This window comes from Cibotium barometz, chromosome 36 (assembly GCF_041138505.1).
Source record: "Cibotium barometz isolate CiBa-2024 chromosome 36, ASM4113850v1, whole genome shotgun sequence".
NCBI classification, from domain to species: Eukaryota; Viridiplantae; Streptophyta; class Polypodiopsida; order Cyatheales; family Cibotiaceae; genus Cibotium; species Cibotium barometz.
In genome coordinates, this window is record NC_141081.1 from 26,971,154 (window position 1) to 27,115,332 (window position 144,179).

At 42.7% G+C, this 144,179-nt stretch overlaps 1 protein-coding gene across 7 annotated transcripts; it reads right to left on the minus strand.

The window, feature by feature from the left end:
• Positions 1-44,853: 44,853 nt before the first annotated feature.
• On the minus strand, positions 44,854-113,958 carry LOC147617708 (anoctamin-like protein). 7 transcript variants are annotated; one of them, XM_086775951.1, is made up of 17 exons: positions 113,743-113,958; positions 112,910-113,158; positions 63,137-63,206; positions 62,879-62,997; positions 62,573-62,705; positions 62,370-62,470; positions 62,029-62,120; positions 61,778-61,882; positions 58,168-58,428; positions 57,853-57,985; positions 57,540-57,653; positions 52,393-52,463; positions 52,167-52,297; positions 51,862-51,944; positions 51,646-51,753; positions 45,190-45,348; positions 44,854-45,090 (listed from the first exon to the last, which is right to left on the minus strand). In XM_086775951.1, exons 2-17 carry the CDS (start codon positions 113,135-113,137, stop codon positions 44,977-44,979), a joined length of 2,022 nt encoding a protein of 673 aa, XP_086632077.1. In that variant the 5' UTR covers positions 113,138-113,158; positions 113,743-113,958; the 3' UTR covers positions 44,854-44,976. The 7 variants fall into 7 exon arrangements, with proteins under 7 accessions (XP_086632077.1, XP_086632081.1, XP_086632078.1 ...); XM_086775955.1 differs by having other exon boundaries at positions 113,774-113,900; XM_086775952.1 differs by having other exon boundaries at positions 113,689-113,751.
• Between the last annotated feature and the right edge of the window lie 30,221 nt (positions 113,959-144,179).

Sequence of the window (144,179 nt, forward strand, 5' to 3'; positions counted from 1 at the left end):
CATGGATCACACCTCCGGAGCTCCCCCATGAAGATGCACTTCTACAGAGATCACTTCCTCACACTCACTGAGGATGGATTCATCCAGCAGCTGAGCTACTTGAGTGTTCACATGTCCCATGCCATGCGAATTGTGATTGGCCAGGTACAGATTTCATCCCATCATCTCAGAGTGGAGATAGGTAGAGCTGAGCGCATCTTCAGAGCTGAGAAGCTCATACGGAGACCCAGAGAGGAGAGGATCTGCCGACTATGCCACACAGAGGTTGAGACGGAGGAGCATTACATATGCGGCTGCCCAGTATATTATGAGATCCGCAGGAGGTTTCACTGTCTATTTCATGAGGGATTCGGTCCACTCTCTAGGATCATTAACTTCCAGGACCAACGTTGCCTGGGCCTCTTCCTACTTGAGCTCCGCAGACGTAGGGATACCTTCTTGAGAGAGCCTCGGCCCTAGCCACACTGCCCCCTCCCTCGCCAGCCAACCATCACTAGTTTCTTCTGGACCTAGGATGTGGAGGACACTGACATAGTGGATCTTGTGGACCCTCCACGAGCTGCTCTGGGACCTACCTACCCGAGAGGAGTTACCTCGGACCAAGCCTCTGCACTCCAGCATGCCTGACACCTTCACCCCCCCTATTGACCACGATCACCTCATCAACTCCAAATCCTGAACATGCTCCACCACCATCGAGCTACCTTTCCACGTGACATAGCTGAAGGAGACCTCTCGGCCATACTCATTAGCCCCATGCTTGATATTTTGGAGAGTGGTATACCATCTACTCGGAGTTGATGTTGCTCTCATGTTTCTATGTTCTTAGTATTCCATGATGAGTTTCCATGGACAACACCCCAGTGAGATAGCTATGTTTATGTTTTCTTTCTGTTTTATTTTCCATGATGAGATAGCTATGTTTATGTTTTCTTTCTGTTTTATTTTCCATTCCATGATGAGATATGCCATGGACATTATTGTATCACTTTGGTCTCATAGGCCTATTGGATCTTTAGTAGACGCTTAATATATATTCTTTCTTTCTTTCTATATTGTGAGTAGATCTTCAACCTATCTCTCTACTGTGCAACCCTCTCTCTCTCTCTCTCTCTCTCTCTCTCTCTCTCTCTCTCTCTCTCTCTCTCTCTCTCTCTACTGTGCTCAGATTTGCAGCCTTCTCTATCTCTATCATGCGCGCGTGCACACATTCGAATCTCCTCACACCCACATCTACATCCCTCTCTGCAACAACCTCTAATAGGTACTGTGCAACCTTCTTTCTTTCTCTCTTACCCCTAAAACCTTTCTAGTAGAACACACTATGGAGGGTAGGGCATCTTTGTCGAGGCGAAGGCCAAGGGATGAGGTTGGGACTCTTCTCATGCACAATACCAGGGATGAACATGGTGCTTAGGTTGAAAAACAATTTCAAAAGGGAGATTGGCTGTATTTACAACCCAGTGCCACCACTGGACCACATCAAGTTTGGTGTTGAGATGTGGTTGAGCACCATTGGACGGGGCATCTACTAGGATTCAAGGAAACAAGGCATGATGGATTGGTGGCCCTAGTGCAACATGTGTACTCGGCATCAAAAATTTCTTTAAGCCCACATCGTCATAGTCCTTGTTTCCCTTGCAACTATATGCTTTCACTATAGTACATTAGTGTACATGGTATTTGAACTATTCTTTTCAACTTTATTTTGACAGTTTCCTCATTTCCAGATATTTTCCCTTCCAACATCATTGAGGAGCAGTCCATAAGGAGCCTAACATGAACATTCTATGCCGTACACGTGCACATTGGGGATGGTGTATTCTCTGACAGTGCCCCTTCTAACCTTGCTAGTCAAAATATTTTCTTCTACACCCACAAATATGTAATCCTGACACAGGTCAATGGGTTTGGTAAGCTTGAAGAAGTCCCCTCTCCGCTCCCCCCACAACAGTAGCATATAAGGGGCCGGGTGGGGTTGTGTTGGGAGGACGGAAATTGGAGAACCTTTGGTTAGGCCGGGCCCCATATGAGTTGTTAGTGGTCGGAGGTACTAGAGGACCTTCCGCATAGACCACTGGGGGTGGGTTTTGATAGGCTTGGGGTGTTTGTGGGACTAGCATGCATGAGAGGTATGGCCAATAGGTTGAGAGAGTGCATGCTTGATATTATGGGATTTGCATAGGCAGGGGGTTGTATGTTAGTGTTGCTCCGGGATGAGGGGTATTGGTGTATGATGCCGTGGCTACTTGAGCTCCCCTTGCTGAGATGATGTGGCTTGGGGCGGTTGAGGGGTTGGTACATAAGTAGCCATGGGGTGGGGGAGGGAAGTGTATGTGGGGGAGCCAAGTAGGTGGGACCAGTGGTGATAGGGTTAATATAAGCTTGGGATTGGGGGGTAGTTAATATAAGCTTCGGATTGATGGTTCAAGAAGGGTGTTGGGTTTGGTTGGTGGTTAGGGACCTGGGAGGGAAGAAGTCGAAACACTACTGGTTGGAGTCACTATGTAGTCTTCGTCGGTGAAGGGATTAAGCGGGGTGGTCCTTTGCTTAAGTTGTTGTTTCATAAGTCAAAGTTCCTTGAGGTAGTAACACTCCTTGTCCTCATGGTCCGACTTTGAGCAAAATGAGCAATATTTCTTGGTGGGAGAATCACTTGGAAAGATGGCCTTGCGAACTACATATCGGGCACCATGGACTCATCTTGGGATCTTTGGCCTTGAGCTACTCGATGTCCTTCCTCAGCGTTGCCACCACGGCTGCGTCCTCTCCGGTTAGATCTTCTCAGCCTCTACACACACTGCACATGGATCACACCTCCGGAGCTCCCCCATGAAGATGCACTTCTACAGAGATCACTTCCTCACACTCACTGAGGATGGATTCATCCAGCAGCTGAGCTACTTGAGTGTTCACATGTCCCATGCCATGCGAATTGTGATTGGCCAGGTACAGATTTCATCCCATCATCTCAGAGTGGAGATAGGTAGAGCTGAGCGCATCTTCAGAGCTGAGAAGCTCATACGGAGACCCAGAGAGGAGAGGATCTGCCGACTATGCCACACAGAGGTTGAGACGGAGGAGCATTACATATGCGGCTGCCCAGTATATTATGAGATCCGCAGGAGGTTTCACTGTCTATTTCATGAGGGATTCGGTCCACTCTCTAGGATCATTAACTTCCAGGACCAACGTTGCCTGGGCCTCTTCCTACTTGAGCTTCGCAGACGTAGGGATACCTTCTTGAGAGAGCCTCGGCCCTAGCCACACTGCCCCCTCCCTCGCCAGCCAACCATCACTAGTTTCTTCTGGACCTAGGATGTGGAGGACACTGACATAGTGGATCTTGTGGACCCTCCACGAGCTGCTCTGGGACCTACCTCACCCGAGAGGAGTTACCTCGGACCAAGCCTCTGCACTCCAGCATGCCCGACACCTTCACCCCCCCTATTGACCACGATCACCTCATCAACTCCAAATCCTGAACATGCTCCACCACCATCGAGCTACCTTTCCACGTGACATAGCTGAAGGAGACCTCTCGGCCATACTCATTAGCCCCATGCTTGATATTTTGGAGAGTGGTATACCATCTACTCGGAGTTGATGTTGCTCTCATGTTTCTATGTTCTTAGTATTCCATGATGAGTTTCCATGGACAACACCCCAGTGAGATAGCTATGTTTATGTTTTCTTTCTGTTTTATTTTCCATGATGAGATAGCTATGTTTATGTTTTCTTTCTGTTTTATTTTCCATTCCATGATGAGATATGCCATGGACATTATTGTATCACTTTGGTCTCATAGGCCTATTGGATCTTTAGTAGACGCTTAATATATATTCTTTCTTTCTTTCTATACTGTGAGTAGATCTTCAACCTATCTCTCTACTGTGCAACCCTCTCTCTCTCTCTCTCTCTCTCTCTCTCTCTCTCTCTCTCTCTCTACTTTGCTCAGATTTGCAGCCTTCTCTATCTCTATCATGCGCGCGTGCACACATTCGAATCTCCTCACACCCACATCTACATCCCTCTCTGCAACAACCTCTAATAGGTACTGTGCAACCTTCTTTCTTTCTCTCTTACCCCTAAAACCTTTCTAGTAGAACACACTATGGAGGGTAGTGCATCTTTGTCGAGGCGAAGGCCAAGGGATGAGGTTGGGACTCTTCTCATGCACAATACCAGGGATGAACATGGTGCTTAGGTTGAAAAACAATTTCAAAAGGGAGATTGGCTGTATTTACAACCCAGTGCCACCACTGGACCACATCAAGTTTGGTGTTGAGATGTGGTTGAGCACCATTGGACGGGGCATCTACTAGGATTCAAGGAAACAAGGCATGATGGATTGGTGGCCCTAGTGCAACATGTGTACTCGGCATCAAAAATTTCTTTAAGCCCACATCGTCATAGTCCTTGTTTCCCTTGCAACTATATGCTTTCACTATAGTACATTAGTGTACATGGTATTTGAACTATTCTTTTCAACTTTATTTTGACAGTTTCCTCATTTCCAGATATTTTCCCTTCCAACATCATTGAGGAGCAGTCCATAAGGAGCCTAACATGAACATTCTATGCCGTACACGTGCACATTGGGGATGGTGTATTCTCTGACAGTGCCCCTTCTAACCTTGCTAGTCAAAATATTTTCTTCTACACCCACAAATATGTAATCCTGACACAGGTCAATGGGTTTGGTAATCTTGAAGAAGTCCCCTCTCCGCTCCCCCCACAACAGTAGCATATAAGGGGCCGGGTGGGGTTGTGTTGGGAGGACGGAAATTGGGGAACCTTTGGTTAGGCCGGGCCCCATATGAGTTGTTAGTGGTCGGAGGTACTAGAGGACCTTCCGCATAGACCACTAGGGGTGGGTTTTGATAGGCTTGGGGTGTTTGTGGGACTAGCATGCATGAGAGGTATGGCCAATAGGTTGAGAGAGTGCATGCTTGATATTATGGGATTTGCATAGGCAGGGGGTTGTATGTTAGTGTTGCTCCGGGATGAGGGGTATTGGTGTATGATGCCGTGGCTACTTGAGCTCCCCTTGCTGAGATGATGTGGCTTGGGGCGGTTGAGGGGTTGGTACATAAGTAGCCATGGGGTGGGGGAGGGAAGTGTATGTGGGGGAGCCAAGTAGGTGGGACCAGTGGTGATAGGGTTAATATAAGCTTGGGATTGGGGGGTAGTTAATATAAGCTTGGGATTGATGGTTCAAGAAGGGTGTTGGGTTTGGTTGGTGGTTAGGGACCTGGGAGGGAAGAAGTCGAAACACTACTGGTTGGAGTCACTATGTAGTCTTCGTCGGTGAAGGGATTAAGCGGGGTGGTCCTTTGCTTAAGTTGTTGTTTCATAAGTCAAAGTTCCTTGAGGTAGTAACACTCCTTGTCCTCATGGTCCGACTTTGAGCAAAATGAGCAATATTTCTTGGTGGGAGAATCACTTGGAAAGATGGCCTTGCGAACTACATATCAGGCACCATGGACTCATCTTGGGATCTTTGGCCTTGAGCTACTCGATGTCCTTCCTCAGCGTTGCCACCACGGCTGCGTCCTCTCCGGTTAGATCTTCTCAGCCTCTACACACACTGCACATGGATCACACCTCCGGAGCTCCCCCATGAAGATGCACTTCTACAGAGATCACTTCCTCACACTCACTGAGGATGGATTCATCCAGCAGCTGAGCTACTTGAGTGTTCACATGTCCCATGCCATGCGAATTGTGATTGGCCAGGTACAGATTTCATCCCATCATCTCAGAGTGATAGGTAGAGCTGAGCGCATCTTCAGAGCTGAGAAGCTCATACGGAGACCCAGAGAGGAGAGGATCTGCCGACTATGCCACACAGAGGTTGAGACGGAGGAGCATTACATATGCGGCTGCCCAGTATATTATGAGATCCGCAGGAGGTTTCACTGTCTATTTCATGAGGGATTCGGTCCACTCTCTAGGATCATTAACTTCCAGGACCAACGTTGCCTGGGCCTCTTCCTACTTGAGCTCCACAGACATAGGGATACCTTCTTGAGAGAGCCTCGACCCTAGCCACACTGCCCCCTCCCTCGCCAGCCAACCATCACTAGTTTCTTCTGGACCTAGGATGTGGAGGACACTGACATAGTGGATCTTGTGGACCCTCCACGAGCTGCTCTGGGACCTACCTCACCCGAGAGGAGTTACCTCGGACCAAGCCTCTGCACTCCAGCATGCCCGACACCTTCACCCCCCCTATTGACCACGATCACCTCATCAACTCCAAATCCTGAACATGCTCCACCACCATCGAGCTACCTTTCCACGTGACATAGCTGAAGGAGACCTCTCGGCCATACTCATTAGCCCCATGCTTGATATTTTGGAGAGTGGTATACCATCTACTCGGAGTTGATGTTGCTCTCATGTTTCTATGTTCTTAGTATTCCATGATGAGTTTCCATGGACAACACCCCAGTGAGATAGCTATGTTTATGTTTTCTTTCTGTTTTATTTTCCATGATGAGATAGCTATGTTTATGTTTTCTTTCTGTTTTATTTTCCATTCCATGATGAGATATGCCATGGACATTATTGTATCACTTTGGTCTCATAGGCCTATTGGATCTTTAGTAGACGCTTAATATATATTCTTTCTTTCTTTCTATACTGTGAGTAGATCTTCAACCTATCTCTCTACTGTGCAACCCCCCCCCCTCTCTCTCTCTCTCTCTCTCTCTCTCTCTCTCTCTCTCTCTCTCTCTCTCTCTACTGTGCTCAGATTTGCAGCCTTCTCTATCTCTTTCATGCGCGCGTGCACACATTCGAATCTCCTCACACCCACATCTACATCCCTCTCTGCAACAACCTCTAATAGGTACTGTGCAACCTTCTTTCTTTCTCTCTTACCCCTAAAACCTTTCTAGTAGAACACACTATGGAGGGTAGTGCATCTTTGTCGAGGCGAAGGCCAAGGGATGAGGTTGGGACTCTTCTCATGCACAATACCAGGGATGAACATGGTGCTTAGGTTGAAAAACAATTTCAAAAGGGAGATTGGGTGTATTTACAACCCAGTGCCACCACTGGACCACATCAAGTTTGGTGTTGAGATGTGGTTGAGCACCATTGGACGGGGCATCTACTAGGATTCAAGGAAACAAGGCATGATGGATTGGTGGCCCTAGTGCAACATGTGTACTCGGCATCAAAAATTTCTTTAAGCCCACATCGTCATAGTCCTTGTTTCCCTTGCAACTATATGCTTTCACTATAGTACATTAGTGTACATGGTATTTGAACTATTCTTTTCAACTTTATTTTGACAGTTTCCTCATTTCCAGATATTTTCCCTTCCAACGTCATTGAGGAGCAGTCCATAAGGAGCCTAACATGAACATTCTATGCCGTACACGTGCACATTGGGGATGGTGTATTCTCCGACAGTGCCCCTTCTAACCTTGCTAGTCAAAATATTTTCTTCTACACCCACAAATATGTAATCCTGACACAGGTCAATGGGTTTGGTAAGCTTGAAGAAGTCCCCTCTCCTTCCCTCTCTAGTGCTGAATAGCCAATGCTTGATGTTTGGACTATTGTTTCTCTTAAAGCAAATATGGCTAATGATATACATTCTTCTTTGAAGTACATAAAGGCCTCAAGATCGGTTGGTCTTAGCTGGGCATCATGTGCATGTTTGGGCCATTACTTGCACACAAATGCCAACAATATACATGTGCAAGTTGGTAGGCTTTGAAGAGAGATTATCAATTTGCTTAGCCAAGGGTGGGACATTGTGGAGGGGGAGCACAAAGGAGAGAATTTTAGGTGCAATGTAGTGCACTCCAGTGTCTCCTTTTGATTCTTGCGAGCTCGTACCACTTTATGTACTCGTTTCTGTTTACAAGCGGTGGATGAGGAAGAAGGGTGCATGGATACCCTTACAAGCTCAAGAGGAGGTTGTAGAGCCTATATATCTCTCTATAGGCCTACTTAATGTGGGGGTAGAGATTTTCCAAGCAAGTAAGCATTGGAGCCTTTTGAATGTCCGTGATCACCTATGCATTTTGGGATTTGAGGGAATCAATAATGCTTGCTTCAACGTACACAGTAGGAAGGTAAGGATTCTTTGACATTTAAACCTCTGTATTTTCTCACCCCTTTCTGGAGTCACTTATTATGTTTGGTGTTTGGATAGATTGGAAGGAGGATGGAAGTAAACACCAAGGTGTCCTTGGATTTGGGGACGGATGATGTCACCTTGGTTCAAAGAATCTAAGTTACGAGTATCCACTGGAGCAATTTTGTAATATCCCTCCACCAGAGTTTTGTATAAAAAAATATTTTCTTACATACTTCGGTGTTTAAAATATGTTGTCTAATTTCTTGAAGAGGTGGTTTCGTCTTTTAAAAAATCAACATTTTTTTCTTTTTTTTTAGTCCAGTGTGAAATGGCCGCTATCTTGTATAAATAGTACTTTAAAGGCCTTATGTGTCATTTTTCACTCATTCTCAAGAGCACAAGGCACCTCCACACTTGAGCTTCAGAGCACATGGTTGCCTATGAATGCTTCATGGACTTCCTCTATGAGAGCGAGTTTCCAAAAGCCACATACTTGCATGTAATGTTCACTCATGAGATCGATTGGATCTCCACACTCCGCCTCATGAAGAATTATTTGTGGACACATTATCTTACATGGACACCCGCATCAAGCCGCACTCTGTCTCTTTGGCCACCAATGACAAATTGTGGGTGCCCTTAAACCTCCTAGAGTACATCAACCACAACGAAAGGCCCTTCCAAAAGCGGCTCAGAAGATTTAAAGCAATGGCAATGAAATCAGGACACTTCCTAGAGCTTGACAAGAAGCAGCTATGCAAGCTCAACAAAGGTGCCATTGGCCATCGCTTCCTATCATGATTGGCCTGCTTTGTTTTCTTCCTTTCAGAAGGAGAGGAGGTCGAAATGCCGCAACTACACCTTGGAGGATTCATCCATGACAAGGAAGAGCCTCAGAGTTTAGCACTCACACACAGGTGTAAGTGAAAGCCTGATCGTCTCGCAAAACAAATTCCAGGAGGTGCGCTGGGGCTCACAGAAAATCCGCGCCGCTTTGAGGCCAGTGGAAGTGGCACAGCAACTGAAGATGAAGATTTGTAATGTAAAAAAGAGGAGGGCCAGAAGGGTGCGAGAAAGGGTTGTCCAGGGGCCGTATAGGGCATTTTCGCACCCTTCTGGCCATCATGTAAAAATATTTACCATTTAATTTTAGTTGGTTTTCAAGTGAAATAAACGTGTTTTCCCTTGACAACATGGCCACAGAATGTGTGTAGTCTTTGTGAGAGAATCTTTGTAAGTGACGTGTTTTTCATTCATTCTCAAGAGCACATTGCTCACTCTCTTTGCTAGACGATGTAAATTTTCCCAAATCCCACATGTAAATTTTTATATCAATACAATGCTGAAAGTGGATTTATAATCTAGAAAAGAGGAGGGCTAGAAGGATGTGAATAAGGGCTACCCCCCGACGAGGGCCCCGCATAGGGCATTTTTGCACCCTACTGGCCATCATGAAGAAATATGTGCCATTTAATTTTTGTTGGCTTGAGTTATACCATGTCCGATTTTAAGGGATTTGAGTTTAAAAAATTTGAAATTTTCTATGGCCTTCTTCCCTCTTCACTTCTCTTCATTCCAAACCCTAATAGGCTCCATTATCACACAAGAATCTCCAACTTCTACATCATCTTATGTGCATATGACTTAGACTTAGGCTTTTGTTGAGCTAGATCTTGGCGATTTTGAGCCGTGAGGCTGTTGCACGACCGCGCCCTGCAATGTCCTGCCGGCCTAAAAAGAGTTGAGAGAGAGCTTGCATAGCTCATGGTCATGAGTTCTTGAAGGTCCTAGCTCTTGATGAAAAGTTCTTGAAGATTTCTTTCAACATTGGAGAGGAGGGAAGAGAAGAATGGACAACTTTGCAGAAATTTGAAGCTCTTCAAAGATTCATTCAATTGACAACAATTCCTCAAGCATTGGAGCTTTGGTGATCAAATCAGTAAGTGGCTATTACAAGTTCTTGCTTCAATGGTGAATTTTCTTGCAAAGGGGGCAATTAATTAGGGGTTTTCTACTCATAAACCCTAATTTTATAGAAATTAGTCAATCCCTCTCTTCATTAGTGTGCCTTGGGAATTAACTAATGTGCTAATGATGGCTTAATGCAAGCTTGAGCCATCCATAAGCACATTGGGAAAACCCTAGCTACTAATTTGGGGATTTTGGACTAATTGGAACAATTAGTGAGAATAGGAGTGTACATGCCCTAATTGCACTATGCTCATCATGGTTTACCACTCCATTTGATATTTGGATGCCATATGGATCAAATTTTGGCATAGGGTATGCCTCTTGAATGCCATTGGACATTCATGTGATATGTGAATTGAGCCAATTGTGAGGGATGCCATTCTATGCTTTAGAACTATACATGCATCGTCTATTGATTTGATGCAATTGGATTTACTTGATTTGGTTGGCTTATGTGCTTGGATGGATGGAGACACATGAGTATTGATTGAGTGAAGCATGAGTTCATGCTCTTGATGTAATTCATATGAAATGGTTGGCATGAGTCATGCCTCATATGTGTAAGATCTCCAACTCACCTCACCTCACATTGTACCCACTTCATTTCATAGAGTCTAGTATGTGGTGAGGGTACCTCGGGCATTGGTGGAGAGGCCCGAGGGAGAGCATGGCTTGAATCCACCATGCCGTGAGTGCCATGGTAAAGCGGTATGATGGAGGATTAGGTATCTGGTGGTGAGACATGGCCCCAACTTGTGCCTAGATTCGGACTAGGTACGAGGGTGGGAAGAGCTTGGCCAGAAGATTGGCAAGCTTCGACGTGCTACACCAACAGACACCATCGACATTCCATTGCATCCAAGTGGCAAGATCATTGGACATGTGATAGCAAGTGGACAATGTATGCATAAGCAACAAAGGTTGATGGTTTTGATGCATGCCGATAATGGGGCTCATTGATCGACTTTGATCATTTCTTGATGCCATGAGATGGGAATTGATGCTATTGATATTGGACAAGAGATGAGCAAGTAAATTGGATGATTTTGGTTTGATTTGGAAATTGAGATTCGGAAGCAGAAACAGGGGAAATGTTGCCGAAATTTTTCGAGAATACCTTGTTTTGGCTGAGGAGAAAAGCTTGATTCAGTTCTTGGGGTTATAATCATTTGCCAAGCCATTTATACCCTCTTATAGAGCCAATCAAGAGCTTTGTAACAAGCCGTAGCTACCTCGAATCGAACATCTCTAGGGTTAGCAATTTAGGGTTTCTCAAAAATCTAAAAACCCTAATTCACTCATAAATCCTAATCCATCTTGCTAATCTTTTTACACCCTTTAGTAGCACTCATTCCCCTCTTTCCATCAAGCTATCAACTACCCAAATTTGATACCTAAGGTGATGCCAATTTAGGGTTTTGCAAAAATCTATAAACCCTAATTCAGTCCTAGGTATTTTGGATCTCATAACCAGCCTTATATCTTTGCGTAGTGCTCATTGAGGGATTCAATTTGAACCAAAAAGTTTCAAATTCTGATAATCGGAGCCCAAGATAGAGCCAAATTAGTGTTTCAGCCTATACCTCTGCAAATCCCAAAATAGAGAATACTAGGACACCCGAAGCCTTAAGCTTCGCAACAGCTGCTGCCATGCCAAAAGGGAAACTGAATAAGCAATCGCTTATGCCTCAAGATTTGAAGGATTCGGACTACATGGAGCATGTAGAGAATGTGGACGAGGGTGAGGCAATGCAAAAGGCTGGAAACACTATGGCCAATGAGGAACAACTGGCATGTTATGTACAAGGAGATACACATTATGCCACAACTAGCAATGTTCAAGCGCATGTGGTGGATGCCAATGTCAATACCAATGCAATGCCTTCTATGCCTTTTGATATGAGCTAAATGATGATGATGATGAGAGGCATGGTGGAATCATTAATGAAGCTAATGATTGAAGAGATGATTAAGGGTATCGAAGATGACATCAACAAAAGTGAGGTCAAGGGTAGTATTGATCAAGCAAGACAACAAACTCATGGGGAATGGATACATGATGTCGGTGGTCCCTCTCATCATCACCCCAATTTCATGGATGCTTCAAGATTAAGCAAAGGCATTCTGTTTGGGGACATGGATGGTATGATGCGAATGGACAAAGAGAAGACCAACCCAAGCATGCACTCTTCTTTTGGGGTAATGCATAACACTATGTATGCTTCTACACCAAGTGATATTCTTAAATGTACATAAAAATGATAGAATTGCCAGTTCTCAAAGTCTTCAATCTATTCATGTACTATATGTACTACGTGAACAATGAATTGGTCAATTCTCCAAGTTTAATGGCTTATACCTCAAAATCTCTACGTATAAGCCGAAATAGAATATTTCTTGAAATTTGAACCAAGGATCATCCCAAAATAGTTCGAGTTCCCTCCCTGCAAGAAATTTCACCTCAAATTTCGAAGGTTTTTGACTTCCCTCCCTACAAGAAACTTTACCTCAAATTTCGAAGTAACATATCAAAGTTTGCAGGTATTGGTACCTTTAAAATCAAGGTTTTTCTTGCAAATTAGTTGGACTCTTTACTTCTTTTTACTATTTTGGCACCTTTCTCTTTCCATTCAGATTTTTCTACTAATCAAGAGCAAGGAGGAACACAGAGAGAATCAAGAGGATGGCAGAGGGATCAAGAGCAAGGAGGAATATAGAGAAAAGAGACATTTACAACCTACACATCGAGCTTGAACATGAATATGAACCTCTAAGTAAGAGAAATAAACCAATACTTTGCGTACTGCTTCTAAAGAAATGTTGAGGATGCAAGGGAAGAAAAACATAGATTTATGGATTGATGGGAGGTTATATCCAAAAGACCCTTTTACAAACTCCACACCCCCATTTAATAATACGACATCTCTGCTTAACTTTGTTGGAGGTGGCTATAATGGGCTCCTAGGATATACACATCATTTGGAAGCAACAAGCAATGTTCTTAAATTAGAAAGAGATTTGTTTGAGAAGGAGAACATTCATTTGAAGAAAACCATGGAGCATTGTGTGCAAAAGTTATTAAGCAATAAGGAAACCATTTCAGGGCTTGAAAAACAAATGTCTGAATTAAGACATAAGCAGAACTCATTAGGTCTCCGTAAACGACAAAAATATCTAAGGGATATTGAGCAAATGAAGCTAGGAGGTGGTGGCATCAAGAAGAGAATACATGCAATCAAGTAAGCTCCTTTCTATTAATTGGTTTATTGTTTCTATTGTGATATTTTATGAATAGCAATCATTATTGCATATGTTCATGTATATCAATTTCTACATTTCAATATGATATCAGATCATTATTGCACCCTGATAAGACAGACCTTCTGGCGCACATTTAAGTCTTCTTTTAGATCGCCAGTATGTAGAAGAACTGATGAACGAGAAGAGATATAAGGTCTTAGAAAAGCAAATAGACGACTTTTTCAAAGATAATCAACTCAATCCACAGGACATCCAGGTAATACTTTGATGAGGTTGGTATATCACAAAGCAGGTACTTAGCCATTTATAAGACTTTGTAGGAAAAGATGAAGGATTCTAGTATGAAAGGATCATTATTGCCAAATCCTTCTTTGGTAAAAAAAATGCGTAAACAAGTAAATGAAGAGGTACTGCAAGCACTAGCAACCCCATTTCATATTGAAGACACCTATGCTGCACCAATAGGAGATGTGGTCTACAATAGATACAATAATATTTTCTATGACTTGGAGGCCTTACAATCATATGCTGTTCAGTTGTTTGAAGTTACTCCTGAAGAATGTGATGGTGTCCTCAAATTTGTGCTAAAGCTTGATGAGTGTCAAATTGTGAAGAAGGAGAGAAAGTTAGAAAGGGTTACCATCACACTGATGAACATGGCACTTGATACATCTATTCTAAAAGATGATCCTAGATGGTTTAGTGTTCAATTAAACTGTCATGACATTACACGAGAGAGAATATTATTACAAGAGATAGGAATATACTACTACTCCTTAACCTGCTCACTAACATCCTCGGGTGCATGAAGCCTTGCCCTTTTTGAAGATGGCTCTGCAACATCCTGTAAACTGGCAAACTGGAGGAACCCTCGGTTTTGTGAATCTCAAAAGCTCCCTTTTACCATAATCACTTAGCATATTAGGATCCTTAATCCCACACGCCAATCCATAAACAGTATAGGCTACGTAATATTTACTCCTTAGTGCATAGACTCCAAGGCCCTGCCCAAAGATTTGCAATGCTAACTGCTTCTCCAAAAGCATGACTTTGTTTGCTTTCCACCTGACGAGATATGTCCCAAGGTATCTGGATAATGTCTTGATTGCAAACAAAGGAATCTAGATAATGTCTTGATTGCAAACAAAGGAAATTTTGTATTGTCTTTCGAGAATTTCTTGTGGAATATAATGAATTGTGGAAACTTCAATCGGTTTATGTACTCTCCCAGTGTTGAGTCCATTCTGAGTCCTCCCATGCGTTTACCTGCTCCGCAACCAAGAAACTCATCCTCAAACACAACCAGCTGCATGAGCCAACACAACAAATAGAATAAGCTACTCATCACGAGATAAAAAGTAATTAACAAGTAAACACACCTTCTAATTTTTGTCATTAACAAGTAAATCATTTGTCCATATATTGATTGTTGAGTTAGTGTCTTGGACCGTCGATGAGGATGCCCTTCCCTTCCCATGTGTGAAATATTAAGTCTTTGCTGAATAGCCTGAAATTCCCCTTCAGTGGGAAGGTTGGATTCATGGCTTTTTGCATCCTTGTACATCATGGATAATGTGTTGGCGACAGAATAGGACTCACTGTCCTTGACATTTGAATCCAATAAGAGATACTTATCTAAATCTGGATCCACAAAATCTTCATCTTCCTCAAGATTTTGTGCAATGATGGCTAGACAGTAGTCTTCCCTTATGTCAAAGATAGCTTGAATATCTGTAATTAACAAATATTCTTTGTTACCAATAGGAAATATGGGGAGTAGTGGGGTTGGAATGTCCCCTGCTTCTTCTATCATAGAGGGCTGCTCGTCACCTGTAGCCACTAAGGTGTCTTCTCTTCTGAGCGCATCAATATCCAACTGTGCACTTCTGAGCGCATCAATATCCAACTGCACATCAATATCCAACTGCTCACTTAAGTCCATCTCTGCAGCCAAGTTTATCTCCTCTGCAATCTCTTGAACTTCATCTTCTGCTCTTGGAGATTCCTCTGGCTTCTCCTCAATTTTTTCATTTGCAACTTCTTCATCCTCAAGCAGCACATGCAGGTAGCAGATAAATCCATAGTGGTAAGCAACAAGACGACACTTGCGATTGTGAATGGGGCACTTACTGTGTGTCTTCTTCTTATCATCTGGCACCTTTAAAACATCCCTGTTTAACTTTTGTCTCAAGGTTGTTGAAGGCATGATATCAATCATGTGCACGTACTAGACGCCGTCAAACATGACTATACCACTCAAAGTGATCTACTGAAATTGATGCCCTTTCTCCTCAATATGAATGAGTAGAAACGATCATGTCTTCGATGGAGAAATTGAAATTAAACATGCATGAGATTTCAGGATGGCGATGATTCTGTTGAACTTTATACAAGAAGTCGAACAACTTTTCATCTGGAAGGCCAGGATCAGACTCAACCTCAATCCTGAAAGGTTCTGTCTACAAGCCAGGAAATATGTCAGGACGACGAAAGTTCTGTGTAAGATAATAAAGGATTAGCCAAGATCAATATAACGTGATAAGCGTTGGAGAAATCTCACCGACATCTCTAGTCGCGTTGTAGTAATTTGATGAAATATTAGCGAGAAAATAAAATTGCAAGGAAAAATATGCCAAAATCAGTGCTGCAACACGATACGTGCGAGGAAATTCCCAAGGAGCCCTCTCTTCACATTATAGTGATTTGATGCAATATTTCAAAGGCAATGACAATTGTAAGAAAAATCACTACAAGAACGATAGTAGGACAAATCACTATAATGCGATATGGGTGGGAGAGTTCTCACTGACTCCCCTCTTCGCGTTGTACTAATTTGATCAATTATTTGTAAGAAAAAATTTAATTTCTTAAAAATCTAAACGATAAAATCTTTGAAAAAGTAAAAAAAGAACGACAGTAGCACAAATCACTATAACACGATATGCTTTGAGAGAGTTCGCACCAAGACCTCTTCTCGCATTGTAGTGCTTTCAAGAAATTTATGCAAGCAAATTACCATTGTGGGCAAAATCACTACAACGCGAGATCCCTCTTCGCGTTGTAGTGATTTGATGAAATATTTGGGAGAAATAAATTAAATTCTTAAAAATCTAAAAGCAATAATCTTTGATGGAATATTTATAAAACAATTATACAACTTGGGCCAAATTGAAACATGAAAATATTTGAAAAGATACCGCGAAATTCACTAGGAGAGCAAGAAGCAACCAATGAAGTTGACTGTAGGAGAGCAAGAAGCATGGTTAAGGTGATGACTGTGAGAAAAATTGCATGAGATGACTACGAGAAAAATTGCACGAGAGCAAGAAGCAACGAATAATGAATGTTGGTCACCTTTATCCATGAAAACTAACGGTCTGTACACGTGGTAGACATGCATGATGGCACACCACGTCTTGATCGTAATCATCATGAGTACGGCCCCACGTCCTCCTTGGCACGTGTGGACATGCTCTTTCGCACGTGTGTCGTGCTTGTCCTCAGTAAATGTGGTACTGGTTCTCGATAAATGTTAAGTGTCCTTGTCTTTTGCCGTCGTTTTGTTCTGCCTCCTTCAGCTGCGTGTATTCATCCGCCATGCCTCATCTACGCCATCTTTGCGATTTATCAAGCAAGCATCCATCACTTCAACATTTTCCCTACGTAATTCTTTGGTAAGTTATCAAGCAATCACTCTTGGTCTTAAATGTTATATTCAATCATATATATCATGTTTTACCTACGTTCATTAGATATTGGGTCAAACGAAAGGCAATGTCTGACAAGTCACCACGACGCGAAGAACGAATTACAATTTTTTCTGATGTAGCCATGACGCGTTATAGTGTTTTGGGCATACTTTCTTGTCCTATACATTATTCTGTGTCATTTATGTTATCTATTACTTATTTTCATGACCTACTTTGTGAAATGAAATGCTCTATGCAAGAAATCACTACAGCGTGTTGAGGGCATGACGATTAGGTTTGATATGCCTCTATCACGATGTAGTGATTTGGACCTATTTTATCGTCATAGGTGTTGTTAGGTGTATCGTTCTTGTGTTATTTTGTCAAATGAAAGGGTCTCTTTGAGAAATCAATACAACGTGAGGAGTTGATGTAGATTTTGTCTGAAGTACCCATATCGCATTGTAGTGATTTGAAGCTAATTCGTTATCCAAGTTAACTTTTTCAGTAGTTTTTGTATTATTGTCCTATGTATTTATTGAGAAGCTTATCATGTAACATTATGACTATTTTTAGATGGCGCGTACGAAGAAGACTGCAAGGCTCTCATCTACAAATGATCCTCAATTAGGTAGAGAAGCTAGTTTGGGAAAGGAAATGTCTACAGTGCGCTCAATAATGAGGAGACACAGATACCACCAACATAGATCCGTCCTCCTTGAACTAAGGAAGGTGGAGAAACATTTGCATTGCGCAATTCCGAAGTTGCTATTCCAGCGTGTAGTCCGGTCTATATGCGAGAATTTTGGCATTAATATGCGTTGGTAGGCCTCTGCCCTAGGATGTTTGCAAGAGGCTGCGGAAGACTGGCTTGTCGAGTTTTTTCAGGATAGCTATGTCCTTGCCGCGCATGCACACAGAATCACTGTGATGCCGAAAGACATGAACTCGTTTCGTTTGCTCAGGTTCATATATGATCGTATGCTGGAGCCCGGCGCCCTACTTAGTGACAAGAGAATGAAGGGAATTTTGGAAATCCCGCCTTTGACAAAGAAAGTTAAGATCACAGAAGTGATAGAGGCTAGTCATTCACGTGACACAAGGCTCAACACACAAAGGATTGGCGAGACCAAGCCAGGATGCAGGAGCTCCAAGAATTGCCGTTAAAGAAATCGGTTATTTGGGAAATGCATAAGTCGAATGTGAGAGCTTTGAGTTATTTAGTCCCCTCATTTCACGTTAGACTTCTGGTGCGAGGCACCGCATAATTTTTCCCTTTCGATGCAGAGGAGATTGATGTTTTATCCAATGTTTTAAGGGAGGTCGATGATAGAATTATCATAATAGTTCTAAGGTTTGCTACGTCCTTTTCATCATCGTGATTGTAAAGTGGGTTGCTTGTCCAAAGTAACTAATATAATGTAATCTTGGGCAGCTTGATTATATTAAATCTCCCATTCGATGTTCAAAATCGTGTATATATTGTAGATTCCCTTCTTTCCTCAGTTCTCACTGCACAACATACTTCATTGGTTGATGTATGTCTGTGGTTTAGTTCAATAAATTTCAATGTAGCTCAAATAATCCTAATGGCATACAATGAAGAGTAAGTGACATGCAATCTCATTTATAGTCTTAGTATTGTGACCTATATTTACTATATATTTTTGATGTTACTTCTGATACTCCTAATTGCATGTTGTAGTTCACACTAAGTTTGATCCCCTTTACAATATGGAATCCAAGACTTGTTACTTGGTCGATTCAGGTGAAGAATTCCATGGCTCTGTGAGACAATAAGTCCATACATTCAGTATTTATATATCGTAACGAGTTGGAGAGAGAGAGAGAGAGAGAGAGAGAGAGAGAGAGAGAGAGAGAGAGAGAGAGAGAGAGAGAGAGAGAGAGAGAGAGAGAGAGAGAGAGAGAGAAGGAGAAATAGTTAGAGAACTTTCAGTATTGACAACAGTATTGTTTTGTGCAGATCGGTTAGAAAGCTAATAATTGCTCTCGAGGCCATAATCCAAGACAATACACAAGGACTGTGAGATGCAGAGTCCCGCAGCAAACAACGGGATGGCCATAGTTGCGGTTGGAGGGTGTGCTACAACGCAAAGTTGCTGCTACATTTAGTTCTCTCATTACCCGTAGAAAATGTAGGCTTGCTCCTTTTTTTAAAATGATATGTTACTTTCCTTCCTCATTCTTTGACGGCACATGTCTATTTTTTTGGCTTTTTGTAGAATTCACGATTATCAAAATACTTCGATGTGGATTTAGGGCTGTTTAGGGAAGAGGCCATTGAGCATATTATTGTCAACATTCATAGCATGCCGCCTAATATCCCTCTTGCGTTTGTGCCCCTTCCACCACGGCCGCGACCAGGACCACCGCCCCACGGTAGTACCCCTGAACACAAGTCGATAGGTTTGTTGTCGAGCTTCCAAAATCTGATGAATCTGAAGACGTCAATTTGGAAGCTTCAACCTCGCAACAACGACAGCAAGCTTCAGTTCCAGAAGAGTAACCACCCCAAGAGCGTCCGAAAGAGTAACTACCCTAAGAGCGTCCCGAAGAGCAACCAACCCAAGAGCCCGAAGAGCAAGCACCCCCTCAACGACAAGCCTCACCGCCCCAACAACAAGAATCATCCCACACGCAATAGCACGCTTTGTAGGAAAAAATGAGAACATGCTATCAATGTTTTAAACATCCAATAAAAAAATGTAGAATATTTGTCTCAGTTTCTATTGCTCTAAGAAATACAAAATGTTGTCATGATTGATGTAACTATATGCTGTCAAAAATACATTTATCTCCATTTATCTCTATGTGATGGTCGTTTGCACCCCAAAAACTTGCTTCCTTGTAATGTCTACATTGAATGGTCCTTTCTTTTCTCCTTGGTACCTATTTCCAAAAATCAAAGTAATGTATATAAGTAATAATGATTATGGCGTAGTTTTGGAATGAATACTTTTTTGAGGTTAGATTGAATAACATACCTTATGGCCGTTACACTTGAACACATAATCATCAGGCACTTGTAGGTCATCCTCATTTGCCAAGTCTGTTCTCACTTGATGCAATGAGATTTTTGACCTTATATTGAGTACTGTCAAGAGCTCATGTTCAAACCATACCTCTAATAACATCAATGGATTTTCAATGTCATCCTCCGAGTCTTGATCAATTGCTACAAGTTTTCCATTGACATAATGCCATCTCATATAATGAAAGGCTAAAATAAAATTTTGGGAGCCAATCATATATTTACAATTTTGGGAGCCAATCATATATTTACAAACAATAGATTTTCTATGGATTTTGCAGGTAACCCCATTTAATTCTTTCACATCCCAATTTTGACCTAAGAAATCTAAACATTTCTCTGTTTTATAGATAAACATTGACAATGTTTTTTTGACCTCCTCGTCATAAAAGAAGTCGACAAAAACATGCAATGGCATAAAGACAACAATTTTCACCTAACGATTTGCTACATTTGGTCTTATACACCTTTGCACGTCTTGGTATATCTTTAATCTAAAGCACTCACTTGTTTCTACTGTTGGTATGGGCCATTCTAGACTATCGAATGAAGGCAGTGGTGGTAATGCTTTCAAAGATCCATAACCTGTAACACTATGAGGTGCCGTGTAAAATTCATTATAAAAGAAAAATCCTCTCTCTGCCAAAGACCTACTGGATGTTTCTTTGTATAGCTGCTCACCAATAGATGCATGAAAAACATCAAAGATTCCCACAATACTATCTATAGGCTGCCAGTCAACCAAGTTTGAAGGATATATATCTATACAGATGAATACAAGAGAAGCATAAGTATAGAAATGAAACACATTACATAAACATAATGTAAAAACATTTACTTACAGTTTAGTCTATGGAGTGGGATTCCATTAGGCAAACATTGCAGATGTAGTTCTGAGTGCATGTAGGCATGTTGTACAAGGACTTCCTTAATGCTCCTACCTGTGTCAAAGAGTTTGAAGTCTTGAACTCTGCCTTTGTAAGTGTTGATGAACTCATTCTTTGTTTTTTTTCGCTTCTTAGTCTGCAACATAATCCAACTACCAATAGAGATTGTGGTAGGAATCCACCTTTGATTATCCATATCATAACTGTTGTATACTATAATAGCTCTAGTAGAGGAGCAGGGATGCTTAGGACGTCTGGTTTCCATGGAAGAAAATAGAAAATAAAAGCAGATGTAAGAAGATGGAAGAAGATGAGATGGCAGAAGAGATAACCTCCAAAACGTGCAAAATTTGTAGAGGGAAATCCATTCATTAAATGACGTAGGAACTTCAAAGAGAACATTTCAAAATTTTAGAGGAAAAAAGCACTTTTATTAAATGAGCTAAACGAGGGAAATTTTTAGATTGAAAACCATTCATTGAATGAGCTGAGATTTATTAAATGAGTTGACAACACTCTATTTTTCACATATATTAAAGAAATGACATTATAAAGTGTGGTCAAATGCATTTCGTATTTCTTTAATAACAATATATTCATATAAAGAATATATGAAAAACGTCTAATTATCAAAAGTTTGTCGAAAGCCTTTCTCTCTCTAGAGAAAAAAGGCCCAAAGTTGAGTCTAAAATTCACCTAATGCATGGTTCGTAGGGGATCGACACTCATTCATGGATCGAGGTACTCATGTGGATAGACATGCTCATGAAGATCATGATGAGTATAAAGGCATTAAGGATTAGATCGTATTTGCCAAAGTTCAATGGCGAGGCCACTTCTAATGAAGAGTTTGAAGAGTGGGTCAACAAAATGGAACTCTATTTTGAGATGAACCCATGGAGCGAGAGAGCCAAGGTCTATTATGTGACTTTGCATTTGGAAGGATATGCTTATGCATGGTGGAGGCATCTACAATCTCAACACTATGAGATAACGACATGGGATGCTTTCAAGGATGATATGAGAGGTGCATTCACTTCCAAGTTGCATAGGGACAAATTGGTTTGTGAGTGGGATAACTTGGAACAATGAGGATCAAGTGTTAAGTATTACACTCACAAATTCCTCAAGCTCATTCTTCATGTAAATGGCTTCGGAGAAGATTTCAAGGTGGTAAATTATATCAAGGGGTTGCGGAGCAACATTGGGATGCTTTCAAGGATGATATGAGAGGTGCATTCACTTCCAAGTTGCATAGGGACAAATTGGTTTGTGAGTGGGATAACTTGGAACAATGAGGATCAAGTGTAAAGTATTACACTCACAAATTCCTCAAGCTCATTCTTCATGTAAATGGCTTTGGAGAAGATTTCAAGGTGGTAAAGTATATCAAGGGGTTGCGGAGCAACATTGGACCCGATGTCAAATCTCAAAGGCCACGCATAGTCAAAGAAGCTATGATTTTATAGCCGAGATCTATGAGGAGGAGTACACTAATTCTTGGGCAAGTCATAGCTATGGGCAGTCAGATTTTGGCTCAAACTTTTCTACAAAGCAACCTAGGAATGCCAACACTACTTCAAATGTACCCAAGTTTTCTACCGTGTATGGTGGTAGTGGTGGCAAGACAAATTATAGGTTTGGCAATGCTTCAAATAGGCCTTCTTTTGGAGACGGGAAACCTCCTAGTGGTGTGAACAAAAGCAAATTTATGAGGGAAGACCGTTTGAATGAGATGAGAAGCAATAACTTATGCTTCAAATGTGGACAAAAGTGGAGTAAGGAGCATGCCAATTCTTGCAAGGTACGCAATGTCACCATTAACATGATCTTTTCCGAAGAGGTGGATAAAGACGAAGACAAAGAGTTAGAAGCTTTGGAAGAATATATTGAATGTGATGGTGAACATGACACTACACCGGATGGGGAATTTTCGTTTGACCCCGGTGGTAATGGCAATGATAAGCTTTATTATGATGATGGATTTCCCACTCCTATGTGTACTTCGGGTGATACATTGAGTCAACTCTTTGCTCATTGTCTCATGATTCATATGCCGGTTGCAAAGGAGCACGTACCTTAAGGGTGAAGGCATACATCAATGGGAGAGTTGCTCATGTTTTGGTGGATAGTGGAAGTACACATAGCTTTGTCAATGCAAAATCCGCATGCAGTATAAAATTGCAGCCCATGTGTTTGGCAAATTTGCATGAGATTCAAGTGGCCAATGGGAAAAAATTGGATTGCAATATGGTATGCCATGATGTGGAGTTGGTGTTTGCACATGACTATGCTTGCAAGGCTAATTTGCTAATGATTGACTTGGGTCCAATTGACATCATTTTGGGATGTGATTGGCTCTCTACACTTGGTTCCATTACCATGAATTTGCAACGTGGTTACATGGAATTTATGCATGAAGGCAGTAGTGTCACATTGTGAGGTAATCACACGCCAAAGTTGAGCCTCATAAATGGCACTCAACTCAAAAGAGAGTTCAAGAAGTTGGGCATGATCTATGTAATATAGCTTTGCAAAGAAGAGGACAATGATGGTAAAAACCAAGTCTCACATGTTGTTATGACAAGATTGTTGGAAGAGTATAAGGATGTTTTCGAAATGCCCAAGTGCTTGCCACCAAAGAGAGATATTGATCATGGCATAGAGCTTGAACCTAATTCAAGGCTTATCAACAACAAGCCGCCATATAGATTGTCAAAGGTGGAGAAAGACGAGGTGGCCAAGCAAGTCCAATAGCTCATAGACATGGGATGGGTAGAACCAAGTCAATCACCGTTTGTATCACTGGTTTTGTTGGTCAAGAAGAAGGATGGCACTTTTCGAATGTGTATTGATTATAGAGATTTGAACAAGATATCCATCAAGAATAGGTATCCGATCCCACGGATTGATGACCTATTAGATGAACCAAATGCTCCTCTTCACTTTTGCTATACACCAAGATGTCGTCGAAGAACACCAAAACAAACTTGAAGAGAAACGGTTGGAGCACTTTGTTCATTAAGGCTTGAAAAGTGGCTGGTGCATATTGCATAACGCAAACAGCATCACCATGTAATGATACAAGCCTCTCTCCGTTCGAAATGCCGTCTTAAACTCATCACTCACCAATCTTCATCCTTATTATGATTTTGAGTTGAAAGGTGCCAAATTATGATTTTGAGATCACTTATACGAAGGGGAAGGATAATGTGGTGGCAGATTCACTCTCTAGAATGTGGGCATGCACATTATTTACCATCACGAAGGTTCACAAGGATTGGATTGATGATATCCAAGAGAAGTACATATTAGATGAAGAGGCCGCACATATTAGATGAAGAGGCCGCACATATGATGCAGAAATTACAGCATTGTACATGTGATGATTTGCCTCATTTTCAATTGCAAAATGGACTCCTTTACTACAAGGAGAAGGTGTATCTTGTGCCACATTCGGCTTTCAAGCAAAAAGTGATGATTGAGATGCATTCTTCTCCCATGGCGGGACATTTGGGTTTGTTTAAAACCTATGATGCCATTAGAAAGAGCTTTCATATTGGAAAGGCCTTTGGAGGGATGTGAAGGAGTTTGTCTCCAAATGTATGCCATGTTAACTCAACAAAGATCCCACACAAAAGTCCGGTAGTTTACTACAACCCTTACCCATTCCGGAAGGCAAATGGAAACACATTGCTATGGATTTTATTACCGGCCTTCCTATCACTAAGAAGGGGTGGGACAACATTTATGTAGTGGTTGATCGGTTGATAAAAGCTGCTCATTTTGTGCCAACAAAAGTGAAGTTTTTGGCATCTATGGTTGCACATCAATTCATGGAGAGTGTGTTTCACATATATGGTATGCTACAACAAATTGTGAGTGACTGAGATGTCAAGTTCATGGGCACATTTTGGCGTAAATTGTTTGAGAGCATGGGCACCCAATTGACTCCAAGTACGGCCTATCACCCGAAAATCGATGATCAAACCGAAAGGGTGAACAGGTGGCTTGAGACTTACTTGAGGCATTATTGCTATGAGACACAACATGCATGGGATGAATGGTTGCATTTGGCAGAGTTTTCCTACAATAGCACATACCATGTGAGTATTAGAATGTCACCTTTTGAGGCTATGTATGGGTACAATGTGCATGTGCCAATTGTAGCATTCAAGAATGATGATGTGAATCCCAATGCAAAGGATGAGGTGGAAAGAATGCAAGTTCTTTTGCAAACATACAAGGAGAACATCAAGAAGTCTCAAGAGAAGATGAAGCACTTTGAAGATGCACATCGGAGACCATTGGAGTTCAAAGAAGGGGATTATGTCTTCTTGAGGATTCCCAAGACCTAGTATGGTTCTCTCAAGGGCGACACAAACACGAAGCTTGCACATCGCTTTTATGGGCCTTACAAGGTTATAAGGAGAGTTGGAGAAGTGGCCTATCAATTGCTGCTTCCAACCATAACAAAGATTCATGATGTCTTCCATGTGTCACATTTGAAGGCATATATTGGTCCGGAAGTGCAAGTGTTGGATGAACTCCCTCCCATGAGTGAAGATGGATTGGTGGAGTACATTCCCGAGAAGGTGTTGGGCATGAGATTGAAAAATGAAAATTGGCTTTGAAAATTTTCAATGACACAAATGGATGTCTCAATCCTCGCAAATATTGCTTGGCATAGAAGAAGATAACCCTTGGGACATGTTATTCAGAAGAAAGAATTGAGATAGACAAAAGAAGGTGTAAGCTATTTTGGTCCCACCACCCACCAATGTGAGGGAGGTAAGAAGGATATTGGAAAAAATAAAGTATTATCAATACCTTGTCAATATGTTTTTTGAAATTATATATCCTATTAATGTAAAATGGTATATCCTATTACTCTTTTGACAAATATGTTTTTTAAAATGGTATATCTTATTAATATTTTGATAAAAAAGGATGTGTATTTTAAATTGGGTCTAGAGAAAATCCATTCTTTTACATTGCTTAAAGAATGCATGAGTCAAAGTTCAATTGTACAGCCTCTAAGGTGGGAAAATGATTTCTATATAAATCCAAGTGTGTCTACACATTGAGTGGATACAATAATCTTATAGAAGGGAGAGCAAGGAAGAATGTATCCAATTTACTATGTAAGCAGACAACTCAGTGATGTAGAGGAGAAGTGTTATGTCCCGATAATCCTAGGATTAGGGATAGGGCCATGTGAAGATAAGGGTTAGGATTAATCTAAGATCAGGATTAAGGCTTAGCTACTACGATTTTGAGACTTAGATGATTCACACGTGGGCTAAGGGTGCTAGCAAAAAGAGGTATAGATTAGCTAAGAGATTATAGTTAATAACTTAGGGATAATGATGGGTAAAAGCTTATAAATAAATCAGGAAAGCGAATAAAAAAGTAAGGGCCAATAAAAGCTAGGTTATTACTATATAAGTGAACTTGGGGTTGCTTACTAGCTATATAAGTGAACTTGGAGCTGCTTATTAGACAGGAGGTCAAGTAATCTCATGGTGGTATGAGGCTACCAAGGAAGCATGTAGGATCACGTGGCCGTAGAGTTGTAAGGTGAGTGGTTTAGCCTAGTGGTACTAGGAAAGCTCATGACATTTAGACCTCAAGCTCGGGGGTGGTTCCATGCAATGAACCTATGGTTGGGTGGTGAGTCACTAGCCACAATCCATTGTGGTCATGTGATGCCTATGGCGATGTCAGGTCTATGAAACCTTGTTATTAGGGTTTTAGTTCTAGGTTAAATAAAATCCTTGGGCGTGGTTTGAGGAGACCGTACATAAAGCATGGATTTGACAAGTGCTAAAACTCGAGGCGTGGAGGATGTACAAGATAGTACACTCCTCATACGATTTGTTTTGGTAAGAAAGCCATGGTTTTTGCGCATGGATGTGGGGCAAAGGAAGAAAGGGAGAAATCCATGGTGCTGATGTGCAAGGATTTGAGGGAAGGTGAAAAAGCTTCCTTGGTTTAGTTTTGTGCTTGAAAATAGCTCTAAAGCGCACAAAAGATATGCTTTTTTCCTTGTGATGTTTCTGTGGGCCTTCAATATAAGCCAGTAGTAGTTTATAGTCCTAGAATTCACCATGAGTAACATATTTATAAATGGGAACGTCTCTAAGCAGAGGACCAACAAGGCATAGACGGGATCAGGTGAGATGCGGGTAGCCACAAGGGGAAAACATCATAGGGAGAGGTAGGGCTGATACGCACACAAGAAGACGAGTAGTGGGGCAATGCCGGAGGATGGTAGGTTAGTGCCCGGGTTAGGGTGGTCTTGGGCCAACCCATAGACCTTATAAGACAAAAAAGGCATTTGATACCTTGTACAATTAACACAAGCACATGGCACAAAGGGACCTCTCACTTTCAATCTTTTTAGTTTTTGGAAGGTGTGATAACTATCAGCAATCCTTTGTGGTGATTTGAATTTTTCTTCTTTGCAACAAGCTTGGATGATAGTTTCCAGTTTAAAGGAGCTATGCTAATTACCTTCTTGTGGTTCTGATATTTTGGGATGTCTCATTATAAAAAATCTAAAAATACAAGGATTCAATCTTTTTACTTTTTGGAAAGGAGGTGTGATAACCATCACCAATCCTTTATGGTGATTTGAATTTTTCTTGTTTGCAACAAGCTTGGATGATAGTTTCCTTTAAAGGAGCTATGATAATTATGGATGTCTCATCATAAAAAATCTAAAAATACAAGGATTAAATTCCAAAAGTTAAGAATATTATCTCTTACAGAGCAATAGAGGTCTTGAATGGCTTGTATTCTTTACCAAGCCCATTCAAGCAGACTCTCACCAAGCATCACCTTCCACTGAGACATTAAAAGATCCAAAGGATTCAACAATACCCTTGATCTTCAATGCATACTCATTGATGAACATGTTCTTTTTCTCCAATGTATAATATAGCTCTTAATTTAGTTGCAACTTCATTGCCTTTGTGTTTGTCTGGAACATTTTCACTAGGTTTTACCATGCAACTATTGAAGTGTTAGCATCCTGTATATTCCTTATCATAGTGTCTAGCACTGGGCAACAAACATGATGAAAACCTGACGATCCAAAGAAAGTCAGAAGACGATATAAGTTCTAGTACGTCAGTTAGGATGAAAGAAGTCGTGATTCGTCACTTAGTGCACCTCATAGACCATTCAAGAAACTAGAACCCGCCCAGCCACCCCAAACTGAAAATCATGATCACATGACATATGTGGAACACAAAAAGCAAGTTTAGGAGAGTATGCTTAGCATTGTTGAGTGTCATACAGGATCGTCTGTTGTGATTGGACCTCATAATATCAATCCTAAAAAAGCAACCAAAATACAAAAACCAAAGGAGTATCGTTTCCCCTTTTAAGAGAAAGACATACTCTCTAAAGAAGAGTCATTAGAGGCAGATTGCATGAATGATGCAGTTGAAAAAGAACGTGAGGAATTTGATGAATCCCTTATGAAAGTAAAGCAGTATCTCAAATCCTTATTTGGAGGAGTGCTGTTCTCTCGTGGTGGCAAAGCCAGCGTAGCGTTAATACTTGCACCTTTAAGGCTACACATGAGTTATACCAAGACATCAAGAGCTACATAGAATAGGACTGTGAGGATTCACAAGTTTCCAAACAGACCTTAGTAAAAAGAGGACCAAGTTTGCCATTATACACATTGGGTGTACTATTGAAAAAGCTAAAAGCCAAGCAGAGGATGAAAGTGAATGGGAATATGCCAAAATAGAATTTGAATCTGAATCTGAAACTGAAACATCCATGGTTCCTCTTGAAGATTCTATCATGGTATGGTTAGATTTCCCTACGGGCAATGATGTTAAGCGCAAAAGTGAGTTGATTATCCCTCGAGCTATTCATAACATTATGACAATAGACACTTGGGTGTCATTGGGACAACCTCAAATCATCCCTAAAGACAATGGTCTTGCAAGGGGTGCCAATGGACAAAACATTAAAGTTTGACGTTACTTTAGCTATGCTAATCAAACAATCAGTGGAAATATGGAATTTAGATTCCATGTTACCCCAGATTCCCCGCATCAAAAAGTCTCATAAGTCTGCACAAAGAAAGAAACCTCAGCATAAAGAAAGAAACCTCAGCACCAAAAGCATCGGCCACCAATTTATAATGTTCATCAACAATGGGTGTCTGTGCACGTGCTTTAATAACAAGGATACTATGATGGTAATCCCATCATATGGTTGCCAAAATCTGTAAGATTTCTCCCTCCATCTTTTGAGGTGTACAGGTGTACGAACCTTCCCTTTTGATCTTATAATTATTCCCCTCTCTGAAATAAAAGAAAGATCATGTTTTACCCTGTGTTGGCCCGGAGAGAGAAAATATCTAGAGGGAGGTAATTCAAAATTGAGATATTTTTTGATATAAAGATCCTCCTAGTGTCTAAAATGGTTTCCCCTGAAATAGAAATTCAAAAAAAACTTTCCAATGTGCAATTGGAATTGATTGAAAGTAGGTATAAAGGACCTTAGCCTAAGGGTCCAGATTTTTAGAAATTTTTGGATTATGGTCCAATTAAGATTTCTATGGGCCAATAGGATTAATCCAAGTCTTGGGATGAGATAAGTCCAAAGAATAAAAGAAAATACCCAAAAATGAGTAAATGCTCACATAAGATGAAAAGTTGACTGAGTACAAGGTTTATTAGTTAAAAATTAAGAGATATTTAGAGGAAATGATGCATTTTTGACACCTCAGTGTGGGGATCTCCCCTCATGTAGGTACCTTTTTCTCATCATTACACCCAATTTTTAATCAATAAAATGAGATATTTTCATCTCTCCTCTCTCCTGTTTCAAAACTAGATCCAAAAAGTAAGCTGAACTGATCCAAAAATGGTCAAAAATTGACCAAATTGATCTGAAAATTTCTAGAATCAGTTTGCTTGGTTAGAGGCTTACTTTTTCCTATAAATAGAAGCCTTCCCCTTTGTAAAAGCAAAATAGTGTTTATGCACTGCTCCTGTCCTGAGCCATCTACATTGAATTTTTTAATAATTCAATTATTTTTGGCCTAATCCTCTCCAAAGTGAATTGGTGGCCACTCTTGCTTCAAACAAGAGTAGAACCCTCAATCCCTCAAGCCAAAGGAGAGATTACAAGCTCCATGTAAGCTAATATTCTTACTTATTTACGAATTTTAATAAAAAATCTATGGTTTTCTTGATTTTTATGATTTGCAGATGATTGAATTAAATTCAAATGCTATGAGGCCACTCCCTTCTCTTCTTTACATTCCAAACTTTCTTAATCCTAGAAAGATTAACTAAGTGATTAATTAAACTCTTCTTATTGTTTACTCTCTTGAATTTAGAAAATTATGTAGATTAGAGTGCTATAATTCTAAATTGGGTTAATTAAGTTAAATAAAGAAAGATAAAAATGAGAAATGGTCAGCCCATATAAAGGAGGTTATGGTAAAAAAAATTTAAAATTTTGAGAAAAAGAAAGTTTATTTTTGAGTTATTCCAAGAGAGTAATTTTTACCATTTTTGCATCTTAAAGAAATATTCTAATTACTCCATGTACATATTCACCTATGAATATGCATGGATATCACTGATATTAATTATTAAATTTGATTTCTATGCATAGAAAGATGCATAAAGGAATTTTTTTAATACAAAAGTGTTATTCTTATTAAATTTGATTTCTATGCATAGAAAGATGTATAATGGAATTTTTTTATTACAAAAGTGTTATTCTTATTAAATTTGATTTTTATGCATAGAAAGATGCATAAAGGAATTTTTTAATTATAAAAGTATTATTCTTATTAAATTTGGTTTTTTTGCATAGAAAGATGCATAAAGGAATTTTTTTATTATAAAAGTGTTATTCTTATTAAATTTAATTTTTATGCATAGAAAGATGCATAAAGAAAATTTTTTATTATAAAAGTGTTATTCCTATTAAATTTGATTTAATGCATAAATAGATGCATAAAAGGTTTTTTTTAAAAGTGTTATTCCCATTGAAGTTGATTTTTATGCATAAATAGATGCATAAAGAATTTTTATATCAAAATTAGAATTCTTTTAAATTCTATGTTTAAATTCTATGAGTATTTGATAAATGAATAATTAAATACTCTAAGAGAGAAATTTTTATCGTTTATTCACAACACGGATTGTAAAAAGAAGATTCAGGAAATCTATCGAGATCGAATTATTCAGATAAATGATTAATTTATTCCTCATTGAAATTCGTGACTAATTTGGAAATCAGTTAAGTGAATATTCAAAGAAAGAAATTTAGTAAAATAGTAATTGAATTATCAAATCTTTTTGAGAAAGATAGTTCAGGAAAAATCTTATCCGACTCGAACCTTGAATCAGACTATGACCAAGATCAAACTCTTCCGTCACTTTCGAGGAAAGAATGGATGTGGATGTGTATGTGAAGAATGGATGTGGATATGTATGTGAAAGAATGGATGTGGATATGTATGTAAAAGAATGGATGTGGTTGTATGTGAAAGAATGGATGTGGAAGAATGGATGTGGATGTGTATGTGAAGAATGGATGTGGATGTATATGAAAGAATGGATGTGGATGTATGTGAAAGAATGGTGAGTTTCCGGTACGGTGGATGAGGGACCAAGGAAGTGGCCTATGAGTGAAGCACTAGGTGACCTACGAAGGATCCTAGAGGGTGCTGACCATACAGTGCTCGGGCTCTGGGGGTCGCCGAAGATACCCACACGTGCATCGGGGAAGATATTTAGATTAAGGACTAAGAGTTGTTTTCTGAATTCGGGCATGGATCTGGTTGATTGACATTGCTGGTCCTCAACAATGGATGAGTCCATGGCTCTTTTATATGGATCTGTTGGTTGATCTTGCTGATCGTCAATGGAGATTCCATTTTGACTTTTTTTAAGTGAATATATTTCCGGGTACTATGAGCTAGGACCTATCGAAAAGGCCCCTGAGTGGACAGGTGGTGAGCGTTCTGGTGCCAATGATGCCATAGGTACACCGATGAAGGAAAAATTAGAAATTAGGATTCAACCGGATATTAGGATTCTGTATATTAGGTGGTGAGCATTCTGGTTGCCAATGATACCATAGGTACACCGATGAAGGAAAAATTGGAAATTAGGATTCAAAAGGATATTTTGGAGGATTATGATCAGTGATACTATAGTTTCATTAAAAGATTGTTTTAAAGACAGCTGAATTTGTGAAAAAGGCAATTTCATATTGGGTGTGTAAGTGGTGTGACTAGTTTTAAGTTTGCATGAATATCCGGCGCTAGGGGGCCTGGGAACTCTTTTCCCTAGTACCCGGGACAAAACCTAACCAAATTCTTAAATGGATCCCATCACCACAGTGGTTGGGCGGTTGGCTAACCCACGGGACACTAGATGGGGTTAGGCTGGACTGATGGATCTATAAAATGAGATTCAATTCTGTTATGGTACGATAGATGAAGTAAATCCAGGATAAAAATTGTTCTATGGAAAAGAATCAACGGGCGGCTGTGCCTCTCAATGAGGAAAAAAGCGTTGGTCTCTATGATCCAAGTGCAAGTCTTTTCCTTGATCTGACTATGGGACTTACGGGTTTGGTCAGATCAGTTCAATTAGTTAAGGCTCTTGACATTTTAGAGTAAAAATATCTTGGAGGAATCGCCCGTACTTTCTGGGCGAGGAAAGTTTTTTCCAGGTTCAATTTTGGAAGAACCGAGGGATTAGTCTCTTGTCCGGATATACGTGGGCGAGGCCCCGAGTGAGGAACCCTACCTCGCGCAAGAAATGCTACTTCCGCTGCTAGCACCTCAGAATTCGTTGCGCGAGCAGTGGGGACAGGGATCTTTCAAAATCGAACAAAGTGAAGACAGACTTCAACCCCAACAGCTTCACTTAAAGTTCAACAAGAATGGAAACCTAAGCAATACTAAGAAAGCCACTCAATAAATACACAAGAGCTCATGTGTTTATTCAAACCCAAAGACAACCAACCAGAAGCTATACCTACTACCTCGACAACCACTTGAGCCATAAATTCAAAATTCAATTCCCATGTCTGGCCACAGAGACTTATGAGCGCATCAAATACAAACTCACAATGCTCTTTTCACTCTAAGCTATGCGACAGACATAAGAACCTATTCTCTCCAAAAGGAGACTAGATACAAGAACCTATTGCTCGCAAGGTGGTCACAAAAAAAACACACACACACACACACACACAAACACAAGGGAATAACACATATGGCCTACCTAAAAATGGTAAAATATCACAACCAACTCTCAACGACCTTCAATAGCCACCAATACATTCTTGTTAACCTTTGGCTTGCTATTCTTCTCGCTAAGTTAATGTAGCAGTTGCTCCATGAGTACATATCCATACTCATGCACTGGAGGATATTTGCACCAAAGCCTCACTATCGACAACTTTCTAGGTACATCTCTGGATGGGGGGACCATGGTGGGCGAAAGCTTGGTCCATGGTACAACCCATCGCATGGAATTTTCCTTCAAATTTCAAACCTCTCCAAACGAAGCTAGAATCTTCACAACACAATGATATCTAATATTTCGTGAAGGTATCTATCTAAGCCTTGCAAGTCGACGTAATTCTTTCATGCCTCGCCCAATAAGTGGCTACTTCAACAACAACAGCTCAATAAGAGTCCATTTGACTCATTTAATGTACTTCATGTCTATCTACTTTATAGAGCACTTAAATATACATAAAAACATCATCAACACATGGAAAAAAGCATGTAGGAATAGGTCATACTCAACAAGATTTCACAAGAATCTTGCCACACACAAAGGGACACCATCGAAAGCCAAATTCTTCAAGAATGCATGTCACTTCAATGAATTAGATGAGAAACTGAGAATCAAAAATCTTGTTCTGATGATTTTGTCTACGTTCCTCCATATCCTCCCTTCTCTCCTCCACCATTAGGAGAAAAAAACAAAGTGAGCAAAACATTATCGCAAAAAAAAGCTCACAGAAATATAAAAAATGCAATCATATGCAAATACCCCCACCGACCCACCCCATTTAGGAATTTCTGCTAATTTCTAACCTTCTCATTTAGTCACTAGTCTTTCTTATTCCTTCCCAAAGAACAAAGACCATTGAACATCACTCAACATCAAAGGCCATTAACAAAGCTTGTTAATTCTCCCCACAAAAAGGTCTTCAACGTGATCACGATCGGCATCATGATGAAGGGGGGGGATATTGTCAATTCAATGTATCCCTACTCAACAGCCATGGTGGCGAGTTGTATTCAAGAATTGTTGAAATACAAGTTAAAAGAGAAAAAGTTCAACGACAAGTTTGTTTAGGATCTAGCAAGAGATCAATCTGCATGGAAGTGGTGGGTTTTGAATGGAACATCTCATGAATTTCTAAGTCCTCTTACAGTGAAAGTGCTTGCACAATGCACAGAAAACTCAAGCTCTGAAAGAAATTGGAGCACATACAAGCATATGTATAGTATCATTCGCAATCGACTTCTTGCACAAATAGGGAATAAAAGTTAGTATACATGCATTGCAATGAGAATATCTTGAAGCACTTTGAGAGTGAAGATTACAAAGAAGATGTTCCACAAGATGGATATACGAATGTGCAAATTGCGCCATTAAGATTGAGAGTGCAAAGAGTAAGTACATCATTGCAAAATGATTCGTAACTACTTTCATCAAAGTCTTATGTTTCTAAAGATGCTAGGGGTTTCTTATTCATCGAGACAATGTGGGCAGAAGTAAAGGCCACGATCAATTATAAGGATGTGGCTCTTCAACTCATACACGTTGATCTCTGTGGAAAGTTAAGTATAATTGCACTTGGAGGTTCTTCCTATTTTTTCACTTTGATAGATCATTTCATTAGGAAGATTTAGGTGTATTTTCTTAAGGAAAAGTCTGATGATATTGGAAAGTTTAAAGAATGGTTTATATTGGTTAAACCTCAAGAAGGAACAAAATTGAAGCAATTCGAAATAGGTCGAGGAGGAGAATTCATGTCTGATGAAATCTTGGGTATCAAAGGAAGACGCATAAAGTGGCAGCACTCAAAACTCACACTCCACAACAAAATGGTGTTATTGAGTGCAAGAATTGTGCTATTATTGAGATGGTAAGGAGTATGCTAAATGACAGGAGTCTACCCAAATCCTTTTGGGCTAAGGCAGTTAGCATGATTGTGTACATTCTTAATAGGAATGAAACAAAGGCCATTAAAGGGATGACTCCATCATAGGCCTACTGGGTAAGAAACCTTCAACTACACACTTAAAAGTTTTTGGGGTGTGAATGTTATGTACATGTTTTAGATACTTAGAGAACCAAATTAGATGTCAAAATCCAAAAGTGCATCTTCTTGGGTTACAACATGGAGTAGAAGGGATATTTTCTCTATGGTCCTAAGGCAAAGAAGAACATAGTAAGCCATGATGTGGTATTCAAGGAACAACCACATCGGATAAAGGAGGATATTCCTTCTTCTTCATCATGCAACAAGGAAATCATCAAAGGAGTATAACCTCCACATGCAAAACGGGCTTCCTTGCATTCTGATGGTGGAGGGAAGCCCATACTATTTTCCATTGACATGGATTATAAAGATGAAGAATAAGAGCATGATGTGCCACAGAGGTAAACTATTCCCTAAGTGGTACATGCAACTTTTGGATGAAGTAGAACCTCCAGTATTAGTCATAACCTCTATATGGTGATGCCCGTTATTTTATTTCGAGAATATTTTATTTTTAGATGCACCTTCTATTTATATCATTTTTCAATATTAATGTGTTCAATCATTATGTGCACTGGTATAATATAGTTAGGATTAATGTGTTTAATCGGTTATGTGCGCTGACTAATAATGTTTTAGATGTAGGTGATTGAGTGGTGGATTATTTATTAATCGCATGTGGAACATTTGTTGGATCACAATGAGATATTTTGGAAGACACGTGAATACCTATTATGGTTTCATATTCTAGCTTTAATATTTTTATAAGGCTAAGGCCTCAAACCTTTGTACATACCAATTAGTATTTATACTTTTGGTAGGCCCAAGAGTTTATATTCGTAGCTTACTATAAGAGCTTTTATGCTCAAAAACTTAAAAACGCTTGAGCTTTTGTTTTTGGAGTTATCTTTTTGAAAAGCAAGATTTTAATACATATAAATATGGGTGAGTATAGTACAATGGGCCATACTCATCTAGGGGAGATTCAACTCAATTTTGTGTCAACGAACGGACTGTGATCTCTTTCTTATGTTCAAGCTCTCTTATTTATTTTATTTTGTTTATATAAGGTTAATGCTTTTAATTTGTTTCAATTCTTCGTTTTTCTTTAATTTTTGTGTCTGCTGATGGAATTCGTATAGATCCAAAGAAGATAGAGACCATTAGATCACCACTAGTCAAAAACTTTGCTTACAAAGTGCATTTTTTTAAAAGACTAAAGTTTTTCATTGGATTGATATGCATGAAAAATATTTTAATGCACTTAAGTATGCACTTACCCTTGTACCCAACTTGATATTACTCAATTCTCTTAAACCTTTCCTTGTTGTAGTGATGATTGATGCTAGCGACATGGTATTAGTGTGTGCTTATGCAAGATAGACATCCAATTGCTTTTGAAAGTAGAAAATTGAAACCATCTGAGCTTAAGAAGAATACTTATAAAGAATTGATTGTTGTTGTTCATGAATTAAAAATTTGGAAATGTTATCTTATGAGTTCTGAGTTTATTAGTAAGACTGATCATCAAAGTATCAAACATTAGAAGAACCTCTTATATTAGTAGATGAAGAAGAACATCTTGTTTGTGAGTCTATTGACACGCACAAGAAACACTATGTTAAGTATCTTGTGACCTTCAAAAATCATCCTGTTAAGGATGCTATATGAATGCCGAAAAAGTTTTTCCACTTACCAAAATCTTACCACTCATACCATCCATGCAATTGAGGTCAATTGCAACCCCAACAAGAGGGACTGTTAGTCATAATAACCTCTCTGGGGATCCCATTATTTTATTTCGAGGATATTTTATCTTTAGATGTGCCTTATATTTATATCATTTTCCAAGATTAATGTGTTAATCAACTATATGCACTGGTATAATAGTCAAGATTAATGTATTTAATTGACTATATGCACTGACTAATACTACTTGGATGTAAGCATTTGGATGTAGACGATGAGATTAATGTATTTAATTGACTATATGCACTGACTAATACTACTTGGATGTAAGCATTCGGATGTAGACGATGAGATCATTTGTTAATCGCATGTGAAAAATTTGTTAGACGACAATGAGATATTTTGGAAGACATGTGAACATCTATTATGGTTTCATATTTCGACATTAATATTTTTATAAGGCTAAGGCCTCAAACCTTTGTACATACCAATTAGTATTTATACTTTTGGTTCATCCTCCAAGATGCAAGGTAATTGACACTTAGTGGGTCTACAAAGTAAATTATATCAGTGATAGTACTTTGGAAATTTACAAGGCACAACTAGTTACCAAAGATTTTGCACAAGTTGAAGGTTTTGACTGTCAGAAACATTTTTCTCCTACAATCAAGTTAACCACAATCTACATTATTCTTGCATTAGTAGCGCAAGGGGGATGTTGTGTTCTCCAAATGGATGTAAAATCAGCTTTCCTCAATGGGAACCTTGAGGAGGAGTTATATGTGGAACAACCACCTGGGTTCATGGTTCCCGATTTCCGAAAGCAAAGTTTGTAGGGCAAATGGCACTCTATAGAGCCCACGAGCATGGTATTAGGAGATTGATGGTCATTGTTCTCTAAAAGTAGATAACCTACCTTGACAGGGGGATCACTAGAAAATGATATCACAAACATAAAAGATGCTTAGTGGAAAGTATGATGCTTAGTGGGGAGAGTATGAGATAACAAATCTTGGGCTTATATATTATTGTTTGGGGATTAAGTTTGAGTAGAAGCCAGATAACATTTTTATCTCTCAGTGAGTTCACTGTCACCATCAGAGAGAAGATGTGAAGGGCCATGTTGCCTTTGCCTATCTTGAGCAAGCCAGTAAGTCACTGTGTTTGGAGGGCAGCCCATAGACCTCATGTGCTCGAGCAACTGAAAAGCTATTTATGCCCAGTCATGCTGAGCCAACCAAGAGATCAACACACTGTAAGTGACTATGTTGGGCTGGAAATCCATGGAGGCCATTTGTTCAAAGAAGGCCACTATCTATTTAAGGATGCCAATAAAGTGGACATAGAGTTTCCGTGGGATATTTTTGATCCTATAAAAGGGTGGGTGACTACATTGAAGTTCATTGTTTTTCCACTTGAGGAAGGGTCTGATGTCCTAGGAACTTGGGGCCTAGACCCCAAAGGAACCATCTAGAAGCCGAGGCGCACCACCACCAACAAATACTTGAGAGATGCACGCACTGGCATTTAAGACACTACACTGACACCCCAATGGGCATCTCTTAGAGATAGGAGATTCTACCAAAGGCTGTGAGGGCATCTACCAAAGATAGGAGATGCCATCGACTCCACCACGCGTCTTGCAAGAATACTATATGATCTCTCGACTCATCCTGAAGGACATCCTTTATCCTTCATGCTTCAAGGCATCATACTACATTGTAGCCTTAGTCTTGTGTGTTCTAGCCACTTGTCATCGACTTGAACTTGTGTGTGGTCCTTTTCACTTTGACCTTAGCTAAGTGTGCACAGTACAGTGAAGGGAATGTAACAACATTTTGGATTAGTGCAAGTGTTTTCAATCCTTCTTGTTCCTCTTGCAATCTTGTCACTTATGTTGTGTTCCAATCCATTTTGTCTATTTGTACATGTGCTCCACTATGAGCATTGACGACTCCGGACATATTGCCTAGAGACGCCTAGAGATGAGCCACCACTTAGTGTGCCAAGAAACCAACCTTGGTATACGTACACTAAAATTTGGCACGCCCTCTCGAAACTTGGAGTCGTGTTAGCTCACCCTTATCTCTGTGCCCCTCTCCATATGCCCAATGCATGCTCCCGTAGTAGTCCAAGTCCAATCAGCCCATCCAAGAGTCCTCTCTCAATATGCTGCCATAGTTGGAAGAGGTTTAATTATGTACCACCTAGGGATCCCCTTCCTTCATGAGGACTAACACACCTTCATAAAACACCATTATGACCAACTTTTTGTAGAGTTGGCCAGCTATGATTTGGAACGGTCGGCTCTTCACCAAAAGCCAGCGCTTGTCTTTGGGGCTAGTGCTAAAGACAATTGGAAATTTTCCTGTGGGGTAGACAAGTCAAGAACATCTCCATACAAATTTGAGGTGGCATCAACTTTAAAAAAAACACTATCATAACTTCATCCTCAATACCTATTTATAGGCTCCCCAGTGTTGATGCAGGAGAGGTGGTCTCCACCATGACGTGATGTTTACCCGGTCAAAGGAGGATCTCAAAATCGAATTCTTGGAAGAGCAACAACCACCACCAAACATGACCTGCCACCTAGGGTTTGTTAAGAAGATATTTGAGAGCATGGTGGTCTGAGATGACTATGAAGAGATAGTGTTGGCACTTTTGGTAAGCATAGACTATGGCCAAGCCTTCCCGCTCAGTGGTGTTGTAGTTTTGTAGTGGGCAATCGGGTGTGAGAAGGAAACTCTGCTAGCATAGTAGATTGGTCTGTGCATCTTGTATTCTGCACTGACTTGAGTGAGGATTGCGCTCACAGCAATGAGGCTTGCATCTATATGGACATGGAAGATGAGCTTCTAGTCAGGGAGAATGAGAATGGGAGCTTCGATGAGGCGCTTTTTAAGATAGGAGAAGGCGGTAAAGGGAGGATCAAACCCCACTGGGAAGATTGTGGATGGCTTGACTAGGCGAGTCAGTGGAAGGGCCACATCGACATACATATCGATGAAATGACAATACGAGTCAGTGTGTCTTGATAAAGAATAGGGTTCCAAGTTAGGGCTGATGGGAGGTGCGAGGCGAGGATGGAATCGATTTTACCAAGATCAAGAGTCAAACCTTTAGAAGAGATGATGTGACCTAGGAGTGATCCCTAGACCACCAAGAAATGACACTCAAAGGAATTGAGGTGTAGCTAAGAGAAGCGACACTTGGTGAAAACTAGAGCTAACTGAGCAAGATGTTCTGAGAAGGCCTCTGTCCATGTCAAGTTAGAAAAATCATCGATGAAAGTATAAAGAATGCTAAGGAGGTACTCCTTGCAGATATTAGTGGCGATTTGTTGTTGGAAGATGGCCCAAGCGTTGCATAGTCCAAAGCGCATCTTGTGCTAGGTGTAGATACCCCATTGGGTGATGAAAGTTGTCTTGGGGCGGTTGTCTGGGTGGATGGCGACCTAGTTGTACCCACTAAACCCATCCATGAAGCTGTACAGAGTATACTCGGCAACATCCTCTGAAACTCGATCCATTAAGGGGAGTGGAAATCCATCCTTGATGGTTGCTTTGTTGAGGGACCAAAATTCCACATAGACACGGATCTTATTGGTCTTCTTCTTGGGAGAAATGACCATGAGGGAAAACCATTCAGAATGTTCCACCACAGAGATGATTTGGGCTTCCTCCGTCTCTTCTAGCTCCACCTCGACTCTCTCTACATACTTTGGGTTGAGCTTGTAGGCCTATCCACAAATGGGTCGAGTTCCTTCCTCTCTTTTTCTTAATTTTGGACACTCAGTGTGATAGTGCCTCTTAACATTTATTGCATGTGACATTTCTTATACCCCTACGTTTATCCTGGACTTATGGACCCTTAGGTAGCCTTGCGTTAACTAAGTATAACTTCAAATATAAAAAAAATACTATAAGTTATAGAGCTAGTACTCAAGATATTGAAGCTACATCTACTCAAGGTGGTGGAGTGAGCACACTTGGAGAAGATTAGAATATGGACTTAATTTGTGGAGGAGCTTCCTTCTTTAAAGCAATGTGAAGAGCCTCTTTGAAATTACTAGGATCTAAGAACTTTTCCGTGTGACCGAGGATCTAAAGCTATGAAAAACTTGCTCATCTTCAAGTGCTCCATTGCTAAGGAATTCTTAGAATCTCCCACAATACGTGAAGAAGAAGCAGCAACATGTAAGGTAACATGTTGACATTTAATGAGCAAGGCCTCATAGCTCAGTAAAAATGTAAAAACTGATTCTCCTTCTTTGTGAAAAAAATGATCCAGCTATAAAAGGAAAGCATTGGTATCGAGACTCCATTGTCCCAATTCTCTTCTTCATTACTTCGTTCAACTTTAATAATGCTTAAGTCTCTTCTCGTCGCAAAGCCTTATACCAAGTGAAGGCCACACTCTCCAAGGAATCTACAAGTATTTTAGCCAGTCCTTAATAAACCAACCCATCAAGCAACATGCTTGGCTGAACTTTCAAAGAACTCTCCATGGGCCTTCTTCTTCTAATCCATAGAACACCGGAATGTTAATAAACATCTTGCACCAAAAGATGAGTAGAAACAAGACAAATTGCTCTTTCACGAATAATCTTCTTTTTTTAATCATGCGAGATCTGGAGGTTACCATACAATAAATCTAAGCAAAACTTCTCCACAATCTCCGCCAAAATATGTGACAAATTTGGGGACTTCACTTTGGTCACTTCTTAGAATCAAGTACACACTTGCATGAAACCTCACAGTCTCCTCACCTCTCTCTCTCTCCTTAAGATAAGATAAAGATATAAACATCGAATGTGAGGTCATAGTTAATGAAAGGATTGGAAGAAGCAAGGATTTCTACTCCAAACAAGAGTTGTTGAAAGAAAATCTTCCAACTCAAGATTATATGAATAGAAACATATGGAGAGTGTTGATATGGCTCATCCATGTGAATTGGGTAATTAAGACAATACTTTAGAGTGAAACAAGACAGTAGAGACTCACATATAAATGAGATACATAGGGTTTGTGATTTTATAAAGAGATAAAGAGATTTTAATCATCATTAAAGAAAATAATCGTAAAAGATAAAGAAAACACAATGTATGATAACTTATTCTACATATGGATGCACTAAAATTGAACTATGTAAGTGCATAGAGCTTAAAGAGAACTTCACACCTACATAAAAGCTTCTAAAAATGAATAATTGAGTAAAACTTTATAAGTATTTTATTACAGAGATATAAAACTAGCCAAAACTATAAAAAAGCAAAGATAAACAGAGCATAACAGTTCTTCATACCTATGGATGCACTAAAAATGAACTATATTAAGTATAGATCTTCACATCTATTTAAAAACTTTCTAAAATAAATATAAAATTATCCAAAAATACTAGATTATAAACTTAATGACATAAACGAAGAGAGAATTCAAAGAGCTTCTTGACTACATAAATACTTTAAGAAAAGAATATCTGAGCAAAGAGTAATTATAGATTGACAGTAAGAGTTGAACTGTCAAAACTACACCTCTTTTTCTTTGCATGAGACTTTAATTTTAACATTGCATCTTACCCTTCATCTCATTGATAATTCAAACTAGAGGATAAGGATTAACATTGCTCAATAGACAACCGAAGATTTATCTATGGTTCCCAAAGTCTTTTCACATATTACCAACCATTAGTGCCACCAAAGGTGGACGGCAATAAGTTAAGGAATACCTTGAGAAGTCATTGGTCCACCAAGATAACTCCTCCTTATCTCTCTTAGTTTGAATCAACAAGAGATCCAAGATTTAGTAAGGCATGAGGAGCTTATACTAAATGAATCTATTACATGTAAAGAAAGTTTTTGAAAAAAGATTATAAAAGAGCAACAATGATCCAAGAATACTCTTGTTGATAAAGCATAAAAAAGTAATTTATAATCAATAGTAATGAGAATGGAGCCTTCAATAGCATAGATTGAATTCTTACATGAGACATGTGTTTATGTTCTTGTCTAATATTTAGATTTAAAAATTTCATTTAAGTTTATGATTAGATTTGATAACCCAAACCAATGAGTCATGTTAGTAAAGAGCTATAAGTCTAATCACTCAATGATTTTACTCATAAGCCTAGTGATTAATGGATATAATTAAGATATTTACATATATTAATCATGTATTAAGTCAAGCTGGATTAAGTTTATAAATATAGTTTATATAAATCAACGCTCTTGTTGAAGCATATTAATTAATAAGATACACGTGATAGATGTTACTTCTCTTAATTAAAGAAGAGTAATGAATTTGCTTAAAACTATTATTACTTTGGTTCATCAACTTTATTCTCATATGCTGTCTTGCATTGATTAAACAAGTCATGGATTTTTATTGATGCTTTGGTTCATTAGCTTTGTTCTCAAATGATACCTTGCATTGATTCATCTCCTCATAAAAGAGGATAGATCTCGCAAGGTTTATAAGAATGATTAACATGGATTTAGTTCATAAATATTATGAGATGATATGATCTTGCTTTGAATAAATGAAAGATTTCATGATAAAGATGATTAAAGCAAACCAAGATGAAGCTTTAATCTCATATACATACCAAAGTTTTTATAGAGCATACTTATGGTATTTGCAATGTGCAGATCAACACATGAAATAAAACCTCAAAAAATTAAAAAATATTAAAAGACAAAAGCCATTGCCGTAAGCGCCAAAAGCCGTCGCGCCATCGTTCTATTGCAAGTGCCACAATATTCTTGGACAAGCTCACTTTATTGTCATTGCAAAACCATCAAAATATACGCAAGTTAAAAATTAAAGATATCAAATTTACTTATTACGATGATAATTCCAAGGTAAGTTTGACTTTATTATCATTGATGAAAATATTGTTTTTTACACAATGTGCCCCAAGCTTACTCCATGTTTTATCCAAAATTGGCATTTCAAAGGATTTTAAGGATATCTGATATAACACCACCTTAGGAAAACACCTTCCTTAGGCAAGCTAGATTAACTTTCTATCTTGAGTAGCTATGGAATCTTCTAACCACTTGTGTAAGTAGTCCCCTTTAAATGCGATGTACATCAACCGTTGAAATGTGAACACAAATCGCCCATGAGAAGAGAGATCAATTTATTGAGCTTTACAAGATTTGTTGCACTTTATAAGAACTATTTTCTTCAAAATTCAACTTTGTTAAAATAGTTATGATGGTAACAGCCCTTGTAAGGGCCTTCATCTTCAAACTTGTAAAGACAATCAAACTAGTGAGCCTGATATACACTTTTTTTCAATGCAACATTCTTGCTTTTTTCCCTGGATTTTCATGCTACCACCCTTGCCCCTAGAGGCAAAAGTCATCTATATAGATAACACACTACAATCATAATACAGAAAACATTCGTTAGGATAAGCTCAACTATTGTGTTTATCAGATAGTGTGACACAAAAAGTAAAAAATCAAGCACAGATTTTATCATCCCCCTGAATGTCACGTAACATCGAAGATTGGAGTCTTGACATGCAGGTATGATTTAAAAGGTAGGATGTAGAGTGGTGATTGCATGTAGTGCCATGCAGCTCGGTTTGCAAAATAGTTTGTGCACACAGTGAAAGATGCTCCAACCAGCTTGAGTCCAGCCCCCAACTCAAAACACAAGCTTGTGAACATCACACACACGACCAACTTTCCGACGTCTTCCTCCACGAGCTAAATCCCGTCATCTCAGGATTAAAACTGATGCTTGGGGAGGCAAACACAAGAGCTGTTTTCCTTTTCTGATCAGTGGCCAATAAAGTCTATGAACAAAAGAACATAAGTGTGTCCATCAATAGCTACTTGCATATATATATATATATATATATATATATATAGAGAGAGAGAGAGAGAGAGAGTCCAACAAATAAAGCACAAGCATATTACTTTAGCAACAAGGCCATACTCTTCAATAAGCAAAATAGGATCTGCACACATCCCAACTAGAGCAGGACTTGCACACAAAAAATACAAGGTGCCAAGCTCAAAGCTTAATGCTGTAGTTGTCTCTCATTTTTCACATCAAGGTTGTGCAGTAATCCCCGTGAACATTTGTCACGTATGACTTTGCTACTCATTTTCCTTGCCCTGACCCAAGCTGGCTCCTGCAAGATCAGGATTTCAACAGTTGGGCACTGTGTTTCATTTGCGCAGGCGGTTTGGTATTCTCTAAAGAGTAAAACTAAGAGGCAGAGAGAACAAACCTCAGGTACAAAGCATGAAAATCCAAACTTCACAAGTAGCAGGACATGCTCCATTAGGAGTATGGCAGCCAAACCCGGTTCTAATGTCCACTTTCCTTGCTGGTCATATAAACATACTAAGAGGGCACAATTTGTACAGATTGCTATGACACCCAAATACTGGAACATCATGTAAACAAACCAAATTAGTCTGGTGACACAAATCAACAATACAGAGCACCAACTTGCATCCATGCTTTCAATGGAGCCCATAAATGTTGTCCTGCTTTCAATGGAACCCATAAATGTTGTCATCGAGGTGCTCATAATTCCACACGAAAGTAAAGAATTTAACCATGGGTGACAGCTCAAGCCATGTTTATTGTGAATTAGGTTTAGGGTTTGCTCAGTAGGCAGACTATGGAGGGTCGAAGAGTTCCATCATGGCGTATGTGGTGGGGGGGAGAGAGAGAGAGAGAGAGAGAGAGAGAGAGAACTGTGCTTGAAAGAGAGTACTTGCACGATACAATGATCATTTGACTAGTGTAGAAATTCATCAAGTACAATTCTTTTGTAGGCTGTAAAGCCTCATCTTTTGACTCTTTCAAACACACTAGGGCAATGACACTTGGCATGGCCATTGACATCACTGCTTACTTCACACACATAATATCTTATCCTAAGGGTGGGTTCACACACGTAAGCACAATTACACATAAGTGAGTGTTCACACCCCTTTAGGGATTGTTCACACACACACACACACACATACAAGTACACAAACAGTGGTACACCCACACGTACATGAGGCTTCGAATATATAACACCCCCCCCCCCCCAAAAAAAACCTTGAAGCGAAGGAGGAATTTTCACTAGGCATGAATACACATGCTCCATCTTTGGTCCGAACTTGGCATGTTCTAGTTGCAAGCTTTAGAGGCTCTTGTAACTGGGCTTAGAGGCTGGTAAGCTTGGCTCAAAGGCGGGTGAGCTACCCTCATTTTCTTCATACTGTACAAAAACCCTACTTTGCATCTTTTATCGAGGAACCTTGATCTCTGTTTCTAAAAAATCCTAATGTGCACACCTACTCATCAACCCAGATTTGTTGCTGTTGTATGGAAATCCTATGAGAAGGGAAGTCAGAATTAAGGCCAAAAGGCGAAAGAATAGTTCGCTTTGTGCTCAACCCGCACCTTCCATAGAGAATCAACTTGCCAAGCAACGCCTTACACTGCAACTCTGGGTCAATGATATTCAATCCCCCCTCATATGCTTAGGTTTGATAATGGTTTCCCGGGCAACTTGAGCCCGGGTGTATGCAGTGCCATCCAACCCTGACCACAAAAAGTTCCTAATGTGGCGGCGAAGTTGGCCAATGCATCCCCTATGAAAAACCCAACACGAGGTGATGAACCAGGCTTGGCCAGCAGCACTTGGTTAACCACCAACACTCTGGATGCCAGATCAAGCTTCCTGCTTCTCCAATGCTGAAGTTTGCTCTTAATGCTCATGAGTATAGGTGTAAACTGCTATGCTAGGGAAATGTCAACGCCAACCTGACAACCAAGGTACCTGATAGTACATCCTCTCTCAATCCAAGTAAACCCCACATTTAAGCCCCACTCTATCTGTGGGGAGTCACTGACCCAGAATCCGACAGACTTCTGCCAATTAATGTTGGCACCTGCAGCCAAACAATACATATCCAAGGGTGTCCGAAAAGCACAAAGACAAGCATGTGAGGCCTCCAGAAACATCGTGGTGTCATCTGCTAACTCTGAATCCACAAGTTCATTCTCTATGCATAAAGGCAATCTGAGATGGGGTGGCCCGAAGAAATCTGCTCATGGCCTCTGCCACAATGAGAAAAAGTAGGGGAGCAAAGGGACAACCCTGCCGCACCGAGCGAGAAATCTGAAAGGGCTCACCCCGTCCCCCACAGACCAAAACTGTGCTATGGGCCTCCCTATAAAGGCAAGAGACCCCTCTGATCCAATCCTAGGAGAATCCTATGTGTGTCATTGTGCCTTCCAAAAAACCCCAATCCACTTTGTTGTATGCTTTTTCAAAATCCAACAGAAGGATGGCAAGGGGTTGGTGGCTAGCTTTATCCCACTCAACAGCTTCCCAAAATGAAAAAATGTTATAAAAAATACTCACTCCTTGGAGAAAACCATTCTGTGTGTCATCAATGATCCTTTGGAGGACCAGTTGCAACCTCATGCTTAGAGCCTTAGCTAGGATTTTATATGTAGAACCTAATAACGTAATCGTCCTCCATTGCCTGAGGTTGGTCTTATCCCCACCTTTTGAGATAAGGTGGATAAGGCCCTCCGTAAGATGGGGTGGCATCATACCTATTACCTGTACACCACATCTCCTGCAAGGTGATCCCAAAACTGAATAAAGAAAGATGGGGAGAGACCATCATCCCCAGGGCATTTTCCTTTTGAGAGAGCCAGCAAAGCCAGCCTCAACTCATCCTTCGAGAAAGGAGCATCCAGAGAGGAACACACATCATCTGTAATAAGTTTGGGCATGCACTCCCAAACTTTCTACTGTGCAATCTCTCTGTGTGGAGAGGGTGCCTCTGCAAACAACAAAATCCGATGAAAGTCTGAGGCAATACTCCTCACCGTATCCAGTTCAGTCTGAATCACTCCCACCAAGTCCTGCAAAAACCTGATAGATTCCCTGCTACTATGGGTAAGTCTATGTGAGGAGAAGAATTGTGTGTTGCATTTGCCACCCATCTGTACCCAAAATGCCTCAGTAGCGTGAAACGAGAACTCAAAACGCCTCTCCAAGACCACCTGCAGCTCAGCTCTGACTGTAGATAAAAGATATGAAATCCAAGGAGAATGAGGATGCTTCTCATGTTCCCTCTGAAGCGCCGCGATCCTCCGTCTAATAGCTCTCTCCTTTTCCAAGATCTCGTGTTTCTTGGCCAACGCAATAGACTGATAGTGCTGGCTAGTCTTTTCCAGAGCCATGGTAACCCTGTGGGCGAGGGTCAGGATCGTCACATGACCTCCAAATCTCTCTGATCACAAGTGAGGTCTCTACATCCAAATAAAGAGAATCAAGGATGCGAACATGAGGGGAGGCATTTTGAGTCCCAGGCTCCCTGAGACAAAGAACAACTGGGCAGTGATCTGACTTGGTGGTGCCAGGTATAATAGCAATAGTGCCCCCCTATCAGGGGCCCAATCATCCACATAGAATCTATCCAACCGTGCAAAAATGCAATCATTCCCCCTCCTGCGATTATGCCAAGAGAAGAATTAGGCCTCCTCTGGAAGTCATCCTCTGTCCAACAATCCCTGCCATATAAGAAAAGTGTAAATCTCTCCCATGAGGCACGCTCCAAGGGGTGAATTCTGCCCTCACGGCCACCCTTTTTGTCGGAAGGCAGCTCAACCATATTGAAATCTCCTCCAACTATCCAATGATCAACCTGGGGGAGGAGCCCTGTGATGGTGTCCCAAAAGGCCACCCTCTCACCTCTCAAGTTAGGTGCATAGATATTCAGGATGCCTAACTTCTGACCCTCATGCATGATCATAATCCACTGAGCCCTCGCAGGTATAATAACACACGAGATCCAACAACATGAGGCAAGAGGGAAGCTGCAATTGAAATGCAAACACCTCCTTTGGTTCCAATTGCCCCAAACCAAAAAGTAAAGAAACTTGCCAGTTTTGCAGCATTGGAGCCTATCCAATTTGTGCTCCTGCATCAAAAGTACATCCATATTTCCACACGTGTCACCGCTTGATGGAGTTGGTCCTTCACAAGGCGCTTCCTAATACGGGTGGAAAGCCCCCCTAGGCCCTGCACATTCCATGAGACAATCCTCATGGACAAGATGGAGTTTTGACCTGTGTGACCGAAGCAAACGTTGGGCCGGGGTTGGAGCCCTCCTCTCATAATGCTGAAGGAGGGAGTAATCTTTGGGACAAAGTCCACTGTCATTCATATGTCCGGGACTCTGCACAATGTCTGCATAAGTGCGAGATACATGATTGCCATGCAAGGCACCGTGACCTGATACATCTTGTTGTGCATTCTGTTGTTTATCTGCATAAACTTTCAAGCCCTATACATCCTGCAAACTGTCCTACCCAAGCAAGGAGGACCCAACAAAGTCATCCTCGCCTGAGGCACCATCCTTCTCCACGGATGATCCAACGGTCTCATCACTATGATCCAAAGCATCACCATCATGTGTATGACCTGAGGGAGGGGTGCCAGCGTTCCCACGCAGAGGATGGGCACGTGACACGACCCGCCACACCTGATGAACCACTGGACGGGCTGGGGCCATAGGTTGTGTCAAGGGGGAGGCATGTTTGCGCTGCCTCTTACGGCCCCTAGCTCTAGGGCAATCCTGGGCAAAGTGCCCCTGCTGGTGACAAACCCGGCATTGGTCAGGTTTACCAGCAACCTCCATACGTTGCTTCAAAAGACCATTCGGTCCCAGAAGCAACACAAAATCATCAAGAGGCTTATCACAACCAGTGAGCACCATAATCCTAGGGACAGCATCCGCCGAGTCAGTGACCACCTGGGCTGATGAAGTCGGTAAGGTAGGGTAGGGCGGCACCTAAAGGACCTACCCAAACGATGACCCGATGGCCTCCAGCATAGGCCAATATACACGAGGAAGACCTAGGAATCTGAGAGTTATGGGGACATTGTTCCGGTCTTCTGCCACCACAGGATCAAAGTAGCTGGAATGAGGTTGGAAGAACATCTTCCTCGGGCGCAGAGAGAACAGGCTGCCCTCCAGTACCAAAGTCTGAATCCTCATCATCAAAGTTGACTAGTACCAAAGTCTGAATCCTCGTCATCAAAGTTGACTTGGAAGAAGCCTCTCCCAAGTAATCTAACATCCTTGAAGTGCAGAGTAAGGTCGGAGGGCAATGCCGCGAGGACCCATGATTGGGCCTAGAGATAGGAGGGATGAGACCCAAACACTTGGCTATGAGGGTCGTGTTTGTCTTTTTCAATTTTGGCAAAACGGGTTGCAAGCTCATCTTCTGAGAAAATAATGGTTCGCCCGCCCGGGGGGGATTAGCCATGAGGCTGATCAGAAAAAAGGCCGACTTGAACCGCCGTGCTTGAGGTCTTGCATTCCTTGCCTAGAAAGAGGGGTTTCTTCCCCTCATCCAATCCCCTTTCAAAGAACCCAAGCTTGAGGTCACAAAGGAGTATCCCGGGCCGCTTAAAGAGACATACGACCTCCCCCCCCCCCCAAAAGATGATCATAGATGCTTCTTGCCTTTGGCTATTTGGTGGATGCCCTATCAAACATTTTCCTTAGGATCCTGGTGAGTGGGAATGGATGGATGCCACCAATCCAATGAAAAGTTTGACTTTCTATAGCTACACTATGACGAATGTCAGGCAGCTTGTCTTGGGACAGATTCAGAGAGTCCCTACCCTTAGACCTCATTGGGAGTCCTATGGTATTACCTCTGACATTCAAAGGAGTTTCTGGCGGAGGTTGTGGCACTCTTACAAGAAGGCACAAATCTCCTCATTCTTTTGGATTTCACTACATGGTGGACTGGCCACCAATCAGCGGAGATCGGTTGTTGGTGTTATCCCAACTTGCCCAAGATGTGCAGGAGCTTCAGAGACATTTTATCACTGCCTATGGGAATACAAGGAAGCACAGAGGATTTGGACCATGATAGCACACCTATTTGGCACGATTAGTAAGGATGCCTACATATCTTTTGGTGCTATCATTTGGTTGACTTAGTTGGCCCCCAGCTTAGGTATGAGGGGGACGACAAGAGTCACGTCATTTTGATCAGGCAAGGAGTTGCTCAGCGGGGTTGCCTTCAGGATTTGCCAAATTCAGGATACACCCCGCCGGCACAAAGATTGGACAGTGCATGGGAGATTATTGCTAGTATTACAGCCTGGCACATCTGGAAGGCTAGATCCACTGAGGCCATAGAGGGCACTATTGTCTTGGACACAAAGTGCCTTTGCAGGATTTGAAATGATATTATCCATACCCTTATGGAAACCTGGGCCAAAATCCACGGATCTTCGAGGGTCGCAGAGAGAAAGCGCGGCCAATTTATGAGAGAGTGGGATCATGGTCTATTCTTCATTCCCACTCATATGGGACCTTGTTTGCAACACAAGGCACCCAATTGGTTGAGATCTCCACCTAGTTTGGTTTGAAATATCTCTTTTGTATATTTTTTTCATACTTAATAGAACTCTCTTCTCCGGAAAAAAAAAAAAAAGAATTCAGGCCAAATTATGCAAACAATATCTACTCACATCTTGGAAGTGGAGGAGAGAGGGAAGGAGGGAGAGAGAGAGAGAGAGAGAGAGAGAGAGAGAGAGGTGGGGGGGAGAGAAAGGAGGGCGGGGTAATAGGCTTAAATATGTGCAGATGAACTTTTCATACAGGTACAGTTATTGACAGGATCTTATATGGATTGGCACCTGAAAAATGTTAAGCCACGCTCCAATTGAGTAAGCAGCATGAGGTACAGGCCGTCGTAGCATGACAAGTAGCTTCAATGCATCTGATCGTATCTCCATCAAATTGTTCTTTAAATGCCAAGCAAAAAACATCAATTGGTGAAACCCCTTACTCTCAAAACTTGGTATCTGGACCAAAATACAAGAACGACAATGAGATCAGAATAAGCTTCTTACTACTAGAGCAAAGACAAAGACCAATGGAAACGCGCTAGCAAACATTGTCACCATGCCAAACTGTAGGGCCAACTCCAAGAAGTCTGTACAAAACCTTGTCATTGTAAGACTTCAATTAATTACATGCCAACATTATAAGGGTGTAATAAAATTGGTCCAGCTACCTTCAAAGTGTATTATAAAACCCTTATCTTGAACATACAAAATGATCCCTTTCCCTTACAAACTTTCATTTTTTTTCCCTAAATTATCCCCTAAACAAACAAGTTTATGTGAACTCATCTGAAATTAAAAAAATCACATACCATCAAAAAGTCCATCCTCCAGATCATTTTCGATGCTTGCAGCATAAGAAGGCTTCAAATACTCTTTTTCAATCCGCGGCATATGATGCCTTGATTTTTCTTCAGGATCCTTCTTTTCATCCTTTTCTATCCTGATTTTTTAGGGTTTAAAAAGGATGAAATGCTTTGCACACTTTTCATGAGGTGTTTGCTGCACTTTGAAGACATGCAAAAAAATGCCACTTACTGAATAGCAGTGTGCTTCTTACGGCGATATGAAATGTAAGGCATCAAATTCTCCACAACATTGTTGATAATCTGCAAGTCAACTTCAGAAAATATCAGTATAAAAAAAGCAAAATTTCCTTTTTAAAATATTAAAAATAGTGTCTTTGTTTATACACACACACAAGGGTACTAGAAACTAATCGTTGCTTCTATACACAAGTGAGCTTTGAAGTGCATAAAATCTAAATTTGTATTATCAATGTCAAGAATAGATGCAAATCCAACACACGGGAAAAAAATCACATTACTTACATCCAATATCACTTCTCACCTACCTTCTTGCTTCTCCCACCCCTTTCTTCCCTCTTCATTTTCTCTGGAATCTCTTTCTTCCTTCTTTCTCCTCTCTTCTCCTTTCGTTTCCCCAGCTTTGTGCCTCCCTTGCTTACATGGTATTTCCCCATTTCAACCCTCTCAAAAATGCAGTTTTTATTTCGGTTTCCTAGGTTCCAATAACATAGAAGCAAGACGATACACAATGAATCAATGCACTGTGCATTTGGGACCACAGCATAACTAAATTGGTATTCATTCAACATAAGGTGGGAGAACAAAAATAACTCGATAGCATGAGAGAGAGAGAGAGAGAAATGAAATGATATATTAACGTCTTGAGAGAGAGAGAGAGAGAATTGAAATGAAATGAAATGTTATATTAACGTCTTCAAAAGGCCATAATGACCTATGAGACCAAAAAGTTACATCATGGTGGATCTGATACAATGTCTAGATAAAAAACCAAAAAATGAAAAATAAAGATGATGCTACTGGCACCTAGAAAATGAAACTGGAACTGGAAGGTAAACAGAAACCCTTATAGGGTGTGAATATAGTGAGGAAGGGGGGGGGGGGGGGGGGTACGCTATGGAGGTGAGTGGAGTGCAGTGAGGGGATACAATATCATGTGGGACGGGGGGGTACACTATGGAGGTGCATCCATCTCATAATATGTGCCGCATCGGACGCTAGCGGATCTCCTCAATATCCTTTGAGGTCAGCACCCTGACGGGGTGTCCCGCATGTCTCGCAAGAATAATCCGAATCCGCCGCTGCAACCTCCGTCTATGCTGGGATGCCCTCCTTCGTAGTCATGGGCGTATGGACCACCCAAGCTCAATCGCACGATCAATCATTGTACCGTTGGTGTGGGCGGTATCCATGTCCTGCTACTGCTGTGGTCCATCTGGCGCAGTGATGGCTGGACTAAAGAAGTCTATAATGTGCCTCTGAGTCTGGCTCTCTGTGCACCTAAGCAGGCTATCTCTATATCTCCGCAGCTCAAGCAAGAACAATCCCAAACACCTCTGGTCCTGGTACCCCATGACTCTGGAAAGTGGCCCAAAACCCTCTCTGAATAAACAGTGGAAACAACCACGTATCTCATAGTATGCAATACAATGGCATATATAATGCAGCTCTGTCTTGGCTCCCCATGGCATACTCGACATATCTTGGCCACAGCTGGTATACCTCTATATCGGCCAATCTCAATCTCAAGCTGGTGTGAGGATGTGCGAATCTGACCAATAGCACATCGTACTGCATGAGACAAGTGTACATCCATGTAACTGGGTCTGATCACAAAACCATCTGCTGTGAGCTGAAGAAAATGCTCTCTGTAGAAAGCCATCTTCGTGCCCAGCTCCTCAGTCGGCTGTATCCATGTCCTCCTAATGTCCAGCTAAACTAAATCCTGACGGATGAGTCTGGTAATCTCTGTCCGTGTGAGAGTGAGAGAGGGTGCCTCCAGAGAATACTGGAAGGGAGGCAATCTGTCCATGCTAAAACCATGTGCTTGGAACCAAGATGTCATCTGTCCATACCAACAAGCCGTGTCTCCCTGTAAAGCTAAGTGTCGGGAGGACTCAAGGGCGAGGCGTGCATATCTGTCTCGGGGGAGATCCCACAAGCCATGTATGTAGGAGACTGATCTCATAAGAGCCTCAATCACTAGAGGGGCAGCCGCCAGCTCTGCTCGAATAATCTCATGAGGTACCAAGGCGGATTACAGACCTCTTGACCACAGTTAGAGCAGAGCTCTAGTTAGCCATGGATAGGAGGGCTGAGTTCGCCTTTCATGCGAACGAGGCCTTTTGGACTCAGATGGGTGGTAGATGCAACAAAGAGTTTTTTTCAGCACACAAGCCTTCCCATAGCACGGATTCTGTGAGGTACTTGCAGGACTCACAGGGTGAGGTTCAGATTGAGCCTGATAAGGTGGGGTATTGCTTCAGAATTTTATCGGTCTTTGTTGACTGCAGAGGTGCCCTCTCCTCAGAGAGATGTGGCACGGCAAAAAGTTTTGGGAGTGCATGCGGCTCATTACAGATGCTATGTGTTCTTCCCGGGATGCCCCTTTCTTGAAGGATGAATTCCTTCACGCACTACATGCTCTTTCCAGTGGTTCATGCCGTGGGGATGATGGTCTTTATCCCGCCTTCTTTATTCTTTTTTGGGATCATATTGGAGATGCTATCACTGTTGCCCTTCAGGAAATGTGGTTGTCGGGTATGATGCCTCCATACCTCACGAAGGGGCTGATTCACCTTATCCCCAAGAGTGGGGACAAGACTGACATCAAGCAATGGAGGCCCATCACCCTCCTTGGATCTGCATATAAAATCTTAGCTAAAGCCTTGAGTATAAGGTTGCAGCCGATTCTCCAAAGGACTATCCATCATACCCAGAATGGTTTCCTCCAAGGAAGGAGTATATTTGATAACATTTTTTCTTTCTGGGAAGTTGTCGAGTGGGCAAAGTCTAGTCAGCAGCCTCTTGCCATTCTTTTGCTTGATTTTGAAAAAGCTTATATGACAGAGTGGATTGGGATTTTTCGAAAGGCACTATGGCACACATGGGGTTTTCCCAAAACTGGATCAGAGGGGTGTCTTGCCTATACAGGGAGGCTCATAGCACTGTTTTAGCCTGGGGGGCGCGATGAGCGTTTTCAAATTTCCCGTTCAGTGAGGCAGGGCTGTCCCCTTGCGCCTTTACTATACCTCATTGTAGCTGAGGCTATGAGCAAGTTTCTTCGGGCTGCTCCTGGTGTCGTGGGTCTCAAGCTGCCTTTATGCACGGAGGAAGAGTTTTTGGACTCTGAGTTAGCAGATGATACGGCGTTGTTCCTTGAGGCTTCACATGCTTGTTTATGTTCTTTCCGGATAGCCTTGGAGGCCTTTTGTTTGGCAACAGGAGCTGCTATCAATTGGCATAAGTCAGTCGGTTTTTGGATCAGCTTGCAGATTGGGGTACAGATGTTGGTTTTACTTGGATTGAGAGAGGATGCTCTGCCAGATACCTTGGTTGTCAGGTGGGCGTTGACTTCTCCCTTGCACAACAGTTTGCTCCAGTGCTCTTAAGCATTAAAAGCAAACTTCATCACTGGAGTAGGAGGAAGCTCGACTTAGCCTCTAGAGCTTTGGTGGTTAACCAAGTTTTGCTAGCCACGACTTGGTTTATCGCTTCATGCTGGATTTTTCATAAGGGCTGCATTGGCTAGCTTCGTCGCCTTATTCGGAACTTTCATTGGTCAAGGCTTGATGGAAATGCACACCAGGGCTAGAGTTGCTTGGGAAACCATTATCAGGCCTAAGCAGGAAGGGGGATTGAATATCATTGACCCTGAGGTGCAATGTAAGGCTTTGCTTTGGAAGCTGGTTGTTAGGGGCTTTCTTCCAGGCACTGAGCCGTGGAAGGACTTTCTCATGCAGCAGATCACGAAGTGTGTCCCTGTTCGCGGAGGTGACTGGACTCTCAGCTCACGCTTTATTTTTTCGGATGCAGTTCACCACTCCCCTTCATCCCCCCTGGTTAGGTCCCTCCTACGGGCCTAGGACTGCCTGAGGAGTTTTTTGGTTCACATCCCCCCGCGTTTAGCGGAGGAAGTAAACCGGCAGCCCATTCTGTGGAATGATTTGATCTTAGATGTGCACGGTAGGCCTCTTGGGGAAGCTATGCATATTCTTTGGGCTGGCTGGGAGACCCTATGCCCCACAGTGATGGCTTGGAAGAGGTTTCACAGCCTCACCGAGGTACAGAGATTGGATTTCACACAGCATTTGAGAGGCTCTAGCCGGAGGATTGCACAGCTTGATGCGGCCATTCCCAACCACTGGATTACTCGATCTTTCTTGAAAGGCCGTCATCATTCTTGGTTTGGGGTTTTTTCTGGGACAAGTGTTCCTCTTCAGGTTATGGGTCTCCCCTTGCCTAGGGAGGATGATGTACCGATCTTTTTTACTGTACAGGATGGATGGCAACCGGAGAGATGTGACGTGCAGGACCTCATTGAGGCCCCCCAGATTCGTCCAGTCAGAGTTGTTGGCAGGTTAGGGAAGCACGTCTTTGTTGACCCCCCCTCTCCCCCCCTCCCCCAGGGATGATCACAAAGAGTGTTAGCCTTTGGTTGTATGGTGGCTGCCCTATCAAACATTTGCATTGGGACCCCGGTGACTGGGAGTGGAAGGATGCTTGTAACCCTTTGAAAAGCATGCCTTTTTTCAGTTATACGCTGCGAAATGCCAGACATCTTATCTTGGGACACATTCACAGTGTCCCTACTCTTAGACCCCATTGGAAATCTTACGGCATTTCGACTGACATTCAGAGGGTTTTTTGGCGGAGATTGTGGCATTCTTATAGGAAGCCACAGATTTCCTCCTTATCTGGGTGCCGGCACAGAGGTTAGACAGCTCTTGGGAGATTATTGCTAGCATCTCAGCCTAGAATATCTAGAAGGCTAGATGCACCGAGGCCATTGAGGGTACTCCTGTTCTTGTTTCTCAGTGTCTTTGCAAGATTTGGAGTGATATTATTCACACCATCATGGCTACCTGGGCCAAAATCCAGGGATCTTCGAGGGCTGCGGAGAGGAAGCGCGGCCAATTTATGAGAGAGTGGGACATTGGTATCTTTTTCACGTCCTCTCATTCGGGACCCTATTGGCAGCACAGGGCTCCTGATTGGTTGAGATCTCCACCTTACTTGGTGTGAAATCTCCATTTTGTAAAAAATCTTCATACTTAATAGAAGTCTCCTTTTTTTAAAAAAAAAATCACAGAGATAGCATATAACTTAACACAAATCCGAAAGTAGTGTATCACAAACCTGAGAAATTACTAAACGCTGAATGAGAAACTGCCGAAGCATAACAAAGTCCCGTTGAAACAATGCATGATAAAAGAGGCCTATGTACGACTGCATGAAATATACTCCAAAAACCTGCCAGGTAGAAATCAAAGTGCCTTAAGGGAGGGAAATTTTTAACAAACTGACTCAATAACTATGATAACTTTACTGGCCTTATTTAGCAAGATGGCCAATCTGGCCGAAACTTGTAAGGCAAAGACTACATAGCTCTCCTTTCTAGTGTGCTGCTAGGCTAGAAGCTCTAATTCTCTATGTATGATCTGAATTACACCTTGTATATGAGACTATCCGCTTCCGCTTCTTTGCTTGCATAACGCTGCAATTTAGTAAGCCTTACGGCAAATTTTCCACCAAGTTTTGTGAAATACTGTATCAACAGCAGATATATTCCTGTAACGAAAAAGCTAAGCACACCATGGAACATCAGAGCATTACAAAACAAGCCACTGTGATACTGAAGAGTCAAACTTGTGAAAACCAACCTCCAAATTGCTCTCAAGTGACTCTGAATACACCCAAAAAATAGACAAAAATACAAAACTCATACTCATGATTCATTTAAAGTAGGGTAAAAACAAACAGTTACTTCAGGATGTTGGACTTGATTATATAGCTCAAATGAGCGTAAGCGATTTCGAAGGGAAGTTGCAAACAGAGTATCCCTGCAATTACAGCAGCGTTGTTCCGAAAACTTCTGAAATGTTCAGCCCATTCCTCTTTCTGGTAAACTTGTTTCTCGGTTTTTGATACGCCTATTCCTTGGCTGTTCTTTTTAGCGACAGCGTCATTTAGAGACAACGAAAGATTTGTTCCAAACACATTATGGATTGTAGAGCTTTGATTCCACCTGCCCAGCAACCACACAATGACACCAATTACAGAAGGAACTTGACAAAATCAATATGCTAGATTTTAGACAGAAAAAATGTCAACCACCGGTTTGGTCCTTCGTGACATTGAAGAAAAGGATAACCACATGCATGCATGCATACATATATGTGAGTCCATGTGTGTGTGCGCGTGCATGCGGCAGTTGGGGAGGGAAGGAAAAGAGGAGGGGCGGAGGGGGGTGGGGGGCATGCATGCAAGTCACCTCATGAAAGATCACCTGAGACAAGCTAAACACACAAGGTTAGAACAACATAGAAGGGTGTAGGCAAACTCGCATCACCACCATAGATTCCATCTGTAATCTCCCCCGAGCCAGGGGCTAAGGTTCCACTCCCCAAGCCACTCAGCCCTAGCATCCCATACCACCAAAGCCTGTCCTAAGGGACCCTCGGCAAGTCGCCATGTCCATGGCGAAAGTACCAAGGGGATGGGCGGAGAAGCGGGTCAGCATGGGTTGTTACTGCACAACCCCAATTGTGCGTCGTGCGGAAATACCTCTGTCTGATCCACCAGAAGCTACTCTGGTCCATGCACAAATCAACTTTCAAGTATAACAGTATATGACCACATTGCACAATGACCCATATGTCACTTACATAGTGACTACTGCTGCCATAAATAACCATGCAATCAAAAATCCTTTCCTAAGCATGGTGCCCTCGAGAAAATCCCAATCCTAGTGTACGTAGCATGTCCCTGAGCTCCCCCCTCCTGTTGCCTGCCTGCGCACCTTCGCCCATGCACCCCCTGCTCCCGCACACCCCCCCCCCCCCCCCCCCCCCCCCCCCGCGGCCTACCGCTCTGCCCTCTCTGCCAGCCCTACCCTCCCCCTCTTTGCCTGCACGCACCCCCCCCTCTCTCCGCTTGCATGCACCCCCCTCTCTCCGCCAGCGTGCTCCCCTCCTCCCCTCCCCGCCTTTCCTCTCTCTCTCTCTCTCTCTCTCTCAGCCTTCGCCTCACCCATGCCTCCCTTTCCTTTCCGCCTATGTGCCGCCTCTCCCCCTCCCTCTCGCCCTCTCCTCAGCCTGCCCCCCCCCCCCCCTTTCCCCTTGTTTGTTTTTCTTCTTTCTCTCTTTCCTCCTCCCCCACTCCCGTTGCCTCACCTCCATTGTCTAAGCCTGAAGCCTCTCCTCCATTTCCTTCGCCCCCTCCGTCATCTTCAGGCAGATATTTCAATTCTTGGGATTCGTTCTTCTCTCGGCAAGTCTCGCTTTTTTGGTCTTCATCACCACCAAGAGGACTACATGGTAACCGCTCCGTCATCCCCGACCGAGGCTGCCATTACTTGCTTATCTTGTTCGGAAGCGGACCTTCAGCTTCTCGCTACAGCTGTTGCATCATTAGAGGCCTCTACTCTAGTATGCAAGATTGTCGGTAGCCACCCAGTGCAAGGGCAACTCAGAGATCTTTTGCAGGCGAGTCTCATTGGTGGGCTTGCAAAGATCATAGACATTCATCCTTTGGGACGCGGTTACTATCAGGTTGAGTTCGACTCGCCAACGGTGTCAGATCGAGTCATGCAGTTGACACTATATGCGGGCCAGGCCTTCTTTGCACGATGGCAGCATGGCTTCGACCCTGCGTTGGCTGGCGTGTCTTACTTCTTGGTGACAGTCTGCTTCCCACGCCTTAGGAAGGAATACCTTCCTTTTCTCCCGGTGATTGGTGGTGCCATCAGGAGAGTGATGGAATCCCCCCCCACTACTGCCTCAGCCCCCGCACGGGCAGTTGAGATTCCATCCCTTCGCATCTGTGTTGCCTTGCCGGATTCAATGCCTCATGTTATATCTATTCCATGCCTTTGGGGCGACCCCATCATTCAACGAGTGGAGAATTCAGGCCTTCCAAGCCAATGCTTCATTTGCAGGCAAATGGGACACCTAGCCAGAGCTTGCCCTCGGCGCCAATCCAGAAGAACCCACCCCCCCTCCCCCCTGAAAAAAAAATAGATCCTCAATAGGGGGTAGAGAGGCAGGTTCTTAGGCAGCAGAGCACATGGTCCCGACCGCGGACAACCTAGCTGCCGGAGAGTGGCAGACGGCTGGCCCGAGCCCGAGCCATCAGCCGACCACTAGAGCTGAGTGCCACCGCACGCGCCAGGCTGGCAGAGTACAGGAGGATTCGGTTCTATCAGAGAACCGTTTCAAGCATTTATCACAACACCCACCCGTTGGCGACGGGCCCTCTCCAGTCACGGAGCGGGTCCCTTTAGCCCCTCCGGTTTGGCAGCCGATTCCCCATTGTGATTCCTCCCCCGGCTCTCAGTGTCTAGTGAGGCCAGTAGACCCCATTGTGAGGCCAGTAGACCCCATTGTGATTCCTCCCCCGGCTCTCAGTGTCCAGTGAGGCCATCCATCCTCACCCCCAACTCTTCCCGCAGCAGATCCTTCTGCCCCGTCTTCCTCATCAGAGCCCATCCTCCCCCCTCCCTCCGCCTCTCCAGAGCACTCTTGGCGACCCCTAGCAGCCCCCGACCCGCAGCGGAGACAGCCGGCGAGTTCCGTTTGCCGCTTGATTCACAGTTTTTCTAAGCCGGTAGAGATGACCATTGCCGCTTCCCTAGTGAGGGCTCTCTTGCTAGCTAGAGTCCCGAGGTGGGCCCCCCAAGATCTTGGGGCTACCTCTGGATTATAGTTTCTCCCGATGTCTTCCGACGGAAGGGACATATATGTTTGAGGAGACAGTAGCCCCTATTCGGATGTGTGGTTTTTCACCACTCCAAACCCTCTACGCCAGAGAATGGCATGATGCTCTTCTCTTTCCCTTTGAGTGTAGCCCAGGGGACGGAGTTGGACTCGGAGTCGGTGGCTGCCACCATCCAGGGACAGGCAGTTGAGCTCTCCCACCATCTTCATGGCCTTCGCATCACCGACGTACTCACCTATCTATGGCCATTGGCTAGGATGGAGCTTAGAGGCTCAAGTCACAGAGACCAAGACAGAGAGATGGTGGCCTCCAACCTGGAGGTTCTGCTTTTTCTGTTCATGCATATTTCAATTGCAGTGCCTCTCCCCCCTTCTTACAAGTACGTCCATTGTGATCGATGGAGTTCGGAGTATGCATACTCTTGCGCTTGGACAGAGTGGCATCACATGGAGGACAGGATCCGCGCCCACTTGGGGCGCCTTCATCCCATGTATGGTGTGTATAAGCATATGCACACGCACAAAATTTAAAGAATTACTAAAGTTTTTTTCCAACAACCTAAGACAAAGCAAAGAAAACACAACAAAAAATATTGGACAACTAGCTGAGTAACTACTCAAACAAATAAATGGGTAAGTTACGGACAACCATTTTTTAACCTTGCTAGGAGTGCTGCATTTTTTCTCTTCCAAAACTGCAGAAATAGAACTGCCCAAGTGACAGCTAGCATGGAAAACAACGGTGGCACTACTGCTTCCCAAGACCTACAGTTTCATGACAAAGAACAGAAAGCTAATCACTCAGTATTTCAAAGTCTAAGTAATATTACTAAGAAATAAAATAAAATAAATGTGACAGCATAATTAAAGTAAACACACAAAAAATGCAATAGCTAAGACGAGAACATTACCCCAAATCTTTAAAATAGAAGAAAATCCCTAGGATAGCAGGGTAAAGAAGCCACTTTGTATACATTCCCAGAAAAGCAAAATAAATTGCGACCTGAAACCAAAAATACCCTTTTTCTTGCTTTATTTTTTTAAATCTGTTGTGTGTTTACTGGAAAGTAAGAACTGCATAAAACCTCAGAGCCACTGTTCGACCTCGTCCCTTCCGTGAGGACTCACACTGGTCTGCTAAACCGTGATTGCCCTATCCTACCCTGTACATGTCTTCAAGATGCCCTGGCGCATGCATCATCTGACAAGATGCATATAACAAACAGAAAGGCAAAGTGTAATAAAAACAAACCTTAGGACCAAAATACGAGTAGATGGAATCTATGGGCTGAGATGTGAAGTCTCCCCATTTTAAAGCCCATTTGTGTAAAAGCGCTTTCCGTTTACTTTCTTCTGCAAGAAAGAAACACTCACTTTGGGTTAACACAGTAGCCTCTAAAAACTCTAGTTCTGGCAAGACTTGGGAAAAACTTCTCATTTTGGAAGGAAAAGTACCATGAAGAATCAGCACATCTTTTACAACTTTTTCCGACATCAATCTTGATAAAAGGGACTCCCCAGGTTTCCAAATCAATTCCTCTTTTTCACCCGAGATCCTCAACGGCACCTCTTCTTGGGCAGAATTAACCTGAAAAGGGTCTTTATCAGAGTGAGAAACTGACCCCCCCCCCCATGCATGCATGCATACACACCACCCCCACACATGTGCACCCACAACCCACATATACCGATGTAAAGAAAATGACACCAATCCATATAACAAGGGATGCCACATTTGAGCCCATATGAAGAAAATGATACCACTCCATATAACAAGTGATGCAAGCACTCGTATCGTTCTGTCCAGCTAAACAAAGCGTTATCTTCAGATTGACATACAAATGCATCTTTTTCATCCCACTCAAATGGCACATCTAACCCTGTAAAGATAGCCCAAAACCAAAGCACAATATAGTTAAATAACAACTCCAAGGTTGCTCTGTACTACAAAAATGGCGTCCCTTGTTTTTTAACTTTGATGAAATTCTTCTCAAAACACAACGAATGTACTTCACTCACCAATGTGCGTTGGTTTTCGTATCTGCAGTGTTTCTGCCATGCGACCCAACACCTCAACTGGAGCAGCAATCTGCATGATAGTATTGAAGCGGCTTGATATGAGCTACAATGAAATCACAGCATGGTTCTTTCTTTATCAAGGTTGTAAATCAAGTGCATACTACAGCCATATGCCAGGTTTCTTTGTACGAGGAACATATGCCACTCATTTTCTTCTTAGTAAAAAGCTACACTTTGATGCAAGGGTATTTTTCATAGTAACAGGAAATTGTTGTTTCCTAGCCAAAAACGTGAAAATGCAATTTCTGTTTCCGTTACTATTTCCCATATTCCTGATTGTCACATGCGGAAGAAATGTCTTAATAACTGTGCAAAAACGCAATGCTGAACAAAGAGAAGAGAGAGATGTGTTGCTGTATGTCCAGGAGCTAATCCCTGAAGGGCATCAGCCCAAACTCTGGTCTTAGTCTTTATTCTGCTGCCCTTCAGGGATAGGCTCCTTGAATGAGCATGCACACGTCTTGCACATGACACTGTAACAGTGTTTTCTGTATATATGTATCAATATGTACATAGATCCTAGCAAACATGGCCTCCAAAAGGGTGCGACAGTCCTGGGATCAGATGAATACAAAAGACAATAAATTTGCCTATTTATGGGCTCCCAAATACCCCTACCTACAGTCGGCGAGCTGTCGGCCGGTACAGGACAAGCATAAATACACATAAAATGCCAAACTGCCTGGAACTGCCCTTCTGACTGCCTCTATTGTAAAATCCCTAGTATAAGTTCTAGCTGGACAATGCTTGAAAAGGTTCCTAGTCATAGCCAAAACTGAGGATTAAGCATGCCCACATGTTGTGAGTGTGACACTAATCTCCTCTCCAGATTTCCCCACAAATTTTTCCTTCTAAGTTTTCATTTTTCCAAAACTTCCTCGCCATCTCCTTCAAATTATGATCCACCCCACATTTCTCCTCTATTTCTCTCTAATATTTTCCCTCATTCCTACTTAACTTTACAAATTCACATTTCATCTATACCTTAAAATGCTTTAAGACTTGTTGTTTCCATCCTATGCATAGACATTAGCCTTCTCCATTTCCATTTCAAGCAACTATGGTATTTCCTCCATGACCTAGGACTGATTTGTGATAGGTGGCCTTATATTTTGGAGGGGATGGGGCGGTGGTAGTTTTTGTTTTAAGGGAAGAGAGGAGGGGACACAATGTTATGGAGAAGAACCGCAGGCTAGCAGAAACCTCAGCCAAAGCTCCAAACATAAGACAACGTTCCCAAAAGACAGCTTGCTAGTCACTATGCCAATTTTCACCGCTTTCATACATAATGTTATAAGGAAACAGTAAGTGCAGTGTCGGGTCCATTTAGAAGCTCAATAAAATTACAGGGTTTTCCTTGTTCTTTTATAAAAACCTGCAATCGCAGCACCTTCAATATTCCATCGTCTACCAATTCTTTGTTTCTTTCTTTCATTTCCTGAAGTGATTACTGAAGGCCTTGATCTTTTAATCCTTTACTAACATTCCTGAACGTGTAAAAAGATGCGCAAATATAATGTCTCAAACAAATATGACCTTTCTATCTCACTTCCATGTCTTGGGGTTTAATCTGGGCATCTATACCCCATACTATGTCTGTCTATACCCTTGGTAATGACTTCGCCCCAAGTATTCTTGTTGAGTATCAAGTTTCTTTCTATCTGCAATAGCTTGTGGCTTAATTCTAACTTTGCAGAAGTTATTCATAATGCATACTAAAAGTTATCAAACAGACTAAACAGTCACCAAACAAACTAATATAATGTTGCAAATGTTCACCTTTTATCAACCGTTTCAAAGTGCATAACATTAGATTCTAGCAAAGTTAGGGACCTTTCCCAATACTTTCCCTCTTATACTGACAATCTGACAAGCCTTACATCCTTCTCCGATGAAGTAACAATTTGTCACCTTTGTTATGCCACTTGCCACTACTAAAGTCCACTGAAGACGTGTGTGCTTTTACACATGAAGGTTTTGCTAGGCAGGAATCTTTCATAATCCCCTTGTTGCCCAAGTACATCATGCTGATTACTACACTTGCACCTCTTATCCACTTTAGGAATAAAGTAATCTTTCACCGCTTGCACAACTTAACCGTAGTAGCCTTTCCACAATCGTGTTGCTTCTAAGTTCTAGGTCCTTGCACAATCAAGTTTAGAGGTACACTTGGTACCCTGACTTTTAAATGTGGTTTTCTAGGTCTCCTTGACCCCCCATGGTCCCAATACTTAATGATCTTGATTGAGCCTCTCTATGCATGTGCATAAGGGATCTACCTTATGCATAGAGCTCAAAGAGAGCTCTATGGATAAGGTAAGAGCCTATGCACATGCATAGAGGGCTCTACCAAACACGCATGCATAGAGCTCTATTACCTTATGCATAGAACTCAAAGAGAGCTCAATGCATAAGGTAAGAGCTCTTTTGCAAATTCATAGAGAGCTTATGCATTTGGTAGAGCCCTCAATGCATTTAGCCATCACACGAGCTATGACCTTCTTTTTTTTTTTTTCAAAAAGAGACTTCTATTAAGTATGAGAAAAACATACAACAATCAAAGCTATAAGTCGGAAAAGAATAGAATCACCCCAATATGTAAGGTGATTTCAACCACTGAGGAGCATCATGATGCCATGTAAGACCTGTGGTACTAGGAGAAAAGAAGATGCCATGGTCCCATTCCCGCATAAATATCACACGCTTCGCCTGCGCAGAACGAGAGGGCCCCTGAATGCGAGCCCAAGTAGCCATAAGAGTGTGGATGATATCACCCCGTATAGTACTAATGCACTGAGACCCAAAAATCTAGACACCCTCAATAGCCTCCGTGCATCTAGCTCTCTAGATCTGCCATGTTGTAATACTGGCAATAATCTCCCAACTGGTGTCAATCCTCTGTCTAGGGGGTGTATAATCAGAGTGAGAAACATCCTGCAATAAACCATGCTGGGCAATACCTCTACGAATGAAAAAAGCAAAATCTGTACCACTGCGGACTGGACTGGGAGAGCCAAGCAACTGCCCCCCAAGTCACATGCATGGCTCGGCCACTCAATTTGCCCATAAGTTGGGCTACAGGACCCCAAATCTGCTGTGCAGTGCTGCATCCCCATAGACAATGTTGTACAGACTCAGAATCTACCGCACATCTAGGACAAGAAGGTGCTACACCGAAAATTGATCTCCACTGATTGGTGGGGAGACCACCATGTAAGAATAACCAAAAGAAATGAGAGATTATGCTCCTTTTGTATGAGTGCCAAAGTCTATGCCAAAATCTGCGCTATATCACTAGAGAAATATCATAGCTCTCCCAATGAGGCCTGAGAGTAGGGATCCTATGCATCTGTCAAGTGAGGAGAAGCCTGGCATTCCGAACAGTGAAACTGAAAAAAGGAAGACTTTTCAAAGGATCGAAGGCATCAATCCACTCCCACTCTCCTGGATCCCACTGAAGATATCTGATAGGACTGCCACCATATAGCCACAAACACCAAGAGCCATGAGTCACTATCTGAGGAGAAGGGTCAACGAACCAATGCTTCCCCGAGCAACCAACAATCCTCACTAGACTAAGCCTAGTATTTGGGATAATCTCCTCCATACTACATCTCCTCAATCTCCCACCAGGCATGATAGAATAAATGAGGCAATCTGTATCCTCCTGGCCCGGGAGAGCAATGACCTGCAAAGGTATGCCTATCCTCGAAAAAACTCCCAGCCAACTCAGATGATAGGCTCCGTGAAAGGTCCCAGAAAGCCACTCATGCGGAATAGTTGCATCAATCTGATCAATACGAATGCGAGAGCCCCTAAGATGCTAAGTGGATGCAACTCTTCGATCCTCCAGAAGACTCTTAAAGGTCTTCCAAGCAAGAACTGTGTATGCGCATCTCTCCCATCCTAACCATTGCATATAACGAGATGCACCAAGTGGCCGACCAGCCTCATCTCTAATGAACTCGTTCCACATAATAGGTTGTCGGTCAGCCTCGTCCAAAGACCTAGGAAGCCTTTGTCGCAAAAAATATCTCATGCTCTGACAATGGCTGCAATAAGAGGGGAAGATGGTGCCCTAATATCAGCCTCTATGAACAAAAAATGTGTGCTAGGCATCAAGTCTCTCTCGACCCTAGGTGTACATCTGGAAATCTGAGACAAGAAAAAATCCTTCCAAGACTCAATGCCTGGTAGGAAACCTCTGACCACAAGTTTGCCCTACAATAAACATCCGGATCAATAATATTCAAGCCCCCCTCTCGTTTGGGCTGAATAACTGTGAGCCAAGCTACCCTGGCACAAGTGTCTGAGGTGCCATCCAAGCCCGACCAGAGAAAATTGCGGATCAATCTCCGTAATTGGCCAATGCACACACGAGAGAAGCACCAACAAGAGGCAATAAACCAAGCTGAGGCAAGCAAAACCTGATTAGCCACCAAAGCTCTGGAGGCTAAATCTAATCTCCTGGAGCTCCAATGGAGGAGCTTCTTCCGAATACTCATATGTACCGGAGTAAACTGCTCTGCAGGAGAAATATCAATCCCAACTTGGCATCCCAAATATCTAGCAGTGCATCCTCTACTGATCCAAGTAAAACCAAGCTCTGCACCCCAATCAACTCTCGGTGAATCACTAACCCAAAAACCAACAACTTTGTGCCAATCAATGAGTGCCCCTGCTGCCAAACAAAACTCCTCTAGTGCTACCCGGAAAGAACATAAGCATATATGTGAAGCCTCCAAAAACAGGGATGTGTCATCAGCTAACTCAGAGTCAACCAACTCCTCATGACTACGAAGAGGCAACCTCAATCCTGAAATACTAGCAGTGGGCGGAGAAAGATGCTCATGGCCCCTGCAACTATGATATATAATAAAGGGGCTAATGGGCAACCATGTCGTACTGAGAGCGAGAAATCTGAAACCGCTCTCCTCTATCACCGCAAGCAAGAACTCTGTTGTGGGCATCATGATACATGCATCAAACTCCCTTGATCCATCTCTGAGAGAAGCCCATATAACTAAGAGTACCCTCAAGAAAGTCCCAATCCACTCTTTCATAGGCCTTCTCAAAATCCAAGAGCAGAATGGCTAAGGGCTGATTGCTCGCTTTAGCCCATTCGACGGCCTCCCAAAACGAGAAAATGTTATCAAAGATACTCCTGCCGTGTAAGAATCCATTCTAGGTATCATGAATAACATCCTACAAAATTAGTTGCAACCTGATGCTCACTGCCTTAGCAAGAATCTTATAGGCCGTCCCAAGTAAGGTGATAGGTCTCCACTGGCCAATCAATGTCTTATCCCCGCTCTTAGGAATAAGATAAATAAGCCCCTTAGTGAGAGAAGAAGGCATAGAACCTGTGTCCCACATCTCCTGCAAAGCCGATGTGATCTCAGCCCCAATCTCATCCCAAAAAGTAATGAAAAAAACAGGGGAGAGGCCATCCTCCCCTGAACACTTACTGTCACCAGCCTGGACATTTCCCAGTCTGAAAGGGGTCTGGTGGAATCCAGGATGTTTAAATATTTGGAAAGTACAAGCTTTGGGAATGGGGGATTATCCTAGAATACAAAGGACCACACTCCTAAAATTTAGGAGAGTTGCTATTTTTGGCCGAACTCCGATGGAAATTCTGTTCGCGTCATTACATCTGGAATTGAGCAGATACCAAGAGTTGGCAAAGTGCCTATGACAGAATGTCTACCAGTTGGGATATTTTTAGAGAGAAAGTTTATGGAAGAACCCATCTATTAGATTGGGACATGTGGCAAGGAGGTGGACCAAAGTGAGACAAGTGGCCTGACACTTGTTAGAAAGTGGATCAAAGTGAGACAAGTGGCCTCACACTTGTCACTTCAGCTATTGTGTGGCTCTCCACTTGTCATCGTAGCCTTCTCTTGCCATTTTAGCTCGTGGGAGGCCCAAATCTATAAATTGGAGCCCCCTCTCTTCATTAATGGAGGCTCTCTTGCTCCACACTAGCCTCTACCACCGTTACAGGCTGCCCTAATGATGGCTACTCTCTTTCTCTCACACTTGAAGGCTGCCCATGAAGAATACCGGCTGTATGGGACTGTTTTGGAGGCTTCCATCGCGAAGAAAGACTGAAGGCAAGGGTATTCAATCATTTATTATGATTTCTAGCCATTGTATGTGTTGTACCAACATTTGTACTTGCTGTACCTGCTGTACCAGCCACCGTACCAGCTGTACCAGCCATTGTACTTGCTGTACCAGCCACCGTACCAGCTGTACCAGCCATTGTACTTGCTGTACCAGCCACTGTACTTGCTGCACCAGCCTCTGTACTTGCTGTACCTGCTGTACCAGCCACTGTACCTGCTGTACCAGCCCTTGTACTGGCTGTACCAGCTTCTGTACTTTCTGTGCCACCCATTGTACCGGCTGTACCAGCCTCTGTACTTGCTATACCTGTTGTACCAACCACCGTACCGGCTGTACCAACCATTGTACCTACTGTACCGACTGAATGGAGAGTTGTACTTGTTGTACCCTCTCTATTGCATGAAGACCCGTGGTTTTTGGGGAAGAATCAGTACCCACACGGAGGTATATGGATTATATTGTTGGCTCGGCATTTCTACAGCCTATGTTCCGGCTTGCTTGCCTCGTGTTGGGCTGTGTTATGGCATTTGTATATGGATAATCCGGCATCTCCCGTGGGGAGAGTAAGGCCCTCAAAGCTTGTACATGATATTATTCTCCTTGGGTAATAAAATACTCCAAGGGGGGGGGGGGGGTCGGCCCATTCCGGCCTCTATGCGGTGTCACACGTTCAAGCTCCATTTGCAGCATTTGTGGATGTTTTGTCTAGCTTTATGTTTTATGCAAAGTGATGATGGATATGTGTTAAGGTTGTGGCCATGTTTAAATGTTTTAATATGCATTGATGGTATCAACAAGTGTGTCAAAGGCGCTAGTCCCGCGGGCACCCGCCGCCGCGAGTTTCATTGGTATCATTAATGTCACAAACCCCTATATTCTAGGGACATGCGGATGCGTGTCAGGCCTAGAAACATGCGGATGCATGTATGTATTATACCTGGGCATGTGTATGGATCATATGAGTGGATGCATATGAGTCCAAGGACATGGCAGGACATTTGTGGACTTTCGGGCGGTGCCCGTGTGGATTCCGGCCATGCACACATGGTGTGTTATGATGGCAGGCGGAATATTTTAAAGTTTATGAATTATTCTTTTTGGCTCCCTTTATTTGGGATGCATTGGACTTATGGAACTCATGGGTCACTTACCTTGTGTAGTGTTCTCTTGTCCTATGTGCTCTCTTGAAGATTGTTTCTACCATGTGTGGGTGGAACAATAGAGAGCAGATGGAAGGGAACATGGGCACTTCAAAGGGTAGTGACAAGCACAACATACCCTGTGTAGTGTTCTCTTGTCCTACGTGCTCTCTTGAAGATTGTTTCTACCATGTGTGGGTGGAACAATAGAGAGCAGATGGAAGGGAACATGGGCACTTGAGAGGGTAGTGTGAGTTGGTGGCCGAAATGCCTACAAACTATTGGTGGCCGAAATGCCTATAAACTATGTGTAGCAGAAATGCTTATGGAACACCAGGTTTTCTATGCCTCCGAGTGATTGTTTTATCTTGTTACTTGAGCCCACCTCTCATCCAAGGTGTGTGGTCAGAGTACCAACACGGAGTGCAAGTGGTAAGTGGACATGATACCTGGTTGGCACGGGACTTATGTCTATGCCAAGGGTCATGTGGACCGATGCCTTATTGGCAGGAGACTTATTTTGTCTCGCCCATTTACTTGGGACATGGATTATGATATCTGGACTTATGGGACTGTTTTGTCTCGCCCATTTACTTGGGACATGGATTATGATATCTTGACTTATGGGACTGTTTTGTCTCGCCCATTTACTTGGGACATGGATTATGATATCTGGACTTATGGGATTGATTTGTCTCGCCCATTTACTTGGGACATGGATTATGATATCCGGACTTATGGGACTGTTTTGTCTCGCCCATTTACTTGGGACATGGATTATGATATCCGGACTTATGGGACTGATTTGTCTCGCCCATTTATCTTGGGACATGATTATGATATCTGGACTTATGGGACTCTTTTTGTCTCGCCCATTTATTTTGGGACATGATTTTGATATTGGAATTATAGAGCCTTATTTAGTCTCGCCCATTTCTTTGGGACATGAATTCTTCAGTTATATTGGATTTTTGAGACCGTCTCGTCTCGCCCAATCGATGGGACATGATTATATCTTGAATATACGGCTTGAAGCTTAAAGTTGCGGACAACTTTTAAGAAGTTGGGGAGGATGTCACCAGCCTGGACAATACCAGTCTGAAAGGGGTCTGGTGGACTCCAAGATGTTTAAATATTTGGAAAGTACAAGCTTTGGGAATTGGGGATTATCCTAGAATACAAAGGACCACACTCCTAAAATTTAGGAGAGTTGCTATTTTTGGCCGAACTCCGATGGAAATTCTGTTCGCGTCATTACATCTGGAATTGAGCAGATACCAAGAGTTGGCAAAGTGCCTATGACAGAATGTCTACCAGTTGGGATATTTTTAGAGAAAAAGTTTATGGAAGAACCCATCTATTAGATTGGGACATGTGGCAAGGAGGTGGACCAAAGTGAGACAAGTGGCCTGACACTTGTTAGAAAGTGGATCAAAGTGAGACAAGTGGCCTCACACTTGTCACTTCAGCTATTGTGTGGCTCTCCACTTGTCATCGTAGCCTTCTCTTGCCATTTTAGCTCATGGGAGGCCCAAATCTATAAATTGGAGCCCTCTCTCTTCATTAATGGAGGCTCTCTTGCTCCACCCTAGCCTCTACCACCGTTACAGGCTGCCCTAATGATGGCTACTCTCTTTCTCTCTCACTTGAAGGCTGCCCATGAAGAATACCGGCTTAATGGGACTGTTTTGGAGGCTTCCATCGCGAAGAAAGACTGAACGCAAGGGTATTCAATCATTTATTATGATTTCTAGCCATTGTATGTGTTGTACCAGCATTTGTACTTGCTGTACCTGCTGTACCAGCCACCGTACCAGCTGTACCAGCCACTGTACTTGCTGTACCAGCTTCTGTACTTGCTGTACCTGCTGTACCAGCCACCGTACCGGCTGTACCAGCCCTTGTACTGGCTGTACCAGCTTCTGTACTTACTGTACCACCCATTGTACCGACTGTACCAACCTCTGTACTTGTTGTACCTGCTGTACCAGCCACCGTACCAGCTGTACCAGCCATTGTACCTGCTGTACCGGCTGAATGGAGAGTTGTACTTGCTGTACCCTCTCTATTGCATGAAGACCCGTGGTTTTTGGGGAAGAATCAGTACCCACACGGAGGTATATGGATTATATTGTTGGCTCGGCATTTCTACAGCCTATGTTTCGGCTTGGTTGCCTCGTGTTGGGCTGTGTTATGGCATTTGTATATGGATAATCCGGCATCTCCCGTGGGGAATGTTTGTTACATCTGCCACCCATCTGTGTCAAAAAGGATTTCTAGGCATGAAAACGGTACTCCGCACACTGCTCAAGAGAGTGATGAAGTTCTGCTCTAACAGTACATAAAGAATCTGCAACCCATTGAGCATGAGGATGTTTCTTGTGCTCTTTCTGCAAGGCAACCAATCTACGTCTAATAGCCCTTTCTAAGTTCAAGGCCTCTTGCCTCTTAGACAGGGCACATGTGTGATAAAAGTCACTAATATCATAGAGAGCAAAGGCCAGGCTTTGAGAGGCCTGTAAGAAGTCGTGAGATCTCCAAATATCAAGCATACAACGCGATAGCTCTACATCTGAAAACAAACGATCAGGGATGCGTACATGGGGTGCTGATCCATGGCAATTTGGATCTCTAATACATAAAACCACTGGGCAATGATCCGATTTGGAGGTGCCTGTAGCAATAAAAGTATGTCCACCTCTGTCAAGCACCCAATCATCCACACAAAATCTGTCTAACCGTGCATAGATACATCCTACATCTCTTCTCCTCGTAGACCATGAATAAAGAAGAGTGGATGGACTCCTCAAAATGTCATCCTCATGCCAACAATCTCTACCATGAATGGAGACTATAAACCTCTCCCAAGACGCTCTTTCAAGAGGATGCACTAAGCCCTCATGTCCACCTCTTTTATCCGTTGGCATCTCAACCATGTTAAAATCCCCACTAATAATCCAAAGGTCGGCAAGAGGCATCAATGTAGTGAGAGATTTCCAAAAGGCAATCCTCTCACCTCTATGGTTAGGAGCATAGAGGTTGAGAATACCAATGCGTGTAGTACCCTGCATAAGAAGGATCCACTGTGCTCTTGCAGGCAAAATGACACCATGTCCAATGATGCAAGGCAAGATCAAAGCTGAAATAGAGATACAAACACCACCCTTGGTACCAACAGCCGGTGACCAAAAGGTGTGTCCCGAGAAAAGCTTGCATGATCTCCCACACTGACTAGCATCCAGTTTATGCTCTTGCAAGAGCAATATATCCATAGGTCCACCTGTGACTGCACAATGAAGCTGGGTTTTTACAATTTGTTTTCGTCGACGCAGAAAAAAACCCCCAAGACCCTGAATGTTCCAAGAGACAATCCTCATAAAGACTCAGAGTAGGAACGACCAGATCTCGTGGTCGACAAAGGACCCCCTTTAGAGGCGGAAGTACGTCTCGCATAGGTAGGGGAGGGAAAATCTGACGATGTAAACCTTACCTCTCTCTCCCACTCCGAGGAAAAGCCAGGGCTAGTTCTCAGAACTGGAGAGGTACCATGACAATGCGAATGTGCAACATCATCCTCAAGGGTACAATCATCCTGTAACTGTAATGCAGCATCCTCTTGTGAGGGATCCAAATCATGTGCCTGCCAGGCCTCATCCTCCAAAAAAGGATCAACAACTTGTGAGGCAAGAGCTGCATAGGAGTGTGGGTGCTCCACAGGGGGTGTGGGTGAAGGGGCAGGTACAGGGGTCCGAGGGTGCCTGCCATCCCTAACCACAACCCAATACTGTGTGGTCTGCTGTGGCAAAGGAGCAGCTGGAGTCTCGACATCTGCAGGAGGCCTCTGATGGGTAGGACCACACCGCCTCCTAGCATGGCCCCTCGATCTGGGACAATCTCTAGCAATGTGACCCTGTCAACGACAAATCCGACACTGGTCAGGTCTGCCTGCAATCTCCATCCTTTGGCAGAAATGAGATCCGTCAGGTCTCTGAAGCATAACATGATCATCAGTAATCAATGGGTCAGGAACAAGCACAAGGACCCGGGGTACACCATCAAGAGTGCGGTAACGGCCGCGGAAGCTGAGGTAGGAGAGCTCGGGAGGATTGGTACCTCTAGAACCTGGCCAAAGGATGCCCCTATGGAAGCTAAAAGCTTCCATAGGACCGAGGAAGAGCAGGGAACCGTAGTGAGACCAGGGTAAGGCGCTGATCATCCACCAATGGATCAAAGCCCACCTGGTACTAAAAGAAGAAAATCTTCCTAGGACCAAGAGGAAAGGGGATGCTAGCCAAAGCCTGAGAAGTAGCTTCTGAAGAATGAAAGTCCACCTGGAAGAAGCCTCGACCAAGTAAACGAATATCCTGAAAGTGCACAATCAGCTCCGAAGGGAGAGCTGCTAGAAGCCATTCACGGGCCTGCGAACGAGAGGGATGGGAACCATAAACTCTCGCAACAAGGGTAGTCTGGACCTCAAGGTCAATGTCGTGCTGAAGAGAGGTGAGCTCGTCTTGTGAAAAATTGATGATTCTCCCGGCCAGTGGGGGTGATGAGAGATTGACTGCAGCAGAAAAAGCCATAAGACCAATCAAGAAAAGTGGGCGGCCGACTTGAATCCAGATAAAATAGCTGCTGGGAAAACGGGAGCAAAGGAAGGGGGGTAAAGGCGGGAGCAGCTGGAGAAGCAAGGGCAAAGGGGCAGGCGGGGGCAGCAGAGGGGCAGGCGGGGACTCAAGAAGGCAGGGGGCGGGCAGCAAAGGGGGAGGCGGGGCAGCAAAGGGGGCTGGCAGGGGCAGCAAAAAAGAGGCAGGCGAAGGTAGGCGGGGGGCAGCAGAGGGGCTGGCGGGGGTAGCTGAAAGGCAGGCGGGGATTGAAGAAAGGCTAGCAAAGGGCAGGCAGGGATCGAGGAAAGGCTAGCGAAGGCTGCAGAGGGACAAGCGGGGGGTTGCAAAAGGGCAGGCGAAGGTAGCAGAGGAGCAAGCGGAGGCAACAGAGGGCAGGCGGGGGCAGCAGCACAGGTTCACGACTTCAGCACGTCGCAGTTTTTGCTTTTGAATCTCCATAGGACCTGAATCCCATGGACACACGTGCTTGACCTTGTTTGAAGCTAACAGGTGAGTTTGTCGAGCTATGACCTTTTTGGGAGATCATCACCACCAACTCCTTGGGCGGTGTTACATGCACTGAGCTTGACCATGATAACACACAACACGGCCTTCTTTATACCTTTATGTGGTGAGAATCTTTAGCATCCAATTTAGAGGGTAGAGAGAGAGAGAGAGAAGAGAACGAGAATGTAGAAGACGACACAGTATTGGGTCCCAAATACCGTCTGAAAGCCCCCCGCTTCCCCCCTTGCAAGCAAGAGTATTTGCTCATATTATTCTTTGGAGAATGTTGTACAATGCTTTAGAAACAAGCGATGTGAATGCCCAACGCAAGGACAAGGACGACCGTACGTCAGCTGAGTATCCACCTAGTCTAAGGCTCTGCTGAAGACTCTTTTGGCCACTAATGCAAGTCCAAATAGCTGTAGGACTGCACATATGCTGGCTGAATCTGAAGAGGAGCTTCCTAAATAGCCTGGAGTTGAGTTGGAATACTGAACTGATCTTGTATGCTGCTGAATGTGAAGAGGAGCTTCCTGAATAGCCTGGAGTTGAGTTGGAATACTGAATTGATCTTGTATGCTGCTGAATACCTGAATGAATGGTGTGGGAATGAGGCGCCTGAATCTGAAGAGGAGCTTCCTAAATAGCCTGGAGTTGAGTTGGAATACTGAATTGATCTTGTATACTGAATTGATCTTGTATGCTGCTGAATACCTGAATGAATGGTGTGGGAATGAGGCGCCTGAATTTATATGGCCTCGGGTTGCCATCAGCTGCCTTAGAGAGCTGGCCTATAGAATATCTCCCACGACTGCCTTAAATGCACAATCCGCATGTTGAATCACTGTCGGCTGCAGTTATTCCCCAGTTGGCTGCTGTAGTTGCCCACGACTGGCATACAAGGTCATTCCTTAGCCTTAGAGAGTCAGTCAATCAGTCAAGTCCCTTAACCCACTTGGAGAGAATCATTCATGCATATAGAAGTCAGTAGAAGCCTTAGGGTTTGCATCATAATGTTGGATATGCTCCATCACATGAACACATAAACATCGCCTTGATAGAGTTCAAACTCAAAGGTCATTAAGGTATTAGTATTGGCCCTTTTACTCTTGTAACAAGGTCATAAAGCAACCATAATCAACACGCCTACATCCACCTTCTTTGGAGAGATTCTTGGAGGCAACAGATGGAGATAATCAAGGAGTTAATGGAGGAGGGGATTATGGAGAAAGATCAATACCTAATCATCAGTTAATCTCATGTATCTAGAGCCTATTTAAGAGACATTGAACTAATGGAATTGTGCGTCTCTATTTTCTTCATTCACTATTATCAACCTCATTAATTAACATATGGTATCAAGAGCCAAGGTTCATCCTTACAATGCTACAACCAGTCAAAGTGCGCTGCTGAGGTGATCCTGCTGTAACTGCATCATGCTGTAGCAACTCGAAGTTTGCTACTGGAATCCTGCTGACAACTCACACATCAATTGTTGTGGCGATCCTGCTGATGACTCATGCATCAATCGCTTGGCGCAGTTGATGTTTGAGATTTTGTTGTAAAGCTCGACTCTAGTATCACCCGCTTGGTGTAACCAGAATGCAGTTTGAATATCCATTGCTTGCTATCAAAGTTACTGTTGGTGAAAAAGCTTGTGAGCTGCCGAACCCAGCTCAGCCCGCTTAGCTCTGCTTATCATAGCCGCTGCGCACCACTCATCTCTGCCGTGCCACGCTCAGCTCAACTCAGCTCCATTCAGCCCAGCCCAGGAACAAAAACAAAGTTCAACATCGTGTGAAGCTGAATCTCATTCATGGAGGACAAGTCTGGTAAAATACTAGCTCAGTACTCTCTGAATTAAAAGTTGGTATGACGAGCTCTTGTCAGATTTTAGAAAATTCTAAAGAAATCATACATATCTCATCTGACTTAGAAGCTTTGGTAAATCAACCAACTAAGTCACAAAAATCAAAATTTGTAAACAAAAGCTTAAGCCTAGAAAAAGAGTGGTTTTCCAAGAAAGACAACTTTGGATTCAAAGATCAAAATCAAGGATAGAAGAAAAACCATGGTATTTTGACTTTGCCAAATGTATTGGTTTAGGTGATTTCCCTGTAGCAAATATGCATTTGTATGGAATTGGAGTGGATAACTAGCCTTTTTTTTTAACTCAGTTTCCTTGTACAAGGCATTAGACACTGCTTGAAGAGAATCTCTCAAGTAAGACCTTGCCATCATGTCTAAAACTTCACAATTAGATAGATTTACTCGGAAAAATTTTCATACTTGGCAGACTAGGCACAAGTTTATCCTTCAAAAGAAAGATTTGTGAAAAGTAATTACTACATCCGAAAATGATAGACCTGCCACAAGGAAAGGAAAAGCACAATGGGAAATCTATGACACTAAGGCACTTCCTATTTTAGCACTTGGGCTTGGTGGTCAATATTTACATCATATTTCAAACATTGAGTCAGCTAAAGCAGCATGGGAAACTCTCGATAGACTCTTTGGTGCTAGTGGAAAGAATTCAAAGACAAATCTTTTTTTTTTTCAGAAAGGAGACTTCTATTAAGTATGAAAAATTTTACAAAATGGATATTTCACACCAAGCAAGGTGGAGATCTCAACCAATCAGGAACCTTGTGCTGCCAATAGGGTCCCGAATGAGAGGATGTGAAAAAGATACCAATGTCCCACTCTCATAAACTGGTAAAGGAGGAAATCTGTGGCTTCCTATAAGAGTGCCACAATCTCCGCCAAAATGCCCTCTGAATGTCAATCGAAATGCCGTAAGACTCCCAATGGGGTCTAAGAGTAGGGACACTCTGAATGTGTCCCAAGATAAAATGTCTGGCATTCCGCACCGTATAACTGGAAAAAGGCATGCTTTTCAAAGGATTACAAGCATCCTTCCACTCCCACTCACCGGGGTCCCAAGGCAAATGTCTGATAGGGCAGCCACCATACAACCAAAGGCTAACACTCTCTGTGATCATCGGGGGGGGGGGGGGGGGGGGGGGTGTGGATCAACAAAGACGTGCTTCCCTAACCTGCCAACAACTCTGACTGGACGAATCTGGGGGCCCTCAATAAGGTCCTGCACATCACATCTCTCAAGCTGCCATCCATCCTGTACATAAAAAAAGACCGGTACATCATCCTCCCTAGGCGAGGAGATACCCATAACTTGAAGAGGAACACCTGTCCCAGAGAAAACCCCAAACCAAGAATGATGACGACCTTCCAAAAAAGATCCAGTAATCCAGTGGTTGGGAATGGCTGCATCAATCTGTGCAATCCTCCGGCTAGAACCTCTCAAATGCTGCATGATATCCAATCTCTGCACCTCGGTAAGGCTCTAAAACCTCTTCCAAGCCAGCACTGTGGAGCAAAGGGTCTCCCAGCCAGCCAAGAGAATATGCATAGCTGCCCCAAGAGGCCTACCATGCCCATCTAAGATCAAATCATTCATAGAATGGGCTGCCGGTTAGCTTCCTCCACTAAACGCGGGGAAACTCATCAGGCGCAGTCCCAGGCCCGTAGGGAGGGACCTAACCAGGGGGGACGAAGGGGAGCGGTGAACTGCATCTGAAAAAATAAAGCGTGAGCTGAGAGTCCAGTCACCTCCGCGAACAGAGACACACTTCGTAATCTGCTCCATGAGAAAGTCCTTCCATGGCTCAGTGCCTCAAAGAAAGCCCCTAACAACAAGCTTACAAAGCAAAGCCTTACATTGCACCTCGGGGTCAATGATAATTCAAAGATAAATCTAAAGTTACAAATCTTTAGGCTCACTATGAAAAAGCCGATGGACCAAGCATATCTCACTCAAAAGAAAAATGTCAAACCTCCTCAATACACTCATTGTGGTAGGATTGGCCATCTCACGAAGAATTGTTATCACAAGGATAAACCAAAGCTCCAATGCACAACATGTCGAAACCTATAACATCTTGCATAAAAATGCTACAACAAGGGTGAAACAAACATTGCTAGCACCTCAACACTTAAAGCAAACATTGCACTATGCAACCATGTAAATGCCTCTTATGATAATGAAGAGACATCATGGGCTTTTTAAAGCCATGTAATGCTCTCCATTGCCCATATGTAAATCACCTCTAACCACCTATGATGTAGGTTATGTGATATATGTCTATGCCCACATTATCTCTCACTTGGCCATGTAGCCCTGGGAGTGTTGGGTCTCCATGCAAAACTCATGATAGTGCACATGAGGCACTATGTTTCATGGAGTTACGATGGGGCTTTGGACGGATACACTATGCTTAGAAAGTACCTAGGACTCATGCATTTTTATTTCATTTAGAGCTATGCTCATAGGAGCTATGCTATTGCATTATATTTTCATTTTCATGTTCCATATATGGATCAAGGAGGGTGTGTTGAATATGCTCCATCACATTTACACAAACATCCCCTTGGTAGAGTTCAAACTCAAAGGTCATTAAGGTATTAGTATTGGCCCTTTTTATTCTTGTAACAAAGCAACCATAATCAGCACGCCTACATCCACCTTCTTTAGAGATATTCTTGGAGGCAACATGTGGAGATAATCAAGGAGTTAATGGAGGAGGGGAATATGGAGAAAGATCAATACCTAATCACCAATTAATCTCATGTATCTAGAGCCTATTTAAGAGGCATTGAACTAATGGAATTGTGCGTCTCTATTTTTTATCACTTGCACCGTTATTATGATTAATGCTAATCACCTCCTTAATTAACACAGAACATGTTTGCATTTTGCATATCATTCATCCCATAGGCATATAGACCATCTAGACCATTGCAAAAGCCTCAAAATATCATTCAGTATTTTATAATATTTATTTGGCATTTTTTCCATAATTTTCTAGCATTTTATCACCATTATTCTATTTATCCAGTCGTGTAGCTTTAGGGAGCCACTCGACCAGCTTTATAGCCAACCGACCAGCCCATAAAGTGCATATAAATAGCATTGTTTCCCATCATTCCATCATCAGTCCTTAAGCGTTTCAGTCTTCAGCCTCTTGGAGCTTCATCGCTTGAGCATATAGAGCAATACATCATCAAAATGCAGCATCAACAGCAATGAAGCACTTCAGTACCTTGCGTTTCAGCATCCCTTTTGGTGAAGGTAAAACGCATTCATACATTCATTTTCAACATATACACACAGCCTAGAACAGTCCCAATCAGCCCCTTCTCTCAGCCTTCCTACATTCCATTGGAAGAGTGCATAGGCTTGAGATCGATCATCATTGGTGCTTCTACAACCATGTACAGTTCAGCCCGACTCTTGGTCTTTCAAAGGTCTTGCGTTTGGCTTATCTACAGTCCAAAGTCAGTCCTCGTTCATTCTCTTCAAAGATAATAAAGCAAAGACTCCTAGAAATAGGAGGGGGCCCTTCAGTGGGTAATTTGGGACCCAATAAGGTGTACAAATCTCTCTCTCATCTCTTAAAGTTTGAAGTGATAAAAGTGGATTGCTAAAGACTCGTGAAACTCAGGATAAAGAAGGCGGTGTGAGACGTTGTGTGACAGGATCCTTCATTACGCATAATTCCACTGCATGTTACGATTCAGCTTGTCCACACACACCGCATCCTAGCCTGAGAGCATCCTTGGATGGTCATACTTCACTCCCGCACGACCACCGACTTCAGTAACATGTCTATAGAGGAGAGTACACATCAACAGGAAGACGTCTCCCCCGAAGGAGACCTTGCTCTTCCTCCTACTACAGATACCATAGCTCTACTCCGAGCACAGAACTAGCTTCTTATGGAGCGTCTCCAACTCTTGGAGGCAACAGCAACAAAACCCACTCCAAAGACAAGAGGATGAAGCCAGACAGCGAGGAGAAAAAGCAAACAAATGGGACTATGAGGAAGCCCAACGCAAGCTTGAAGAAGACCGGTGTCAGGCTAAACTCGCCGCTTGGGAGCACCAACGAGAGCTCGATCGAGAGCGCATGTTACTCGAACACCAACGGGAAAAGGATGCCTTGCATCTAAAGTATCAGCACCTCTCTTCAGTTTCTCCACCCATAGGTGCCACTAGCCAAAATCCCACGACATCAACAACCATCATCCGAACTCAACCGAATTTTAGTAATTATGATGGTAAGTGTGATCATTTAGCTGTCAATCAATTTATTCATCAATTTAATGCTTATTTTCCTTTGGCAAAGCTAACAGATCCTCAAGACAAAGTCCACGTAGCGGCTCCCCACCTCACGAGGCAGTCACTTGGTGGCAGCATTGATCTAGTATCCATACAGACCACATCACAGGTATCACAGCTTTTTGCTGGGATACCTTTGTCCATGACCTTAAGACCAAATTTCTCACCCCCCAGTACTTGACCAACCTGGCAAATGAGTTCTATGAACTCAGACAGAACGAGTCACCCGTGCTTCAGTTTTCCGAAAAGGTTATAACTTTAGCACAACAGTTCGGGTTATCTGAGCATGCCAACATGGATCAATTCATTCGTGGATTCCTAACATCCGGTTCACAGTTCGTAACTTTGAACACAAATGAGGATGAACGGAGGCAAGCCTACACAACCGCAATCTAGTACCAAACCCCAACCAAGAAAGGGTAATTCGTCTTCTAAAGACACTAAGACAGACAACAGTCCTAGCTCTAGTTCAAGGGGTAAGGAACCCAAGCCTAAGAAAACCATGAGGAAAAGACTAAAGCAGGCATCACTGAAGGTAGATATCCTCCATAGGAGCAAAGGAAGTACCAGTCAGACAGCAGATGTTTTTTTATGTCATACCATTGGGCATGGTAAAAAGGATTGTCAAAAATGGCAAGCGGAGCAAGTCTCCATAGAGCCTTCTGCCACAGTTGCCGTAGTATCTCCCGCTCCTCCACAACTGCCTGCTACCACCAATGAGGTTCAGATCTTTACCTTCTATGCATCCCATGCCATCCGTGGTGCTTGATGCTACGCAGGAGGGTGAGGCTACAACCACACAGAAAAGCCTGATCCGAGCTTATGGCTCTACCAAGGGTTGCCAGTTCATAGTCCTTTTTTACTTGGGCAGTTCTGAGAACGCGATCTCTCCCCAGTTGGCTTGTACCTTAGTGTCCTATCATTTGGAGGTGGACGGGTTTACACCTGGTCTCCGCACCCACATATCTCAATGAGCACAGCAGTTTTCTTTTCAGGTTTAAAAGGCCTCATTCCAGCGAGATTTCATTCTCTCTCCTCTTTTGGGATGTGACATGATCTTAGGAATCCAATGGTTTTGTCAGTACGAACCTATTCCCAATTAGAGGCAAGACACCTTTACTATCTCTAAAGGTTTTCTTGAGCCTATCATGATTCATGGGGATAGGAGCATTCTTGGCATTCCTATGATTTCTCATCTCCAGGCCCGACGAGCTATCCCGAAGGGAGCGGAAGGAGTATTGATTTATGCTCAGGTAGCTTCTATCTCATCAATAATAGCTATTTCATCTTCTTCTTCACTCCCTCAGTTGGCAAATCTCCTTTCTCATTCAGACATTTTGCTTAAGAATGATCTCCCACACTCTCGTCCTGAGGACCATCATATCGATTTGGTCCCTAGGGAAAAACCTCCTAGCAAGTTTTCCTATCATCTTTCCAAGACTTTCAAGGGCAAGCTAGAACAGCAATCAGTACTCAAACATTTGAAACATGTTCCTTATGGACGTATTTTCACAGACAACACAGACCACCAAGCACTTAAGTGGCTCCCGACGATGCCAAGTGCCCAGTGGACTGATCGGCACACCAGATGGAGTTAGCTCTTCCACCAGTTTGGAGGACTGAACAAATACATCCCTAGTAAGCATTACCAAGTGGCCGATGCTCTTCTGGCTCTTCCTATAGTAGTTAAAAAGTTAAGTGATGTCTCCATGAAATTGACGTTGCCTAACAGTTGGACGATGCATGATGTTTTCCATGTTTCTTGGCTAAAACCATATGTTGGACCAAAAGTGTTTGATGTTTCAGATGAACAGCAGCCAGACGTGGTAGACGAATCAGAAGTCATTGAGCCTCAACAAATCCTTCTTCATCGTTGGAAGCATGATTCCGGTCAAAGACTCCATCAATTCTATACGAAGTTCTGAGATCAAGGTATCCACGAAGGAGTTTGGGTAGACGAAGAGTTCTTTCAAGAGTACCCCCAGTTGTTAGTGGACTACTTGGAAGCCATGAACCTGCTGCCAAGCTAAGCAGGAGGGAATGTCGCACTCTGCGCTGTAGTGCATGGTGACAAGATGGCTCACCATCAGTGCAACATTGTACAATAGTAGAACCATTTAGGATTTGATATTTGTCGTACACCATGACCCCATTGTAATCCTCAGTCCAGGATATGTCAAGCACGAGCTACATAGGTCATTCCTCAGCCTTAGAGAGCCCGTCGGTCAATCAAGTCCCTTAACCCACTTGGAGAGAACCATTCATGCATATAGAAGTCACTAGAAGCCTTAGGGTTTGCATCAAAACATGTTTGCATTTTGCATATCATTCATCCCATAGGCATATAGACCATTGCAGAAGCCTCAAAATATCATTCAGTATTTTATCCTATTTATTTGGCATTTTTCCCATAATTTTCTAGCATTTTATCACCATTATTCTATTTATCCCGTCGTGTAGCTTTAGGGAGCCAGTCGGCCAGCTTTACAACCAACCGACCAGCCCATAAAGTGCATATAAATAGCATTGTTTCCCATCATTCCATCATCAGCCCTTAAGTGTTTCAATCTTCAGCCTCTTGGAGCTTCATCGCTTGAGCATATAGAGCAATACATCATCAAAACGCAGCATCAACAGCATTCAGCCAGTAGAAGCACTTCAGTACCTTGGGTTTTCAGCATAGATACAGAATTCAGCATCCATACATATCATCATTTTGCTACAACCCTTTTGGTGAAGGTAAAACGCATTCATACATTCATTTTCAACATATACACACAGTCTAGAACAGTCCCAATCAGCCCCTTCTCTCAGCCTCAGATTTGCAGCCTTCCTACATTCCATTGGAAGAGTGCATAGGCTTGAGATTGGTCATCATTGGTGCTTCTACAGCCGTGTATAGTTCAGCCCGACTCTTGGTCTTTCAAAGGGCTTGCGTTTGGCTTATCTACAGTCCAAAGTCAGTCCTCATTCATTCTCTTCAAAGATCATAAAGCATATACTAAGTACTCAAGCATGATTTATCATTGCTCTACATACTACTATATCAAAGGGGTTAAGGCCCATGCTACCACAAAGGCTGATGCTAGGGAAATAGCCAAATTCCTTTATGAGAATATAATTACTAGATTTGGGTGTCCACTCAAACTAGTAAGTCATAGATTTGGGTGTCAAACTAGTAAGTGATAGAGGGACACCCTAGCAATAAGAGGGGGCTAATTTGGGACCCAATAAGGTGTACAGATCTATCTCTCTCCCTCTCATCTCTTAAAGTTTAAAGTGATAAAAGTGGATTGCTAAAGACTCGCGAAACTCAGGATAAAGAAGGCGGTATGAGACTTTGTGTGACAGGATCCTTCATTACGCATAATTTTGCTGCATGTTACAAGAGCTCTTTGTCATTCACCGAATAATTCTTTTTGGTGTTATTCAATTTGCGGCTATAATAAGCCACTGGCCTACCGGCTGTCAAGAATCGCTCGCTGAAGCTCCCGCGCTCCCCCCCTGCTCGCGCTTCTGTCTGCACACCCCCCACCCTGCCCGCCCTCGCGCTTTCCCCCCTCCGCCTGCCCTCAGGTTTGCGCCGCCCCCCACCTCAGCCTGGTTTGCCTGCGCTGAAGCGCCCCCCTCCCCTGCACTTCGCCTTCGCGCCCCCCCCTCCCGTAGCTCTTCGCTCTCGCGCCCACCCCCCTCCTCTTCAGCGCCTCGCCCCCCCCTTTCGCCAGCTCTCGCTTCCCCCTCTCTCGTTTTTCTTTCGTGCTACTTCCGCGCCCCCCCCCCCCCCCCCCCCCCCCCCCCCCCCCCCAGGGTTCCGTCTTGGCCACCTCTCCCCCCTCCTCTTCTTTCTGTTTTTCTCCGCCCCCAGGGTTTTGTTTTACCTTTCGCCTTCCCCCTTCTTCGTGTGCAGCTCGGTTCTTGCAGGTTCTCCATCTCCACTCCGCCTTCGACACAGCTTCAGACTCTAATGGAGGTTCCTCCCGCCCCACCTCAGAGGGACTCATCCGCAGCCCCCTCGCCCGCCCCTGAGGACACCCCCATCAGGCTTTCTCTTTCACCGGAAGAGGAAGCGAGCCTCGCCGCGCAGAGGTGGAACGCCTTCAGGCACATTCCACCATCTGCCGTATAGTCGGCACTCGCCCCGGCAGAGGGGAGATCCGGGATCTTCTTTAGGCCCGCCTTCTTGCAGATGTGGGCAAGATCCTGGACGTTCAGCTACTGGGCCGTGGACATTACCAGATCGAGTTCGAGACAGCCTAGAGCGTGGCCAAGGTCCTAGCCATGAGCCCCCTTGACATCAGGGGTGCTCGGGCTTTCTTCAGACCTTGGCAGCATGGCTTTGACCCAGCAGCGGCCGAGCAGGGAGAGCGCCTTTTCCATGTTACAGTTTGCTTCCCTGGACTCCGCCAGGAGTACCTTCCGCTCCTTCCTAGGCTAGGAGCATTGGTGGGTTCGATGCTAGAGACTGGCCCCACAGCAGCTTCAGTGGTGGCCAGAGCAGCTGGGCTACCTTCAGTCAGAGCTTTGGTGTCTGACATCTCCTCCCTTCCGAAGGTCATTCAGCTACCTAGGATAGGGGGGGGATGGATTGATCAGAGAGTGGAGTTCTCGGGGCTCCCGAACCAGTGCTTTATTTGCAGGCAGGTCAGTCATCTGGCCAAGGCCTGCCCTCGCAGGAGACCCCGACCTTCACCCCCGCAGCAGCAGGCCCCTGATGGCCCGCCCACAGATGCGGCTCGACAGGCAGCCTCCGGGACACCTGCTCAGGCCACAGAGACCTCGGAGTGGTAGCCTGGACAGGGGCGCCGTCGAGGGAGACAGCCGCAGCAGCACGCCCAGAGACCGTTGCAGCATCAGCCACAGTCTCAGCATCACTGGGTTCCCGTGAGGAACAGCTTTGCTCCCCTCCAAGAGGAGACCCCTGCGACGACTGAGGACCAGGAGATGCCAGCACCCCCTCCTTCACCCCCCCCACCCCCATCCCCCCATACCGCCTCCCGTCCCCGCTCCGGTTTCGGCAGCGGCTCCTTCTCCACCTCCCTTGCCCCCTCCTCCTCCCCCCCCCCCCCCCCGCCTCAGCTCCCCGGGAGGCCCTGGCAGTCCCTGGCGTTCACCTGCAGTGAGGAGGGCTCTGAGTACCGATCTTGATCGAGCACCGCAGAGGAGACTTACCATGCCGATTCGGGCTTCACGGATATCATCTATCCGCAGTCGGCTGAGTCGCCTCGGCACTAGACAGCGCTCGGAGGCTTTTGATTACTCCTTCACACGGCTTTTTGGAGCAGAGGACCCCCATGAGACAACACCCATCCGAGTTCATGTAGTGATACCTCCGGCCCGCGGGGAGGAGGCACTTGATTCGGCGGTGGCCTTCTCGTTCCCTCTCTGTGGCCCATGTGACCGTGAGTGGACTCTGGAGCTCGCTCTTAGCACCTTGAAGACTCAGGCAATTGAGTTTTCTCACCATGTGAGCGATCTAGAGGTGACAGATGTGATAGGCCGACTATGGGAGTTGGCTCACTTTTTCTTGGATCCCGGGAGTGTGGACGCCTCAGGGATTCGTCATTTGGTCGTTCGCATAGTGGCAGACTTAGCACGCGACCCTGGATATGTATGTATACACGAGGTTGCTTTGTCAGAGCGAGAGGCAGTCGCCATGGGCCACAGCCACTGGCGCTTGATCCGTGATTCTTGCACTACACCGGGTGGGCAGATTCGCAGCCGCTCGGATGGGGACTACTCTCCATCCAAGCCGCTTGCGAAGGCCCGCCGTACGGCTGAGACAGCATCCACCTCAGCAGGTCATCCATGAGGATCATCTCATGGAATGTACAGGGCCTTGGCGGAGCACATTTTATACGCTATCGTGGTTGCTTGAGGCAGGAGCTTCAGAGATGCCTGGTTGGTGGCAGCATTGATATTTTGATGATGCAGGAGCACCACTTGGGTGAGAGCAGGATCCGGAGATATGGTTCGGTGATGCCTGGTAGATGGGACACCTTTTGGTCTGCAAGGTTTGGTCCTTTGGGTGGACAGGGAGGAGTATGCATGGTCATTGTAGATGTATGGCGGCAAGCCATTGTGGATCGAGGGATCATTGTGCCTGGTAGAGCACAGTATATCATTCTGAGGATGCATGATGAGCTATTGGGCGTGCTCAACGTCTATGCGCCCAACCATGCTAGTGCCAGAGCAGAGTTCTGGACCCAGGTTACGGATGCATTGCCAGAGGCCGCACATTGGTGTGTTGGGGGAGACTTCAACATGCTTGAGGACCCGGCCGAGATGGGAGGCAGTCATGTTACAGTGCACGGCACGGAGCTTGCAGCTTGGGACCGGTTTTGCATGTCATTGAGGATCACTGATGCATGGCAGCATGGGGCCTTCTCCCGCTCTCAGGACAGTCTTAGTTTCTCTCGGTCGGATCGCCGGCAGGGAGGGACTAATCTATCACGGATTGATCGCTTCTATGTGGGCGACTGGTTAGGGGAGCGAGGGGGCTCCGTCGGCATTCTCGCTGGCTTCAGATCATGCGCCAGTTATCTTGACATTGGAGGAGAGGACACGGGAGCCCAGCTTGCAGTTGAGGATCCCAGAGAGGGTACTTACAGATCCTAGTCTCGCTGAGGACATTGAGAGGATCTGGCATGATAGTCAGTGCTCTGACCAGGATGCAGCAGGCCAGTGTGCCCAGGGACTCATCGAGCTTAGCTCTTTTCTGCACGCTGCAGCTTTGACACGGCTGGGAGATTCGCGCGCGGGAGCATCGGCTGAGGCGCAGCCTTGCTTCGCTTTAGCGCCTTCAGGAGCAACAGCCTGCATGTGAGTGGGTGGCGTCCCAGCTTAGCCAGGCATGCCAGGAGGTTAGAGAGGCAGAGGAGCAGAGACATGAGTCTTACTATCGTCGTCAGGCCTCTCAGTGGACGCAGCATGGTGATAGAGTGACTGGGGAGTTCTTTGAGATTACTGGACCCCGCCATGCTCGAGCAGGAGTCCGTCAGCTTGGGAGGCCGGATGGATCGGTAGCTACTGAGCCTGGAGAGATCAGAGCCATAGCCACTGGATTCTATAGAGACCTGCTTTCAGCGGAGCCAGCCCACTGAGGATCGGGATGCTTGCAGACAGACTGTGTGGGTCCATGTGCAGAGGAGGGTCACAGATCGTATGCGTACAGTTCTTGGTGCGCCTCTTTCAGAGATTGAGCTTGCTGAGGCCTTGAGGGTCCTGCCGCGACATAGTTGCCCAGGGGAGGACGGACTGACACCTGCCTTTTTTATGCGCTATTGGGACCTTTTGGGGCCAGGCCTCCACAGGGGCTTTCAGCATGTTTTGGACACTGGGGTGATGCCACAGAGCTTTTCAGAGGGCTTGATCTTTCTTATCCCCAAGGGGGAGGGAGTATCAGATGATATTCGGCATTGGAGACCTATTACGATCCTCAATACTGTCTACAAGGTCTTAGCAAAGGCCTTGAGTTTGAGGATCCAGTCCTTCCTGGGGGAGTTGATTCATGCTACCCAGACAGGATTTGTCAAGGAGCGCAGTATCCTTGACAACATCTTCACCTTCTGGGAGGCGATGGCCCGAGCTAGATTTCTTGGTGAGGACTTGGTCGTGATGCTTCTCAATTTTGAGAAGGCATACGATAGAGTCGATTGGGGTTTCTTAGAGGGCACTATGCTTTGCCTGGGCTTTGAGCCAGGCTGGATTAGAGGGGTGGCGGCTCTGTATTCCACAGCTCGTAGCCAGGTGTTGATTGCAGGAGGACGGGGGCCAAGTTTTGAGCTGACCAGATCAGTCCGTCAGGGGTGTCCCCTCGCCCCTTTTCTTTTTCTCTTCTTTGCGGAGGATATGAGCATGTATTTGACGGCAGAGGAGGTTGGTTTGAGAGGACTCCAGCTCCCCCGGACCTGCTCGATGCTGAGTTTGCTGACGACACGGGTTTATTTTTGCATGGCCAAGAGGCCAATCTTCTTCGGGCAGAGCAGTCGCTCCAGGTTTTTAGTGCAGCTTCGGGAGCATTGATCAATTGGCGCAAGACAGTGGCCTTTTGGATCAGCAGCGTTCCCACTCCGGCATGGAGCCCGGACCCCGGTTTTAGATGGATTCCTCCTGGCACAGCAGTGCGGTATTTGGAATGCCAGATTGGACTAGATTTGTCACCTGAGCAGCAGATTGCCCCGCTTCTTCTGAGCATTCGGAAGAAGCTTTTGTATTGGAGTACAGCTCGACTATCCTTGACTGGGAGGGTGGTGGTGGCAAATCAGGTGCTGTTAGCGACCATGTGGTACATTACGTCTTGCTGGATCTTCTCGAGCTCTTGTATCACAGGTACAGAGGCTGATCAGGAACTTTCTGTGGTCTGGGCGGGACGGTCAGCCAGCCCGGGCAAAGGTTGCATGGGCAGTTATTACACTTCCGCTGGCTCAGGGAGGCTTGGGCATTATAGATCCAGTCGATCAGAGTAGAGCCTTATTGGGGAAGCTTATTGTTCGGGGGCTTCTTCCAGGCGCTGTGCCTTGGAAGGAGCTTCTCTTGCAGCGGCTGCAGGCTCGGGCTCCCCCAGCAGGGGGCACTTGGGCACCAGAGATTCGATGGATCTTCATAGAGATGAGGAGGACAGGCCTCAGTAGAGGATGGGAGGACAGATTTGCTTTGAGCATCCTGAGAGCTTGGGAGCTGCTGAGACCGGGGCTCTCTCAGCGACCTCCTTCTTGTGTTGAGGAGCGGGCCAGACAGCCGCTCATCTGGAGCCCAGCGGTTCGCACAGAGCAGGGTCATATGCTGGGTTCTCGGCCTCGTCTAGCCTGGGGACCTTTGGCGGCAGGCCCAGCACGCAGTTTTGGAGACTGGCATGCCTTCTGCAGTCTCCCAGAGGAGATCCAAGTGGAGAGGCTGAGTCACTTCAGAGGGGGGTTGATTATGAGGGATGATATTCAGGAGGCACTCACAGAGGAGTGGTTCACGCCTATCGAGCCAGTGGCCCCACGGTGGATGGGAGCCTTTACACAGTTGGAGATCCTGATTGCTGTCAGAGCTTGCACTGAGGATGGCAGATGCCTCTACTATGAGATTCAAGACGAGGGCAGACTTCAGAGAGTGGAGGTGGAGTCGCCGTTGGTTGCAGAGTGCACCTTTCAGAGGATACGGGTAGTGGCCGCCGCTTCTCGGAAGTGGCATATTGACCCAGACCCTGCAGATGTGCTCCCGAATTGGCGCATATGGGCATATGCAGCGCGCCCCTTGGCCCGGCTACAGTGGGACCCTGGGGAGTACGAGTGGCATGATCCTTATGCATCCCTTGAGGCCACAGAGATCACCTTTTTCCAGTATACTTTTCGGCTGGGGCGACATATTTTGACGGCGAGGAGGATGGTCTCTCCAGCGACAGCGGGGCACTGGCGTCTACACGGACTCTCACAGGAGTTCCTGGAGGATTTTTGGGCCCGGCTCTGGGCTAGTCGACAGGCCCGCAGGATCTCGACTTTCCAGTGGCTGGTCACCCACAGGGGCTCAGCAGTTGGCACCTGGCTTGTTTTCAGCGGTCTTCCGGCGACCTGCGTCCGATGCAGCCACCCTATGGAGACACAGAGACATTGCCTATGGGATTGCCCTCAGGCGCAGCAGATCTGGTTGCGGATGCTGCGTATTCTGGCCCCCCTCTCTCCAGAGGGTATGTTTACGTGGTGTGCCACTGCTTGGTCGACTTCGTCAGGGCCTGCTATGGGCTATGAGATGGAGCAGGACAGTCAGGCCATCAGATTCATTAGGAGCCAGCCTCGCCTTGTTCCGTCACCGGATTTCTCGTCCGCCAGCTGGACACAGGAGAGGGATTTACGATGGGAGCTCCTCATCAGCCTCACCATCTGGTTCACCTGGAGGGCCCGATGTTTCAGGGCCTTTGAGGGGAGACTCGAGCCTCCAGCAGAGACTGTACGGGGGATTTGGCAGGAGTTGATCCACACCCTGCGAGGACAGTATGATCGCACTTGTGGTCGCTACCCCTTCCAGTCTTGCATGTGGCAGATTGAGTAGCTCATCTAGTCCTTCCACTATTTCTTGAAAGAGCGGGGCGACTCGGATGAGGCGATCTTGCGGCGCCAGGCCTTTCACACCACCTGGCGCAGCGGCCCCTTCTATACCCTACACGCGGGATCCCCCATTGGCATTACAGGCCACCTGTTTGGCTTTTCCCCCCTCCTATTGTATGATTTAGCCCCTCAGTTCTTTGTACTGATGCTTGTATTTTGCAGCACCTAGGGAGAGTCTCCCAGGCTGCCTTGCTTTTTTCACTGCTCTGTTTTTCTTATGAGCAGGAGAGGATCTTTTGTAGCCCTATGGGCGTTTTTATATAACTAATGAAAGGATCTTTTCTCAGAAAAAAAAAAAAGCCACTGGCCTACCATCTTGCTGTAAAACAGCTCCAATGACAAGATTATTAGCATTGGTAATCACCTCGAAAGGATCATCCCATGATGCCAACTTCAAAACTGGTGACTCAGAGGCAACTTTCTTGATGGCCTAGAATGCCTCTAGAGCCTTGCCCGTAAAATGGACACTTTTGACGACGAGTCTTCACGCCCTTGAGCAAGTCAATAAGAGGTGATGCAAGGTTTGGAAACTTGTCCATGTGGGTTCTGTAGGCCTGACAAAGACCCGCAAATGAGCAGATTTCCTAGGCTGTAGTGGGAACATCCCAACTGAGAATGGCTTGTACCTTTTCAAGGTCGAGGCTAATACCTGATGAACTGATCCAGTTAATGGATTTCATGTACTCCAAACTCACTCTTCTTGGCATTGATAAACAACTCATTGTCCTGCAAGAGTTGCAAAACCTGTGCCACATCTCGCTCATGCTGCTCGGCAATCACTGAGAAGATAAGAATGTCATCTAAGAAGATGAAGACGCATTTGCCAATGAGATCCCGAAAATTCCAAGACATCATTTTGTTGAATGTCTGTCATATCCCCACCGGATCTCCTCGTTGAACGCTCCTGGTACGAGACTCGAAACCTGCAAACAAACAAACAACAAGGGGTGCAGGCCTGACTCACCTCCCAACCATGACAGCCGTGGACAAGCCCACAATCTTGGCTGTCCCCACCGAGCCACGAGCTAAGCTAACTAGGTTGACGTACCGACCAATCTCCTCCTCGCGACGTCCCATACCGCCACAAAGCTACCCTCGCGGGCCTCGAGATTGCTGCCGGCCTCGGCTGCGTAAAGCAGGTGCACGTCTGCCCTAGATCCAGGCTCCAAGACCATAGAGCTCTCACAAATCTCGTGAGACTCTATGTGACTAATGACTAACCTTGGCCACCCTTTTATAGGCTCTTGGCCGGTCATCGGGCGTCCACACTTGGGCGCCCGCTTGTCCATACTTAGGTGCCCGCCCGTTAGTCTATCCCTAACTCAGCTCGCCAATCAACCTGCCTAGCTCCAAGCTTCCCCAACCTCGAAGCTAGTCTTGTGTGCGTGTAGCACACGGTAGACACACACTGTGCACATGACATACTCCCCTTCCTCTAAGAGCTCACTCCTGAGCTCACTAAAAAGCCAGGGTAATCTCTCTGAAGAGTAGTCAATGTCTCCCATGTAGCATCCTCCTCAATACGATCCTTCCACTTGATCTTGTATTCCGTGATAAGCGTAGTATGCAATCTTCTTTCACGAAATCCAAGAATCTTTTCAGGTTCGTGCGGAATAAATATCATGTCTTCGACATCTATAATTTCTTGAGGAGTAACTAACTGGTCTGTTCCACCCAGTACTTCCTTAAGTCTACTGACATGAAATACAGGATGAACTTTCACATGAGAAGGCAAATCCAATTCATATGCAACTGAACCAATCCTTCGTGTAATACGAAATGGTCCACAGTATCTAGGGGATAATTTCGGAGATCGACCTGTCCATAAAGTCTCGGAATCTTTCGGAACTCGCAAATACACCATCGTTCCTTCAGAGAACTCTCTGGGTGAACGATGTCTATTAGAATAAAATCTGTCTCGGTCTTGAGCACTTCTAATAGATTCCTTGCAACTTGTAACATTTCCTGCATATCTTGCAAAAAATTACGTACTGCATCATGCTGAAGTCCTGAGAATCCTACTGTAAAACAAGTGATCTAGGTTGAAAACCATACATAAGCATGAAAGGACTAAAACCTGTACTCGTATGCTTAGTACTGTTATATGCAAATTCTAACATAGGAAGATAATCCTCCCATGAACTCTGTCTTTTGGATACATATGCTCGAAGCATATCCTCCAAAATCTGATTCACTCTTTCAGTCTGGCCATCAGATTGAGGATGATCTGAGGAACTCAAATTCAAAGTTGTTTCCAACTTCTCAAAAACATGTTTCCAAAAATCACTCGTAAACTTGGAGTCCCTATCACTGACTATGTCCTGCGGTAACCCGTACAGTCTAAACAATTGCTCGATAAACTACCGTGCTAATTACGTAGCTGTAATAGTCTTCCGGGTCGGTAAAAATCTAGCCATTTTTGTCAAGCGATCTACCACAACCCAAATAGAATTTGCAAAGGATATAACAATCCAGCCTGTCTAAAGCATTCAGCTTTATTTGCCTTACAAATTTGACACTTGAGAACATAATCTTCTACATACCCTTTCATCTTTGGCCAATAAAAAGTGTGTTTCACTAACGATAGTGTCCTGTGTACCCCAAGGTGTCCAGCAAAAGGGGGTCGTGACACTCGTTAAGAATCTTGGACCTAATGTCCGAGATCTGTGGTCCACAAATTTTGTCATTACAAAATAGTAAACCAATCCGAATCATCCCCACTGGCCTCCTGCAGCCTGAATGGTAGACTGCTCAGTCATTGAGTCTTGGTCAATCAATGAGCTCCCGTCCTGGATCTTCTACCAAAATGGACCAAAATAACTATCAGTGCTGTAAAGCCCTCTCAATAACTGAAACAAGTCGGTAGAAATCTCGGTGAACGACAAAGCATTCACCTCTCTAATTCGACTAAGCGCATCTGCAACACTATTCATGGACCCTTTCCGATAACGGATCTCAAAATCAAAATCTTGCATTAACTCAGTCCAACGAGCTTTCCTTTCTCTCAAATCATCGGCATCTCACACATACTTGATTGACTGATGATCAGTCAATACCACAAACTTGGAGCCATATAAATAATGTCTCCAAACCTTGAGAGCATGAATCACAGCATAAAGCTCCTTCTCAAGGGTTGGCCAACGAGATTGAGTGTCGTCTAGCTTTTTACTTTCAAAAGCAACCGGTCTACCATCTTGAAATAGAGCAGCCCCGATGGCATAGTCACTGGCATCAGTTTCAAGAACATAAGGCCAACTAGGATCGGGTAATGCTAAGATAGGTGCTTCCTTGACTTTATCTTTCAAAAGTCTGAAGGCCATACCTAAATCGTTATTCCAAGTGATAGGCTCATTTGACTTACGTCCACGACCTTTCAATAAGTCGGTCATCGGTAGTGTGAGCTGAGAGTACTCCCGCACAGATTTCCGAAGAAAAACAACAAAACCGAGAAAAGAACAAAGTTGTTTCACTGTTCGCGGTATAGGCCAATCCAAAACCTTCTAAACTCGGTCATATTCAATGCTCAATCCATCTCTAGTGATCTTGTGTCCCAAGTAAATGATGTCTGTCATAAAAAACTCACATTTACTTAACTTAGCATATAGTTGATTCTGTCTTGAAATAGATAAGACAATCGTGAGGTGTCTAACATGATCCTCAAGAGTACGACTATATATCAAAATATCATCCAGGAACACCACCACAAATTTTCCCAAATGTTCACGAAAAAGATCGTTCATCATTTGCTGGAAAGTGGCTGGAGCATTGGTTAACCCAAAAGGTAATACGAGAAACTCGTAATGGCCATACCTAGTCTGAAAGGCGGTTCTTTCGACATGCCTTTCATGAATACGTATCTGGTGATAGCCAGTACGTAAATCTATCTTCGTGAAATATTTCGCTCCTGCTAACTAGTCAATCAGGTCATCTGATCTAGGGAGAGGATAACGGTTCTTAATTGTCAACTTGTTCAATCTCTTGTAATCCATACACATTCTCCAAGTGTTGTCCTTTCTCCTAAGCAACACAGGTGCACCCCAAGGTGATTTACTTGGACGGATCTGGCCCATCCTCAAATAATCTTCGAGTTGTTTAGCCAACTCATCTTCATCAGCTTGGCTCATCCTGTAAGATGGAATACTAACAGGATGGGCACCAGGGATCAAGTCAATACGATGATCTACTGCTCTTTCAGGTGGTAAACCCGATGGCAGTTTCTTAGGAAATACATCTTGAAACGAATCAAGTATCTTCTGTAATTCTTTGCTTTCAAACACACTTAATTCATTTACATCCATGGAAGGGATGAGAAAGGAAGAAAGTGGAATCAATACAAAATGGAAAGCGGTATACAAAGAAGAATCCATTATATTTTCAAAATCAACTGTATTTACAAGAGGTCCCTGAGAGGGATGAATACAATCACCTAAAATACTATACTGGATGTCCCTATGCTGAAAAGAAAAAATATAACTAGACCAATCTATCTAGACTTGAAGAGTCTTAAACCACTCAATCCCTAATAACAAGTCTACATTTTCTAGGTGCATAACATAGCATTCCAGAGTATCTTTGTAGTCCTAAATCTGGATTGGAAGCATCTCCACCTTTCGATCCCATACTTGCCTTCTCGCATGTAGGCGTACCTCATAGGTATGATCGCTGGGTGTCGTATCAAGACTCAATTTCTGCACAAGTTTGTAGTTAACAAAGTTGTGTGAGCTGCCAGGGTCTAGAAGAATGTGAATTTTATGGCCATTCACTTCTACATAAACTCGGAGAAGATCATGCAAGCCAAATACTTTAGAGTTGAACAGACAATCAGAACATGCACTAGGGCGAGAAAGTACAGTAACTGACGTACCTGTCAAAGAGAACTGGTTAGCTGCCTTTGGCTTGGGTCCTGTGTTGGTCTTTGCACCCTTTTGCTTTGGGCACTCGTTACGCATGTGTCCTTTTTCTTCGCAGATAAAACAACGTCCTTCCTTCTTGTGCTTTAAAGCCCTACGGAGTCGTTTCTTCTTCGTTGGTGTCGAACTTGAATTCTTTGAAGGTTGGTTCGAAGACTTTCCTTCAGTCGTGTTAGCCATAGGTGCAGAGAACTTTCGTTTATGCTTGTTCCCCTGCTTGGTAACGGGTTTCCACTTGGAAGAGACCACCCGAAAGAGTAGAGAGGGTAGTGGTCAAGAGAGAGATGGAGTTCTGCAAGGCTTGCATCTGGGCGGCAATTTGTGCCTGACGTTCCGAAGAAGAAGCTTCGAGAGCAACTTTGAACTCTTGGAAATCTGATTTTGACACATAATCGTCAAAAAGATCGGCATTGGTATTTTCCGTAGCCGGCAAGCCTTCACGTTCGACAAGGGGCTCCAACTCCGATTCTTGATCGACATCGTGAAGAGAGCAAGTGGAGAGAAAATTTGATCTTTGCACAATAAAAGTGCAAGGGAACTTGAGAGCTTGAGAGCTTGAAAACTTGAGAGATGTGTGGCAAGAAGCCCACTTAAGAGATTTATATAATTGTCCCCAAAAGCTACTTGAGCTTTTGCTTTTGTGTTTTATATATATATATATATATATATATATATATATATATATATATATATATATATATATATTCTGCTTTCTTAAAAAACAAACATCTTTAAACCTTGGAGGGGCTTTTAAACCTTTTTTCTTTAAGTTTAATCTTAAAAAAAACAAAAGCGCCGAATGCTTTCTGGTTTTTTTTTTCTCCTTCCCTCCTGGATTAGCGTCGCCGGCTGCCAGCGTGAGCCTGAAGTCGCCCACCTTGCTGCCGGCGCCGCCTTCATGCAAGTTTGCGTGGTTGTCTGCGCCAGCTTGCCTGCGTAGGCATGGCCCTTGCGTAGGCCTGGCCACAAGGCGTGGCTCCTACGTAGGCCTGGCCTGGGCGCCTGCCTGCGTAGGCCTGGGCGCCTGCGTAGGCCTGGCCTGGGCGCCTGCCTACGTAGGCCTGGCCTACTTCATGCGTGCGCCTCTAACAACCACACGACCAGCATGCGACCGTCCTCCAACAGCACACGACCAGCACGCGCATGCGACCCCGCATAGCCAATCCATCACTTCTCTCGCTCTCTTTCTCTTTCGAGTTCAACCAAAACAAACGAACATGCTTTTTTTCTGTTTTCTCTCACCTGAAATTGTTTATACAGTTCAAAAACATCTTTCCTCTTCTTTGCAAAGCAAACAACCCTTTCTAGACCACAATCGCTATCATCACGGGTTCTTATGATGAAAAAACAACATACTGAATCTGAAAAACAGCAGTATGCACAGAAAAAACAGCAAGCTCTTTGAACACATACCTTTCTTCGACCTCATCTTCTCTACCTACCGACTTGCTCGTTCACGAGGCACGCTCTGATACCACTGTCATATCCCCACCGGATCTCCTCGTTGAACGCTCCTGGTACGAGACTCAAAACCTGCAAACAAACAAACAACAAGGGGAGTGCAGGCCTGACTCACCTCCCAACCATGACAGCCGTGGGCAAGCCCACAATCTTGGCTGTCCCCACCGAGCCACGAGCTGAGCTAACTAGGTTGACGTACCGACCAATCTCCTCCTCGCGACGTCCCATACCGCCACGAAGCTACCCTCGCGGGCCTCGAGATTGCTGCCGGCCTCGGCTGCATAAAGTAGGTGCACGTCTGCACTAGATCCAGGCTCCAAGACCATAGAGCTCTCACAAATCTCGTGAGACTCTGTCACTAATGACTAACCTTGGCCACCCTTTTATAGGCTCTTGGCCGGTCATCGGGCGTCCACACTTGGGCGCCTGCCCGTCCATACTTGGGTGCCCGCCCGTTAGTCTATCCCTAACTCAGCTCGCCAATCAGCCTGCCTAGCTCCAGGCTTCCCCAAACTTCGAAGCTAGTCTTGTGTGCGTGTAGCACGCGGTAGATACACACTGTGCACATGACAATGTCGCTGGTGCGTTGGTGAGACCAAAGGGCATCACCACAAATTCGTAGTAGCCACACTCGGTCAAGGCCATTTTTGGAATGTCAGCCTCGAAGATCCGAACCTGATGGTAGCCACTCTTAAGATCTATCTTTGAAAAAATCTTTGCACCATTGAGTTATTCTAGGATGTACTCTATTCTCGGCATGGGGAATCTATTCTTCAGTGTTAGCTTATTGAGCGCCCTGTAATCCACACATAAGCATGTAGACTTATCCTTCTTTTGGACAAACAAAATGGGAGCGGCAAAAGGTGAGAAAGATGGTCGGATAAATCCAAACCCGAGTACCTGGGCCAACTGCTGCTCCAGCTCGCTCTCCAATGCCTTAGAAAGGCGGTAAGGGAATTGCTTGGAGGTTCTGAACTAGGAACCAACTCTATGCGATGGTCCTCAGGTCTAATGGGTGGAAGGTCATCTCACAGCATGATATTGCTATATTGAGACAAAAGACCAGCCATCCGTTGCTCCCTTGTGGGTGCTATTTGAACTTGCTTGGAGATTCTGAACCAGGAACCAACTCTATGCGATGGTCCTCAGGCCTAACGGGTGGGAGGTCATCTCACAGCATGATATTGCTGTATTAAGACAAAAGACCACCCATCCGCTACTCCCTTGCAGGTGCTATTTGAACCGCATTAGACTGAGAGCAAACATATAGCAACGCACACTCTTGTTCCTTTTCGGATGGCTCGTTGGACCTGAATGTGGGAAATGAGTGGAATGCTCCGATAACCGTGAATCATGAGAGGCTCAAAAAAAACTTCAACGATTGTGAAAGTGTCCTACCTCTAATCAAGAATGGGTGCATACTGTCTAAACCACTGGATCCCGAGGATCATGTAATACCCTGGGAGACAATGAGATCCCGCTGGAATGTGGCCCGCTGAACCTGAAACTCAAATTGCTGAGCTTTATGAGTGATGTGTGTATGTAGACCAGGGATAAACCCGCCCATATCTAGATGATAAGGAACCAATGTACAACTCATCTTAGTGGCCAACTGCGGAGAGATGGCATCCTTAGAACTGCCCATGTCAAAGAGGACAATGAACTGTTGTCCCTTTGCAATGCCATAGGCACGAATGAGAGCCTTTGTCTTTCCCTCGGCCACACCCTCCTGCTTATCATCAAATACCACTGGTGACACTAAATTCAAAGAGGGTAAAAGCTGATCGGCATTCAAGGCTGATGGCGGAGGTGTGAATGAGGATGCTACTCTGGAAGTGGATGCCTTAGCAGACTTTTCAGCCTGGAACTTAGTGTAATCTTTCTTTCCATGTCCCACAGTGTGATAGAAGAAACAACGGTTCTATGTCCTGTACCATGTCTATTCATCGGGTTGGAGATAACCTCCAATGATGCCCTCCTTAGCTTTTTCTTTAGGAGTATTCTTGGGCGTAGAATCTTTTCTATTGCCCGATTGACCCGGCTAATTTTTCTTTTGGTCCTTTTGGTCTTTGCTATTGTGAGCCCCCTTACCCTGGGTAGATGACTGTTGTTGGGGCTTTGGGAAAGACTCTATCTGCTTGGGCTTATCTCCGTTCAGCATCAACTCCTGATTCTGAGCGAGGGTCAGTGCATTGTGCCCGTGCATAAGTCTGAGGCTCAAAATTCCTCACTGGATACCTAATGGTAGTGTCTAAACCTTGAATCAACTGCTTGAGCTTATTTTCTTTCGATATGCCCAACTGTTGGGCCATTGTAATGACCTTGTTGGAATAGCTCAAAACAAGGGAACCACCCTCAGTGAGTTTGTAAAACTCATCCTCAAGTTTGGTCATGTACTGTGGTGAAAGAAAATGGGCTTTGAGGTCAGCCACGAAGGTGTTCCAATGAAAACAGAATTGGCCTGTGATAAGGTCTGTGTGAAGTTGTGACCAATGCTGCCACCAAGTAACAGCTTCCCCAATGAGTTGGGTACTACTACATGGACTTTGTCTTGTGGATCTATAATTTTAGCTAAAGGAAAATGTGCTTCAAATTGATGAATAAATTGACTAACTGCGGCATGATCACATTTACCATCATATTTACTAAATTTGGAGAGGTTCGTATGACAGTGGTAGTAGGGTGATGGAGGACGAGGAATTCGGAGCCTGTTGAGGGAGAGCCGCCAGAATATGTGCCATCATTTGCTGATGCCGGATTTGCACAACCTCCCAGTCGAGTCTTTACTCGAACTCTCAATCGGCCTTCTCTCTGCGGCGTTGGTCTTCCTCATATTTGCGTGTAGCTTCCTTATCCCTTTGTTCCTCCGCACGTCTCAATTCTTTCTCTTCTTCTACTTTTCTTTTTTCTTCTTCATCTTTTCTTCTTTGTTCCTCCATATGGAGAAGGACCTATGCCAGATCTGAGATGCCTTCTTTGGGCTTCTCTTTTTCGGCGCAAGCTGCATCTTCAGAGAATTTATTTGCTCCATTATTATTCTCAGGAGCTCTACTGTGCTTGGCGGAAGCGTTTTTCTATTTGGAAGCTTTGTGCCTCCATCTCTTCTTGTTGGCTTTCTTCTTGATGTGATGTCTCTCCCAACATGGTGGAGGCCTGGGTGTTTTTTCCAGACTACAGTTTTACCATCCACCTGATGCTCTCACTTCTTTAGGTAGCCGAGTTGGGTTACCAGCCTAATGCTCTGATACCAATGTTTAACCCCCCCCCCCCCCCCCCCTCTCTCTGCAAGCACGAGCATTTGCTTATAACATTCTTTGGAGAATGTTGTACAATGCTTGAGAAACAAGCAATGTGAATGCCCAACGCAAGGACGAGGAAGATCGTACGTCGGCTGAGTATTCACCTAGTCCGAGGCTCTGCTGAAGACTCTTTTGGCCACTGATGCAAGTCCAGATAGCTATAGGACTACACATATGTTGGCTGAATGTGAAGAGGAGCTTCCAGAATAGCCTAGAGTTGATTTGAAATACTGAACTGATCTTGTATGCTGCTGCATACCTGAATGAATGGTGTGGGAATGAGGCGCCTGAATATATATGGCCTCAGGTTGCAGTCGGCTGCCTTAGAGAGCTGTCGGCCTCCAGAATATCTCCCACGACTGCCTTAAATGCACAGTCCGCCTGCTGAATCACTGTCGGCTGCTATTATTCCCCAGCCGGCTGCTGTAATTGCCCACCACTGGTATACATGCCCAGTCGGCTGCTTGTAGGGCTGGTCGCGTGCGGGCCGACTGGAGGCCCGGCCGACTCAGTCACCTAAGCCACCAAGGGCTAGCCGACTGTATGGCCTTGTATGGCTAGGGGTTTGCTACCCCTTGCAAGGCTAGCCCATGTTGGGCTGCCTTGGGGGCTGGCCTTAGGGCTGGCCCCTTCTATGCAATGGTCCTAAACATGCCTACTCATGTAGCTATGTCAGAATATGCAGCGGAAATGATAACCAAACTTGGGTAGACAAGAGCAAGTAGAATGCAGAAAATATACAGCACAAGAAACACAGAGAGAGAGGTGTGTAAACTCTTCTCTATACACAAGATCCCGCAAAAAAATGAATGAGGAAGTGGTGGGGGCATGGGGCCTATTTATATGCCCCATGTGAGCAGTCGGCCAGCACTCGTGGCCCTCCACGACGGCATGAGCAGTCGGCCAGCAAAAAAGAAGTCCACGACTGCATACATCCAGTCGGCCAGCAATACAGAAGTCCACAACTGATGTCTGGGCAGTCGGCCAGCCACAAGACTGCAGATGGGACAGTCGGCCAGCCACTAGGTGCTCCTGCCAACCTCTGGCATCCCTCCACACCACTGGAAAAAATGGGAAAAATAGGGAAAAAATACGGGGAGTGAGGAAAAATGATAAAACACCTTATACAGGGCGGGCACACCCACAACAGAGGCCCTGGTGTATAAATATAGACAGAAGATGACTTCTAACACCCCCTCTCAGCTCCTGGCTGTGAAACCAACCCAAGGGAGCTGGAGTGCCGCCTAAGCGTAGCCTGAGGTAGAGACTTTGTGAAGAGGTCCGCCGCATTGTCCTCCGTCGAACAATAAAGTAGCAAGATGTCACCAGCCAAGATCTTCTCACATACAAAGTGATACTGTATCTCTATATGCTTGGTCCGGGGATGGAAGACCGGGTTCCGAGCAATAGCTATACAACTCTGGTTATCGCATTGGATGACTGTGGGCTCCCTTTGTGGAAACCCAATCTCGCCTAGCAGCCTCCGCAGCCATACAACCTCTCAAGCAGCACCACAAGCAGCCCGGTACTCTGCCTCTGTCGAAGAAAGGGCAATAGTTGGCTGCCTCTTGCTGCTCCAAGAAACTGCTCCTGAGCCGAGGGTGAAACTATATCCTGAAGTAGATCTCCTCGTGTCTGGATCTCCTCCCCAATCTAAGTCACTCCAACCTTGGAGCCTGACTCCATCCCCTCCTGTGTAAAAGAGTCCCAGATCCTTCGTACTCTGCAGATACCGCAAGATCCGCAATCCTGCGTCCCAATGAGTCTTCAATGGCGTCTGCATAAAAGAGCTCAACAGCCCCACGGAGAAGCTCAAGTCCAATCTGGTGTTCAACAACCAGATCAATGAACCAACCAACTTCCGGTACTGCGAGGCATCAACTGGCTCACAAGGATCAGTAACGGTTAACTTTGTGTTCGGGTCCATCGGCGAAGTAATAGGCTTGCAGTTCTCCATCCCAAAGGCCTCAAGCAACTCATGAACATACCGCTGCTGAGACACGAAAAAACCCCTCTGGGTCTGCCAGATCTCCAATCCCAAAAAGAAGTGGAGTAAGCCTAAGTCGGTCATCTCAAACTCCTTTGACAGGGCAGCCTTCGTCACTCTAATGTGCTCCACATGACCGCCGGTGAGAATGAGATCATCCACATAAAGGATGATAAGCGTGACCATGCCGCGTTCCCGAAAGAGATACAAGTTCGGATCTGCAACCGATCTCTGAAATCCAGTCCGAATAAAGAAGGAATCAATCTTCTGATTCCAAGCCCTGGGAGCCTGCTTAAGACCATACAAGGCCTTACGTAACCTGTAAACCATCCCTTCAGATCCTGGAACAATAAAGCCTGGAGGCTGCTCAACATACACCTCCTCCTGCAGGTCGCCATTAAGGAACGCAGATTTTACATCCATTTGATACACGGGCCACCTCTGAGAAGAAGCAAGGGCAAGAACGGTCCGAATCGTGGACATCCGTGCTGTCGGTGCAAAGGTATCCTCGTAGTCGATGCCTGGCCACCGCTGAGCATAACCTTTAGCCACAAGTCTGGCTTTGTGTTTGTCCACCGACCCATCAGACGCATATTTGGTCTTAAAGACCCATTTGACACCAATGACTGACCACTTCGACGGCCTCAGTACCAACTCCCAAGTGTTGTTCTTCTCGATGGCATGAAGTTCCACCTGCATGGCTTTCCTCCAAGTATCCTGTGAAAGGGCTTCCTTTACGGAAGTGGGCTCTTTGTCCCGCATGATACAAGACATCAAAGCATAGTTCACCTGAAGAAGCTCCGCTGTGTTGCTTTTATCTCGGACTCTATGTGATCTTCGAGAGCCGTCCTCTGCGGTCCACTCGAAGGGTAGCTCCGTGACACCTGACTCCCGAAGGGTGTCTAACAACCACCTAGGTACTCGAACACATCCTGGAGCCTCCTGTGATCACGGGGGCTCAATTCCAGCTGCGGGCTCAACCTCCTGTACTGACTGAGGTTGATCAACTAGAATGATGGTCTGGGAATCATCATCAGACTCCTCTGGATCTCCAAGAAGTGGCGGCTCCTCGACAGTGGATACTGGAACATGCTCGTCAAAGACCACATCCCGGCTGACAACAATCTCGTTCCTGTCTGGATCATACAACCTGTATCCCTTGGAAAGAGAATTATACCACACAAATACAAGCTTGCGGGACTTGGAGTCAAGCTTCCCCCTGTGCTTCTTCGGAATATGTACATACGCATCACTCCCAAAGACACGGAAGTGCGAGACATCAGGTTTTCTGCCAAAGTATGCCTCAAATGGAGTCATATGGGGTGCTGAAGTCGTCGGAGATCGGTTGAGGGTATGGACAGCCGTTGCCACAACCTCTCCCCAAAGTGGACGAGGAAGATCACGATGCTCCAGCATGGTCCTCGCCATCTCCACCACAGTCCTGTTCTTGCGTTCGACAACTCCATTCTCCGAAGGCGATCCAGTATTGGCTAGTTCCCTTTTGATGCCATGATCTGCACAAAATCTGAGAAATACAATCGAGGAGAACCTGAAATCCAGACTCTTTCTCCACCATCACGTGCCAATCCTTGAACCGAGCAAAAGCTTGGTCCTTCTGGGAAAGAAAGTAGACCCACGTGAATCTGGTACAATCATCAACAAGCAGCATAAAGTAGAGAGATCCAAAGATGGTGTCTGCTGAGGTCCACACAAGTCAGTGTGAATCAACTCCAATGGTTTCAAAGCCCGCCTGGAAGCCTGCTTCGGAAAGGATTCCCTGTGCTGCTTACCACGTATGCAAGAGCTGCAACGCCCTTGCCTACTACCAACCTCTGGCAAGCCAACCACCATCTGGTCCCGGAAAGCTCGCCTCAATGCATCCACATTTAAGTGGCCAAAACAAAAGTGCCACAAATCTCCGACTTGAGAACCTGTCAATGAGGAGAGTGCAGAGAGCTTGTAGATACCATTCTCCACACCGCCTTCCCAAACAACCTGGCCAGTCTCACGGTCCCTTAGAGCAACTGAATGCTCCTCAAATTCCACCCGAAAGCCAGTCTTGCATACTTCATGCACTGAGAGAAGATGAAAGCCCAGAGCAGGGACATAAAGAACACGAGAAGCATGCTTGCCCCCCTTGCCGTCGGGAATAATCTCCATCCGGCTCTCACTATGTATCGGAATAGTGGAGTTGTCGCCAATAAAGATGCGACCTGACTGCCGTTTCAGATCCAGAAAGAAGTCACGAGATGGAGTCATGTGCCTGGAAGCACCACTGTCAAGAATCCATTCCCGGGTATCCTTCGCGGTGAAGCCAACTGCCTCCTTGCTCGAAGATGATGAAGCGTAGGAGTCCACCATCTCTAAGTCACAATGCCGGAATCTTTGCAGCTGAGGCTGAGGAATCAGCACTCTTCCCTGTCCGCTTAGGGCACTTTCTCCAATAGTGGCCTTTCTCACCACAATCATTATAGGATCTTTCGGCCTTCAGCTTCTCTCGTTCTGAATCAGACTTCTTCTCAAAAGACTTCTCCGATGAAGCCTTTCCTTTGCCCTTGTTGTTATTCCGGCCTTTCGACCGTTGGCCAGTTAAGGCCTCCGAACCTCCGCTGTGATGTGGGTTCATGAAACGTTCCTCCTGGCCAAGACCATTGGCACAAGCTCCTCCCAGGTAATGGTGCTGAGCCTGCCACTCGTAATCAACGAAGAATAGAAAGCAGAATACTGTGCAGGCAAGTGGGACAGCAAAGTGATGGCCATGTCTTCAGATGATATCTCTTTCCCAGCTTGTAGGACTTCCTGCTGAAGGGCCTGCAGCTTGTTAATGTGTTCCCGCATTGTCGAGGACTTTGCAGGGTTCATAACCCGCATCTGCACTTCCAAGGAGATCCGTTTCATGGGTGATACCCTGTTATACAAAGAAGCCAAGTGCTCCCATATGCCTCTCGCCAGCGTCATGTGCTTTACATGATTGATCACTTGTGGTGTACAGTTGAGGAAAATAAATGACCGGACCCTGGCGTTGACACGATCCCACATGTGTGCCTGTGCCTCTCGATCCTTCCTAGTCGACAGTAACTCCCCTTCCCCTGCTTCCGGCCATGGAACCCCGATGATGATAAAATCAGCAAGGTCATATGACTCCAGCACAGACTCCATCATGACCTTCCAGATGCCGTAATTGGACCCGTCCAACTGACGATCCACTGGGAACGTGGGGAGAGTCAGAATCTTCACGTGCTTCTCAGCCATCTCTAGTAAATCTGCCATCGCAGGGAGTAACCTGAAAGGGTGGGTGGGTGGGAAAAAAAATCTGTAAAACCTGCAAGTGGCTGTCCAACACCTTAGCCCACCTTCCTCTTGCACCTTCTCTTCCCGTACAGTCCAAAACAGTCCACCAATCAGCAACCTAACGATCCCCCTCTTGCTCAGAAAAACTCCCAAGATCTATCACGAGCCTAGGGCTCTGATACCATGTCAGAACATGCAGCGGAAACGATAACTAAACTTGGGTAGACAAGAGCAAGTAGAATGCAGAAAATAGACAGCACAAGAAACACAGAGAGATAGGTGTGTAAACTCTTCTCTATACACAAGATCCCGCAAAAGACTGAATGAGGAAGTGGTGGGGACATGGGGCCTATTTATATGCCCCATGTGAGCAGTCGGCCAGCACTGGTGGCCCTCCACGACTGCTCATGGCTAGCAAAAAAGAAGTCCACGACTGCATACATCCAGTCGGCCAGCAATACAGAAGTCCACGACTAATGTCTGGGCAGTCGGCCAGCCACAAGACTGCAGATGGGACAGTCGGCCAGCCACTAGGTGCTCCTGCCAACCTCTGGCATCCCTCCACACCACTGGAAAAAATGAAAAAAATAGGAAAAAAATACGGGGAGTGAGGAAAAATGATAAAACACCTTATACAGGGCAGGCACACCCACAACAGAGGCCCTAGTGTATAAATATAGACAGGAGATGACTTCTAACAGCTATGGCTATGGCAGACACCTACATGCTCTTGTATGATGATTTCTCCAAGTGGGTTAAGAGGACTGACAATTGACTAACCTCTAAGGCACAAAGACTGACCTACGTAGCTCGTGCCTGGCTCTCCCTAGACTGAGGACTCACAATGGGGTCACAGCATACAACAAATATTCCTAAAAAAAGTCACTTCTGTACAAATGTTGCACTGATAATCATGCCAGTGTGTCACTGTGTACCCCAGTGCAAGGTGCACATGACAGGCAGCTTGCTCCTAAGAGAGACGTCATCATGCCAATGATGACCTAGCTAACCAAATGCTGGATCACTAACTCCTTGGTCAGCTTGCCCATGATACAGATCATCATGCTTGTCCCATATCTTGACGTCCACTCCCCCTCTCTCTCTTTGCATCCTGCACAATCTCCCATTCTATATCATGGTCCAATAAAACCTTTCTAGTCTATACCTGATCGCAAGTGATGACCTGTCTAGCTCATGCCAGATCTCTAACTCCTTGGACAGCTTGCCCATGAGGCTTATTAAAGTGATGATCAATGACCTTAATCTTACAATCCTTGCTGACATTGTTAAATATCATGCAGAATAAGAAAACGTAGCATGGTTAACCACCAACCATTATATATGTATCATTGACCCCGGGCATCCCCTTACCCGCCACAACCCCACACTCATGCTCCATGTGTCACCAGCCTGGACATTTCCCAGTCTGAAAGGGGTCTGGTGGAATCCAGGATGTTTAAATATTTGGAAAGTACAAGCTTTGGGAATGGGGGATTATCCTAGAATACAAAGGACCACACTCCTAAAATTTAGGAGAGTTGCTATTTTTGGCCTGACTCCGATGGAAATTCTGTTCGCGTCATTACATCTGGAATTGAGCAGATACCAAGAGTTGGCAAAGTGCCTATGACAGAATGTCTACTAGTTGGGATATTTTTAGAGCTAAAGATTATGGGAGAACCCATCTCTTAGATTGGGACATGTGGCAAGAAAGTGGATCAAAGTGAGACAAGTGGCCTGACACTTGTTAGAAAATGGATCAAAGTGAGACAAGTGGCCTCAAACTTGTCACTTCAGCTATTGTGTGGCTCTCCACTTGTCATCGTAACCTTCTCTTGCCATTTTAGCTCATGGGAGGCCCAAATCTATAAATTGGAGCCCTCTCTCTTCATTAAGGGAGGCTCTCTTGCTGCACACTAGCCTCTACCACCGTTGAAGGCTTCTCTAATGATGGCTACTCTCTTTCTTTCTCTCTTGAAGGCTGCCCATGAAGAATACCGGCTGTTGGGGACTGTTTTGGAGGCTTCCATCGCGAAGAAATACTGAAGGCAAGGGTATTCAATCATTTATTATGATTTCTAGCCATTGTATGTGTTGTACCAGCATTTGTACTTGCTATACCTGCTGTATCAGCCACCGTACCGGCTGTACCAGCCACCGTACTTGCTGTACCAGCTTCTGTACTTACTGTACCTGCTGTACCAGCCACCGTACCGGCTGTACCAGCCACTGTACCTGCTGTACCAGCCACTGGACTTGCTGTACCAGCTTCTGTACTTGCTGTACCTGCTGTACCAACCACTGTACTTGCTGTACCAGCCACTGTACCTACTGTACCGGCTGAATGGAGAGTTGTACTTGCTGTACCCTCTCTATTGCATGAAGACCCGTGGTTTTTGGGGAAGAATCAGTACCCACACGGAGGTATATGGATTATATTGTTGGCTCAGCATTTCTACAGCCTATGTTCCGGCTTGGTTGCCTCGTGTTGGGCTGTGTTATGGCATTTGTATATGGATAATCCGGCATCTCCCGCGGGGAGAGTAAGGCCCTCAAAGCTTGTACATGATATTATTCTCCTTGGGTAATAAAATACTCCAAGGGGGGGGGTCGGCCCATTCCGGCCTCTATGCGGTGTCACACGTGCAAGCTCCATTATCAGCATTTGTGGATGTTTTGTCCAGCTTTATGTTTTATGCAAAGTGATGATGGATATGTGTTAAGGCTGTGGCCATGTTTAAATGTTTTAATATGCATTGATGGTATCAACAAGTGTGTCAAAGGCCCTAGTCCCCCGGCACCGCTGCTACGAGTTACACCATGTGTCCCCGCTGGTACCCCCATGCTTCACATCATTGGGTCTTTTGGCCTACAACCGAAGTTAACCCTTCACACTCAATCTCATAAGCACATTCGTATGGATGCTGCTGTTGGAAATTATTTCATCCCCAGATGGGACTTTCCCATGCACATTCATGCCTTTATCTGGCTCCATATGAAGCCCTGCGTATGCATCTAGGCACTACATATTTTTTGCCTATTTTTAGGCCTCATTTTAGCATTTTTATGCATTGTCGGCCAGTCCTCTGATTTTCTACTGGCCGACCAGTCTCCCACATATATAAAGGTGGCTAGGCTTAGCCTCATTCTTATCTCTCTTTTCAGCTTCTGCAATGATAGGAAGCACCTGCGGGGCCTCTCTCGTGCTGCTCCACGTCATGTACTACCTTTTCTGGTGATATTCAGAAGTGATCCTCTTTTCTCCGTTATGCTTGTTAGGGTCGTAACATTCTCTCTCCCTTTTTGGAACCACCTTCCTCGATGACAAACGCTCAAGGACCAATGTTGTAACATGCAATTGGTATGATCGTGTATCGCACAAGAAGACCACCTTGATACCTTTATGCTAGTGAGCATGAAGCAGTCCACTTGGAAGAGAGAGAGTGTAGAGATGACACTAGATTGGGTCCCCAACTGCCCACTTAAGGGCTCCCTCCCGCAGAAAACTTACTGAATATGATTGACGGAGGATTGCCAAACGCAAGGACGATGTAGACCAAACGTCTCTTGAACCATCAAACAGGTCGATGACAACTGTGAAGCCTTATGCATACCCAGACCTGCCGAGGGAGATGCAAATACTAAAGGCTGAATGCTGAAGATAGCTTCGAGCTGCCTTGGGACTGTAGCATGAGTGCTTGGCTAGGTTTGTGATGACTTTAGTTACTAGACATGGTTTCTAGGACGACTAAGTGCTAACGAAACATCCATAGCTTTAAGTGTGGGTTGATGTATAAATATATGCTCATTTTTCTTAAGCCCCAACACACATAAGAAGATATAATATAAATGTTTGCAAGCTAGGTATGATTTTCTAGTAGATTCTCTTTTCTGGAAACTTGGGTGCAACATGGTTCATTCTATATATGCACGTCATATACCACTCTCTCCTCGAAACCATCTATTGCCACCTGAAAAAAATGACATGTAAGAGGTCCACCATGGTTTCCCCCAATATTACAGCTTGCATATCTTTAACTCTCTTTATTCTCTTCTCAGCCTGAGACTTTGGAAATTGAAGGTCTCCACCATGAGCATCAGGTTGTTTCGGGATCAAGAAGAAGATGACTTATGCTTGGGACTGCGGGGCTTCTTATATATGTCTACATGCTGCTGGTTGGTCATATGGATTGCTGTTGGCCTGTAGAAAATGCTCATGACTGCAGCAAATGATTATTTTATGACATCGCTTCCACACGTGTGGTGCGCATGTTGTCCCGGCTGCTAGCCGACTTCATCTGAACATGGCCGACTGGCTGTCCAAGCCTTGTAGGGCTGCCGACTTTATATAAGCCTCTTGTAAGCCCCTAATTGGTGCGGCCCATGGTGGCTCGCAAGACAAAGCTCATAGGCTGGCCCAAGGGACGGCCTCGAGGGCATTTAATCCCTTTGCTAAACATGCTCCTAAATGCTTCTAAATGTTTGCTATGCTAAGGTGACCTATATGCACTGACTATTCTCCAGGTGGGTGAAGTGATGAGACTCTGACACCTAAGGCTTGGAAGGACCTATGTAGCTTGTCCTCACATGTCCCTAAACCAAGGCACACAATGGGGTCACGGCGCGTACGATAAATATGTTACTACTTCTGTACAAGTATGGCGCTGATGCTGAGCCAGTGTCACATCGCACCTGGGTGCATGTGACAAATGTCACACAAACAACAAGAAATCCCGAAGAATACATGCACTAAGGAGTGGAGGCATCACTTGTAGAAACTGAGTTTGAGGTATACACAGATCATGATACACTAAAGTACTTTTCCAACCATCCAGATTTAAGAGACCATCAGGCAAGATGGGCAGAGTTAAAGAAAATTTCACATGGAAATCTTGTATCAACGCATAGAAAGGAAAATGTTGTAGCCAATGCATCATCTCAAAGATAATGTATACCACATGATTTTCAATATAGTCAAGAATGAGATCATTCATAGAATACGTGAAGCTCAAAGGATAGCTCTATATGTTCAATCGTTATTGAATAAGGCTAGCCAAGTTGATGAGGAATCAGCCTCGTTTGATTTATCATCGCGTAAACGTAGATTTACTATTGAGAATGGAAATTTCAAGAGGAACGGCAAGCTATACGTTCCAGACTCAGATGATTTGAGGGCATTAAAGTGCATATGCATATGTGAAGTCTCTAATCAGCAGCCACAAAACCTATGCACTTTCCAAGGCTTTCAAGTTTCTCTTTGTTACTACTACAAATATGAGGGACGCCGTCACGAAATTGCAGGATAAAAAAGCACGGGATCATAGGAGACAACCTACAGTTGGGAAGCCCTTAAACCAGGGTTGCCTGCATTTTTAATATATTAAAAGTAGGCTACACTTTTAAGAAAGCAATATGTCAAAGTTGGTCTTCAAATACCAGGCTTGCAAAGTAATCAACAGAACCGATGTGATGATTTTTCCATACCTCCAGGGTAAAAACAGGCAGGCATTCTTCACCTAAATGAATGGAGGTGGTCATGTTCCGTCCCACATGAGGATTGCAATTGGTCAATCAGAGTACCACCACACAGCTTGCCATGTGAGATTAAGGCCAAGGAACTTCACCCATTCAAATGCTCTATCCATTAAGAGATCATAGGCAGGTTCTGTTGCCGTTTTTAGAAGAGTTTTGGGACTCAGTTTCCATTTAGAACATTGATCGTTGGTCTCTCGCCCTATTACTTTCCATGATGAGAGCGCACGAAATAGCGTACTCAGGTCCATAGAGACTCTTGAGCAATCACTGGCCTTCTTACCTCTTTCTACCGTGCTATGAAGGATTGTGGGAGAAGAGGGCTAAGGGAAGCCTCTAACAAGTTCTGAGATATCTTATGACACTACTGAGGGTGTGCCCCTTAAAGCACCACCTTCAACACAGCTCCACAAGGAGGATGTTACTATTAGACTGATAAAGCCAGCTCAGCACAAGATGACCTTAGGCATATAATAAGACAGGCAGCCAAATATCATGCAAGGTGTGACATGCATCATCCCCAAACACCAATGTTCAAAAGAAAGCATTAAAAGGCTTACTTTACCTTCAAGAAATGCTCTGAAGAAAGTCCCTCCACATCTTCCAACAAGAGGCCCTTGTTCTTTAACTCATTCGTGAAGTGTCCCAGCGCACATTCCGGCTTTTCGTTGAAAAAATGAGCAAGCTTACTCTCTCTCTCTTCATTATTTGGCTTGATGTACACAACAGCCACTTCAAAGACGGGGGAATCTGGTGCCTTGTCATTCAAGGCTTTGTCAAGATTTTCGCCCATGTTTGGCTTTCTCTGTTATTTCTGCAAAACAACATTGATTTTGTGGAGTAAAATTAAAACTACACTACAATTTTTCTACCTTAGTTCAACAGCGCAAAATCATAGATCTGTAGTATTTGCCAATCAACCAACAAAAAAAAAAAAAAAAAGGGATTCAAAAGACAGAAAAAAAAACAGTAAAAATCAAACCGCTCCTACCTTAAAAAAATATTTATTAACGATTCAGAAAGACAAATAGAAGATTTCCCGCCCCCCCCCCCGCCCCCAAAATAACAGAACTTTAAAAATCTTGAATTTTAATCCTTCCAGAATCTTGCGATTATCTTTTGGATTACTCTTGTTCAATGCAAGGTGAACCCAATTTGAGTTTTGCCTGCTTTTAGTACTTATATCAAATGCATTCTGCAGACTAAAATGGGCGCCCACAAGCACTACCGACAGGCAGAGACAAGAAAAAGATATAAACCATTAATCAAATCCTTTTTTGGTAAAGAGCCCATTAATCAATTATATCAACATACAAGCATCGCACACAGAAATTGTGTAATTACTGTAGTAGAGGAATATGATTTCAAGCTGCAAGAGTGGGCGCAAGAAATACTGACCTTGCTTTTGAGGGTTGTTGAGAGCAGAGACTTGATCGGAAGTGGGCATTGGTTTTGCTTGCGGTTTGCTAAGGGGCGAGCTCTATGTATGGCCTGGGCCACGTGTGAGAAAGACTGAAGGACAGGGAGGACAAGTCTCTAGAAATATGAACAAGTGGAGAGCTTGCAACAATGGCCCCCCCTTCGTTAGGCCCACCTTTTGATGGGTCCTATTCACTTCCTCCAACCTCCTCCTACTCATGATGGTATCAAGTGGCTTTCATACCTGCCCAGCTGCTCTCTCTCTCTCTTCGGTTGTCGCCTCTCCGGAAAAAGTCCACGACGTCCCTTTCCTTCCTTTTCCTTTTTTTCTTTTTCCGACTCGCCTCTGGCCCAAGATCCTCCCGTAGTTACCGTTTTTCATCTCGCGAAGTACCTTTCCTTCTTGTTACCCCTACCTATGATAATTGGCAAGCTATAGCATCAATTTAACGGAGGAGCCAACCTACTGGTAGAGTGAAAACACAACCCCCTTCCCCCCTTCCTTCTCACTCCCTAAGGGGTGCCCGATTAAAGAAATGAACCTCTCACTCATTAGTAGTGCATCTTGTTGGGATCCCCTTCACTTATTGCTAACTGGCAAGAAAGTGTCCCACCTTGTCACACACCACATCATCCTACATCAAACAATCAATGTTTTACGCTGCAAGCTTGCGATCCTTTTTGGAAAAGACAACGCAAGTTAGTAAAACAACAAGCATAAAATATCGCACAAAGTATGCGTGCTTTTATGTGCCACAATGTGCAATGATGTGTAGTTGAACCGGTACATTTCATAATTTTTGTATCCATGAAAAAGGAACTCACAAAACAAACTAATGTAATATACCATAAAACACCATGAAAAGGAAACTCAAAAAACAAACTAATATTTGTATCCATGAAAAGGAAACTTAAAAAACAAACTAATGTCCATGAAAAGGAAACTCAAAAAATAAACTAATATTTGTATCCATGCAAAGGAAACTCAAAAAACAAACTAATGTTATATACCATTACCATAAAACACCATGGAGAACAAAATTTACATCAAAGTTACTCCACTCTATCTATTTCAAGATAACTTGAATAAAATTTTCCTCTCACCATCCATCCACTATCTCGAGTAATTACTCCACCCTATTTATTTTATGATAACTTGAATAAAATTTTCTTCTCGCCATCCATCCACTATCTCAAGTAATTACGTAAAAATAAAAAAGTTTGAGTATGTGCACACATAACTCAACTTGGCTTGGTGTAAAAAAGTTTGAGTATGTGCACACATAACTCAACTTGGCTTGGTGATTTGCATTATTATCTATTATCATGTTGAGAACACCCAAATATATGCTTTCATGGCACAAAAGTAGATTCTAAAATACTAATAACAAAATCTACAAATGCATGTTTTAGCTCTAAGAAAACTTGAACCTTACAAGTCCACGTGACATTAAGTGATAACTTATAACAATGACTCCTCATCCTCATCAACCTTACACAAGGAAAGGTTTGACACTCCACCTACTCTATTCTCTCTTTTGCAACGCAAGAATTTATGCTTCTTCACTTCAATTTGTGATGAGATCTTAAAGTAGTTGTGCAGCAACACCAGTAACATCTCAACTTCTAGTCAAAGAAGATGCTGTCTTAGGATGCTCCGCACCATGTAATGCAAACCTAATTCTTATTTTTGGAGGCGTCTAAACTTGCCACTTTTTGAGAATAGTTAGAGCTCCTTATTGGAATATATTCTGGTCCACCCTCACTCTATTTTGTGATGGGTTAAATTTGCTCATGTTTTGTAAGGCCCCCATTATGAGGAGAAGCTATGGTTGAGCAACTAACACTTTTACAAGCTTCTTATATGGGTTAGCATGATGTAATACAATCAACAAATAAGGTCTCATGCTACATCTCATCAATTTTTTACTCTATCACGTGAAAAAACATTAGTTTTTCTCAATCAAAATTTAGCATGGAATTCACTAATTGGCATGTCCAATTAGAAGGTTATGATGCCTATTTTGTTTTATGATTACTTTAAAGAAATGATTTGGCAAGAAAAAGGAGTTAAGTTTTTCACGACATGAAAAACCTGACTAGCCTTTCACAAAACAATACGTTAGTCTATTCTTGATTTTTTAAGAGCATTTGTAGTTCTAAAGTGGTTTATGTGACTCAGTTCATAATTAAGAGAAGAAACATAAGGAGTGATGCATGTTAGTTTTGTTGAGAGATTAGGGTTTTTTGTTGTTTTTAGGGGTTTTCCATGTTATGATGTTTGGATCTCATGATATGCAACTACTCAGTCAAGAAGGAGCACATGAAGGAAAGAGACGGAAAATCAAAAAACAAGAGAAGGTAATGACCAAGCTCCAACCTCACATAAGTGTATGGTGCGCTATTGTGGCGATGGATGTTGGGTGTTGTAGATCCACACCTCAATGGTGATGATGATGAATCAACTATTCGAGAACTCATCTTTGGAAGCTCGAGTGCTTGTAGAAGCACTCGAGCTTCCAAGATGAGTAAGCTCCTACCTGGCGTAAGTGTTTGGTGCGCTCTTGGCGATGGATGTTGGGTGTTGTAGATCCACACCTTGATGGTGATAATGATGATGAATCAACTATTCGAGAACTCATCTTGGAAGGTCGGGTGCTTACAGAAGCATGTTAATGATTAATTGATTATGATTAGCACCTAATCAGAGACTTAAACCCATGCACAAACTGATTCTTCTTCATGTTCAATACGCAATAGAGAGAGATAACCTAATCTACTATGTATTACTATCATGAAATATTTACAATACTGAATAGAGATACTCACTGGTAGCATTTTTCCTAAGCTCTCAATGACATTGAGACTAATCAATGAATGAATATGACTAAAGCCTAGAGCTCTATTTATAGTGTATAATGTCTGTGAGTTGGGTACTAACTCTACCAACCCTAATAATAGTGTCCGACTAAGTGTTTCACATAATAACCCAATAACTCTGTTCACACAGGGTTGCTCATGGGCACCTAGAAAATATTACAAGGATATGGCATAATAGCCCTTACAAACACATGAATTCAACCACAACGTACTCAACCTTTGAGATGTCCAACGTACTCAACCTTTGAGATGTCCAAGGGATAGAAGCATCTCCATGTCGCACTCAAGAAAGTGTACGCTCAAGAGAGTGTACACATGACATAGGTCTTTAATTTAACTTTGAAAGCTAAAATTGCATCCTCTCATAGCTCCTAGTCAATAGCATGTCATCCATAGTGATGAAAGCCACAGATGAAAGCAAGGCAAAGAGAATGCACAGAAGCGATGGCAAAAGGATGAAACACAAAATAAGAAGTAGGGCAAAGAGAATGCAAAAGCGATAGCGAAAGGATGAAACACAATAGAAGAAGCAAAGGAATGAAAGAGATGAAGAATAAAATCACAAAATTTAGTAATGATAATTAAATAGGGCGGCCTACTTTCATGATGGTTGATGCTTTTTCGAAATCATTGACACGTGCATTGTGCTGTTAAATTTGATGATTATGAGATGCATTTAGCCCAAAAATATGCTAAAATCATGAATGCATGGAGACATGAAAATGCAAGAATGTTTTTTGTGGAGTGAAAAAATGAGTTTTTCATGGTGCAAAAAATTAAGGAATTTTTAATGTTTTGATTTTGGGGGGTTAAGTTGTTAGAAAATGTTAGTGATGTGCATTGAGTAACTTTTTCCTTTTTGGCTTTGAAGGCATGAAACACTCCTTATTTTTCATGGTTGTGAAAACCCAAAGTTTTTCATGGTTGATCATCTATCATTTTTTGCTCCTAGGTGGCTTAGCATGGATGGAGAGGTTAAATAGGCCTTATTTTTCATGGTTGATCATCTATCATTTTTTGCTCCTAGGTGGCTTAGCATGGATGGAGAGGTTAAATAGGCCTTTAGAATATGTTATGTTTGTTCCTCCTTGTGTTGTAAAAAACTTGAGGTTTTTAAGGCCATGAAAAACTCACCGGTATTTCATGGTTCCCTTTTTACCTTCTTCTTTTTGGTTCTCTAGCACCCCGATGACTATGTTGGGTATTTGGACCCAATCTTACTTGGACTTCCCTTTGAAGGTTGAATGCAAGTGCAACCAGAGATTTTTCAGCTTTTGTTTTTGAACATTGTAGCTCTTCCTCCATCCATTCTATTAAGATGTTCATCGACATTTTAATAATGTAGCTCTTCCTCCATCTAGTGTATTAAGATATCCATTAACATTATAGTAGGTTCTTATGCTTGTCTTTTTGCTACTTTTTCCTTTCCTTTGGAGTAAGAAATTGCCTATTTTACTCTAGACTTCGATTCAGAGTTAGCAGTGTTTTTGCAAGTGTGTTTGATGGCAAGTATAATTGGAGGTTCTCCAACTCTTATTTTTGAACACTATAGCCCTTCCTCCATCTATAGAGTCTATTAAGATCTCCATTGACATCTTAATACTGTAGGTCTTATTTAGAACACAGTAGCTCTTCCTCCATTCAATGTATTAAGATGTCCATTAACATTATAGAAGGTTCTTATGGTTCCATTCCTTTGTTTAGAATGGATGCTTGTTTTTCGGCTACTTTTTCCTTTCCTTTGGGGAGCAAGCATTTACCTAATTTACTCCAACCTTTGATTTAGAGTTAGTGATGTTTTTACAAAAGAAGGTTTTTATGGCCTTTTTTTTCCATATCTTTTGAGGTTCTTATAGCTTCTTGCCATCACTCTTCTTCTCTCATGGGTTGGTTTTAGGTCTCCCTTCGTTGGTTATACCTTTGCTACAGGGTACCAGGGTACCATAATAGTACTCCTCTTCTGATCTTCTTTTTGCTTAGGTATCCAAATTTGTGCCATAGCTTCATATTAGACTTGTATCATCATTGATACCTATCATTTTTAAAGCTTCCTTAAGAACATCTTTAGGTGTGTGTACTTGGTGGTTTTAGCCTATGTCAGGGGTATGGTTGTTGAGTTAAGGTTAAGGTCTACCATGTGTGACACTCCTTGTTCTCTCCACTTATTATTTTGGCACCTTCTTTGCTCCTTTATAGCAACCTTGACATTGAAGAAGATACTTCTTTATCCATTTCTCTTGAGATGGTTGAGGTCTTTTATAGGGCATTAATTCCCTTGCAAACTTCTCCTCTATGGGGCAACTTAAAGGTAGTGGTTCTCCTTGCATTTTTTAATTCTCTTAGGGACTAGGGAGAAGTAGTTGTTTCTTGAAGCTTAGAATGACGAGTACCATGGCTTTGATGGGGCTCCAAAGTGGCACTATGATTGTGTCACTGACCCTCTTAAGTTGAGCTGTCTTATCTACCCATTGGATGGAGTAATTGTTTGCACTAATCCATGTTCAATCGAGCTATATATGTTCTTCCATAGTCCATGCATGAATCACATACACCTTTGCAACCAAGGGATTATTTTTTATAGATATATTAACCTTTAAAAACCCTTCAATTTGCACCATGAATGAGTGTACACTTTGCACTTTAGCACTTGTGGCTCCATTTCTAGTTTACCCAAGATCTCCCATGTTTACCCATGTTTAGCACTTTGCCCTTTAGCACTTGTAGGCTCATATTTACCCAAGATCTCCCATGTTTACACTTTACACTTTAGCACTTGTGGGCTCAAGTTCTAGTTTACAAGATCTCCCATGTTTCATAGAAAGAAAGCTATGAATTACCCTTGTATTAATTAATGCTATGCTAAAGACTTGGTTATCAGAGGTAGAGATTTGAACTTTTAGCCTAGTTGGTTCAATGTCCAAGTCTTCATCTTAAGTCTTCTAGTGATGTGATTGTATCCATGTTCACATGTAAAGTTTTGTTTTGAAAACTTTGCCCCATGACTGTAAGCTTTGTCTGGTCTGTTTTTCAATTCTTTCCTTTTCCTAATGTTCTAGCATTTTTGTGTACTTGGGCTTTTTAGTTTACTCCTGTTAATGTATCCTTTCATTTTGACACCATCAAGTTCAATACCCTATGGAGTGAACTTTGTGACTTTGAATGGTCCCAAACCCCAATATTTCAACTTCTTCTTCATGTTGGAACCAATCCCAAACATAAGGGATATATCCCCTTCCTTAAGTTCCTTCTTTTTGACTTCGTGGTCAAACCATTTTTTCATGTAGAACTTCCCAACCATTAACCCGTGTGATGCTACCATTTGGTTTCATGCAATTTCTCTATGTTAATTGGTTGATTACATTTTCAGTTAGTCGTTCACTAATTGTAACTGTCAAACTTGGCACAAGGTATTCCATCAACATTAATATGCTAATCGGAACGGCGTGTATCCAGTTGTAACTTTGTAAGATGTTTGGTAGTCCCAAAGCACAATTGTAAACTTATATTCCCAATCATTTTGGTTGGCCTCAATAAATTTTACAAAAATAGTACAAAATATCTTATTAGTGCTTTTAGCCTAGCCATTGGCTTGAGAGCAATAAGGCAAATATTTTCGGTGAACCAAAAAACCCTTTAAGAGGCACTCAATTATCCCATTGATGAAATGTGATCCTTGATCACTTTTGTTCTCGGATAACCAAATCTAGAAATGACTTGCTTATACAAGAATATGGTACGAGTGAGCGTTAGCTTTCCTCAAGGCCCTAGCCTCCATTTGGTAAAATAGTCATCAGTAGCCATAATGATATAACATGCATGCGGTAGGGCTAATAGGTCTTATAATAAAGTCAATGCCCCATTTCTCAAAGGATCATGTGACTATGACTACCGTGAATGACATTTTATATCTTTGCTGCGGTATAATAAATCATTGACGTTCCTCACATCCCTTTACAAATTCTATGGCATCACCAATCAATGTTGGCCCATAATCCTACTTGGAGAAAGCTGCCAACAAACATGTCCTCTTGCTATTCCAGAATGTGCTTCTTCTAAGACATTTATAAACAATTCATCCTCTTGAACACATATCCTTTAGCACATTGTCTTTTTTGAGCTTATATAGTTATCACATAATCAATTGATAAGGTGCACTTAGCTTGACAAGTAGTCGTTATATCTTATCTTTGTTCAATGGGTAAGCTTGTGGAAAACCATAGCAAGAAATTATGATATATATATCATTTCTCCATGTTAGCATGTGAACATCCCCATAGTTTAATCGATGGATGCTTAGTGGCCTCACTGGTGAACTAATGCATCATGAGCTAGCAATTTTGCATTGTAAATAACCTTTTATAATGGTCGGATGAGCGAAGAGGGACAAAAAGCTTGTTCATAAGAGGAAAGAGAGAGCTTATCTCTAGAATTCAAGGTATAGAAGAGAGAATGACTTGCTCTTTTTGAGAATATTTAAAGAGAACTTAATGTGCTGAGTAGTGGGCATGTTTCCAGTTTGCCGATGAGAGGGGGATTTTTTTCTGCAAGCTATATATTGCGAGCTTGTTTTGCCACTTTGGCATTTTGCGATTTTGGACACTTGTGTATTTGGCTTATACTATTTATCTTGTTGGTCTTGTCCAAATGTGGCCATTATAGTTTTGCTCCATGTCATTCATTCCATTGACCTTTCCAAATGTTGGAGGGAATTCCATGATGAGATTATCATGATATTCCCTATGTACTTCTGCCACATTGATTTATTTCTTGATTCCATAAATATGGGCCCTTGAAACATTATGTGTAGGGCTCTCCAAGAGCCACTGAATGCAATTGATAACCTTATCTCCTTTTGATTATTACCAATCTCCTCAAGGTCAACATAGTCTATGCCATCCTTGATAACACCTTACTCATTGCATATTTTTTGTTCGTACTTGGAGGTTGAGATTTGGGCACAAAAGGTTCGAGTTCATCTGGATGACCCACTAAATACTCCACTCACTACCAAGGGTACTAACTAGCCAAGGATTAGGCTGTTACGCTAGAGAAAGGGTGAACTACTAGTAAATAACAATCATTAGTGCTCTTTTTAGTCTAAATTTTACGTTGAATCCTATACTACACCTAGCCTTCTCTCTTAAATTGCCTTTCAAAAGTCTCTATCTACCCTCTAAAAATTTGATATGCCTTTGAAAATCAACCTTCACAGTAATCCAATAGCTTTTCTAGTTATTTCAGCTCAAAAATACACATTTTTGCTTGATGTTTTGCATCAAATTACAAAGGAAGTATATAAAAAGTATCTCCATTAAATATATTATTTTCTAGGCCAATTTGTCTCCATAAAAAATCAACTTTTTCTTTTTATACTACCCTCAAATTTCCTACTGAACTATACTTATTAATTTTTTAATTTTCACTCATTAGGATCCGTTTACAAAGGAACTATATCATGGATAAATTATATAATTATAAAATTTTAAACACATATTTATCAAAAATAAAAAATAATTTCTTTTTTTAAAAACCTACCCCAAATTCTTTCTCTATCAGCAAATATTAATTTTCTAATATTTTATCACTATAGCCATTTAAAAAAATTATTATTTCCTTTAATCATTTACCCTTATTAAATTTTTGGAGATGAATCTAACTTCATAATTATAAATCTTAATTATTAATTAATTTTCTCATTTATTTTCTATTTATTTTCATTATTTATTAGTCCATAATTATTATTTTTCATTAAAAAGATGAGTTCTTAAAATTTTTAAACTAGTAAAATTATTCAAAACATTATAACAAATTTGTTAAGGAACTTTTACCATCAATTAAAGGTAATAAAAAAATACAAATTTCCATTTTTCACATAACACCTAATTATAATGACCAAAATACATCATTTTTAGCACTAAAAAGCAGGTTTTTGATTTTTATAAATTAGCAAACAACCTTGGAAATTCATGGGGTGATAACATAAGTAAAAATATCACATTAAATTTTTACCAAATCCACTAATTATTATTGTAAATTTGGCCATTTCTCTAATAAATAATTATTAAATTATTGAATATTAAAAAAATGAGCCAACTTGCAAAATGGTGACGTTTTTGGCTAAGCTTTTATCCTCTCCTCCTTCTCTCCCCTCTCCAATCCTCAGTTGCTCCCAATTAAGCCTTCTTCCTCCATGATTAGGCATGATTATACACTAATTAGCCTAGGAAACCCTCTCTTGCTTCTCCACGTTTTTGTTCAAATCAGCCCTAATTCCCCTTAGAAATGGCAACTACTCCCCATTCACAGCATTGCTAAGAGGGCTATGTGGTTTGTATGCAAAGAGATTAAGAGAATTTCACCCTTCAAAAAAAAATATTTCTTTCCTATGCTTTCTTCCTAGGATTTGTAGTTAAGAGCTTTTTAAAAAAAAAATTCAATATGTTTTAATGGTTTAACCCCCTCATATCACCTTCTAAGGTTTTTCAACCTTAATGCTTGATATTTCCCACAAATACCACTCCTTCCACACAAAATAGACTCTCTCAAAGCCAATTACCCTGGCAAAATTAATATTTTTTCTTGAGAATAACACTAAAAAAAATGCTTTGACTTTGATTTTGCCAAAAAAATATCTCCTTTTTTCCACAAAAAATATTGGGTTATTATTCCCCCCACACTTTATTGCAAAGCATGCTTGCGAGCACTGCATCAGGTCTTCATTCTAGTTCTTCTTCTTCTGGCACTCTTTATAATATCTACATATAAAGAATACCGCTAATAACCAGATCTTTTAAAAAAACTTACTCACACTCATGCTACACACTAATACATCGATTATATGACCACTCTCTTGAAATCCTACTCACTCATTACTCGGGTCATGATTGGTCTTGATCTCCATATAGAATTGCTACTAAGACAAATATTAAAGCCTTACCTCTCTTATAAACTAGTACTAAACCACTCTACACTTAGACACTACTTAACCTATGTCTATGGCGCTATGACCTTACTCCCACTACACAATATCTCATCTCATGAAATTATCCAAGACTACATATTCTAGCTCTACAAATAGACTGTAAGTAATTGAGCTACTCTTAAGCTTTAACACTCCAAAACTTATTATTTATTTAGTGAAACTCCCCTCTGTCATTGCTTTTTTGTTTCATACAAGGTCCCATCCCATGGAGACCAAGGCTCTACAAAAAGACTGTAAATAATTGGGCTACTCTTAAGCTTTAACACTCCAAAACTTATTATTTATTTAGCAAAACTCCCTTATGTCATCGCTTTTTTGTTTCACACAAGGTCCCACCCCATGGAGACCAAGGCATTGGTTCTAGGCGTCAATGTTACCGCCAAGGGTGTTCCTAGAAACTTACCAAGAACTCACATGGTGATAGTTATCTTCTTGCTTTTTTTATTTGTTTTTTTTTCAGTCTTCAACTCTTTAATTTTCCCTTCTTTCCTTTTCTACATTGCTAGCTCACCCGTTCACTCACAATGTATCTATAAAGCTAAGATATGTAGCATTATATGGTAGTGATGTGTGTGAACACCCTTAGGACCGCCAGGGCATTTTTTCCCTCACTAGGAGGTTTTTTCCCCCGTGTATGTACACCCTCTTATCGACTCATTTTGGGGTGTGTACTTATCTTTTGTATTTGGCACACATTTGTTCATTCTATTCTAGTGAGTTTGTGTGCTCTCAAGCTTCTCTATCTTGTGTGTGTGCATTGTTGAAACCCTAACTCTAATTCCAACAATTGGTATCAGAGCCAGGTTCCTTGACACTTGATCTAGTAGTCTACCTCCCTCCTCACGACCCTATTTTTCTATCTCCGATTGAGATACCCTCTTAGGAGAAGAAGGTGTATACTGTAGTGTGATGTATACAAAGTATACATAATTTTGGAGGTCTGTGGTGCGATTTGCATGCGTTTTGGGCACCATAAGGTTTTTTACAGACGTTCTAGAGGGGCATCATTTTGGATTGGTTCTGCTCGATTTTGGGTGTTTGGACTATGTAGCGGCAAAGATTTGGTGTGCAGCAGCATCTACAGTGTCTTCAACAACATCGACCATCATGCTTTTGCCAGTAACACTCTATTCTCTACTCTATGTTATTTTTCATACACTTTGTAGGTGATTCAGACAGTTGGCAGCCATCCAGGGTTGCATCCATTGAACACTGAGTACTTGCAGTGTGTTGAAAGATTTTGCATTTGGTAGAAAGTCATGGCTGGCAGTAGTTTGGTATTTAACATGTCTGCCTGAGGACAAACTTGATGGGACTAACTGCCCATTGTGGTCCTATAGTGGTAGAATCAAATGCTTGGTACTTTGACAGTGGTGCTAGTAAGCACATACTTCACAAAAAGGTTTGTTTCTCATCTCTAGAATCTGTCCCAAGTGCAGGAATCGTCCCATGTGCAAATGGTTCGTCATATCCTGTCAAAGGAGTTGGTAGACTTGTGCTCACTACTGCAAATGGGGGCGCATTTACTCTTTCGAAAGTTCATATGTGCCAAGTATTAAGAAAAACTTGTTGTCAGTTTTAGCCTTAGCCTTGTTAGGCTTGACGGTGAAATTTGTGGATGACAGATGTATAGTTCAAGATAGAAATGATGGTTATTCTATCATTGCCTCAGGTACCTTGTTTCATGGCCTATATAAGATGAATGTATTTAAGAAGTTGTAGCATGATGCTTGCTCAGTCTCTACGACTAGTGCTATGAGTGATGCACAATTATGGAATGCACGATTTGGCCATCTGAATTATGGTAGTTTGTTACGCCTTCAAAGGCATGATATGGTGTCTGAGTTGCTAACTCTTGAGACCCGTATTAGACATGTATGTGAGGGGTGTATTCTTGGTAAAATGCTTCGGGCATCATTTCCAAAGGATGGATCTCTGAGAGCTGTTAAGAAATTACAGCTTATACATAGAGATGTATGAGGACACCATCTATTGGGGGATATCTCTACTTTGTCACTTTTATTGATGATTACTCCAGATATAGCTGGGAGTATCCATTAAAGCAGAAGTCAGAGGTTTTTATGTGCTTTAAGCACTTCTATCCATGGCTGAAAATGCATGTGAATGTAAAGTTGGCACCCTTCGTTTAGATCGAGGGGGGGAGTATATGTCCAAGGAATTTCATGTATATATGGCTAAAAAAGGCATAAGGCGCATCAATGTACAGTGTCATACACACCTCAGCAAAATGGTGTGGCTGAGCAGAAGAACAGGTCTCTCATGGAGATGGCATGATCTATGGGGAAAGCCCAAGATTTACCTCATGGTTTTTGGTTAGAGGCAACTGTGCGCAAACTATGTGTTGAACAAATGCCCTACCAAGGCCTTCCAATCTAAAACTCCTTATGAAGCTTAGCATGGCAGGAAGCCTTCTGTGGCTCGTTTGCGTGTTTTTGGTTATCTTGCTTATGCTCTTGTGCCTGAGCAACAACACAGTAAGCTTGATGATAAGGCAGTTAAATGCATATTTGTGGGGTACAGTTCAGAAAGCAAGGGATATAGACTCTACCATCCGGCCTCAAAGTGGATTTTAGTAAGAAGATGTTTTTGTCAAAAACTCAGTTCAGCCCATGCTTTCATGCAAAAAACAACAGAATGTATGCTCGCAAGACATGTTTAATTCGCTCCTACCTTTGTTTAATGGAGGGCAGCCAAATGTAGAGCATTTGAATGCTCAAACAAGTGCTGAAATTCAACTTGCAAATCAGCCTTTTGATGAGGCAATTATTGAGGATGTAGTGGATGAGGAGAGAGAAACCATAGAAGAATCTAGGCGTATGCCAAAATGGCTTGTGCAGACATTGAGGGATAGGAAGTTGGCAGCTCCTTTACCTAGCAGAACTCATGCAGGTTCTCATCATGCAGATTATTCTCATGTTCTTATTTCTACTTTATGTAATGAGGAGGAACCTGTTTCCTTTGAGGAAGCACAAGATGATGATCATTGGATGCATGCTATGTAGGATGAGTATAACTCTATACTCAAGAATGACACGTGGTATTTGATAGATCTACCTCATGGGCAAGAAGGCCATTGGTGCTAAGTGGGTTTACAAGTTAAAACGCAAAGCAGATGGTAGCATTGATCACTACAAGGCCAGACTTGTTGCAAAGGGGTAAGCCCAGCAAAAGGGTATTGATTATGATGAGACCTTTGGACCCACATCTCGTATAACTACCATTAGGTGTCTCATTGCTTTGGCAGCACATCATGGATGGAATAAATGTACATCAGTTGGACATTAAGACTGCATTCTTGAATGGTGATATACATGAGGAGGTGTATGTATCGCAGCCTCCTGGTTTTGATGTGAAAGGGGAAGAGTCTAAAGTATTGAAAAAGGCTCTTTACGGCCTTAAGCAGGCTCCTAGAGCATGGTATGAGAAGATTCATGCATACTTGGTTGCAAATGATTTTTGCAACAGTCCAATAGAGAGTACCCTCTATGTGAAGAGAAGTAAGGACACATTTTTGGTCATCGTTCTATATGTTGATGACATGCTGCTCATGGGACCCAATATAGATCAAATTTCAGCCTTTAAGGTTGATTTGCAGTCATCATTTGAGATGTAAAATTTGGGGCCCTTGCATTATTATTTGGGGATTCAATTTATGTAGCGTAATGATGACATTGTTATGCTGCAGTCTAAATATAAATAGAAGCTATTGAAGAGGTTTACTCTTAAAGACTGTAAACCTGTGGCTACACCTATGGCGACAGGTACCCGACTTAGTCTTCAAGATGCAGGAGACTCTTTTGATGCTAGTTTGTATCAGAAGGCTGTTGGATCCCTTCTTTATGTATATAACACGAGGCTAGATATACAGTATGCAGTCTGACAGTTGAGCAGATTTATGCATATCCCAAGTACGAAGCATTGGCAGGCTATCAAGTGGGTTTTTTGCTATTTATAGGGCACTCAGTATTTTGGATTGTTTTATCCAAAGGGGAGGTGAGTCACAGCTGCATGCTTTTAGTGATTCAGATTGGGCTGGATGTTATGACACACGAGTGTCATAACATCCAGATTGGGCTGGATGTTATGACACACGAGTGTCCACTAGTGGGTTTTGCTTTCACCTTGGTGATTCATGTATATCATGGCTCAGCAAGAAGCAGCCTACAGTGGCCACTTCAGCTGTGAAGCTGAGTACATGGCAGATTTTACAGCTACAATTGAGTGTGTGTGGTTCAGACGTCTTATGGCTGATTTGGGTGTCTACCATTTTCACTGACAGCCAGAGCGCATTAGCAGTTATGAGGAGCCTAGTGTTTTATGCTCGCACTAAGCACATTGAGGTGCATTACCACTATGTTAGGGAAAGACTCTCTACAGGTAGAGATCAGCTTGATCTATGTGCCTACACATGACAACATGGCAGATTTATTCACGAAGGCTCTTCTTCGTGAAAAGTTTGAAGCTTTTCATAAAGCTTTGGGCTTACTGCCTTTTCAGGATTGATCGGCCATACCCTGTACATGTTCACATCATCACTCCAGGGGGGATTTGTAGCATTATATGGTAGTGATGTGTGTGAACACACTTAGGACCGCTGGGGTATTTTTTGCCTCACTAGGAGGTTTTTTCCCCCGTGCATATGTACACCCTCTTATCAACTCATTTTGGAGTGTGTACTTATCTTTTGTATTTGGCACACATTTGTTCATTCTATTCTAGTGAGTTTGTGTGCTCTCAAGCTTCTCTATCTTGTGTGTGTGCATTGTTGAAACCCTAACCCTAATTCCAACAAGACATGGTCTCAAATAGTCCACTAAAAATATGGAGCTCGAATATCTTGACATACTCCATTGACACAATGCAAGGAATATCTAGATATAAAGGAACTAATACCAGCCTTTAAACATGGTTAAAGCTTTAAGACTCATCTAGACATCAAAACTATATGGGTCATAGACCAATCATCCTCCCACAGTGTCTCTTCTCACTTTTATACTCTTTACACTTTTATACTCTTTACACTTCATTTAATCTCACTCATTCATTTCAAAATAATTCTAACAAATTAATTCTAATAGATTTCATTTAATAACAAATTTCACTCATTCATTTCATACTAATTCTAATAGATTTCATTTAATAACAAATTAACATAACTATAGAGGGTTCAAATACACCTGATCAACAGGTTGAAAATCTACCTCCTCATGTCTGTATTGCTTTTCATACGTCCACTTGCTTTGAATCTCTCTTCACCAGTCTCTTCTCACTCTTAGAAGGTACATGTCTCCCATAACCACAACACTAGCCTCACGTAGTGTTGTCCTAGTCTAAGTTTTTTTAAAAGTTTTTTGTTGTTTTAAAAAAAATAAAAAAGTATGAGAATGCTAAGCATGAAAAGCTACCAGCTAAAAGTAGAAAAAAGAAAAGAAAAGAAAAACTATCACCTAAGTAAGTCCTCTTTCGTCACATCAAAAATACAGAGCAGAGCTCATTAAACTCTTCCCCTAGGTCAACAGACTCTACATCGGTAGGAAACATGAATGGAATCACTAAGGTATCCACCTAGTACGGGAGTCGAATAGAGGCTGCATAAACCAGATCTTACCATAAATATGGTAAAAAAGCAGCCAAATCGTGAAATGGGATAGGGGTCAAAGGAAGATGTGCCAAAGCTGGCACCATGGAATATCTTCTAACTCTTTCACACTCTTCTAAATAATCACCTCCCAAATCTTAAAATGAGTAAACAAAAGGTAAAGTGATCTCATGAAATGATGGAGTAAGGTCGTAGGCTCTCCTTGCTCGTTGCCAAATCTCAGCATACTCCTCACTTCGTTATTGAAAATGCCGTCCTTGAGGATAAAAGATGCTAATCCTATCTTGGCGCTGAGGCACTACACCCACTAAGTTTTAACAAACCCTGTACCATATTGCCTAAAATAGGTCCTACACTACCAACATATACATGAGGTTGCACTGAGCATCCTCCTCTCACACAAGCATGGTAGAGGGATAAATGGGGTGAAACTGAAGAAAAAATAATTTTACGAATGATGACCCATAACAACGTTCACCCTTGTTAGCAAGATAATAATGAGAAAAAGTATGAAGATTGGGTATACAATAATCTCCTTGGTGAAGGGGATCCATATTGTCCTTGTTAATCAATTGTATGCTCATATCCTTGTTAATCAATTGTATGCTCGTATCTGTCCAAGTAAGATCCATCTCAAAGTATCCGTTTACCCCCAACACAAAAAAATAAATAAATATAGTGAAGGTGTAAATGAACATTTCCTATACCTGAAATACCCTATACCTTTAAAATTCTAACTAATTTCAACCCACACTCAAGCCACATAATGCTTCAATCTCAATCCATTAACTCTAAATAGTTCATTCTCTTGTTGTAAATCTTGTACACTCAAAGAACCATTATCAAACACTTTTAATACTCTGAAGGGTCCTAACCATTGAATTTTCAATTTGCTTGGAAAGTTATAATACATACTATCATAAATTAATACCAAATCACCTTCTTTAAACTCACGTATTTTAATATTTTTATCATGCCATGCCTTTCTACGCTTTTACATAGCTTTGAGACTTTGCAAGGATAACATCCATTTCTCATTTAATTTGACTAGTCATGTGAAATGATGCTCTAAATATTCTTTATCTCCTAGTTGGACTACCAAGGCTACTCTCAATGTAGGGATCTCTTGTTCAATAGGAAATATTGCTTTTGTCCTATATACCAAATCAAAAGGCATATTTCAAGTAGTAACTCTTCATATAATCGCTCATCCAAATCTCATTTGTTCTCAACCATTGTTTTGGTTAGTATGCTACATAGATTTCTATTCGTTACTTCCACTTAGACCATTGGCTCTTGGACAATATGGAGTTGATTTACAAATCAGTTAATTCATTGATTATTGAATTTGAAAAATGAGAACCACTATCACTTACTAGCTCTAATGGGCATCCGAAACGTGTGATTATATTTTCATAAATAAACTTAGCCACGTCTACTACTTGGTGTATCTTAAGAGGTTTTGCCTCTACCCACTTTGTCACATAATCTGTACACACCAATATATATCGATTAGATTGATATCTCGATGGAGGATCTATCGGTCCTACAAAATCTATTCCCTACTTCTCAAAAGGACTCATTTTGGCATTAATGGAGTGGCAAATTATTTTGTTGGTCTACCAACTCGGACACTTATCACATTTTGGACAATAATGATAATTATCCTTATACAAGGTTGGCCACCAATACCATGCAAGGAGAACCTTACGAGCTGTTGTTTTCGCCATCATCCACGTGGTTCATCATGTAAAGCTTTCAAAATATTTGGCCACCAATACCATGCAAGGAGAACCTTACGAGTTGTTGTCTTACTTGCGAAATGCCCTCCATATGGTTCATCATGTAAAGCTTTCAAAATATTTGGCCACCAATACCATGCAAGGAGAACCTTACCAGCTGTTGTCTTACTTGCGAAATGCCCTCCATATGGTTCATCATGTAAAGCTTTCAAAATAGTTGGGACTTCATTCTCAAGTGCAGATCGATGATAAATTCCTTCCCAAAGGAAATATTTGTAAAGATACCCACCCAAACTATAAGATCTGGATTTTAATAAAATCTTTTTCTTTTCCCGCTTATCCATGGCAATTGGATATTGAGTCGTACTCAAAGAGTTAGCGATGTCAATACCACAAAACTTGTGTTTCTACTAGAAATAATTGAGCATCAGGAAGATCATCTTCTATCCCTACCTCCTGATCATCCATCAATCATCTAGATAAATGATTTACTAACACGTGCATCTTCCTGATTTCATTACTACTTAAAAATGAAACTCTTGAAATATCAGCATCCAACGAATCACTCATCTAGATAACTTGGGCTTATTCAAGAGGTATTTCAAATCCTTATGATCGACATAAAAGATAAATTTATTTCGTAGTAGACAATGACGAAACTTTTCAACTGAGAACACCATTAATAAGCATTCCTTTTCTGTCATTGTATAGTTTCGTTCCGCATTAGCTAGATTCCTACTCTCATATTATATAGGGTGGTCCACCTCATTATCATCAGATGAGCATCAGATTGGCATAGAACAACACCCATTGATGTCATGTAAGTATCCGCATGTGGATATGAAATTCCTTAATCCAATCTAGAGGTACTAGGATCAAAGCTTTCACTAGCTTTTGTTTGAGGAGCTCAAAGGCCTCTTTGACACGCATTTGTCCACACACATGGATTGTTCTTTTGTAATAACATAGTCAAAGGCAATGCTATGATCACACAATTTGTGATAAAACATTGATAATAGTTCACATGGCCTAAAAGCCCGCATGATTGTTTAAGAGTTTGAGGAGATGGTAATTCATTAATTTTCTGTATTTTACTATTATCCATGGAAATACCATCTTTGGATACCACATGACCTAAAAGAGTACTTTTACTCACTCTAAACACGCACTTCTCTGGGTTTAGAGATATACCCACTTTTGTACTCTTATTAAACACCTAATCCAACTTTTTCGACATAGCCTTAAGGGTGCCATAAACACAAAAGTCATCTAAGAAGATCTCCATTCATTTCCTCCAAAATTTCTAATAGGCTGCTATGATTACTCATTGAAGTGTAGCAGGAGCATTACACTGTCCAAAAAGGCATAACCCGATAGGCAAATGTCCCCCACTCAGTAGAGTGAACGGTCTTAGGTTGGTCTTCAGGATGTATTAGCACTTGATTATATCCTCTAAAACCATCCATGAAGGATGAAAGTTCGTGGCTTGCTACTTTATCTAGAGCCTAATCAGTGAACAACAAAGAAAAGTGGTCCTTCTTTGTTTTATTATTTAATTGCCAATAATACATGCAAATACGAATCTTCTTATTCTTTATGGTGGAGACTATCACAATAGGTGAGATCAACTAACTATAAGACATTGGATAGAGGAACCCCACATCTACTAACTTAGTGATTTCTAGCCTTCTATTTCTGGTTCTCCCTCTTTTGTTGTTGATGATCCTTCATCCTCCAATACACCTTGCATGTATTTCCTATGCTTATACGTCTTTGCCTTGTATAAAGCTCTGTCTTTTGCTTCCTTAAAATCAGTAAGTTCAATCTCTTCTACTTTGACCTTCAATAAAGGATACAAACCTGTTGTAAACCTGTCCTTTTTCAAAAACTCTGCCACCTCTCTAGGATTAGTTAAAGCCCTAATCCACCTACCCCATAACCTCAAAAAATTAGATTTATATTCAACGTACTCCTCCAACTTTTTTTGTTTTAAGTTAAGAATCTTTTGCAATAAGGTTGCTACATCTCTTCCTTTACAAAATTGAGCTTTTAAAGCTGTTTCTAGCTGATCAGGATCTGGTTGTAGCTATCTATCCAAACTATTATACCATTCTTTAGCCTCTTTTCTCAGTCCCAAAACCAAGGTAGTCCTCCTATCTGTTGTTGTGTGTTTATTGCTCAAAATGCATGAAGTAGCCACATTTTCTAAAAAATGTATGTGCATCTTTCGCTTCCTCTCCAAAGAAGAAATGAATCCCCAATAGGTAGGCACATATGTGTGCTCCATCGTACCTGCTTCTTCACACAAGCTAAACTTGATCTAAAGCCTTCCTAAAGTAGGGGCACCAATCTATGAGAGCTTTTTTCAACTCTCACAGTAGCTATTGCTAGCTAGCATTGCAACAAGGCTAGATGAGATCAGGTATACAAGGCACCACCCCAAACACCAAACAAAACAAACACACAAACTGAAGGTCTTGGTTTGCCTCTCTTTAGATCAATGGAATTTGCTTAAATGCAGCTCTGGACACCTCCTGATCCTAATAGCTCTTGATTCAAACACCGTTCTGATTTAGTTAGCTCCTAAACTTTTTCAGACTCTTTTCACATCTTAACACCCTTTGCTTCAAAAATTTTGATTCAGTCTCAGTAGATACAAATTCCAACCTAAAGGTCTTGCTAGTTTCTCTCTTCATCTCAATAGTACTCTCTTTCTCAGCCCTCAGAGACTGACTGCTTTTTTCCTACTCCAGATAATCTTGTTCCACACAGTCTTGATTCAATTAACTCCTGATCCATCAGCTCTTGATCTGACTAGCTTCTAATTTGATAGCTCCTTGTCTGATTATTCTTCATCTCAAAGCTTCTTGGCTGACTGCTCAAATTCAGATAGCTCTTAATCTAATACTTCCATCTTTAGTCAGCTCTCCAGACTAATCAGTTCTCATTATGATGCCCCTTACTTTTGTCAACGTTGATTCAGTCAAGTCTCCTTTTGACTCATCCTACTTCAGCTAGCACCGATTTAGTCAGTTCTCGACCTATCTTTTCCTCCTTCAGTCAGCTATGTTTCTATTAGCACTAATCTAGTCGGTCATAACAAGGACGCATGCTAGAGAGTAACACATAGATGGCCTCCTCTTCATCAATGGTAACACCTGCACCGCTTAGTTGATCAATCATACATCTAATATCATTGGCATGAGAAGCAACACATAGATGGCCTCCTCTTCATCAATGGTAACACCTGCACCGCTTAGTTGAACAATCATACATCTAATATCATTGGCATGAGAAGCAACACTAGTTTTGTCATCCTTTTCCATCATGTAAAGTTTCTTCCTTAAGAAGAACCTAGTAATTGCATTGGTTTGCTCAAAAATAGATTTTAGCCTAAGCCACGCTTCATTAGAAGTCTTTGCTCAGCTCACCTAATGAATTTGGCTATCACCTAGCCCGAAAATGTTGAGAGATAAAGATTTGGAGTCTAGATTGGTCCATTTGGTAATAAGATCTGTATCTCTATTTGGCTTCTTTTCAATGCCATTGACCACTCCCCTCATGACTTTCTCTGTAAGACACATTTGCATTTTGATGCATCAAGTATGGTACTTGGATCCATCAAATTTGTCTATCACCATATTTGCCATGGTATTTCCCACCATATTTTCAATGGTACTCAACCTCACACACACAGTGCTCCCACATTACACAAATATAACTCTAGGACTTTACAATGGAGCTAGTTGTCACAACAAAGAACTTCACTCAAGAATCCCTTCACCAAAAAAAAATAAAGATGTGTGCACATGAACACTGTCCACTCCAGGTAACTTGGCTTTGATTTAGCCTTAGATATTTTCTTGGAGTGAATACTTTGTTTTAATTTTTGAACTTGGGCTTTTGGTTTTGATGATGAATCTAGGCATGATCACAAATCATATGTGTGCACACTCAAGATGGGAGAGTCCTTTATAAAAAAGGACTTTACAAGGATATGGCTTTTAATCTTGATCACAAAGTAACCTTATTTTTTGACCCATAGAAATCACACATGCAAACTAGATAAGTGGCACATGGCACACTTATCCTATTCACTTGTAAGAGAGTGAATAGGATAAGTGGCACATGGCACACATATCATATTCACTCATAAGAGCATGTGCACACACTATTAATCAGAAAAGATGATTGACTATCCTAGAGGCTATAGAATGTCCACGTGGCAACCTAGGACAATGTTAGTAAATATGTGATCTAGCATCCATCCTTAGTGCAAACCTTTGTGGGAAATCCTTAGTGTTACCTAGAATAAATGGTCTGAGGTTAGAAGACCCTTGTTTTACTTGATTACTATGTGTAGGTTAAGTGGGTGGCTCCCTGATTATAGTCATCACCTTTTAGGTGAGTCAGGTGGTGTGAGAGATCTTAGGGCATGTGGAGTGATTGTAGGTCTCTAGGTGCCCCCTCCTCATCACGAGCCTATATAAATAGGTTGTAAGATTCCTCCCTCAGGCTTTTGAGGTGTGTAGGTGTAAGAACCTCCCCTTCTGATCTTATAATTATTCCCCTCTCTAAAATAAAAGAAAGATCCTGTTTTACCCTGTTTTGGCCTAGAGAGAGAAAATGTCTAGAGGGAGGTAATTCAAAATTCAGATATTTTTGGATATAAAAATCCTCCTAGTGTCTAAAATGGTTTCCCTTGAAACAGATATTCAAAAAGAAATTTCCAATGTGTAATTGGAATAAATTGAAATCAAGTAAAAAGGACCTTAGCCTAAGGGTCCAGATTTTTTGAAATTTTTGAATTAAGGTTCCTATGGACCAATTAGATTAATCCAAATGTAGGGAGGAGATAAATGGAAAAATAAAAGAAAATCCCCCAAAAATGAGTAAATGCTCACATAAGATGAAGAGTTGACTAAGGACAAGATTATTAGTTAAAAAAGAAGAGATATTTACCTTGAGGACCGTGACTACTCGTATATACCGAGGGTATAACTGCAGCTCTTTACTGGCAGTATATACGAGTAAATCTAAGACTTGAAATTATAAGCATTAATGCTATCCAGACGATGAATTCGAATATGGTTGATATGATTTTAAATTCTGGTTGAGAACGAATGCAGTCCAAAATTTCGATGTGAATTTGGGATCTTTGTCACTTACTATCCTCCTGGGTAAACCATGCAATTTGAAGATCTCCTTAAGGAAAACTCTGGCAACATCCACTATAGTGTATGTTTCGTTCAATCACTGGAATCAGATGGGCAACTTTGGTTAGCCTGTCAACTACCACAAAAATGGAGTTGTAACCTGATTGTACTGAAGGTAACTTAACCAATCCAGAAGTTCATCAATCCTAGGAATAGGATGCTTATTTTTAATTGTTAATTGATTCAATCCTTTGTAGTCAATATAGAGTCTTAGCGTTCCATCTTTCTTCTTTTGAAAGAGAATGGGTGCACCCCAAGGTGAGACACTGGGTCTGACGAATCCCTATTCTAATAGTTGTCTTAACTGCTCCTTAAGTTCTATAGCTTCAAGTATTGGCATTTTGTATGCACGCTGAGCCACTGGCTGAGCTTCGGCGGGGGTTAATTCGATCTCATGATCTACTTCACGAGACGGAGGCATCTCAGTCAGCTCTTCAGAAACACATCTGCATACTCACTTAACCACTCTGGTTCTTTAGCCTTGCATTTTATGTCTACTGGATTCATTTTAACGACATACACAGCTTGCCTCTTTCTGAGCCCTTTTAATAATTTGGAAGCCTTGACTAATTGTAGCATTGGGGATCCAAAAATTCCAATTCCTTGAACTTTATTCCCGTGAAGGTCAAGAAAAGAGATGGTTCCTTTGTGACAATGAATGTCAGCCTGATTCTTTTGGAGCCAATCCATTCCAAGGATTCCATCATAGATTCCAAAGGGTAGGACTTTGAACTAGCACTCTCTTATGTTCCCGTCTAGGCTAAACTGAATAAGGTCGATTTTGGTGTGAAAAGAATCTTTTCACTGGCCAATTCCACTTGCATAGGTTTCCCTAATTTTTGATTTAGGACTAATTTATGCAGACATCCTGGGGAAATAAAAGAACGAGTACTGCCTGAATCAATCAAAAACTTGAATTGCTTACCCTGGTACTTTGCTGGAGTCTGGAGGACTGAGAATTGATGGTTATTCCCCTAATGCTCTATTGTTGTGCATAGATTTGTCCTTTCTCTTCCTCCACTTCTTTAGCAATAGTGACAGCTTTGGCTGCTATAGTAGTCTGAGTGGAACTCTCTCTCTTTGGTTATTCCAATTCTGGGAGGGAGTTTAAACTAGAAATTTCACTTTTCTCATTCAAATGATTGAATTCCAAATATGGTGGAATTCCTCTTTCATCATTTAAATTTATCTGTGCAAAAAGATAAATTTAACTAAAATTTCTCTTAAAAATTAAATAAAAATCTCCATTAATTTCTTTACACTAGAAATTCTATTTTTCTCATTTAAATGGTTGAATTCCAATTATGGTGGGAATTCCTCTTTCATCATTTAAATTTATCTATCCAAAAAGATAAATTTAACTAAATTTTCTCTTAAAAATTAAATAAAAATCTCCATTAATTCCTTTATACTAGAAATTCCATTTTTCTCATTTAAACGGTTGAATTCCAATTATGGTGGAAATTCCTCTTTCATCATTTAAATTTATCTATGCAAAAAGATAAATTTAACTAAATTTTCTCTTAAAAATCAAATAAAAATCTCCATTAATTTCTTTACACTAAAAATTCCATTTTTCTTATTTAAATGGTTGAATTCCAAGTATGGTAGGAATTTCTCTTTCATCATTTAAATTTATCTATGCAAAAAGATAAATTTAACTAAATTTTCTATTAAAACTTAAATAAAAATATCCATTAAATCCTTTACATTAGAAATTCCATTTTTCTCATTTAAATGGTTGAATTCCAATTATGGTGGAAATTTCTCTTTCATCATTTAAATTTATCTATGCAAAAAGATAAATTTAACTAAAATCTATCTTTAATTTTTAAATAAAATATACATTATCTTAGTATTCCATTTTTTCTCACTTCATTGGAATACATGGATTTCCATTGTCATGGGGATTTCTCTGTTATCATAAAATGAATAACTAGAAATTTCTCTTTTTTCTAATTAACTAATTATGTATAAACATAAAAATCAAATTTTCCATGGTTATGATGAGAATTATTCAATTAATCTAGGATGATTAATCCTAGAATATGGTAGGAAGTCCTCTTTTCATATTATGTATGAAATTGATTTATGCGTTAAATTTTTTAAAAAATTTACCATAGCTGCTATGATTGATAATTTTCAATAATTTTAAAAGCATAAAGTTTTAATAATACAATATGATAGAATAACTATCATTAGGATCAATATCCAATTATGGACTTGATTCCTAAGTTTTTCATAAATTAAGTAGCATAAAAGCATTAAAAAGCCACTTCTTTGGCCTCTAATTTGACAAGCATAGAAATTACTTTTAGATTTGACAATTTCTTCATGAGAAGCATCATTTGAATATAGAATAGGTCATAGGAATGGCTATTCTTTGGGGGAGAGAGAGTTATGCTTAAAAAACATTCTAATTTAAGCATAAATGTAAAATTTATAAGATTTATCACTAAATTTCATTAGAGACTTCCAATTGCATTAAAGAGCCATTCAGTTGAATGCTTCTCAAGCTTGAGAGAGGTTGAGAAGTGAGAAACATTTTGAGATAATAAAAACAAAGACCATAAACCACACTTTACCGCTTAATTTGCTTGATTCTTTAGTCAATGGAGAGGCCCCCAACCAATCAATTGGTTTGGTATGTTGATGAAGACTCCAAGGAAGATTGAAGAGAGACAGAAGCTCCAATCTCTTCAGTTTGTAGAGGACTTTGAGGATAATAGCAAATAAGCTTATCTTAGAGTAATATCGACATGCTTTAGTTCACAGATGAGAATACAAAAGAATGAGGGTCTATTTATAGGTGAGGGAGGCCACTAACTGAGTCCAACTAAGTTCTAGGATTTTCCAGCTTTAGTTTGGCTGAATTTGGACAAGATTTGGACCAGTTTGGCTCCCTTTTTTATTTGGTTTGATCTAGGAGAGAGGAGAGATAAAAATATCCTATTATTTTTTAGTTTAAAACTCCTCCATACATTTGAAATAGGCACCTCCTTGAAGGCCCCCCTTTTCCTTACCAAGGTGTCAAAATTGAATGATTACTCTAAAATATTTCATTTCTTTAGTAATATTTCATAATTTTTAACTAATAAATCTTGTACTCAGTCAACTCTTCATCTTTTGTGGGCATTTACTCATTTTGGGTATTTTCTTTTATTCATTGGATTTATCTCATCCCAACACTTGGATTAATCTTATTGGTCCATAAGAACCTTAATTGGACCATAATCCAAAATTTTCAGAAAATCTTGACCCTTAGGCTAAGGTCTTCTAAATCATTTTTAATTAATTCCAATTGCACCTTGGAAAATTTATTTTGATTTTTTATTTTAGGGAAACATATTTTTGATATTTATAGAATTTATATGTCTAAAAATATCCCAATATTGAATTACCACTCTCTAGAAATTTTTATCTCACTTGGCAAAACAAGGAAAAGTAATATTTTCTTGTATTCAAAAATAGGGAATGATTATAGGGTAATGAAGTAAAGGCTTATTCATTATTCATGTTGAGGAGGAATATTACATCCTCTCCCACTTGAAAAATGCGAGATGTCCTCATCTCGCAAAGTGGGGGTAATCCTTTGCCAACTCTTCTTCTTTCTCCCAGGTGGCGTCTTCTAGAGGGAAGAACTTCCACTTTACTAAGAATTCTCTGAGGACTCTGCTCTCCTGCGAATCTTCTCTCAAACATCAAGGATTTCCTCAGGTTGGAGTACCATCTGGCCTTGAGTCAGAGAGATCAATTGTTCATCATCAAGCACGTGACTCGGGCTGGGTACATATTTCTTAAGCGAACTGACATGGAATACATCATGTACTTTAAGATGGGGAGGCAGAAGAAGTTTGTAGGCTAGATCGCCCACTTTCTTTATAACAACATATGGCCCACAATATCTGGGAGAGAGCTTCTTGTACTTCCCTAAGGATAAGGAACTTCTTTTTGGTCCTACTCGAATGAAGACCATATCTGATTCTTCAAACTCTCTCTCTCTGACCTCTTTTTATCTGCATATTGTTTTTTCTTGTCTTGGGCTGTCTTTATATCTTTACAGATTGATTGCATGTGCTAGTCCATGTCATCAAGCATTTGTCTAGACATTTCGACTCTGATCAATGGGTCAGACCAGGTTAACGGTGCAAGGCAATCTTGTCCATACAAGGCTTTGAAAGGACTCATCCCAATGCTTCGCGATGATAAGAAGCATTGTAAGAAAATTTGACCAGATGCAAATGGCTTAACCACTTCTTGGGTTCCCTGCCACACAGCATGACCGAAGGATATCTTCAATTACCTGGTTCACTCTTTCAATCTGGCCATCTGTTTCGGGGTGATAGGCTGTGCTGAGATCCAAGAAAGTTCCTACTGCTTCGAAGAATAATGCAGTCCAGAATTTCGATGTGAATTTGGGATCTCTGTCACTTACTATCCTCCTGTGGGTAAACCATGCAATCTGAAGATCTCCTTAAGGAAAACTCCGGCAATATCCACTGCAGTGTATGTTTCTTTCACTGGAATCAGATGGGCAACTTTGGTTAGCCTGTCAACTACCACAAAAATGAAGTTGTAACCTGATTGTACTGAAGGTAATCCAGTGACAAAGTCCATACTGATACATTCCCACTTCATCTGTGGAATGTCTAGAGGCTGCAGTTTCCCTAGCATCTTGACTCTCTGACACATTAAGCATTTTCGCACATGATCAAGTACTGAGAATAACTCCAAGTCATGGACGGCATAATTTCTCTCATGTGTTCTGAGTTTTGTGGATTCATACGCCACTGCATGGCCTTCCTGCATAAGAGCACGACCTAAGGCAAACCCACTGGCATCAGTAACTACCTCAAAGGGTTTAGTAAAATCTGGCAATTTAAGGACAGGGTTGGTCACTAAGGCTGTCTCTTCAGTTTGTCAAAGACACTCTGAGACATTGCAGTCCACTCAAAAAGTGTACTCTTCTTGAGAAGGTTAGTCAAAGGGAATGCTATCTGAGCATACCTAGGTATAAAGATCCTATACCATCCGATTAACCCTAGGAATCCTCTAACTTCCTTTACTGTCTTGGGATACGACTACTTGGGTCTTTGCAGGGTCAAGAGAAATCCCATCCTTTGACACTATCAATCCCAAGTATTCTACCTGGTCAACATACAAAGAACACTTGCTCTTCTTTGTAAAGAGTTGGTGTTTCCTTAGGATTTCTAGGACCTTGCGCACATGATCTTCATGATCTGTAGCATTCTTTGAGTATACCAAGATATCGTCAAAGAAGACAAGAACAAAATCATCCAATTATTCTCTGAGAATATCCTGCATAAGACGATTAAATGTCACCGCCGGGGCATTAGTCAATCCAAACGGCATGACTGTGAATGTAAGATTCCTCCTCAGCCTGAATAACAATTAAGCCTCTACTTCAATCCCTTGTAATCATTCTATGTTTCTGAATACAAGAAAATATTATTTTTCCTTGTTTGGCCTAGTGAGATAAAAATTTCTAGAGAGAGGTAAATCAATATTGGGATATTTTTGGATAAATAAATTCTACAAGTATTAAAAAAAATGTTTCCCTGAAACCAAAAATCAAAATAGATTTTCCAAGGTGCAATTGGAATTAATTAAAATGATTTAGAAGACCTTAGCCTAAGGGTCAAGATTTTTTAAAATTTTTGGATTAAGGTTCCTATGGACCAATAAGATTAATCCTATGGACCAATAAGATTAATCCAAGTGTTGGGAGATAAGATAAATCCAAAGAATAAAAGAAAATACCCAAAAATGAGTAAATGCCCACATAAGATGAAGAGTTGACTAAGTACTAGATTTATTAGTTACAAACTATGAAGCATTAGTTGACTAAGTACTAGATTTATTATTTACAAACTATGAAGTATTAGTTGACTAAGTATTAGATTTATTAGTTACAAACTATGAAGTATTAATTAAAAAATGAGATATTTTAGAGTAATCATTCATTTTTGACACATTGGTAAGGAGAAGGGGGGCCTTCAAGGAGGTGCCTATTTCACATGTGTGGATGAGTTTTAAACTAAAAAATAATAGGATATTTTTATCTCTCCTCTCTCCTAGATCAAACCAAATCAAAAAGGGAGCCAAACTGGTCCAAAACTTGTCCAAATTCAGCCAAACTGAAGCTGGAAAATTCTAGACTCAGATTTAACTAGTTAAGACTTTGCCTCGTTAGAGTAATTCCCCGTTAGAAGATTTTCCCATGGCAAAATCGCCCGTGTCTTCCGGGCGCGAGGGGAGTCTTTCGGGCCCGGTCTCTCGGAGGGACCGCCCGGGCTAGCCTCTCGTCCCCGGACATCTGCGGGGCGGGCGAGGCCCCGAGTGTGGATCCCCACCCCGCACGAGAGGCCGGCACCACTTTTGCCACCGGCGGCAGGGCACCGCGGAGGGGGAGTAGGGACCTCACAGTTGGTATCAGAGCCTTGTTGAAAGCTAATAAGGATAAACGAATTCTTCTCAGAAATTGATAATAAAAAAACTTAGAAAAAGCATTTTTCATAATGTATTTTCATTCTGCAAGTCTCATTAATAAAGAAATTTTAATCAAAGAAATTATTTTTTTAGATGGAAGTTTCATACTTATTTGGTGTTCCCGACCTCACCCAGTTACAAGACACGACTGTGTTCGCCTTCGAACATCTCATCTCTTCCGCTACAACTCAAACAAGCCGAATCAGACTTGCAAGCCATTTCGAGGATTTATATTTTCCTGAGCCAGCGGAGAGACGATAGCATAAGTGGTTTGCAGGAGGGCAGTATGTCCACGCCTCTTGTGACCGGCATGCAATGCTGAGGCAGAACCTCTCATTGGACATGATTCTGATAAAGCTGAAAGTGGTACATGGTGTCATTCTATATCATTCAACGCCTCAGAATTTTAGACTTTCATACCAAATCTATAGACTCCTTAGTCGCTTTATTCCTAAGGAGAAGGAAATAGCTCCCTTTTGGCAGTAAGCGAACGTTTGTATCAGGGCATGGCTATGGCCCAGTACCGCCGTCTTATGCGTCTCCCGAGGAGATTTTGATTTCTGGAGCCGAGCTGCTCTATGTACATATTGCAACTTTTATATAAATAAAGAAATGTTTTTTGGAGAAAAATTCCCTGTTGTATAAGTGATTGTTTATGGACGAACTGATAAGGAAAAATCTGTTACTGAACTTATGTCATAGATCTCCAATAAGATCATTTATCTTGTTTTGAAATTGTTTTCCAAATCCCTTAAGTCTTAGGATCTCATGGATGATATGAAAATAAAAATTTAATAATATATCATTTTTGGCAAAATCATGAGACGAGGAAACCCCCGGGGAGTTCACTATAGATGTTGTATGGTATCACGTGAGTGTAAGGGAGGGGGGTTTTTGGAAGGGGACACTTAAGCATATACATTAGAGGTAGACCCCTCTTAATTTCCTATATTGAACTTAAATTTAAGGAGGGGATAGAGGGAAAAAAGAAGGGTGGGGGGGAGGAGGGGGGATGCATTTGATCACCTCTCTCCATAGATTGGTTTCTCCATGGCATACAAGAGACCTTGACAATGTACACTACTCCTGCACACCACAATTAAATATCTTTTTGAGCACCCGTGGGCTCGGGCAGAGGACCCTCATAAACATGGGTGAGACAAAATTACATCCATTTTATGTCAATGCAAGGGCAGGGCACCCGCAAATGTTGATCACAATCAAATACATCCACAGTTTACCACACAAGCCAATATTGTGCCATTTTTTCATGTATGATAGGGGTTTTCATATGCACCATATATTCATAGGGATTTTCCATCCACAAATAATAGGGTTTTTTAAAACCCTTAGGTTTTCATCACAATGAAGATAACTTCTTCTTCTCCACAGAAAGATTGGCCGCCACATTCGAGCTTCACTCTAGCAGCAAGTTTTTGTCGATTTGTCCATTGTTGTGCAAGTAA

Coding starts and splice junctions, on each gene's coding strand:
- LOC147617708 (XM_086775951.1), bottom strand. CDS start 113,137: ATGGGCGAAAATCTTGACAAAGCCTTGAATGACAAGGCACCAGATTCC. Junction 63,207..112,909: donor CTTCAGAGCATTTCTTGAAG/GTAAAGTAAGCC, acceptor ACTATCATGCAG/ATTGCTGCTCCAGTTGAGGT. Junction 62,121..62,369: donor ACTCGTATTTTGGTCCTAAG/GTTTGTTTTTAT, acceptor TTTTGGTTTCAG/GTCGCAATTTATTTTGCTTT.